The sequence below is a fragment of the Macrotis lagotis genome, chromosome X (assembly GCF_037893015.1).
Source record: "Macrotis lagotis isolate mMagLag1 chromosome X, bilby.v1.9.chrom.fasta, whole genome shotgun sequence".
NCBI classification, from domain to species: domain Eukaryota; kingdom Metazoa; phylum Chordata; class Mammalia; order Peramelemorphia; family Peramelidae; genus Macrotis; species Macrotis lagotis.
In genome coordinates, this window is record NC_133666.1 from 41,240,702 (window position 1) to 41,384,880 (window position 144,179).

At 37.7% G+C, this 144,179-nt stretch overlaps 1 long non-coding RNA gene across 2 annotated transcripts; it reads left to right on the forward strand.

The window, feature by feature from the left end:
• Positions 1-72,976: 72,976 nt before the first annotated feature.
• LOC141498263 (uncharacterized) lies at positions 72,977-115,795 on the forward strand. Of its 2 annotated transcripts, XR_012471596.1 has the most exons (6): positions 72,977-73,234; positions 73,556-73,708; positions 103,540-103,746; positions 106,089-106,286; positions 110,943-111,478; positions 113,500-115,795. It is a non-coding gene; the product is annotated as an uncharacterized LOC141498263 (long non-coding RNA). The 2 variants fall into 2 exon arrangements; XR_012471595.1 differs by having other exon boundaries at positions 110,943-115,795.
• The last annotated feature ends 28,384 nt before the right edge of the window (positions 115,796-144,179 follow it).

Genomic DNA, 144,179 nt, shown 5'->3' on the forward strand with positions numbered 1-144,179 from the left:
TTGCAAAGGGGAGAGAATAACCTGGTCTCCTGCTTACAGAAGAAAAATGACACTTTCTAGGAAATACAAACATCATGCTACCTTTCCTACAAAGGAAACAGTGGATAGTAATGCAGTGGATAGTATGGCAACTTTGGAATCAGAAAGAGCTAGGTTCAAGTTCTGTCTATATTTGACTTATAAGAGGTGTGTGACCTTGGATAAGTCATTTAAACCTCTCAGTGCTCCTGAGGAAGTCACAATTTATATTACTGAACAGCTATTCATCCACATCTCTGAATGGAATTTTCACATTGGGAATTAGCCACACCATTGAAATCACGTCTGAACCAACTCTCCCCACCCCACCCACCCCACCCACCACCACTCAAGGCTAACATATTTATCCAGGCTTAGAATGTTTTTATTTTCTGATGAGCAACAGCAACAAAGTATCAGTTTTTGAAAAATTAAGATACAAAAATGTTTTGAATTCAGCTTTAAAAATTCCTGTGAACTTGTCTTTGTTCATTTAATTCAGGCAAGAAAAAAAGCAAAATATAGGCTGCAAAATTTTTTTAAAAATTCACTCAGTTCTCTTAAGGCAATCTGAGCCTACCAGGCTGAAAGCATCTCACTAATAATACTCTATTCAGTGACCTTTTATATTTATCCTCTGGAAACGCTGCTCTAGACTTAATAACCCGACTTTCTCATTATCATTTATTTTGACCTCAAGACTAATTTTGCAGCCAGCAGGGGAAAGTGTTTCCTGCTAATTAGTACTTCTTGGTTGTAGTCCAAGCAAGATGACAAATTTTACCTTGTTTAAGATGCCTCTTGGTAACACTTTAAGGCAACCAAAGAAGCTTGGCTAATTTTTAAACAGGCATATGTGTATCTTTCCCCATGGGAAGAAGCCTCACCATTTTGTCTGGAAATGCCCAATTCTGTACTAGCCCCTTGGGCCTAACTGTCTTCAAGTCAGTGACTGGAACTTGGAGTAAAGCATAACCAGGGACCGGAGCTTCCCCAGGGAAACTGTGGGTCTTATTGGAAGCATAATGAAATATAAAAAGTATAAAAATCCTATCTGATTTTCAATGAATTAGCTGGAGTCTGATTTTCATCCTTGATTTACTTCCCATGACTGGTTTATTGCTAAAGTATACCTCAATTTTCCTCTGCCAGGTTGATTAACCACTATTTAGGCTTATGCAATTAACAGTTATTTTAGTGTTGGAATTAAATATGTTATTAATGGATTTTATTATGAGAAGTAATTCTCAGGCACTTGTTTTCACTTCTAGGAGATCAGACTTCAATTAGTAATCCTGTTTTAAAGTCAATCTCCTCAAAGTTTCAAAAAGATCAGATAGAGTCCTCAGTAGTACAAAAAACATCATATAAAAAGGTATATAAAATGTAAAAGATATATTCTGGGGGCGGCTGGGTGGCACAGTGGATAGAGCACTGGCCCTTGAGTCAGAAGTACTTGAGTTCAAATCCGGTCTCAGACACTTAATAATTACCTAGCCGTGTGGCCTTGGGCAAGCCACTTAACCCCTCTGCCTTTCGAAAGAAAGAAAGAAAGAAAGAAAGAAAGAAAGAAAGAAAGAAAGAAAGAAAGAAAGAAAGAAAGAAGAAAGGAAGAAAGATAGATATATTCTGAATGTGATCTCATTTGATATGCTGCCCACTCACATCTTCTTTGACTGATCAATGGACTCTTCCACCCTAATAATAATAGCTACTAAAAGGAGTTAATATTTATAAAATGCTATAATATATTTTTGCAAACCATTTTACATTTATTATCTCATTTCTTCCTTAAAATAACTTAGTGACATAGAGGCTATTATTATCCTCATTCTATAGATATGTCAACTAGGACAGGGAAAAAGTGATTATTTCAGGGTCATATAACTACTAGGTTGTCTAAGGCAGGATTCAAATTCAGCTCTCTCCAACTTCACATCCAGCACTCACTTACACTTCCTGTTGTTATTTTTTTATTGTTGAGTCATTTCGGTTGTGTCTGACTCTTCATGACCCCCTTTGGAGTTTTCTTGGCAAGGATACGGGAGTGATTTGCCATTTCTTTCTCCAACTTATTTTATAGATGAGGAAACAGAATAATTGAGTTAAGTGACTTGCCCAGGGTCTGATCCCAAAGCCTGCCCTCTATCCATCTTAGCTTCCAGGCCCTATGCTAGATTCTAGAGAAAAAGAAACAAAACTGGAGCTGTCCCTGCCCTCAGAAAACTCATATTCTATTGGGGTAAACAATATGACAGGCATATAAAGCAATTTGGTGGATGGGGAGCACTATCAAATGGAGACTAAGAAAGAGCCTTAAGTTAGGGTTAGCAGTGAAGCCCTGAAGGGATTGAAGGAAGGAAATAATTTTAGGCATGGCTGACAACTTTTCAATGGCATGGAGATGGGAGATGAACTCTTTTTTTTAGGAGAAACAGTAAGTGAACCAATTTGGCTGTAATGTTGAGGGAATCTGACGGGGAGGATGAGAAATTAGCTGAAGATCTTCAGTTCTTCTCTATCTTCCCAATGATCTCATCAATTTCAATCTCCAAATAGGTCACTCTCAAGTATACGTCCCCAGCTCTCATCTCTGGATCTTGATCCCTACCTCTATTTTTCCAGCTGCTAATTGGACAATTCAATCTGGATGGCCTAGAAATATCTAAAACTCAACATATCTAAAGTACATATTATCTACCCTAAATCTACCCCACCTCCTGACATTTCTGCTTTTGTCAAGGGGTTCAACATTCTTCTAGTCACCTGGGAATGCAACTTAGGAGTCATTTTCACCGATTCTCACCCCTCGAGTTCTGTCAAATATTGTCAAGTCTACCCCCAAACCATCTCTCAGCTACACCCCCTTCTCTGAACTCATATGGCTACCAGTCAAATTCAGGTCTTCACAACTTCTCACTTGGACATCCTAATTAGTCTCCCTGCCTTCAGCCTATCTATTATCCAATCCATCTTCAACACAATTGACAAAGGGATATTCCTGCCACTCCCCTGCTCAGGTTCAAGAATTCTCAGTTGGCTCTCCATTGCCTCTAGTATTCTCAAATGTTTAGCACAGAAAGCCCTTTACAACCTAGATCCTGCCTCCCAGATCCACATATCTAATTATAGTCTCTATCTTGAGCCCCAGTAAAATATCACAAACTGCCTTTTAAACATTTCACATCAAGTCCTGTAAGCATCTCAAAACATGTCCAAAGCAGAATCCTATGATTTTTCTCCAAAACCCATTCCTCTTTGGAATCTCTCTAGTAGATTTTACTGTTTAAGGTACCATTATCCTCCCAGTCATTCAGATGTGACATTCGTGACTCTTCATTTTTGGTAAATTTTCTTATTTCTGTGGGGGATAGAAACATTATATTTCTACAAGATTTCTTGCATCTCCTCCCTCTCTATTCACAGGGAAACCATCTTTGTTCAGCCTTCACTTACTGCCTGGACTACTTCAAGAGTTTCCTAAATAACTTCCCCACATCAACATGCTTGAATTCATCCTCCATGGAGCTGTAGAAGGGATTTTCCTTAAGCACTTAACAAACTCTATTGGTTCATTCCTGCCTTGAGGATCAAATAACTTGACAATCTAGACCCAAACTATCATTCCAACTTTATTATACATGACTCCGTTCCTGTACACTTGGATCCACCAAAACTGACTTTCTTGTCATTGTTCACATATGAACCTCCATTTCCCATCTCTGTCTCTATCTGTCAAGTCTGTCAAGAATCAGTAAAAAAAAATATATTAAGCATTATGTTCCAGGAACCATACTGAGCACTGGGGATCCAAAGAAAAATGGTGCTTGCCTTCAAGAAGCATGCATTCTAATGATAGAGACAACTTATAAACTATAAAGTACAGAGAAAATATATACAGAGAAATTGGAATGGAATCTGAGGGAAGACACTAGGAGCAAGGTAAACTGGGGAGGACTTCTTCAGCAGATGTGACTTGAGCATCATCTTGAAGGAAGCCAAGGAACCAAGAGGCAGAAGTAAAAAGGGAAGAGTCTTCTGGGTATAGGGGTCAATAGGTAGAAAGACATCCAGATGGGAGATAGAATGTCATTTATAGGGAGGATCAAGAAAGTCAATATAGGAGTGGCTAGGTGGCACAGTGGATAGAGCACTGACCATGGGGTCGGGAGCAACTGAGTTCAAATCCTACCTCAGACGCTTAATAATTACCTAGCTATGTGGCACTGGGCAAGCCACTTAACCCCACTGCCTTGCAAAAACTAAAAAACAAGTCAATATAGCTAGATTGTAGAGTTCTGGGAGAGGAGTCAAGGTTAAGAAGACAGGAGGGATAGGAACGAACTGGTTTAAAAAGGGCTTTAGATGCCAAACATAAGTCTTTATATATTTTTATCCTTTGTTAAGTCCACTCTATCCCTAGCTGAATTCATCATTTCTCTATTTTAAAACTTCCCTTTGAAAAATTCCAACTTTGTCTTGTTTGAACTAAGGAGAGAAGGGATCTGCAGAATAGCTAATGAGATCACAGTGTCAAAAAGAGCCCCAGCCTCGTGATGGCAGAAGCATGGCAACTGGAGAACCCAGGGAAAAAAGTGAGCTTGGAGCAGAGAGAAAAGTAGAGCTAGGAAAACTCATATGCTGATCCTTTCCCTCTTGTCACTTCCCTAACAAATACAAAGCAATTGATGGTTTCAGTGGGTGGAAAAAGCAAGGCAATTATTTGTATTGTGTAGACCAAACTAACAAACCCATTGTTTTAATATTTCACTTTTTATCACTTGGTCCCCACATGCAGATTTAGCCTTAAACTTTTCTTCAGAGAAGAGTCTTATTCTAGCAATCAGTAGGTAGTTTCTTGAAAAATTTACAGAATTAAACAATGGACAAAAATGAATAAAATCTTGATGACTCTAGAAACACACTGTCCTAATAATGTTGGAGAAATACAGAAAACAAATTTTTCTTTGGCTCTAATTAGTATTCTATGTGAAAAGACATCAAACTTCAGAATGCCTTCTAGAAATCACCCCAGGGAAAAACATTTCATGAGTCCCTAACAGAAGGCAGAAAGCTGAAGCCAGAAATAGCTGGGTATAGAAAATGTCAAAGGACAGATGTAAATTTCGTGATCCGGTCATTTCTGTATTTGCCATTTAATAGGCCTGTTTGGAAATGCTGGTGAAGATGGTATGAAAATTCAATATTTAGTCATTCATTTGGAAAGAGGCAAGCTGTGTGCTCTGCCCCAGAACGGTGTGTGTATTATGGAGTCTCAGGGAAAACAAGAAAACAGAGGAGGAAGATGTATCATTGTCCTCAATAAAGTCACAATCTAGTTAGGAAAAAGTCACATTCACATACAATCTTAGCATGCAGCTCAATGGAAAACATTGACTTTGTAGTGAGAGATGGACCTGGCTTCAAGTCACATTACCTGGGCAATGATGGGCAAAGCCCATAAACTTTCTGGGTCTCAGTTTCCTTATCCGTAAAGGGAACCACATTAAGGTTTTTTATAAAGATGGGTTTTATAAAGTTTTCCAGCTGGGGATCTGTGATCCTGAAAAGAAACAAAACAAAACAAAAAATTGGAATACCCTGTTATTCAGAAGGGCTGAGGGAATTTGGAAAGTGGTTTGATTGTTTCAAGGTTTCTAAGGGGAAAAGCCTAGAACCTAGTCTCAAAAAAGTAATAGATGAGGGAAGAAAATAACCAATAATAGCAAACTATATGGAAAAATATGGAATGATAGGAAGTTTTATTCCACAAGCTCAGACTATTAGGTATGATATCTAAGCCTCTCCTTGTGCAGAGAAGACCTTGGTCTTAGCCCAAGGAGTTGAAATGACTTGCCCAAGGTCACACATGTAAGAAACTGTAGTAGCCAGAATTCAAAGTAGGTCTTCTGATGGCAAAACCATTATTTTGAGCACTATTGTGTGTTGTTCTTCCAAACAGACCTCCATTTCCCATCTGTAGCACTCCCTCCCCCCCAGATAGGAGATCTGAACTTGAAAATGGGACCAGCAGGGGCAACCAAGTGGCACAGTGGATAGAGCACTGACCCTGGCCTCAAGAGCACCTGAGTGCAAATCTGACCTCAGACACTTAATAATTGTCTAGTTGTGTGACCTTGGGCAAGTCACCTGACCTATTACCTTGCAAAAATAAATTTTAAAAAGAGAGAGAGAATGAGACAAGTCATCCAGGATCTCTGTATTTACAAGATCAGGGACTTTGGACAATGGCAGCATTATGCCCATAGAGAATTAACCTTCTCTGTTCAAATAGGTCTATTACCCACCCACCCCTACCTCCAATTTTTCACCTGGGAAAGAAATCAGCAGAATGTTACTACTGAGATAATCTGACATGCAATTCTTCAAGCATCAGAGTAGAGCTAATTGCCACCAGTCCCACAGGCAACAGCCAACCAGCCATGAAGTTTATTGCTTTTTTTTTTTTTGCCTAGGCTAAACCAGGATATACATTGGTGTACCCCATGAGAGATTTTATGGCAGGAGGTCTCAAATACCAGTAAAAGAAATTCAATCAAGCCCCTAACAATATAGCTCATTAGCTTTGCATTTTAACAGTGGTCAGTCTCCTTTGGCTGCAGGAGGTCTAAGCACTTACAAAAGATTTGAGAGCTGTTCAAATCTTACTGCCCTACCCCAAGGCCCAAATCTGCTTAGGCAGAAGACTTAGCAGCTGCAGCAAACAAGTCATTTCAAACTACTAAATTCTCTTTTTTTTCACAATTCAGTCACCTATAGGACTCTGCTTGTCACAGGATCAGGAATGTAAAAAGGGAATGCAAGAGGCCATAAGATCCAAAATTGAACCTGAGGCCTTGAGATGGGAAGAGACTTGCCCAAGGTCATGCAAGTAGAAAGTAGCAGATCTGAGATTTGAACTCGGATCTCTGAATTTTCAACTTAGCATCATTCCCCTTCAGAGCTGCTAATCAGCTCCTTTCCATGGCCCAAATCAGTCCTCCATTCCACGGCCCTTTCCACAGCCCATTGAAAACTGAAGTCACTTTGAAACCACCAAGAGGCATGACAAACTATAGCAGTCATACTGTATGTTCCAACAAAATCTGTTGGAAAAATACACTGTGAGATTTTAAGATGATGGGTCTGAAAGCTTCATGGATCACTGGGGCTCACTCTGCAGACCTCAGCAAGGTGATTTGGAAGAAGCCTGCACAAGTTAATGAATCCAAGTTTCATTAAATCTTTAATTGCCACCAATAAGGAACTATCTAGTGTTCCTTTTTTTTTAGGTTTGTAAGGTAAACGGGGTTAAGTGGCTTGCCCAAGGCCACACGGCTAAGTAATTATTAAGTGTCTGAAACTGGATTTGAACTCAGGTACTCCTGACTCCAGGGTTGGTGCTCTATCCATTGCGCCACCTAGCCGCCTCTAGAACTCTCTTTGTAATCCTTGTCTGAGGCAAGATTCAAACTCATGTTTTCCTAACTGCAAGTCTAGTACTCTCAGCTACCTGGCTCCCTCATCTATATACTCTATGAGTATATTTGCTCTGGTAGAGCAGTGCATCTGCTCTTTTGCAGAAGGTTAAGTCATTTGCCCAAAATCACAAAAAAAGTCTTGATTTCTGGAATCATATGTTAAAACATAATCAGCTCCCCCTCACCCAGAGTAGCTAAGGTACTGATACAGTATAAGTGCCACATTCTAAAGGTGACTTCAACCTTTTGAAGTCAGTTTCAGCCAATAAGTGGACATATTTAACATGGCTGTAACTCAGAGGAGCACCCAGACCCTAACTATATCTATGTGATTTATACTGTAAAAAAAAAAAAAAAAAGAATTGGCAAGAAAAATGTATTCCTGAAGAATACCAAGTTTTCCTGCCCAGTTATTGAGAAAGAGAAGGCTTACTACCTTGAGGATGCTCCGAGCCACAGAGTAGGAGAAATGTAAATTGGTTTTCTAGTCCAGTAGAGCATTCACTCCATTATAAATAGCACTGGAGCCCATTCATGTCCAAAAAAAAGACACCCAATCCAAGAGACAAAGAGTTAGTGATGAGCACTGGTAGAACTTGTCCCAGGATGTCTTTGTCACGCAAATGGATGGGATGCTTAACAAAAAAGTCTCATATCCCATCACTTAGCACAGCAACTGCTCAAGGGGAAGGAGGGAGGAAAAGACATTTTCTGCCTGGTTTTTTAAATGCAGCTTCTTTGGCAGTTAGATAATAAACATCTCTGAGATCTCTGCTCTAGTTTGCTCACAGCCTAGAGAGTTTCCAAAGGTCAAACTCTGAAATTCTATATTGCTTTTTTTCTAATCTATTGCTGAATGACCAATTATTTTTAGGACATTCATGACAGGAAAAGAAATAAAATGATGAAGTCAGGTCCTTGAAGGAAGTTTCTGACTATTTAAAAAATAATCTGTTTAAATGGAAGAAAAAATAGGTTAGAGAGATACAAAATAACAATGATAATTTCATGACTTTAAAAACAGTTTTAAAACAGTTCAGTGATAAAATTGTGATGGAAAATGTCATCCACATCCAGAGAAAGAATGGAGTCTAAATGCAGACCAAAGCAGACTATGTTTACTTTTTGAAACTGGTTTGGGTTTTTTTTTTCATTTCTCATAGTTTTTTTTTCATTTAGTTCTGATTCTTCTTTTACAACATGATGTATATTGGACCTATATCAAATTACTCCCTGCCATGGGGAAGGGGGGAGGAAAGAGAGGGAGGTTGAAAAATATGGAACTCAAAAGCTTACACAAAAGATTAATACTGAAAAGTATTTAGGCATGTAATTGAAAAAAGATGAAATAACATTTATAAAAAACACTTTTAAACATTATTTCATTAGTACAACATGGGAACTTTGCAAGGTAGGTTAAAAAAAGCAGTATTATCTTCCATTTTCTTTTGCAAGGCAATGGATTAAGTGACTTGCCCAAGGTCACACAGCTAAGTAACTATTAAGTGTCTGAGGCCAAATTTGAACTCAGGTTCTCCTGAGAGTCAGCACTCTAACCAATGTACCACCTAACTGCCCCCTATCTTCCATTTTGCAGATGAAGAAACTAAGGTGCTGAAAAGCCTTCCCAAGTATATTGTAGCTGTAAAATGGTGGGTAAATGCCAGAGAAGGGACCTGAACTCCAAAGATTATGTATAAATATGGCATCCAATCACAAGAAACAAGGCAGGACAAAGAAAACTTGTAGATATTTTGGTATAAGGCCCAATGAAACCAGATGGCACTAAAAATATGCATAGATAAAAGGAGGACCACAAAGACACACAAAGCAGGATGGATTCCCCTACTAATGTAGAAGCATGCATTCTTATTCATGTTTACAACTACACCATCACATTTAAAATCTAAAACCTCGTTGTCCAATGTTCAGAATGAGTAAATGTAAGGTCATTTGAAAAGATGAAGTCAAGAATAGCATCTGAACCTTACCAAATTCAATGGAACTCTGATCTCTTTAACATGAGTATTCCCTTCAAGGGTGCAACTTCATACTTTCTTAACTTGTATGATTTATGTCCATGTCATCAATTACATCCGACAGGAAGGATATAACCAATAAATCAATTCCCTGTTAGCCATTTTTATTCTCTCCTTTCCAGTGAAAAAACTTAATTTCCTGGGTGGAGAAAACAGGAGTGTTATTGAGAAATAATTAGTTTCTCTGTTGACAGCTATCATTATCCCGATGTGATAACAGTCCTAACATAACACTGGATGTGACCAAATAACTATTCAAGAGACACTAAAATTTATTGATTTGGGCAGTGAAGGTCAGACCTATGCATTAGACAAATCACTGTGGAAATTGTGTGAAGGATAGATTAGAGAGAGTAGAGATTTTAGGCAGCAAAATCAATTAGGAGATGATTTAAATTATCCATGGAAGAAGTGAAAACCTGAACTAGGATGGTATCTGTGTGAGCAGAGAGAATATATCTTGTTCAGGAGGAAATGACAAGACTTGGCAACTGGATGGATGATGGGATGAAAGTGAGGAGTGAAGGATAGCAAGGTCTCCCCAACTGGTGAATGAAAAGATGGTGACACTCATGAAATAGAGAAGTTTTGAAGAGGAGTGGGTTTGAGGAGAAAAATGATTAATTTTGTTTTAGACATGTTGAGTTTAAGATGTCTCTTAGATACACAGTTCAAAATATCCAATAGGTAGTTGGTAATGAGAGACTGGAGCTCTGGAAAAGGCTAGGGTGAAAGCCTGGATCTGGGAGACATCATCATAGAAATAATATTTAAATCTATGACAACTTAAATGCATAGAGATGATATTTAACCACATGAGGGATCTAGTGGCTTTAGTCAACAGGTTCATATTGAATAATGTGATGTGTTAGCTCCAAAGCTGATATGATTTTAGACTGCATTAAGCAAGAAATAGCTTCCAGGAAAAGCTACATGATACACTCTGCCTTTATCAGACCTCATCTGGACCACTATGTTTGGTACTGAAGACTATGTTTAAGAAAGACACTGAGAAAATGGTGAGCATTCAGAGGGAGGCAAACTCTAAAATCCATGGGTGGCCATACTCCCTAAAGTCTCAAAGTTATCTTTAGTTTTCTTCTCCTAATGGAAAAGAGCCTCCACCTCCAAGGGTCAAGAGAAAAAGTTGTCCTACAGACAGCTTGTGATCCAGCTACTTTATAATCTATCTATCTGCATTACAAAAGATATGGGGGGGCGGCTAGGTTGCCCAGTGGATAGAGCACCAGCCCTGGAGTCTACAGGAGGATCTGAGTTCAAATCCGGCCTCAGACACTTAATAATTACCTAGCTGTGTGGCTTTGGGCAAGCCACTTAACCCCATTGCCTTGCAAAAAAACCTAAAAAAAAAGATATGGGAAGCTCAATAATATGGTGAGCACTATGCCCAAAGGGCAACAAAAATGTGCATACCCTTTGACCCAGCAATACCACTACTGGGTCTATACCCTGAAGAGATGAGGAAAAAGGGTAAAAACATTACTTGTACAAAAATATTTATAGCAGCCCTGTTTGTGGTGGCAAAGAATTGGAAATCCAGTAAATGTCCTTCAATTGGGGAATGGTTTAGCAAACTGTGGTATATGTATGTCATGGAACACTATTGTTCTATTAGAAACCAGGAGGGACGGGATTTCAGGGAAACCTGGAGGGATTTGCATGAACTGATGCTGAGTGAGATGAGCAGAAACAGAAAAACACTGTACACCCTAACAGCAACATGGGAGTGATGTTCAACCTGGAAGGACTTGCTCATTCTATCAGCGCAACAATTGGGAACAATTTTGGGCTGTCTGCAAAGGAGAGTACCATCTGTATCCAGATAAGGAGCTGTGGAGTTTGAACAAAGTACAAGGACTATTCCCTTTAATTCGGAAAAAAAAACCCAGATGTCTTATGGTTTGATCTGGTTACCTCTGAGAATTCTGTTCTCTTTAAGGATATGATTTCTCTCTCATCACACCCAATTTGGATCAAGGTACAACATGGAAACAAAGTAAAGACTGACGGAGTGCTATCTGTGGGGTGGGGGTGGGGGGAGGGAAGCAAGATTGGGGGAAAACAGTAAAACTCAAATAATATCTTTAATAAAAATTAAAAAAAATAATAATATGGTGAGCATGTACAAAGTTCTATTTCATTCGTTCCTTTCTAATATTTTCATGAAAGATGTCCTCAGTATATACATATATATGTGTTAATGTATCTTTATAGGTATTCTATAGGAAATGAAGTGAGAAGGTATTAATGATCTTCACAGGAGGAACAAATACCAGAATCCATAGAATCCTGGGTCATTTAAAGTGATGCAAAATTATTTGTATTTTTTTATTGTTTTATTGATTGCAAATCTGGGGAAAAGAATCATGGATTTAAAAGAGCTTTTCACAGATCTCATTTGATCAGCTCATGAATTGAGGTCTGGATGAAATCTTACTGATCAAGTCTTACCCCCTTATTTTGCTGAAACTGAGGCCTTGAGAGACAAAGGTCACACAGATGATAAGGGATGAAGATAGAATGGAAGGCCAGTATTTTTGCTCTAAAAATCAATACTCCCTCCACTCATGAACAGCATGAATGTATGGGATAGGTAAAGCTTTATCACTCGGGGAACCAGGATCATAATAAACCAAAAGAAATAGTCCTCATTTTCTTTAAGATCAAATGAGTGAGTTATAAAGGGAACTCCCACCCTCTACCCAACATATTAGAGATTCACCAAGTCAGAGTTTTAGTCCTAGCTCTGTCACTAATTTTGTGACCTTAGGCAAGTCATTTGACCTTTGTGAGTAATAACAACTTCATCTTTAAATGAAGATAATGCAACTTGTCCTTTCTGCCTCCAAGGAACAGTGTGAAAATCAAATAAATTTCAGAGTAAAAAGAGTGGTGCATACTGGGAAGAAACTAACATAGGCACTGTGGGCGAGGAAAAGACAGAATACACAGAAATTAATGGAGAGAAAGATCAAAGAGAATAAGGCCACCAAGCCCACTGCATATGTATGTGAGCTGCACTCATTATCAGGGAAAAGCCAAGGTCTGAAGACCTGTCAGATTCCTACATCTCCACAAGCCCTGGGAGATGGAGCCTGAATTCTCAAAACTTGATGTCAAAACCATGTACTTTCTAGTGTCTTCTCTTCTTTTCCCCTTAGGAAAAGAATTAATTGCTCCATCTTATTTCTCTTCCTGTAATAGTGCTGCTTGGATGTGTGTGTGTGTATGTGTGCATGTGTGTGTGTGTGTATGTGTATGCATGCGTGTGTGTATGTGTGTGTGTGTATGACTTATTAAGGCAAACTCTCTATGAGTGTATTTGCTCTGGCCTTATTGAGAGATGTTGTGTGCTACAACTCTGATCTCTGATAAATCACTCGAGGAAGAAGAAAACATGACTGATCAAAGGACCAAGGATTGAAGAGGTCAGAAAAACAGAGCATCCTTTCCTAATTTCTGTCTAGTCATACAGTCTATGAAATACAGCCAAAGACTATTAGACAGGAGAAAAACAACGAGGTCTTAAATCCAGTCCTGAGGAAACACGACAATAAATATTATATTGGCCATCTTCAAACCAAAGTTGTTTGATCCTTCTCAAGAACTAATTTCGGTGAGAATTTAATTTGGCTTCTCTTTCACGGCCTTCTTTTTAGTAGGTCCTGTTCAGTCAGACAATCAAAATAAAGAATTTACACATTTCCCTATTTCCTAAGCATTGTCCCTAGTTATAACACAACGTACTCAAATCCAACATACCAGCTCATGTTTGGTCAGGTGTCAGCTCACCCCTACCTTTTAGATATACTGCAATTCTACTGCAATCTGGGTTGCTTAATCTCAAACTTTCATTATTTCATTTGCAATGGTCCCCATCTCCATAGTACCTCAATAGAACTAGTTGGTATATCTATCCCACTCAGGTCTGGATCTCAAGAAACAGATTGGAAACCATTTCCTTTCGCATTTAGCTCTGGAAACCAGGTCTGGCATATTGATGATTTTGTTTTGTTTTGTTTTGTTTTGTGGGGGTTTTTGCAAGGCAATGGGGTTAAGTGATTTGACCAAGGTCACACCGCTAGGTAATTATTAAGTGTCTGAGGCTGGATTTGAACTCAGGTCCTCCTGACTCCAGGGCTGGGTGCTCTATCCATCATGCCACCTAGCTGTCCCTAGAATATTGATTATTAATGGCACATAAAGAGGAATGTTTAGCCAACAATTTGATCAACTAACCTCCACCTAGTTGGCCTTTCTAGCTCCCTCTGTGAGAAAGAAGGCAGTTGGCTAGCATCTGAATTGCTCAGATAACATCCTATAATCCTACTCAGTGCATGACTGTGACTGAAAATGTGAAGTGGGAGGTAGCTCCATGCCTCAATGGATAGAGTGCTGATCCTGGAGTCAGGAAGACCTGATATTAATCCAACTCAGACAGATACTAGCTGGGTGACCCTAAGCAAGTCACTTACCCTCTGTTTGCCTAATCTACTGGAGAAGAAAATGACAAACCACTGCTGTATCTTTGCCAAGAAAATCCCATAAAAATATGATCCATGGAGTTCCAGAGTCAGACATGACTGAACAAGAAGAATGAGTGGAGTGGACAGGTGGGGAGATTTTTATGGATAGTCATGAAAGGCCAATTCAATTAGTCAGCACTATATGAATACTTCTAGGAGATTAGCAGGTGTTCCAGGTTATTTGCTATATGCTCCAGCTACCCATTTCCTTGACCCAGCTCCGCCTGAGTCATATTTATCACTCTGGTCACTCAGTCTAGCCACTCATCATCCAAGTAATTATCCTTAGAGATAAGACAAGAAGAAAAGAACTTGTTCAATGGATTGGTTTCTCTTAAGGCTAAATTCTCCATTAATATTGGGAATGGTCTTGGTGTGATGACTATCACACCAAGTCTAGGAACAAATCAAGTCCATTTCCCACTCCTTGCTACTTCAGAAGTGTCCAGAGATTATCTCATATTTATACAAAATCTGTTCAGAATGGTGATAACTTTCAGGTCGAAGATAAATATTCACAAAGTGACACTATTTTCCTGAGCAAGAAAGTTTGCAGGTCATGGATCAATATTAAGGCACTGAATTATATCCAATTTAAGCCACATTTATTAAACACCAAGTATGTGCAGAGGAGGGTCAAAGGGACACATTTCCTACTGTTCATATACCCAGACTGATTCCACATTATCCCCCCTCCTATACTCCACTCTCTGACCACCCTGTGCTTCTTTCTATTTCCATATACTACAATTCATTTGCCACCTCCTTGCTTTGGCACAGGCTGTGTCTAATGGTTGAAATGCATTTCTATCCTACCTCTAATTTTGAAGTCTCTAGCTCTTTTCAAAATACAAACCATTTCCTGATCTCCTTTTGCCTTCTCCTCCCCCTGCCTCACATCTAGCTGTTAGTGTTCACCTCCCCTCCTCAAATTATCTTGCATTCATTCTGTGTATTTGGGAGGTGGGTATTATCATTATCTTCATTTTACAAATGAAGAAATTGAGGCTGAGAGAAGTTTAAGTGACTTGCCCAGCATTACATACGTACTAAGGGTCACATTTAAAACTCAGGTCTTCCTGATTCCAGTTCCAATAATCTATCCACTATGCTAAGCTTTCTCCCAAATAGTGCTCCTTTAAATGTAACATGTTTCTCTTCAAAAAGAAAGCCATTTTTCTTTAATGACTTAAACATTCCAGTGGCACCTAGGTGGCACAGTAGATAAAGTACTGGTCATCGAGTCAAGAGAACCTGAGTTCAAATCTAGTCTCAGACACTTAATACTTGTTAGCTATGTGACCTTGGACAAGTAACTTAACTCCTTACCTTGCAAAAATTAAAAAAATAATAATTCTTGGCGTGGCTAGGTGGCATAGTAGATAAAGCACCGGCCATGGAGTCAGGAGTACCTGGGTTCAAATCCGGTCTCAGACAATAATTCCCTAGCTGTGTGGCCTTGGGCAAGTCACTTAACCCCGTTTGCCTTGCAAAAAAATAATAATAATAATTCAAACATTCCTCTATTTGTAGGCAAAAGACTAGACCGAATGACTTCAATAAATACAAGTACCAGAATTCTGTGATCTCATAGACTTGATACATGTGGAGAATATATAGGTGACCAGCCACTTGAAGAAGTTCCAATGGGGATCAGGCAAGAAAACAGACGGTTGTATGTGAACTTTTCACTTCTGAAAGCACAAGTCAAAGAACAAAACTTATTTTTCCTTGTAGTTTCAAATTCTCTCCCTTACCCTCCTCCTTCACTCATGGAGAAGGCAAGAAAAATCAAATCATATATACATATATATATATATATGTATGTATAAACACACATACACACACTCACATATATTCATACAGATGTGCAACACAAATGTCTGCATTAACCATACACCAAGAAAAAAAGTAAGAAAAAAATAAAATAGAAGAAAATGCACTTCAATCTGCACTCTCCATCCATCTTTCTGGAGATGGATAGCAAGGAACATACCCTTTTGGTAATAAGTCAGTAAAGTCATCTCTGCATATAGCAAGTTGCAAATCTCAGTTCTAAAGAATGATCTTGAGAGATGGCATGGTTATTTGTCTCCTCCTTGCTTCTGCCTTTCTTCCTTCATCCCAACTTCTCCATAATTAGTCTGACTATAGCAATGACTCTGTTGAAGACAACAGGACCTCTATGGCATGCTGTTCTCCAGTGAAGATTGTTGTGAGCCAAATATTTGTTCAACACACTAATTGATTTTTCAATTAATCACTTCCTTTGAAATTTATTCATACTCGTGAAGAAAAACATTTACCCTGCTGGGAAGAATTTCAGCATGATGATAGCATCCAGTACCACTAATTAGTCAATAAACTGGCTAAGATCATAGATATGAAGTCTCTAAATGAGTTGACATCATTTCAGTGGAATAACAATGTTATCATGCATCATTTAAAAAACTAAAGAAAATTAAGGACAGTTTAAAAAAAAGAAAAGAAGAAAAGAGAAGTCAAAGCAAGCTAATTTGGGAAAACGTTAGAGGATCAAAGGTTTAGAACTGAAAAGAAACTTAGAGACCCTTGATTCCAACCCCATCATGTAGAATTATTCAAACAGCTGGACTGGTTTTGAACTCAATTCTTCCTGATTCCTATTTTTATTCTTGCTTTTTTTTTCTTGGAACATAGCTAATACAGAAATTTGAGGTACATGTTTATGCATATTTAGAATGGTTTTTTTTTTATTTTTCTTGCTTTCTCAATGGTTTGGAGAGGAAGGGCAGAGAGGGAATTTGGAATTAAATGTCCCCCATAGGAATAAACAGGCAAATTTCCACAAGGAAAAAGATCAAGAGAGGTCAGATCTGACCACAATGAACTATAAAAGGATTCCTGGACAAGGGTTCAGCTTAGGGCAATGGATTTGATGGATTGTTGTCCAAAAGGTTGGATACCCTCATTACACTGAGCTGACTTCACCATGTAATACAACCAATGATAGCAGAGTGTTCAAACCCTTCATGTAAAGTTTGAATGAAGGAGGAAGAAAAGGATGCTTTCAACTCTCTATGAAGACTACAGATGACAAAAACTGTTTAAGTAAAAACACACGAACTTCATATAAATTGAAGAAATAAGTAATTGTATTTTAATTAGGTTAGCCAAATTGTTGTTTCTAAAGGCCAGATTTGATTCCACTTTGGGGAAGAGACTTACATATTGTTTTTATTAGTATTTTTATTATTATTATTATCATTATTTGATTAAAGGAGAAGAGGGGAAAAGTATACTTCCTTGGTTAAGGCAAAAACATTCTTTCTGTTCAACAAAAGAAGAAGAAAATTTTTGTTGGTGTATTATTCTTGATCCTTGTTTTCCTATCTCATTGAAATGGTCTCTATGCTAACCGATGGAAATTAAGTTTCAGAAGTAGATTAATCTTTAGCTGTAAAGAATGTCATTAATACAAAGAATACTAATAACGGCTTATTATCAGAATAATAATGGCATTAACAGCTCTTTGATAGAATGGAGTTAAAATATGTGTGATTCTAATATAAGCTTTTCTTTTCATTTAAATTCTTTCTTTGCATTTAATAAAAAGTCATAACTTCAGCCCATAACTTCTTGTTTAAAAATAATTTTTTCAAAATCCTCTTCTGAGATGAGGGAAAAGGGTAAAAACATTACTTGTACAAAAATATTTATAGCAGCTCTGTTTGTGGTGGCAAAGAATTGGAAATCCAGTAAATGTCCTTTAATTGGGGAATGGCTTAGCAAACTGTGGTATATGTATGTCATGGAACACTATTGTTCTATTAGAAACTAGGAGGGATGGGATTTCAGGGAAACCTGGAGGGATTTGCATGAACTGATGCTGAGTGAGATGAGCAGAACCAGAAAAACACTGTACACCCTAACAGCAACATGGGAGTGATGTTCAAACTTGAAGAACTTGCTCATTCCATCAATGCAACAATCGAGAACAAATTTTGGCTGTCTGCAAAGGAGAGTACCATCTGTATCCAGATAAGGAGCTGTGGAGTTTGAACAAAGTGCAAGGACTATTCCCTTTCATTTAGAAAAAAAAACGGATATCTTATTGTCTGAACTTGTTACCTCTTAGACTTCTCTTTAATGATATGATTTCTCTCATCACACCCAATTTGGATCAAGGTACAACATAGAAAAAAAGAAAAGACTGACAGAGTGCTTTCTGTGGGGGGGGGGGGAGGGAAGCAAGATTGGGGAGAAATTGTAAAACTCAAATAATATCTTTAATAAAAATAAATTTTAAAAAACTCCTTTTCTGTAAATTTCTCACATCTATTTGTTGCAACAGAAGTAGATGTAACTCCATTAATATTTGTAGAAGAAAAGGTTGAGAAAGGGTTCAGCTCCATAAAGTCTGGGTTTTAAGTAGGTGCTTTCTGAATCCTGATACCTATTTCTAGTCTTTATTTCTCTAAGCCTTTGGCTCAGAGTGTGATAAGAGAAATAAACAGTGAAAATTTGGGGGATCCACACGAGACAAAGGACTTCGAAGGATCTGTGATCTCATTATTCTGGGTATTCCTACCATCGGTGTAAAATATTCCCATCCTACCTGATTCTGGTCTATGTTCTTCCATGGGGCTTTCACAAAGGTTTTGTCCAAAATATTGGGGAGCCTTCCATTGGATGGACACCATTCTTGTGGATTTACATTTTTACATGTAACAATGGACCACTCTGACTGGCCATTTGTTATCACTTCCTCTGGCCACAGGACTAGTCCAATGCTTTTTCCCACATTCGGCTGCAAGCACCTTGAGGGCAAGGATTGCTTCTAATTTTTCTTTGAAATCTCCAACATTTCGTGTATATTGCAAGTCCCCAAAATGGTTTGTGATTGCCTGAGAGACTTTCTGAGTAGACATCATCTCAATAAAATCGACCATCATAAAATACATATCGCAACCTACTTACAGCCACAATGAAGCTCTCAACTGACATTTGACTCACTAGCAACTTTGATTTTTTGGAGATGGACATTCTAAGATTCAAAGCCATATAGCATCTCTTGTCACACACACACACACACACACACACACACATACATACACTAACATACATTCACAATTGTCTGGCCATCTACTTGCATCCCATAGGCAATTTCATCCATTTCTTTTTGTTTTTCTCCATATGGATTCTCAGACAAAACTATTATGTAATCAGGGCCTCAGAGAGAAATCTTGACAATGTTTTGGGGTTTGATGAAACCAACACAATAGGGGCAGCTAGGAGGCACAGTGGATAGAGCACTGGCCCTGGAGTCAGGCATACCTAAGTTCAAATCCAGACTCAGACACTTCATAATTACCTGTGTGACCTTGGGCAAGCCACTTAGCCCCATTTGCCTTGCAAAAAACCCCATAAGATCAAAAATCAATACAATATAGTCCATAGTCAGAAGCAACTGGGGAACCTCATTATCTCAAGGGAACTTCTTCCACTTCAGACTTGTAAGAGACATCCTCTAGGATACTGGGTAACAACTTCATCAGGCAGACATCTCCCTTTTCTATACATCATGTGACATCAATAATTAGAGGGTCATTGAACAAAGTTGTCTCTCTGGCTGCTGTATGGCTTTGACAGACACATAAGAGAATCCTTGTTGGGAGGAACGGCTGCACCAAATCAATTCCCTTTGTTTTTAAGTCAAGATGAAAAAAATGAATTGAAAGACTTTAAAATATATACAAATTATAGCAGCCAATGTCCAAATGAGAGTTATCCCAGATTCAGGATGAACTATGGGTGAACATCACCCCAAACCATGGATCATGAGTGCCCATCTATAGGTTTCTTTTAACTTCTTTTAACTCTGACTTGAGAATTAATGGTTTTTTGTTTGTTTGTTCTTTACTACATAGCAGAACTAGGTAGTGAGTGCAGTGGATAGAGGACCAAGTCTGGAGTTAGGAAGACTCATCTTCCTTGGTTCAAATTTGGCCTCAGATATTTACTAGCTTAGCTGTGTGACCCTGTTTGCCTCAGTTTCCTCATCTGTAAAATGAGCTGGAGATGGAAATGGCAAACTATTCCAGTATCTTTACCAAGAAAACCCCAAATGGATTCACAAAGAAATAGACACAACTGGGGTAGCTAGGTGGTGTAGTGGATGAAGTCTATGTGACCTTGGGCAAGTCACTTAATCCCATTGCCTGGCAACAACAACAACAACAAAAAGAATTAGGCACAACTGATAAACAACTGAAAAATACTGAATAGCACAGAAAAACAAAATAACAAGGAGAACTCCCCCATATACCTAGAGGAACATTCTTCCATGGGTTTATCATACTACAAGTGGAAGAGAGAACACACTTTAAAAAATACATGAGGTCCAAGATAAAAGCACAGAGGAGACACCCATGCAGGGAACATACATTCCTGGGTACCATGGAGCCAGAGCAATTAAAAGTACTAAGGAGGCATCCCATTCCGGATGCTGTTCTGACACTGCTGCTTCTTTACCGTTAGCAGCAATCACTGCTGCCCAATACTTCTGCTTCTATTTCTCCCTCCAGTCATTATCCAGGAAGGCATATCTAGGAGGAAGGGATTTAATACCATAAAGCTAAGAGACCTGGGAATAGCTACACTTCTCACCCAGTGTCCTTGGTCACCATCCTGGGAAGCATAGATACTATTCCTGAAGACTCATGAAAGAACATTCTTGTCACTAAAGTCCTTTATGTGACTTTATGTCCACCATGTCCCTTAAGTGGAATACAAGGGCACCTTTCCATCTAACTTACCAGCTGAAACATTCTATATGTCTTATCTTCTCCATTAGTCTGACCTCCTTGACTGACCTTTCTGTATATATTTTCAGTGCATAATGCATAGTAAACACTATAGAAATATTCCTCCTTTCCCCTCTCTTCTCCTCCCCTCTCCTCTCCTCTCTCTTCCCTTCCTCTCCCTTCTCCCCTCTTCTCTAGTTCTCTCCCCTCTCTCCTCTCCTCTTCTTTCTTCCCCTCTCCTCCCTTCCCCTCCCCTCTGCTCCTTTCCTTTTTTCTGTTCTCTTTTCCCTTCCCCTCCCCCTCCTTCTCTCCTCTCCTTTAGTTCTCTACTCTCTTGTCCTCTCCTCTCTCTCCCTTCTCCTTTCATTTCTCTCCTTTCTCTTCTCCTCTCATTCTCTTCTTTACTTCCTTCTCCTCTTCTCTCCTCCCTTCCCCTCTCCTCCTCTCTCTTTTCCCTTCCCCTCTCCTCTCCCTTTGTCATCTCCTCTAGTCCTTTCCTCTTTCCTCTCTTTCTTTCCTCTCCTATGGTCCTATCTTCCCCTTTTCTCTCCTCTCCTTTCTCCTCCTCTCCTCTCCTTCCCTCTCTTCTCCTCTCCCTCATCACCTCTGTCAGAGCAGGGCTACCTTTCTGACAGTCTGTTCCAGAAGATGGAAGAGGCCCTTTCAACTCTCAGATTCTGGGAATCTGTGTGCAAGCTTTACTTGAGACCTTCTTAGATCCCTTCCAGCTATCCAACATTATGATTCCATGCAAAGAAGACTATAACACAAGTATAAGAGCAGTAACAGCTCATTTCCAACCCCAATAATAACACCTTCTCTTGGGGTGGCTAGGTGGTGCAGTAGATAGAGCACCAGCCCTGGAGTCAGGAAGACCTGAGTTCAAATTTGACCTCAGACACTTAATAATTACCTAGCTGTGTGACCTTGGGCAAGCCACTCAACCTCATTGCCTTGCAAAAACCTAAAAAAAAACACCTTCTCTCCATTATTTCCAATCTTCTGTTTCCTTTGAAACAGAAGAAGTTAAAGGTTTATGATTCACTTACACAAGAAATTACCCAAAGAGTACTTAGAGAGAATACATGAGAAGGGAAATAGAGTCACAAGAAAACTTGGGCCTGAGTGTCTGTTATGCTACCTGTCCTTGCCGAGTGTGGGACAGGTGCCAGTAAGGTGACTGAGGGTGACAGGTTGACAGTTGGGGATTACTCAATACACAGAGCTAGACAAACCCCATGGCTTACTCCGCATGACCTCTTCCAGTTTGTGAAACAAAATGGCGACACTGGTTCCTGTTGAGCCCTTTCAGGAGGAGGAGGATGCTATGATAGCAACTTTCCTTATGGCAGCCTCTACTCAAGGAGGCAGTTGAAATATTCTTCTTGATAGATGTCAAAGGTGAAACCTCAACTTTCTTTTTCTGCTGGCAGAAGGGGTGAGGTAGGGACCTGGGCATAAGGACAGCAAAAGCATTTTACCTGTAATAAAGTGGAGCTATCTAGGAGCATTGCTTTAGATTTGGAAGTGATCCTCTAATCCAATCCCACTTTATAGATGGGAGAATAAATGACCTGACCAAGGTCACACAATGAGTAGAAGATTCAATTTAACAAACATTGATTTTTTTTTTTAGGTTTATGCAAGGCAATGGGGTTACGTGGCTTGCCCAAGGCCACATAGCTAGGTAATTATTAATGTCAGAGGCCAGATTTGAACTCAGGTATTCCTAACTCCAGGGCTGGTTTTCTATCCACTGTGCCACCTAGCCACCCCTCAAACATTGATTATTAATAGCTCATATTTCTATAGTGGTTTGAAGTCTATAAAGCATTGGATACATATGATCCCTTTTGATCCTCACAACTTTCTTTCTATTGCTTTTCTTTGATTTATCCTACATAAATCTTGTATGTACATAGTGCCCTAGAAACAAGTGAGGATGGAGAGATCTCTTTGATTTTCTTTTTTGTTTATACCACTCAACTGTCACTGAATCTAAAATAAAATGATATAATAGCTTGCAAAATGGCTAACACATTGCCTAGAATGAAGTAGATAATATAGAAATGCTTATTCCTCTCCCCACTTTCCCTTAATCACATCTTGCCATAAGATCAAAAAAGGCTACCAAGGAGTGAGAAAACACAGATGAGTGAGGAAGCCTCACCTGAGTCGGGAGTTGCCATCAGGGAACTTTGCAAGACTGAAGACAGTGGCACGCCTCCCAATCTTCACAAAAGACAAGATGGTGGAATCTGCAAACTATAGGTCGGGTGAGTTTGACTTCTATTTCTGCCTACATTCTAGATTTGATGAAAGTGGTGACTTGGGAACATTTAAGAAAGAACATGGTGGTCAACCAGGATGGGAATGGTTTCATCAGGAGTGCACTAACCACATTTACCTTTTTTTTGACGAAGTAACTAGACTACTCTGTCTCCCCAGTAGATCAGGAACTCCTCGAGGGGCAGGGGGTTTTTGGCTTTTCTTTGTATCTCCAACACTTAGCAGATAGAAAGTATTTAAGAAACATCTATTGGTTGAATGGTAGATCAGATAAAAGTTGTAGACATAATATACCTAGATTTCCAAAACATTTAACAATAGTCTCCCATGTTGTCCTTGCGAATGATGGAAAGATGGGGTCTGGATATGAATAATTAGATAGAGCTAGAATTGGTCAAAAAAACAGACACAAAGAATAACCATTAATACAATGAGCTGAACTTGAAGAGGAGTCTCTAGTGGAGTGCCCCAGTGATCTATTCTTGGTCTTGATTGCTTCATGTTTTAATCAATGATTTGGATCAAATACAAATAGTATGCCTATCAAAGTTGCAGATGACACAAAGTTCTCTCTCTCTTTTCATAACTATACATATATGCATGTGTATACATATACACCTATACATGTATGTATAGGTGTATATGCATGTATAATGTAATATGTATGTCTATATGTATGATAAACACACATTTTTCCCAATCATGTTCAAATCTCTTCATAACCCCATTTGGGGTTTTCTTGGTAAAGATACTTCAGTAGGTTGCCATTTCCTTCTCCAGCTCATTTTACAGAGGAGGAAACTGAGGCAAACAGGGTGAAGTGACTTGTAAAAGGTCACACAACTAGTAGGTGTCCGAGGTCAGATTTGAAGTCATCAAGAACATGTCTATCCATAGCCAAATCATGAAAGCAGAAAGTACCCCTAGACACACGTGTCTATAATATATGCATATTTGTATGAATGTTTATATCTACAAAGATAGAAATACATACACTGATACACTTTTCTGCTTACATGTCTTTTCACACATACACTCCTCAAAAGTAAACTTAAGGCCAGGGACTATTTTTCTTTTTCTCTTTCATCATTAGTATCAAGTTTATTGCCTTGAATAAAGTAGGTACTTAATAAATGATGATGGAGGTGCAGCTAGGTGGTGCAGTGGATGGAATCAGGAGTACCTGAGTTCAAATCTGGCCCAAGATACTTAATAATTGCCTAGCTGTGTGACCTTGGGCAAGTCACTTAACCCCATTGTCTTAAATAAACAAATTTTTTAAAAAATAAAAAAAATAATGATGATGGAATTGGAATGGATAGACATTTCAGTCAAATGAAACCTAACAAAAGTCGCTGGAAATCCAACAGATTGTGTTTTTTAGAATCAGTATCACAAGTCCAAAATTGGAAAGATATGTTAGCTTCTATGACAAAAATACGGGAGTTTCACTGAACTTCAATGTGACCTTGACAGCATGACACAGTAAATAAAAAGAATATTTTATAGAGTAGAATAAGAATATTAATAATAGTTTATTTATAAGGCAACTTAAGGTTTTTAAATTACTTTATAAATGTTATCTTATTTGATCATCACAACAGCCCTGGAAAGTAGATATTACTATTATCATTTTATTATTGTTATATTATTATTATCATCCACATTTTGCAGATGAGGAAAAGGAGTGATTGAAGTTTAAGTGACTTGTTCAGGATTACACAGCTAATTATGAGGCAGGATTTTGATTTACTTTGTCCTGACCCCCAGACTCGATGTTCTATTCACTGCACCCACATATTAAGATGGATAAAGGGTCCAAATAATAAGAAGAGGGTTATAAGGTTTCACACAGGGAAGTGATAATCGGTGCTTCCAGCTTCTCCTTTAGATGCCCAATGACCTTTGTCTGCTTCTAAACTCCAAAGATTCTTTCTTGACAACAACTATATTTATTGAGATAAAATATTTGTTAAGAAATTTGCTGGGGACAGTTAGGCAGATAGAATGCTGGCGTCCTGGAGTCCTGGAGTCCTGGAGTCCAAATCCAACCTCAGACACTTACTAGCTATGTGACCCTGACCAAGTCACTTAACCCTAATTGCCTCAGTTTCCTCATCTGTAAAATGAGCTGGAGACGAAAATGGCAAACTATTCCAGGATTTTTGCCAAGAAAACTCCAAATAAGGTCAGAAATTAATCAACTTAAAAACAACAAAAACATTTTCTAGGTAATCCGAAAGTCAAATTGAATTAGTCATGGTTAAATATGAAACCAATAAAACTAACCTTGAATCTCCCTCTGTGGCTATTTCTCAACTTCTGGATCTTACTACTTCTCCCGCAGGTTAGCCCCTTAGTTATCATAACACTACTCCCAAGTCACATTTGACCCTAAGGGACTTAAATTTTTAAAAAAAAAAGGCAAAATGAGACTGGATATTGGAAAAATCTTCCTAAAAATTAGAAGTCTACACTGGAGAAGCTACCTTGGGAGGTAGTGAATTGTCACTCCATGGAGGTTTCCAAATAGAGTTTGAGTGACCACCTGTTGGAAACCACAAAAAGGGGCTTTGTGTACAGGTAAGGTCTGGACTACATGTCTTTGAAGGTCCCCTCTAGCTGTCCATGATTCCTCATCTTATGCTTCTATTCCATCTATTGTTTTGTTACTTCTTCATGTGATGGGCTTGTCTCCCCAACTCAATTTTAAGCCTTTTTTTGCATGTCCCTCCCTTCCTCCTAGTCCCCTTTTTTATGCAGAGTCAATAAATATTTATTTTAAGAATGTATGACTCAATGTCACAACCATCTAGAAGAAAAAGTTATAGTTTCTTTCCTTAAATCATGTTTTAGCAATCTGTCAAGAATTTTCCTTATATCCAAATAGCATCTCTCCTGCCTTAACATAAATGCATTCCCCATGAGTTTAGCATCCGTTGTCATGGAGAACAGCCAATTTGCATGTCTTTTATAAAAATTCAACAGTATTGTATGGCATAATAGGAAGAGTACTGCATTTGAAGCCAGAGTACTTGGATTGGAATCCCCTCTCTGCTACCTACCACCTTTATAACTTGAAGCAAGTCATTTCCCCTTTATGGGCCTCAATATCCTTAGCTGTAAATAAAAGGGTTGAACTTGTCTCTAGGTTGATCAAAAGAAAGGGTTGAGATCTCTGGTCTCCTCCAGCTTGAAATCCTATGATCATAGAAGTCTAAACCTGAAAGGTAATTCAAGCTAACTGGGGATTGCCCCACCTGCTAGCAGGAAAGTTAAATAAGATCACATTTTCCTACCTTAGGAGCCATAGAGTTGTAAACAGTTTCAATGTTTGAAGCTTACATCGCCTTCTTCTCAGTTGGCACTTCTCATCTTAAATGGAGCAGCTTTGGTCCTGTGGCACAAACGTGGGATGTTTTGAACACCAAATGATCCAGCTCACAGTAACACTCTGAGTTATCAATTAGCCTCTCTGAAAGGAAGAAAGAAGATTTAGTCACCTTCTTATGAGCAGGGTAGGTGCTGCTTGCATTTCGTTCTTACCTCTCTGAAAGACCAAGATACGTAGCTCACTTTCCAGTCTCGCTAGATTTGCTACCATTTGGTACAGTTTGCAGGTGTTTGATAAGAACTAGTAATAAAATGTATCATATGAAATATGTATATTATAATGGAAATATAATATAATCATTTTAAAATTTAACTTCTATTATATTTATATAAAATCTAATTTCTATTATAATATATAATATATTAATGTATTTACCCTATTTTTGTCTATAATCATCATGTAACAATGGAAAGAGTACAGGGCTTGGAATCAGAAAGAAGTGGGTTCAAATCCCATTTCTGGTTCCTTCTCTGTACCTCGGGTACTTTCTCAGGACTTAGGTATGGATCGCATATGCTCAAAAGACTTTTATGGATGCTATGTCATTTAATCCTCACGAAAGATCCTGAAAGGCAGAAAATGAATTCAAATAGATATTAATCTGAGTTTACAGACAAGGAAAGTGAAGCCTGGAGAGATCCAGGTCATATCAGCAGCTGGCAAAAAAGCTTCAAGTTGGGGCAGCTAGGTGGATAGAGCAGTGGCCTTAGAGTAAGGAGGACCTGATTTCAAATGTGACCCTCAGATACTTAATGATTACCTAACTTTCTGACCTTGGGCAAGTCACTTAATCCCATTGCCTCGCACAAAAAAGGTCCAAGCAGAAAACAGGTCTCATGACACATTTGGGGCCTGTTCTCTTTTCACAGCAGCATCACATGGATGCCAATGTCATCTGCTTGATGCCCTGGTCTTACTATGTGTCACCTCCCCTGTCCAGAAACTATCTATGGCTCCACATTACCTCTAAAGATAACATAGATTCTTTAGCCTGGTATGAAAGGCAAAATGAGACTGGATATTGGGAAAATCTTCCTAAAAATTAGAACTGTCTACACTGGAGAAAGCTACCTTGGGAGGTAGTGAACTGTCACTGCATGGAGGTTTCCAAATAGAGTTTGAGTGACCACCTGTTAGAAACCACAAAAAAGGGCTTTGTGTTCAGGTAAGGTCTGGACTACATGTCTTTGAAGGTCCCCTCTAGCTGTCTATGATTCCTCATCTTATGCTTCTATGCCATCTATTGTTTTGTTACTTCTTCATGTTTCTGCCTCTAGAAACACCTGGCCCCTAATTGTGGCTCAGTTGCCACCCCTTGGAGAAGTCTTTTCTGATTTTCCCAGATGCTACTGTCCACCTTCATTTGAATCCCTCAAATAACTGAGCAATGTTTGTATTTATATTGTATTTACTCACCTGTCAACAAATTGTATCTGGCTAGAATAATATAAGTTACCTGAGGTCAAGAATTGTCTCATTCTTGAGCTTGAGTCCTTGGAATAGGACCTGCAACATAGTTCTGTTCATTATTTGATTGATTTCCAGTCACTTCATGCCAGTCATCTTCATAGAGGACCAAGGTGCTATAATGGAAAGAATGCCATAAGGAAACCCAAGCTTTCCATAATCAAATGAAAAACTGCTCTAAATCATTATTGATTAGAAAAATGAAAATGAAATAAATTCTATCAGATTTGCTAATATGACAGAAAAGAGAAATGATCAATGTTGGAGGGGATGTGGGAAAACCAGGACACTGATGCATTGCTGGTGGAGCTATGAACTGATCCAACCTTTCTAGAGAGTAATTTGGAATTATGTCCAAAGGACAATCAATAAAATTGTGCATCCCCTTTGATTCAGCAATACCACTAATAGGTCTATATCCCAAAGATCATAAAAAAACAGGAAAAGTCCCACATGTACAAAAATATTTATAAGCAGCTCTTTTCATAGTGGCAAAGTATTAGAAACTGAGGGGATGCCCATCAACTGGGGAATGGCTGAACAAATTGTGGTATATGAATGTAATGGAATATTATTGTTATATAAGAAATCATGAGAACATGGGGGTGATGATCAACCTTAATGGACTTGTTCATTCCATCAATGCAATTATAAGGGACAATTTTAGAGTACCTGAGATGGAGAATACCACCTGTATCCAGAGAAACAACTGTGGAATTTAAAGAAAGACCAAAGTCTATTACCTAAATTTTTTTTAAAGCATCTTATGTACTACATAATTTTGCTATCTCTAATATTTTATTTTCTCCTCAAGGGTATGATTTCTCTCTCAACACATTCAATTTCGATCAATGTATAGCATGGGAAAATGGAAAGATTATCAGACTGCCTCCTGTGGGGGATGGGGGAGGGGAAGGAGAGGAGGGTGGGGGAAAAGTTGTAAAATTCAAAACCTTACAAAAAATGATAGGTAGAAACTACTGTTGTATATAATTGGAAAACTAATGAAATATTTTTTCAAAAAAAGAAATCATCATTGTTGGAAGGGTTTTGGGGAATCTGGGACACTATTACACTGTTGGTGGAGCTGTGAACTCATCCAACCTTTCTGGAGAGCAATGTAAAAAACTATGCCCAAAGGGCAACAAAAATGTGCATACCCTTTGATCCAGCAATACCACTACTGGGTCTATACCCTGAAGAGATGAGGAAAAAGGGCAAAAACATCACTTGTACAAAAATATTTATAGCAGCCCTGTTTGTGGTGGCAAAGAATTGGAAATCAAGTAAATGCCCTTCAGTTGGGGAATGGCTTAGCAAACTTGGTATATGTATGTCATGGAACACTATTGTTCTATTAGAAACCAGGAGGGATGGGAATTCAGGGAAACCTGGAGGGATTTGCATGAACTGATGCTGAGTGAGATGAGCAGAACCAGAAAAACACTGTACACCCTAACAGCAACATGGGGGCAATGATCAACCTTTATGGATTTGCTCATTCCATCAGGGCAACAATCAGGGATAATTTGCGGCTGTCTGCAAAGGAGAATACCATCTGTATCCAGAGAAAGAGCTGTGGAGTTTGAACAAAGACTAAAGACTATTCCCTTTAATTTAGAAAAAAACTGATATCTTATTGTCTGATCTTGTTATCTCTTAAACTTTTTGTTTCTTCCTTAAGGATATGATTTCTCTCTCATCACACTCAATTTGGATCAAGGTACAACACTGTAAAGCAATGTACAAATGTACAATGTAAAACATTGTAAAACAATGTACAAACAATGTAAAGAATGGCAAATTGCCTTCTGTGGGGGGTGGGGGAGGGAAGTAAGATCAGGGGAAAAATGTAAAACTCAAAATAAATAAAATCTTTATAATTCAAAAATAAAGAAATCATGAGGGATAGGACTTCAGAATAGCCTCAAATTGCATGAACTGATGCTGAGTAGAGTCAACAGAACCAGAAGAACATTGTACACACAAACAGCAACACTAGGTGATGATCAACTATGATGGGCTTGTTCATTTCAGCAGTACAATAATCAAAGACAATTCCAAAAGACTCATGATAGAAAATACGATCCATATCCAGAGAAACTATAGAGTTTAAACACAGTCCAAAGCTTTAACTACCTTCAATTTTTAAAAGTTGTCATGTATTATTTTTTCGTCTAATGTTTTTTTCCCTTTTTGATCAGATTTTTCTTTCACCACATGATTAATATGGATATTATACACATCTAACCTATATTAGATTGCTTTCTGTAAAGGGCAGGGAAGGGAAGGAAGGGAAGGAGAAAATGTGAAACTCAAATCCTTACAAAAAAGATTGTTGAAAACTATCTTTGCAAGTATTTGGAAAAATTAATAAATAAAATATTTACTTAAAATGAAAGCAAGATTAGGAAAATTATAAAATTCAAAATTAAATAAAATCTTTCAAAAAATAAAGATAAAAAAAGAAAGTGTGCTAAATTTGGAGTCAGTTTCCTGATCTGTAAACTAGGGATAAATTCCCTTTCTCATGGAATTATTGTGAGGAAAGTACTTTGCAAAATTTAAAGTGCCACAGAAATATGAATGACTGTGATATTCTCTCCTCTTACCATTGCTCCCTTCTCCCATTCAGTCTTCTCCTCTACTTCCTTCTCCTTCCTGAAATCCTTTATCTCCCTGAAGAGACAGCTTATGTTTATATGCCTTCCCTGATCCTTTCAACTGGTGGAAATGACTCCTTCCCAGACTTGCTCAGATCACTATGACCTCACCTTTGTACTGAATTATTCTGAATTATTTTCGAATTTGCATTGCAGAAATATTTGCATGAGGCCTTAATTCCTTACTTTCTCCACCCCCCACCACGCTAGATCAGAGGTTCATAAAGGAATATTTTCATCTTGGAAGGGCCAGAAGCCAGTACAAGTGTTTTATACTTGGCAAGTATTTAATTAATATTTATTGAATCCAACTCTTGTTTTTGTAATTAAGAGAAATAAGTTCAACCTTAGCCCAGAATTCAAAGAGAAATTGCCCATTTGGGGAATTTGATACAGACTCTGACATTAGCAGGATGAACCTCTTCAGCTATATTCTGCAAAAAGTTACAGAAATGATCAAATCATTTCTGATTTTAAAACAAACTTTCTATATAGTAGCTCTTATGTTTTTAAAAGACAAATATGAAATGGGAAGAAATATGTCTGTTGTTTTTAAAAAGGAAATAAAAGGATTGGCTAATAAACTTTCTTCTGACTGAAAAAAGACTGATGGTATAGAAATGAACCTATCCCTGTAATCTGCAAGGAAAATGGAAAGGGTTTTTCTCTGAGCAACTGAGAGCAGTCAGAGAAAAAAGCTTTTCATAAGGGAAGGCTCTCAGCAGATCAGAAAATCCATATTATTAATTGGTTTAAAATATTTTTGATATCAAGATGTCCTGAAGATCCAGACTCTGAGAGTCATATATGTTTGAAGGATTTTTGATTCTCTATTAAAAGTTGAATGAGTCATAAAAGTAGCATTCTACATAGGTGATTAGAATACAATGATAATAGTTAAGATGAGTGAAAAAGGCAGTAACTTTTCTAGATGTTTCTTTTTGTAAGTCATGTTCTTTAGATGATTCCTAGGGTCTAGAGTCAAAGATCTTTGGATTACTTATCTGTGTGCCTTTGAGAAATTCATATTGAATTTTTCATCTATAAAACCAGGAGATTGGGAGGTGGCTAGGTGGCACAGTGGATAAAGCACCGGCCCTGGAGTCAGGAGTACCTGGGTTCAAATCTGGTCTCAGACACTTAATAATTACCTAACTGTGTGGCCTTGGGCAAGGCACTTAACCCCATTTGCCTTGCAAAAACCTAAAAAAAACAGGAGATTGGATAGAATTATCTCTAAGGATATTTCCTGTTCTAAATCATATGACCTGTTGAATTATTCAGTGTTTTAATAGTAAGCTTTATTTTATGAGAAAACAAGAGCATTCCAGCCTTTCACCTGGTGGTAGCAGATCCTAGTTACAAGTAAATTACTTACCATCAAATAAACAAAAAAAAACCCTGAGTGGCAAAATTATGAACAACATTTTAGGCTCTTTGATGATGTCAACATTCTATTCTCCAACTACTCTGGATAACATGGAATATACCAGATCTGGTTTGCTGAAAGTAGGGTGAATCTGTACATACATGTTAAAGGCTTCCCTGACTTAAAAAACTAAGCATTCTTGGGGCTTTTTACTAGAATCCAGATAAATAAAAGATAAGAACAAGGCCAAAGTTGGTGCATGGAGCCAGATCTGCCAATATAGAATTTCCACAAAGCAATGGCAGCTTCTTAAGAGTTCTTGTATTCTATGAGCACCTGCAGAAATGTCCTAATAATGATCAGAGTGACTTGAAGAGTCAAGAAGAGGAAAACATACAGTGACTGGCACTGATGGTGCAGACAGGAGAGAGGGAAGTAGGCAAGGGATCAAACAACCAGAAAAATCAGACAAGGTCTCTTCTCTATGGGGCTGCAGCTGAGTCTTTCTTTGAAGGGAGTTGGGCATCCCTAGAAGCAAAAACAATGAAAACAAGGCTATGATTAAATGGAGAAGGATCTTTCCTTCCAGGCTGAGGAATTTGTATTATCTTTTAAGGCTATTTGGAGTCACTGAAAGCTTTCAAAGAAGGAGAGATGAATCTGAGTAGTACGATGCATTAGGCAGATGAGTTTGGCAATCATGTGAAGGATGGACTATAACAGAAATCTAAAGACCATAAGAGCAAAGAAATTCCTTTTGGTCTTCACAGTCAGGAATCTGAGCTAAAGTCTAACTATAGTAACTAATTCATCTCAATAACCCATATATATCTGGTCTTAGATGTTTTCTGCTCAGTTTTAATATTTATTGCACAATTACAGATTGTGTTTAATTTCAAAATTCGCTTTAAATCCTACTTGGATCTGTAGGTGGGGATACAGATATTTCTACCTCATAAACTTCATAATACACAAAAACACGGGCAGATCTCCAACTGTGCCATACCAGTAACAATGCAATGAGTATATTATTCAGTACTTCCTCCAATGGTGCAAATGGAAACCCAACTATACCTTCTTATCTCATATAACTCTTGGCCTTGTCTTTCCAGAGATCTTCCCAGGAGGTCTATCTTATATGCCTACAGCCATTCTCTTTATCTCCCCATATTGTATGGGTACTAAAGATGCCCTTGAAGTGTTTCATTCATTCTTTTTTTGTTTGTTTATTTTGGGGACTTTTAGGGGGTTTTTTTGTTGTTGCTTTGTTTTTTTTTTTTTTTGTTTTTGTTTTTTTTGTTTTTGCAAGGCAAAGATAAGTGGTTTGCCCAAGGCCACACAGCTGGGCAATTATTAAGTGTTTGAAGCCTCATTACAACTCAGGTACTCCTGACTCCAGGACAGTGCTCTATCCACTGAGCCACCTAGCTGCCCCCAGTTTTCATTCTTACTAAATGACTGGCTGGCCCCCTTCCTTTTCTGGTCATTAATCTCTTTGATGATGCATCTTATACTATTTTGCATACACACTGTCTTAATGTATCTGTAATATCCTAAAGCTTAGTCATACCCACCTATTGTATGCCTCTCCATTGCCCTTCAGGTTGGTGGTCTGCAATTTTAGTTTTTTGGACATTAAAGTTCACTATGATCATTACCAGGATATTGGTGTTGACAATATGGGGATTTTGTCCCTGAGAGTGTCTTGGGATGATTAAAAACACTATACAACTTACCAAAGCTAAGCCAATCCAATTGTATAGTGATTTTAATCGTCCTATTCAATTCTAGCCTATTTTATTATCCATCTACAGTGTCTAGGCAAGCTGTATGGCCTCTTGATCCCAATGCACATACAGAGCTTAGTCGGAATAAGAAAAATTCCTCATTTACTTTTTGTATCCTCTGTGGATTATTAGGCTGAATTCTTTTTTGCATAATTACAGATCTTAAGTGGCTTTGCAGTGGTATGGAACTGGATAAAATTATTCCAATGTCACCCTCAAACAGGACCCAAGCAATTCAGAATTGGGGGAGTTGTCATCACTAGGAAAACCTGCTTAAATTTGTAGTCTGCATGAAATTCCCTCCACGGCAATGGAAAACACTATAAGTGAACATAATTCTCTCTGTTTTGTGCCTTATTTCATACTACTCTCAACAGAGACTCTAACAAAGCTGTTTACAACCAAGCATTTAAGATGATTTTTAACACGCTGAAGGAGAGGCTTTATGGGGAAAAATTATTTATAAAACCAAATACATTTTTATATTGAACAAACCACAAACATTGGAAGATCTTGTATTATCCACACCTTTCAGTTACCTTTGTGACTAAATATGAGGTCTACTATAGATTATCAATACTAATGCCTGGAATAGTATTGGGACTTCCGGCCAAGATGGCGGAGAGAAGACAGGCACAGTTCTAAAGTCTCCTGATCTTTTCCCCATCTATCATATGAAACAAACTTCTTAAAAGAAATCCAACCCACAAAACCCAGAAAGAAAAGCCAGGAGAAAGAACATATACCTCAGGATTTGTCTCCAGCAGCAGCATTGGCCAAATTTGGGCTGAGGAGTCTGGGCTCAGAGGGAGGATCAGCCCCTGATCAACCAGATTAACAGCTGAATTGGAGCCAGGAGTCTGAGGGCCCTAGAACTGGACCTGCTGGATCAGCGGTGGGGCTAGAGAGCAGGGGCTTGAATCAACTAGGGAGTAGAGGCACTGGTGTTGGTGCTGTCCCCCAGGACCTTGCGGACAGAGCTGGGGGGAGAGTTTGGGTGCAGGAGAGCTGGGAATGCCATCCCTGGGCTCCTCTGGTCTGAGGAACTCTGAGGCCCATTACAGCTCAGACCTCTTCCCTGAACAAACAATTACAAACTAATTCTGCCTCAGGCCCAAGTGGGTGAGAAGAATAATCAGCCCAGCTGATGAATGACCTCAGGCCAGGGTAAAGTCCACCATTGATTGAAGGCAAAAGAATGCAATAGCTCCAACTCCTCCCTTCAGGCAAAAGGAGAAGGACTCAATCAAGGTCACAGACACTCCAGAGAAAGCAACCAACACCTCCTACTGGCCAACCAGAGAAATTGCATTCAGTGGGTAAAGCCTATAGAGATCCCAAGCCCCTGTGAACCAGCCCCTCCCCAACTCAAGGTCTTAGCAAAATGAAGAAGGGTCAGAGGAAAGGTGGATCCATAGAAAAATGCTTGGAAAGGAAAGACCCTAACTCAGAAAGACCTAGAATCTCTGAGGAAAATACAATCGGGTCTCCAGCACAGAAAGACTTCCTTGAAGAAATAAGGAAGGAGCTTAAAAATTTGGGAGAGATAATTAATACCTTGCAACAAGAAAACAAAACCTTAGAAAGTACAATTGGACAAATACAAAAGGAGAATAAATCTTTCAGATCCTCAATTGGACAATTACAAAATGAGAATAAATCTCTCACATCATCAATTGGACAAATGCAAAATGAGAACAATTCTCTCAGATCCTCCATTGGGCAAATGCAAAAAGAAAATAATTCTCTCAAAACCTCAATTGGTCAGATGGAAAGCTCTTTCAAAAGTAGAATTGACCAATTGGAAAAGGAGTTGCAAAGGTTAATGAAGAAAATTCCTCCCCCCAAAGAAGAATGCAGTCTACAGAAACTAATGACTCCATGAGACAGCAAGAGTCAGTTAAACAAAATCAAAAAATAGAAAAAAATAGAAGAAAATGTAAAATACCTCATTAACAAAACCACTGACTTCGAGAACAGATCAAGGAGGGGAAACCTGAAAATTATAGGACTTCCTGAAAACATTGAAGAGAAAAAAAAGCCTGGACTTAATATTACAAGATCTAGTGATGGAAAACTGCCCTGATATCATGGAATCGGAGATCAAAGTAGTTATTGAAAGAATACATAGATACCCTCCAGAAAAAGATCCTAAAATGAAAACTGCAAGGAATGTTGTGGCCAAATTTCAGAACTATCAGATAAAAGAGAAAATCCTACAAGCAGCCAGAAAGAAACAATTTAAATATCAAGGAGCCACAATAAGGATCATGCAGGACCTGGCTGTATCAACATTAAGGGATCGAAGAGCCTGGAAAGAGATATTTCGAAGAGCAAGGGAGCTTGGAATGCAGCCAAGGATCTACTTTCCTGCAAAGCTGAACCTTTTCTTCCAGGGAAAAAGATGGACATTTAATGAAATGGAAGAAATCATAAAAATTGGGAAAAGTCCAACATGTTGCAAAATAGTCATAGCAGCTCCTTCTGTAGTGGCAAAGAATTGGAAATTGAGGGGATGTCCATTCATGGGGGAATGGCTGAACAAGTTATGGTATATGAATGTCATGGAGTACTATTGTTCTATAAGGAACCATGAATGGTTGGACTCTAGAGAAGCATGGAATAAAAACTGATGTAAGCAAAGGGAGCAGAAGCAAGAGAACATTCTCCACATTAACAACAACATTGTGAGTTGATCAACCTTTATGGATGCAACTTTCCTCAGCAGTCAAGAGAGCTAGGGCAACCCTGCCAGACCTGTTAAGGACAATGTTATCCACCTCCAGAGGAAGAAAAACAAAAAACCAAACCAAAACAAAACAAAGCAAAGCAAAAAAAGCAAAAAGAAACCCTTCAGAATCTGAATGAACACTACATTCACTTTTTTTTAATTTCTATTTTTCTTTCCTATCTCATGTTTTGCTTTTTTTTCTTTAGTCCTAATTCCTCCTACAGAAAATGACGAATCTATAAACATGTTAAACACAAATGGGTAGTACAATGTTCACTGAGGAAAGGAGGTAGGAAGGGAGGGGGGAAGGAACTCATGTAACTTACAAATATGCATATGTATGTGGATCAGTGTTGAAAAACTTTCATAACATGGAATTGGAAAAATAGACACCACTTTACAGATGAGGAAACTGAGGCAAACAGGGTTAGTGATTTGCAAAGGATCACATGACTAAAATGTCTGAAGCTGGATTTGAGCTCAGGTGGTCCTGACTCCAAGTCTGGTTCTCTATCTACTAGACATTCTCTTTGCTATATGCATATATAAACATAATACATATGTCTAGATGAACATATTTATGACATAGAGTGAGACATCTATGGATCACTTTACATATAGTATTTCATTAGATCCTCATGACAACCCTTTGAAATGCTGGCACTGTTGCTCCCTTTTATACATGAGAAAACAGAGGCTAAAAAGATTAGATGACTTGTTTTGGACCACATTCCTAACAAGTATTTGAGAGAGACTGACCCCATCCTATCCTCTATTTGCTCTGCCACACTACCTCTGATTGCCATTGAGTTTCCATTCTATGGTTCTATGGTTCCATTCTGGTCCTATGGCTCTGTATATTACTTCTTGAAGCAAATCAACATTTTTAAAAATTAAATTATCAAGTATTTATTTTTCTCCCTTCTCCCCACCCCCCGCCAGGGAAGAAGACCCTTGTAAGAGACATGAATGGTCAAACAAAGCAAATCCCCAAATTGATTGTGCCCCAAAATGTGACTCATTTTTCTTATTTGGTCCATCACCTCTCTGTCAGGAGGTAGAGAACATTCTTCATCATCATCATTCAGAATCATGGTTGATCTCTGTGTCAGTCAGATGAACCAACAAATTTCTATTGCTCCAAATACTATATAAAGACTCTGCTGCAGTTTGAAATTAAGTAATTTCATTTGCATAAATAACCATAGCCATGAATTCATGAGCATATAAATCAGAGGCATCTTAGAAATGAGCATACATTATTTTTCTAAATAAAGAAATTGCATTTGCCCTTCTATATACACAGAGGAGATAAGATGCTCTTTGCCTTCCAGTATCTTCCAAGAAGACTATCTCTATCTGATGGATGGAGAAAATCCTGGGGCAGTCCCTGAAATTCAATACACTACTTTGATGAAGGAGTAACTCCAGTTATAAAATGGGATGGTCCTACATTTAAATACTAGGCCTACATTTGATTTTGGGACCCAAATGAGAGAGAGAATACTAAGTACTGGTGGGGGGGGTGAGGGAGAATCAGGGAAAATTTCATGGTGGATTTAGTACCTGAGTTTAGTTTTGAAATAAATGTATTCTGAAAGGAAGAGATCAGTGAAAGCTGTAGACAGTTTCCCTGGATTTCAAGAAAGCATTTTGTAAAGTGTTTCATGCTATTCTAGTGAAGAAGTGGACACCTGTGAGCTGGATGATATGCAACAAGACTAAGAAGTACAAGAAAAACCAAGATCCCCAAGTCATTTGTAGGACTGCCATTTTGGAAAGAGGCACAGAAGATAGGAGCATAGAGTTATGACCAGAAAGACATTTAAAGTCATCTAGGCCAACCTCAACCATATTTTACAGATGAGAAAAACCAAGAGGGAAAGTCATTGACCCAAATCCTCACAGTAATTCATAGTTGAGACAGATTATAAACTAGGTGGATAGAGAACCAACTGCAGAATCCAGAAGACCCAAGCTTAAATTCTACCTCTGACTCATACTGGCTGTGTAACCCCATCAAGTCACAAATGATGTCTGTCCTTTGCTCTCAAAGAAGACCATATAAGGGAGGTGATGTCATGACAAGCACATGAACTGGTTCTGAGGGAGAGTGGCTGTGCAAAGTCACCAGCCTCACTTTCTCCTCCAGAGTCATCTGGGTCCAGTGGCTAGAGAGTATTCAGTATGACTGGAGATGACCCAGGATGGGAGGCAATCAGAGTGAAATGACTTGCCCAAGGTCACACAGTCTGAGGCTAAATTTGAACTCCCATTGTCTTGACTCAAGGCTAATAATACTCCATCCACTCCACCATACTCTAGGCAAATCTTTGAGACAATCAGTGGCAGAGAAGAGGCTGATCCACACTGGAAGAGGGAGAGGGAGAGTAAGAAGGTCAAATAAACGCTGAAGGCAATATCAGGAAAAAAATATCATTGTCTTAAAACGTATTATTATTGGGGGATAGGTGGCACAGTGAATAGAGCACCAGCCCTGAAATCAGGAGGAACTGAGTTCAAATCCGACCTCGGACACTTAGTGATTACTGAGCTGTGTGACCTTGGACAAATCACTTAACCCCATTGCCTTGCTAAAAAAGAGTATCATTATCATTATTTTTCAACTATTTCCAAGGTTTGGAAAAAAATGACACCAAATGACATTATTATCTCTCTATGTGTAATTTTTTCTAGTAATCTCTGTATTAATTATTAATTGCTATTTTATTATTCTTAATATGGTGCCAAAATTTTGTCACCTTCCTTTCTAGATATTGAGTCTGCTTTAATGTCTTCTCTATTTTTTTCATTGCCATTTCATTCTTTTCATATGGTGTATCAGGGACTCTGTCAGGTTAGTATCTAGATATGTTGGCTCTTTGTCATTGAAGAAGAAAATATTTTATTAAAAAAGTGTTTTCTATTTGTTGCCCTTTAATATTTATACTTAAATACTTATGCTATGAGGTTAAAATAGGTTTTATGCTAAACTTACTATAAAATCATTTTTCTACTTTTTGCTGTTATATGAAACAGTACTCCCCCACTATCTTCTTTTTTTGTTTTTGCAAGGCAATAAGGTTATGTGACTTGCCCAAGGTCACACAGCTAGGTAATTATTAAGTGTCTGAGGCCGGATTTGAACTCAAGTATTCCTGACTCCAGAGTTGGTGCTGTCCCTCCACTGTCCTCTTGAGGAAGGAGGATTCATTGCAAATGAATTTGTATTCTAAACCATGCTGCTCTTAGTTGTCAGGTCTCTCTTCTGATAAGGCAATTGGTTGTTTTCTTTTTCTTTTTTCTTTTTTTCGTTTTTGTGGGGCAATGGGGTTAAGTGACTTGCCCAAGGTCACTTAGTAAGGATCAAATGTCTGAAACAAGATTTGAACTCAGGTCCTCCCGACTCTAGGGCTGATGCTCTCTATCCATTGCACCACCTAGTGTCCACCCTGGTATTTACTTCTTGAGATGCCTTCATGGTTTATTTGGTCCCTTCCTGTGAAATTGTTTCACATTGGTGATACTTGTGCAGGAAATGGTCATAGTCTGTACCAATGTCTCTTCCTGTATCCATATCTCATTATCACCAGTAATAGGAAGTAGACTAGTGATTTCACCATGCTATGGAACTTCCTGGTGAAGAAATTCCTTCTCCCAATGCGAATCAGCACCTTCTATGCAACATACTGTATCAAAGAGTTGCCTAGTGCATTGAAAAGTTATGAGATTTATCCAGGATTGCACATGATAGGAATACACAGGGATATACAATGAGAAAGATGAGACAATACACCAAAATAGATGGAGTCCTCAAAAGAAACACTTTAACTCTGAACACATATATTAACAAGATTTTAAACAAATTAACAATGAACTGAATGTGCAACTTAAAGATTAGAAAATCACGAAATAATTCCAGAATAAGTAAAAAGGGGGAAATATTGACAATTAGCAGAGAAATAGATAAACTAGAAAATAAAAAAAGAATAGACTGCTAAATCTAAAAGCTGGTTCTTCAAGAAAAACTAACAAAAATCTAGAAAAAAATTAACTAATCTGATTAAAGAGACAAGGGAAATAAGTCAAATTACAAAATAAAAAATAACCAAGGAGATACTACAATAAGGAGAAAAATAAAAAAAATTAACAGAACTTATTGTGCACAATTATATGCTAACAAAAGTTCTGATAATATGGAAAGCATATTATCATATAGGTCTCCTTAAAAGACAGAAAAGAGAATATTTATGAGGTAAAATAATAATCTCTGAGTGACCTGCTTGTCACTAGGTGATCTTGAAAAGAAGGTATGATAATATAACAAGTTTTATACTTGAGCATGAAAATATGCAGACATTATCACAAAGAATCCAATCTGACTTTAGGGGAAACCCACTAAAAAACTGAATACTGTACCTTTACAATCAAAAGCAGCATATTCCCTTCATATTATAATTTGAGTTCTATCTCCCCCTGGAGGACAGTCCTGATCTCTCCTATTGTGAAAAATATTCATTTTTCTCTTGTCTCTCTCAGAACTAGAGGATCTAGTAATGAGACTGATGGATCGAAAATCTCTGCAGTTTATCTCCAAAACTTAATGAGTTCAAAAGTTATCTCACATTATCTCTAGACAAAGCATTCCCTCTGGCTTCTCTCTCTGATCCCTCCCCTACCATGTTGGGTCACAAGAAGGTTCCTGAGGGTAACTTACCCCCATCCCTTACTACTTAAGAAACTCACTTAGAAGGTCAGAGAGCCTAGTAAGTATCAGAAAATGAACTCAAACCAAAGTTGTCTGATTCTCAATCTAGGGTTCTTTCCATTATACACATGTCAAAACTGTAAGCTTGACTGCCTGCCAAAAAAAAGGATTCCTAAAGAGGTACTATCTTTCCTTCACCTATCTTACATTTTTTGATGCCTGGATCTAATCTAGGAATTAGTATTCTCTAGGATGGGGATAGCTGTGATTTCCTTGATAGAGGAAACTCCCTCTGTCAATTTGGATTGGTATCTGCCCTTCAACTTAAGAGTCTCGGGTAGTTGCCCAGATCAGAGAGGCTATGTGACTTGCCCAGGGTTCACACAGCCAGTATTTCTGGGAGGTAGGCCTTGAACCTACCTCTCCCTTCCTCCAAATCCAGTTCCCTAGATGCAACATAATCCTGCCTCTCTTTTATTTTCTTTATTCTTTGGGGGTTTTTTTTGGTTTTTGCAAGGCAATGGGGTTAAGTGACTTTCCCAAGGTCACACAGCTAGGTAATTATTAAGTATCTGAGGTCAGATTTGACCTCAGGTCCTCCTGACTCCAAGGCCGGTGCTCTATCCACTACACCACCTAACTTCCCTCTCTTATTATTTCTAACTCTAATTTAAAATTTTCAACAAGACTAGACACATGTTCAGTTCCCCAAAGGGAGAGCAACACGCAGTTGTAACATAACAAGCCAATAAAATGGCACCCATATCCAGTAGAATGTTTTTGTCCTTCATTCTCAAAGAAGACCATGCCATCAGTAGAAGCCCAGCACCAAGGAGGTCAAACCCTGCAGAAAGAGTTTGTGTGAGGTAGCTAGGTGGCGGGGTGGATAGAGCACCAAATCCAGCCTCAGACACTTAATGATTGCCTAGCTGTGTGACCTTGGGCAAGTCACTTAACCCCATTGCCTTGCAAAAACCTAAAAAAAGTAAGTTTGTGCTTCACACACAATGAGAATGAACTAAATCTATTTGTTGTATTATTCCCACCCACCCAATCCATTCTACACTCCCATATCCTAAAAAAGCAATGGTTGTTTTAATGACTCAATTAATTTTTGCCTATTTGAAGCAGAGACTTTTAAGAGAAGGCTAACCTGCCTTTTGACTACAAACTTCCTGATGCTTCTATTCCAGGCTCTAACAACTGGAAGAATAAGGCTGCATCTGATACCTTTAGGTATCAGATTTGGGACAGTGAAGGTGTAAGCTTTCAACTAGCAAGCAAAGCTCCAACTTTCATGATGTTCAGAGCAAATTTCCACAAAGACCATCCCCTATAGGGGAGAGGGGGTGCATTTCTATGGGAATTGAATGCAGAAGGAAGAAACCTGTTCACTTGTGAGCAGATACCTCCCCTCCCAGCAAGCCCCCATCTAATCACATTGTCACTCAGAGAACCCCCCCGCCAGTCAACCTTTTCATGTGACTTCAGAAGAGTTTGTCCCCTTTATGCATTTTCTTTTTTTTTCCAACAAGTCATTAAGACTTTGCACAGATGTGATGATGAGAGTGGGAAGGAATATTCCAAACAGACTTTCAGAAATTACAGGCCTTGAGCACCAGTTCAATCAGTTAAGTTTTTCTTCTTCATGTAACAATGTGGTTCTGTTCTTCCATGCTTTCCTGCCCTTATCTAGGCTATAGCTATTTTCAGGATTTCTGTGGGATGTTCTGACCTTTGTTCCTTAGCAGTAAGAATAAAAAAAAAAAAGCAATCCATTGCCTAGCAAAATGGAGCACATAGTAGCCGTTTAAAAAATATTTTTTGATTCACAGAACTGGAAGGGGCTTCAGAGGGTATTCAAGTCAGGGCTTCTTAACGTGGGGCTCAAGAATTTGTTTTGCCAATACTTTGCTAACTGGGGTCCAATAGAATTGGTTTTCCTAAATATGCTACATTTTATTTTATGCATTTCAAAAGATGATTCTGACATAAGCTCCTGGATCCACAGTGGGAAGGACAGGGTTCCTGATCCAGCAAGGGTAGGAATTATTCCAATAGGAGAAGAACCAGAAGTTCAATACTTAGCGAAAGGGAGTATTCAGAAGGAATGGGCAGCCGGGTTCCAAAGCTACAGAAAGGTCCAGGATGGTGAAGTCTGAGGAAAGGACACTGAATTTAACCAATAAAGATCATTAGTAATCTTGGAATAAAAAAAAATTATGAATATATTTCATTAAATAATTATAGAAAATAATATGTAATTAATATAATTATTATAATAACAATAGTAATAATGATAGCAAACATTTACATAATGCTTACTATGTACTGAGCATTTTGCAATTATTATCTCTTTTCATGCTCAAATAACCTTGGGAGATAGATTCTATTAATATTCCCACTTGGGGGATTTTTCCTTCAATATGCTTTAGGGGGACTATGCTCTTGAATAGACTGGGAAAAAATACATAATATTTTTGTCTATCTCAAAGGTTCTTTAATCTGAAGTCCATAAACTTAAAAAATAAAATAACTATTTTAATATAATTGATTTCTTTTGTCATCCTAGACATTTTATTTTATGCATTTATAAGCATTTCTCTGAAAAAAAAATCCACAGACTTCACCCTACTGCCCAAGGGGTCCAAAACACCAAAAAATGAAAAGGTCTCTTTAAGAGAAAGGGGAGAAACAAGGCTCATCCCATTCATTTTTAATTTATAAATCCTTGACGCAAGCTCCATTTGAGTCTCATTTGTCATTTTTAGTGTTTTGTTTCATTCTAATTCCCACAATCTGTAAGATGGTCATCCTCTTCCCACATCTTAAGCAATTAATTCTAATAAAGAGACTATACAATAATTGAAAACTTTTCACCATAGTTAACCATCTGCAGAGAAAATTCAGATTAAAGGATTTGCTAGTAGTACTCATAAAGTAGAGCATTATGAATAGAAAAACAAAAGACATGTTCCATAAAAACCCACTGAGTAGTTATGCTTTTTTAGGGGCAGCAGTACTATACTTTTTAAATGGAAAAATTAATGAGAAAATACTATAAAGGGATAATGTCATCATTTATCTTCATCTTCATTCAATAAGTCATTAGTGGTGACTCAGAAAACATTCCTAAACCAGTTTCAACATTCTTAGTGAAACCATTTTGGAAAATTCAAAGAGTAAAAATTAAGGACTTGGCGAAACTCTTATAAGAAAAAAGCTCCCATGATATATGGCCTATCAACATCATTCCATTTTAAGCACCCATATCTTAACTATCATGAAAACATCTCCCTTTTATGCATGCATTCTGAGAGATATGGGCTGGAGAAAGAAAGCTTTTAAAAAGCAGAGGCCTTAGGATAGGGTTGGGAAACCTAGGCTTGTTCCAGGGTGCTAACATACAGAGGGCATGCTTTCTCTACCTCTGGAGGACTGAAGAAAGTCATCCCTGTTCCTTGAAGTTTTGCACTGATCCACACTATTTAGCAGAACTTTATTAATCTTAGGTTGCCAACCCACAGGCCCTTCCCTCAGGGTGTGCCTTCGGTTCAGCAGATTTCCCTCTCGCAAATTCCCCCCCTTGTTGGAGATCTTCAAGTCAATTGCCAGATGACTACATATATTGGGGTTCCTTTCATGGATGGGTTGGACAACAATGCCACTGAGGTTGTTTTCAGTTTTCAAATTCTGTAATGTTATGACTCCCTTCAAGTTCTGCCCTTGGGGTGATGGCCCACCTTCTTTCCCAAGATTATATCCAGGATTGGACCAACTTCTGCCCCACTGTTCTCAACATCCTCCACCCCCTCCAATACTCAAATGTTTTTACACCAGGTGGAAAAAATTCCTAGTTTATAGCTTTGCTAAAAGGTTAAACTTTGATTTGAATTATAAGTTCAATAAGTTTACTTGAATAAGTTATAACTAGCCCTACTCCTTTCTTCTGTTCATATTTCTATTCAATTAGAGACAAATCTTTGGGAAATTGTATTCATCTGGGTCTCCTTGGAATCACATGACACCTTCACTGTGATACTTCAAAGTGACCTTCTCTAGAAGGTCTAGAAATTCTAAAAGTACCTTCACTGTGGGAAGAGAAGGCAAGAAAGCAGCATATTTGCCTTATACTAAGAGCTCTCATTCAGCCTTCTCTGCCACCCAGTTATTTAAATCTCAGTTCCATCAACAAATGCTGTAACTGAGCAATCCCCTGACTATCGTGTTGTTCTTTTGCCACCTTGTGGAAAGAAAATGAGCTGATATCATTTTCCTAAACTACTCATATGTCATCACTAAGCTAGGGAGATTTCCATATAAATATCACAGAGAATCCAAATGACAATGAAATATCATGGCATCTCGAATGTGAAATCAGCAAAGTCCTCCAACTTGCTTGTTTTTGTGTGACAGTGACAACCTTGCTGAGAGTAATCAATGAATGCTTGCACCACTGTACACATTAGGATGTTGAGACACAGGCTGCATATGCAGAGACAGGGCCCAGATTCCACAGCTTGGATTGAAATGAAGAATCATGAATTAGAGCTTGAAAAGACCTCAAAGGGTCATCTAGCATAACTAAGTTCCTCATTTTATGGTCAATGGGACTAATGATCTGCCCTAAATTACACAGGTAGTAAATGACAGAGCTGGGCTTCAAAGTCAGATCCTTTAACTCCAAATCTAACATGCTTTGTTATTCACCCCACATGGTGAAAAAAGACAGCAAGAACAGAGGACATTTGCATCCGCAAAGTAATTTCTATACAGTGGCTCAATTTGCGCTATACAATAACCCTGGGAAGTAGGTATGATGAGGATTATGATATCCATTTTCCAGATTAGGAAATTGATACTGAGAAAGTTAAGTGCCTTACCCACAGTCACACAACTGCTAAGGGTCTCAGTTAAGATTTGAATCCAAGGCTACTTGATTTCTTTTTTTTTAATTTATTTTTATTAAAGATATTTGAGTTTTACAATTTTCCCCCCAATCTTACTTCCCTCCCCCCACCCCACCCCCCATGGAAAGCAATCTGTCAGTCTTTACTTTGTTTCCATGTTGTACCTTGATCCAAATTGGGTGTGATGAGAAATCATTTCCTTAAAGAAGAGAAGTCTAAGAGGTAACAAGATCAGACAATGAGATATCTGTTTTTTTCTAAATTAAAGGGAATAGTCACTGAACTTTGTTCAAACTCCACAGCTCCTTATCTGGATACAGATGGCACTCTCCTTTGCAGACAGCCCAAAATTGTTCCCGATTGTTGCACTGATGGAATGAGCAAGTCCTTCAAGGTTTGTTTTTTTTGGGGGGTGGGGGTTTGGATTTTTTGCACGGCAAACAGGGTTAAGTGGCTTGCCCAAGGCCACACAGCTAGGTAATTATTAAGTGTCTGAGACCGGATTTGAACCCAGGTACTCCTGACTCCAGGGCCGGTGCTTTATCCACTATGCCACCTAGCTGCCCCCGAGTCCTTCAAAGTTGATCATCAGTCCCATGTTGCTGTTAGGGTATACAGTGTTTTTCTGGTTCTGCTCATCTCACTCAGCATCAGTTCATGCAAATCCCTCCAAGCTTCCCTGAAATCCCATCCCTCCTGGTTTCTAATAGAACAATAGTGTTCCATGACATACATATACCACAGATTGCTAAGCCATTCCCCAATTGAAGGACATTTACTTCATTTCCAATTCTTTGCCACCACAAACAGGGCTGCTATAAATATTTTTGTACAAGTGATATTTTTACCCTTTTTCATCATCTCTTCAGGATATAGACCCAGTAGTGGTATTGCTGGGTCAAAGGGCATGCACATTTTTGTTGCCCTTTGGGCGTAGTTCCAAATAGCTCTCCAGAAAGGTTGTATGAGTTCACAGCTCCACCAACACCATAATAGTGTCCCAAATTTCCCATGACCCTTCCAACAATGATCATTATCCTTTCTGGTCATATTGGCCAATCTGAGAGGTATGAGGTGGTACCTCAGAGAAGCATTAATTTGGCTACTTGATTTCAATACTCTATTCACTCTTGCAGGTGACCAATCCAGATGAGATCACTTGTGAATGTTGACCATCACCAAGAAGTGGATCTCCCAAAGTCAGACAGGAACTCCATAGCTCATGTCAGAACTGAGACATCCTTACCTTCACTCCATGAACCTGTCTAATGAAGAGGTGGGGGAAAGAATAGCTTTGTTAAGAATTCACCACAAAATTGACACAAATTCTGAGGGAAGTAAAGTGATGTAAAATATGTAAAATTGTAATTGTGTTCAGTTTGGGGAAGGTATGTGAATGGCAGGGCTGGGGGGGGCACAACTGGACACCTTGATTCCTCTTGTCTCTGACTAGACATCACTTGATTCATTGTGAACCTGCAAATGTGGAAATCATACATTTGAAACCCTTTGTGGTCACATGCTCTTCTGAGGGCCTGAGAGTTCCTTCATCTTTCAATCTTAATGCTATATTTACAGGCTCTTTTTTTATGAAGAGATGGAGGAGAGAAGTACACAGGCTTTTCTACATTACCTACTGCATCATCACCATCTCAAAGGGAATCACTGCCAAGAAGACCTCTCTGTGGTCATTTTCTAATGACCAGGAGCCACAATACCTACTGCTTTGTTCACTAATATCTGGGTTTCCCTCTAACAAAAGTGATATTTCAGCAAAGAATTTTAAGTAAGGTATTTGGCCAAAAGTTGTCTTTTTCTCCCATAAAAGTTGCCACACTTTAAGACAAGGCTGCAGCAATAATAGACTTTCCTTAGTGAAATTATTGTTGAAAATGAAAGATCATCTAGGGTTAACTAAATTCATTTATTTTTTTCAAGTAATATTTCCAACACTCAAAAGCTCTTACTGAAGTCAATTATATTTGAAAGCTATTTCTTTCTAATTTGGTTCATTTTATTCAAGAAGTGGTAGTTCATGGAGAGCCCATGGAGAGGTCAAAGTATTTTAAAGTCTAAAATCATAAAGATTCATAGAAGAGTTCATTGCAATACTGAAGGAAAAAAGTCCAGTACCTCTTACCTGGGTTCATCACTAATAGCAAAGTGGCTGTACGACTAGGGAAAATGGACTTGGAATCAGGAGAGACCTGGATCTGAATCTCATCGGCCTGGCTTGAGTTTGGAGCCAGAGGACCGAGGCACAAATCCCAGGTCTACTATTTATGACTTCAAACCTGGTAGGTAATTTCATCCCTCTAGGCCTTAGTTTCTTCAGCAATAAAATGAAGAGGGTGGTGCTAGAGGTTTTATGATGTTCCCTGTAGCACTACATCTCAGAAGGTGAAACATGCTAGTTGTTCTGTAATCACAGACAAGTAATCTAACTTCTCTATCCTCATGGGATGCTTGATGTCATAGATGGGTTACCTTAATCAGAGGTGAAGGGAGCTCCCATACCCATATCTTAGGTCCTTGATGTAGCATCTAAGTCAAAGAGTCTTGTAGAAGATAAGGTACTTGGTAAATTGAAGTTGTAAAAGTCATCTGGCATTGAAGAAATGCCAACTGATTCAAACAATGTTAATGGAGTGCTTGCTTAGTGTAAGGTTCTGGACTAGATCCTGAAAAAGATAGAAATGAGAGAGACATCAATTTTGTCAAGAGGCATCTATTTGAGGGACAGCTAGGTGGCACAGTGGATAGAGCACCAGTCCTGGACTCAGGAAGACCTGAGTTCAAATTCAACCTCAGACACTTAATACTTCCTAGTTGTGTGACCTTGGGCAAGTCACTTAACCCCACTGCCCAACAAAATAAGCATCTGAGTTGGACAGATGAGACATTTACTCATAAATAAATGAATATAATAACTCATATATAACTCATAATTAACTAAAAATCAAACTATAAGAAGTGCCTAAAAGTAACAAAAAGTGTTAAAATGGTTTTAAAAAAGGAGAAAGAATTTGGGACTCAATGAATAAGTGAAAATTTCATGAGCAAGATGGCATTCAAACTGGACTCATCAAGACAGGTAGGTTTTTCCTCAAGCATCAGTGGTAGGGGATGGTATACCAAGCACACTGAGAAAAGGTTCGGAGGTGAGAACTAACAAGACATGCCAAGGAAATAAAAATTGTTGGGTTTGACCAGTGCCTAGACTGTGTAAACTGTGAAGCAGGTGTTACAGGGTGAAATTATGTTGGAAAGACATAGTAGGGGTCATGGTTAAAAAAAAGTGGGGGGCAACTAGGTGGCTCAGTGGATAGAGCACCAGCCCTGGAGTCAGGTAGTACCTGAGTTCAAATCCAACCTCAGACACTTAAAATTACCTAGCTGTGTGGCCTTGAGCAAGTCACTTAACCCCATGGCCTTGCAAAAAAAAAGTGGACTCTTATTTGGCAGGCAAAGTGTAGTTATTGAATGTTTCTGAGTAGCAACATGATATAAATAGGCTCATTATTCAGGAAGATTAATCTGGCAAAGTCATATAGAAGGTATTAGAACAGGTGGGGGGAGAGAGTGGAGGTTAGTACAATAACCCAGAAAGAGTAACAAGTACCTGTCCTAGGGTCGTGACAGTGAGAGCCCAAAGGAAGTGACATACAAAGCTACTACCATGTCACAGAGAAATCAAGAGGCCCAATGTGGAAAGTCTCCAAATGCAAAAGACTAATTATTTCATTTGTACCCTAGCCACATATAATTGTGCAACCACTCTCCTAATCAGGTATAGCATTCCAGATTCCACTCTGTAATGAGCTCTTATCAAAAATCAACACCTAAACCAAGATTTGTAAACTGCCCTCAAATTGCATTTAAGAATGCTAAGTAGAAACTCCTCTAAGGTTTTCAACATTATGTAAATGTGTTAAAGATACCACTTCCAGAACTAGCAGAATAAAAAGAAAGGGACTGGGTTTTTTCAAAGAAGATATTCCCAGCCTTGACACCCCATCACCATCTACATTCACTGTCCATTAACATTAGAAAGATATCTGATGTGACCAAAAAGATCAAGGAATGGGCATCTTTCTCTATTTCCACCAATTCTCAAAAAAGAAAAAAAAAGAAAAAGAAGCATATGCACCATAGATTGAGTATTTTCAGCTGAATTGACAGAACACAAGAAAATGACAAACAAGTAAAATCCTTATGTATTAACCTTTGAAAACCCTCATTTAGTCAATCAATCACCAAATATTCATTAAACCCCAACCATGGAGGTGCAGTGAGATGGCTCAACAGATAGAGTGTTAGACATGGAGTCAGGAAAAACTCATCTTTCTGAATTTAGATTCAGCCCCAGACGCTTACTAGCTGTGTGACCCTGGGCAAGTGACTTAACTCCAACTGCCTTGGAAAAACAAAACAAAACAAACAAAAAAATAAGCTTACATTCTAATTAGAGAAGACAACAAATACATATAAAAACACGTACAATCTAAATATGAAGTGAACATGTATACATACACACAAAGGAGTTAAATACAAGTTAAGGAAGTAGGACATTAGTAGTAAGAGGGATGCTTGAGATACATGTTAAAGGAAGACAAGGATTTTGTGAGGTGGAGGTAAGAAGACAGTACATACCAGAAATGGGGAACAACAGCCAGGTCAAAGACATAGAGATGGGAGAAGGAATATAAATAGTTCAGATGATTTTTTGAACTTGAGAGTATAGGAGAGTACAGTTTAAATGCCATTTTGCTCATGAAACTTTCACTTATTCATTGAACCCCAAACTCTTTCTCCTTTTCTAAACCATTTTTAACACTTTTTGTTACTTTTAGGCACTTCTTATAGTCTGATTTTTAGTTAATTATGAGTCATATATGAGCTATTGTATTCATTTGTTTATGAGAGTACTGGATCTCAGTGTTGAGAGAGAAGGCAGAGACAAAACTATACTTATTTGCTGATGGTTTATTTAGAAAATCTTAGGAAATTAGAAAATAAACCAACTGACAAGATTAATAACAGCAGTAAAGTTTCAAATTACAAAATATAGCCAGAAAAAATCAACAGCATTTCTATTCAGTATTAATAAAAATCCAGAAGGCAATCATACAAAGGGAAGTCCCATTCAAAATTATAATATTTGTACAATGAAAGTACAATATGCATAAAATCCCTGGTAGTCAATCTATCAAAGCACACTCAGGACCTAGACAGATATGAGTTTAATATGTTCCTTAAAGAAAGGAGGAAAATAGAAACAAATAACTGGAGGGTTATTCTGTTCAAACAATTGGGCTGGGTCATGAAAACAAAAGTGATAACACTAGAAAAGTTAATTTACAGATTTAGTGCTATGCTAATCAAATTACCAAAGGAATACTTTGCAAAGCCAGAGAAAATAAGATCAAAAGTCATTTGGAAGAATGAAAAAATTAAAATAGCAAGGGAAATAATGAAAAAAGAAAGGCAGAAATGGAGAGTGGAATTGTATTTCCATATCTCAAATTATATTGGAGAGCTTTAATCAAAACCATTTGCTACTGGTTTAAAAATAGAAAAGTAGATCCATAGAGCAGACTCCATAAGGAAGAATCAGAAATAATTGAACTCAATACTTAGAGTTTGATAAACCCCACAATATAAATTACTTAGGAAATTCCCCACCTTTGACAAGAGTTGTTTGAAAAATCAGAAAGATGTCTGGAGAAAATTAGGTTTATGTTCCAAAATAAATCCAAAATTCAAAAAATCCAAATCCATATGTGACCTGAATATTAAAGATCATGCCATAAAAATTTTTAGAAAAGAAGTAGAAGATATACTCTTTATGGCTGTGAGTGTTGAATTAGTCTTTTATCACTGGGAGGATTGAATTCATAACCAAGCAAAGGATAGAGATCATATAAAATATAAAATAAATAATTTTGATTACATGAAATTTAAAAACTTTTGTATTTAAAAAGATTGCATCTATAATGAGTAAGGAAATGGCCAATTAGAATGAAAATTCTTTGTACTGAATATCTTTAAAAAGTGGGAGATTGGGGTGGCCAGGTGGTGCAGTGGATAGAGCACTGGCCCTGGAGACAGGAGTACCTGAGTTCAAATCCAGCCTCAGACACTTAATAATTACCTAGCTGTGTGGACTTGGGCAAGCCACTTAACCCCATTTGACTTGCAAAAATCTAAAAAAAAAGAAAAGAAAAGTGTGAGATTGAAGATATAAAGACAGGTAACAGAAATATACAAAAACAATGGAAGCCATTTCCCTATAGATAAGTGGCCAAAACTTATGAATGGTACTCAAAAGAACTGCAAAGCATTAATATCATGAGAAAGAATGCTCTAAATTGCTAATTATGAGAGAAAGGCAAATCAAAATCATACTGACATTTCACTTCATATCTGACAAATAGGTAAAGTTGACAATAAGTAGGAATAGTCATTGGTGGAAGAGTTGTATACAGACACACACACTAGTGCATTGTCAGTGGAGTTGTGAACTGTGATTATTTTGGACAGCATTTAGAGTTACACAAAGAAAGCAATTAAAAAGCCCATATTCTCTGACCCAGAGATTCAACTGCTAAGGTATCCAGGGGGATCAATAACAACAACAAAAAAGTCTCATATCCACTAAAATATCCACAGCAGTAGTTTTTATGGTAACCAGGTAGATGCCCATCAAATGGAGAATGGCTAAATAAATGGTGACCTTTAAAAATGAAATATTGCTGTACTGCTTTTCAGTCATTTTTCAGTTGTGCCCAACTCTTCGTGACCCCATTTAGGATTTTCTTGGCAAAAATATCAGAATGGTTTGGCCTTCCTTCTCTAGTTCATTCTACAATTGAAGAAACGGAGGTAAATAGGATTAAGTGACTTGCCCAGGGTCACACAGCTAATAAGGATCTGAGGCCACATTTGAACTCAAGAAGAAGAGAATTCCCGACTCCAGGTCCAGCAAACATGCTTCACTGAGTCATCTAGCTGTCTATTACTAATACTAAACCATAAGCAATAGTAACACCAAGAATGCAAAAGAGTATGGAAAAGTATATATATATATATACATATACATATGTATATATATACATATATATGTATATATATATAAATATACATATATATGTATATATATATAAACTGAGGCAGAGGAAAACAGCAAATACAATGACTACAATAATGTAAATGGTAAAAAATGACAGCACAACTAGAATATAATTATAATTGGATATGGATAAATGGGATAATTAAAATGATAATAACCAAACTTCTCTCTAAAAAACAGTGATGAGAAAACACCTCCATCTGCTTCTTTACCAATGTAGGGGATCATAAATGTAAAACACTGTATATAATGAGTCTTTTTTTTTAGGTTTTTGCTAGGCAAATGGGGTTAAGTGGCTTGCCCAAGGCCACACAGCTAGGTAATTATTAAGTGTCTGAGACCAGATTTGAACCCAGGTACTCCTGACTCCAGGGCCAGTGCTTTATCCACTGCCCCACCTAGCCACCCCTATAATGAGTCTTTTTAACATCTTAAATAATTTCACTGAAATTGTTTTTTTTTTTATTTTTTGTGTTCTTATAGGACATGACATACACTGGGAGAAAGCAGTAGTAGGGTCACCAAAAAGGCAAGGGTAGATGATGTCGAAACAAGAGATATCAGCTGAAATGTATTTTTTTAACGGAAAGGCATTTGTACAGAAATGTTCTCTATGTATAAAAATGAAACAAAGAACAACAGGGAAACAATGCAGATAGAGGTTCAAGGACAATTCATCTGATCCAAATTAGATACAAAACTGTTAAATGGATGAGATTCAGTGAATCTCTCTGCTGACTCCAGAAAGGTAGACAGAGAATTCCGAGATCTAGCTGGGTAGGTTCACAATAAAAGACAGTATGTATCTCATTGATTTCCTCTTTAATCTCTGCAATTTAACTCTTACAATTCATTATGGCTATGAAAAAATAATAAATTGGAAAAAAGGAAACAGAAAACAATTTTATGTCACAAAAAAGCTGACTTAATACTTTGAAAAGCCACCCTCTGCCACCCTCCAAGTTCAAAAAAGATCATTTTTGTGTGCCTATTTTTAAACGGCAGGAAAACATTATTCACTCATCAGGATGGGAAATTGCCTGAAATGTTCTGAGGGACTGCATAGTGAACAAAGAAAGGGGAGGGAAACTGAAGTTGAAACTGCAACAAGATTTTAAAACACGCTTTGCAAAAATTTTCCCTCAACAGATAATCAAGGGAAACTTCCTGAGTAAAACATTGAAGGAAAAATGTCTTCTTGACACCATCCCCAATACTAGAACAACATCATGGTAGCAATGAATTTTACTGTGTGTTAATTTCAGAAAAACAAATTTTAATTGCCATGAAAGGCTGATAGTACAAAAAAAAGGTGAAAAAAACAAACTTTTGTGGGAACACAGTGGAGAATCCCCAAAGGCCTTCATATTTGCCTTAGAATAGGAATTATATAAAAGAAGAGATGGATCACATGTACATAGGATTATTTTCAGGGCTAGAAAAACAGTCTAGTGACTGCTTGTCCAAATAGAATATAATATACTTCTGAGTGGGTACTGTCTCATTCCTGGCTTTTTATTCCCAGGGTATAGAACATTAATAATGTTCGTCCTTCGTTCTCAAAGAAGACCATCTCACCAGGGAGGTGATGTCAGACAAGCACATGAATTGGATTGGAGTGAGGGGGGCTGTGCTAAGTCACCAGCTTCATTTTCTCCTCCAGAACCATCTGAGTCCACTAGCCAGATAGGAATCAGGACTCCTGATGATGGCCCTGGATGTGGGGCAATCAGGGCGAAATGACTTTCCCAGGGTCACACAGCTAGTAAGAGTCAAGTGTCCTCCTGACTCCAAGGACACTGCAACATAGTGGGCATTTAAATGCTTGCTGGACACTGCAACATAGTGGGCATTTAAATGCTTGCTGACTGGCCCCAAGAGACAGACCTAGGACCAAAGGGGTGGACCCAAGAGGGTAGTAGATTTTTGTCAAAATAACACTATATCTGACTAACAAGGGAATTGGCTGCCTTGTGAGGGGCTGAGTGCCCTTTTGCTAGATTTATGGAAGCAGAAGTTGAATAGTCACTTAGAGGATCATAGGACTTAGGGCTGGAAACAGCTTAGTTAAATACTTTGACAGATGACAAAACCTGAAGGTCTAATTACAGTTCTTTCTGAGCCACTGTTTGTTCCAGAAGTCAGTCAATGGATCAATCAATCACCAAGCACACATGAAGCACCCTATCTGGGCCAAGCACCATGCCAGATAGCATTATGAACTCCCGTGCAGGAGTCTTTATATGTACCCCTCGAGAATTAGCAGGATGTCTGGTGTGTCCTCATCGCAGGTTTAGTCAAAGAACGCTCCTTCAGGAAGTTTGCATATCCTCCAAATATGCTCCAGGACGACAAGTAGGCCCCAAATGAAGGCTTGGCTGACATCATTCAAGTGATTCCACAGCTGTTCAATCCCTAGAGAGTTGCCTGTTGCATTTGGAATGTGGAAATTACAGCCGAGGAGAGAAATGCTGTCAAAATTTGACATCTGCATTCTCTCAGAGAATCAGATGGATATAACAATCTGTCAGAGACTAAATCTTCAGGATTTCACTAAGATGACCTGTTCATTTGGGTTGTTTTTCTCTCCAAGGATCCTTCCATTATGTTTTCCCTCAGAAATGTACCTTCGAACCACCATCACAGTTTTTCTTGAGGTGTTATATAGTTGAATCACAGAGAGGTCATTAATAGTTCAAACTTTGGGTATTCATGGTTGCAAAGGATAAACAAAGTGGTCCAGGATGGAAATCAACTATGTTAGAAATGCCCAGAAATGAGTATTTATGACCTAAAGGGCCACAGATTTCTAATTCTATCACCTTTTAAATAGGTTGTCCACTCTCTCATTTTTTTAAAATTGAATTAACATTCTTAACTCTATAGAGACTCCCTCAAGATGAAGGAGGTATATGGATGAGTAAGACTATGAACCTATTTATTCAACCATTTATTTTTTTCAAAAAATATTTCTTAACCTCTTATCCCACAAAGGTACAGTTGCAATGGATCCTGTCCATCACAAATTTATGTTCTACTCTGGAGGGGTAATATAGGTACACAGATAAGTGAATGCGAGGCTATTTGACATGGGAGAGGTACTACTTGAGAAAGATGAGAGGGCTTCATGAAGGGAGCAGCATGTAAATTTGAACTTTAAAGAAGATATGGGGGGGTGGCTAGGTGGCACAGTGGATACAGCACTGGCCCTGGAGTCAGGAGGACCTGAGTTCAAATCCGACCTCAGACACTTAATAATTACCTAGTTGTGTGGCCTTGGGCAAGCCATTTAATCCTATTGCCTTGCAAAAAAACCGCTAAAAAATAAAATAAAAAGTACGATATGACATAAGAGAGGAGATAAAGAAAAAATACATTTCATCTACTTAATAAATGCATATAAAGGGGGAAAATGTCAAATTCAAGCTAAAGTTAATAGGTTGGGATGTAGAATGAAGGAAAGAGGAATAAAATGAAATGTCTGCAAAAACAAGATAGAGTCAGATTACAGAAGGCTTTGAATGTCTGTGATGTTGATTATTTCATTCTTTAAATTTTGTTGTTGTTTGGCCTTCATTCTCAAAGAAGACCATGACATCAGTGAGGTGATGCCTTGACATGAAAGTGAATTGGATTTAAGTGAGGGATGCTGTGCAAAGACACCAGCCTTACTCTCCTCAAGAGTCATCTGGGTCCAGTGACCAGATAGGATCAGGATGACTGGAACTGGCCCTGGACACGGTAGGAGACTTTGGCCTGTTTAAACTAGAGTCTTTAAAAGGTCTCCATTTGACTGAGGTAATGCCCATTTGGTGATTAAGGCTAGGTAAGAAAGAGATGAGGCCAAGAGGCCAAGAATGACTACTTTGACCTAGTCCAAAAAAAATTTTTATCTAAAAAGCAATAGAAAACTACTGAATTTTTAAAAGCAGAGGAGTAAGATCATTGAATCTGTGCCTTAGTAAAACAATTTTGGGGGAGCTATATAGAAGATGGATAGGTGAAGATAAAGATTGGATACACTGAGATGAAATTAGGAGTCTGCTATAATACCAGGAAAGATATGATATGAATCCAAATTAGAGGATTGGACTTGTGGATGGGGAGAGTTGGACTTGTGGATGTGGAGAAAATGATTGCAAAGAGAAGGAAACAATAAGACCTAGCAATTGATTCGATATGAAGGGAGAGGAGGGAGAGGTCAAGAATATTTCAAGATTATGAATCTGACTGAGTAGGAAGACAAAGGGGCCTACAAAACTTAACCTTTGCATAAAGATCTGTTTTCTCTTAATTCATTTGAAAACCTTTTTAGGGATAGGGATTAGAACTGGGAATTCATTTGTATGAGAAACTTTCAGGAAAGGAGGGGGAAGTGGTTAGAAATGTCTAGAAATGTATGTGATATAAAAAGGCATCCATATAACCTATTTTTCAGGTCTTTCCAAGTTTGGGTCAGCTTGTTATATCTCCCAGTTAGAAAAGGCCCCCTACCCCATTAAAATGTCAGATTGCACCAGAAGTATAGCCCATACTGGATTCATCAGACCAGGTCTTCATTTTTCTTCAAAATCTGTTTTCTCACAGTCTCATTTGAGGCCCATTTTAACTTTGGAGCCTTCAGGGATAAGAGCCCAGAGCACATTCATTCAGAGGCCTGACAGAAAGGAACTCTGGATTTTGTCTTCAGTATGCATTGTCTTCTTTATCCCTGGCAGCCAGGACATGTTTGTAAATACTGGAACAATTACCATAGCAAAAGGACCTACTCAGTATAGAATCAAAACAACCCGAATCAGACAAAACTCCCTTATTATAGTTCAACATTACATAATGTTACATGGACAGATGTCATAAGGAAAACATGATAGAAAGAGAAAACAGGCAGATGAGACTAACAGGTAGACAAAATGTTTCCCTTTTAATGTTAGGAGAAAGAAAAGAACGACTTTGGTACGTTGGATCGACTCAGAGCAGCAAAATGATGGGAGATTTTGAATCCAGAACAATCAGGAACAGAGAAGTTGGGATCTGTACCATTAAAAAGGTACTTTGGAATTAGTGAGATAACTCCAACTGTATATATGAGCATTAGATGAGTAAAGGTGATTCAGAGAAAACAGCCCAGGAGGATACATAGAAGACAAAGAGGGCTCCCCCTTCACTGGTTCCTCATAGGATGAGGAAATGCCATCTCATTCACCAATTCTATCCCCAACAGGTTCTATGACCTCTCCCTCTTCCTCTCAGTTTTTTGTCCTTTCAAGAAGCTCAAAGAGTAAGGTTCCATTACCCCCACCCACCCAAGATTACATCCCTATAGACTTCAGAAAAACCATAAATGCTAAAAACAACCAAAACTTAGAGAATGATTTCAAGTATAATGAACTGAATTGAACTGAATGTGATAGTCCCTCTAACTTTCTTCTGCAAAAAGGGAATCGAACTTAGGAACTCAAAACCTCCATGATCATTGTTAGCTGCTGCAGTAGAATATGTCAATTAGCTAGAGAGAAGGGCAATTCAAATTTGGAAGGGCAGTGAAATCAGACCATAGGAGGCTTACTGAGGGATTTGGGGATGTTTAGTCTGGAGAAAAGACTTAGGGTCATCTAAGAGGGTAGACACAAGAGCTATTTACAAATGTTTGAATGGTCACTACTTGAGAGAAAGAATATATGTTGAAGCAGTTCAGTGGCCTAGTAGATTGAGCACCAGCCCTGGAATCAGGAGTGCCTGAGTTTAAATGTGACCTCAAACACTTAATAATTACATAACTGTATGGCCTTGGGCAAGTCACTTAACCCCATTGCCTTGCAGAACCAAAAGAAGGATATGTTCAATTTAGTCCCAAAAGATAAGAGTTAGGAGCAATGGCCAGGAACTAGAAAGGGGCAACTTTAGGCTTGATGTTAAGGGAAGAAGTTAAGAATACTTAGAGCTACCTGGAGGTGGAACGGAATGGGCCAAAAGGAAGTGGATTAACCCTTAGTAGAGACCTCCCCTAAAAGGTGAATGACTATATGTCTAAGATGTGGGGGAGATTCTCAGTCAGGTCAAGGCTGGATCCAATTGGTAGACCCTTCCAACTTGGAAATTCTGTGAATATCCTAATCTTAGAAATGTGGAAACTAAAACACTAAGAGGAATAAACTCAAATATGTTGGGTGGATGCTTGCCAAGGGTTAAGGGATCACAATCTTTTGGGGGGTACTTGCAAAGGCATGGAAAGGAAAATAGATCTGTGATTTCCTTAGTACAGAGAACTCTCAGGTGAGGCTCCCAGAGACCATTTTAATTCAAACTTGAGCTCTGACTTTAACAAGACCCAAAAAGCAAACCAGGGTGGTTGCAAACAACTGAATGCTCTCTGGAAACATAGAACCAGAATGATAGAATAGAAAGAGGCCCAAAACCTGACTGGATTCTAGCTCCATTACTTACTATTTACAGGGTCCATCCTTTAACTTCTTTGAGAGACTGACTCTCTACATCCCTTCCAATTCTAAAACCCATGAGTCTCAGTCTAACCCTTCTTTTTAAATCTTTTTTGAAGACTTGAGAGAATGGATTCCTCTTCACTCCCATTCCTCTCCAACCCCATCTTCCCTCTCCCCTAAACCAATCAATAGACATGCAGTTATTAGGGACCTACTATGTTCCAAGCATTGTGTTAAGTACTGGGGACCTACTATGTTCCCAGTATTGTGTTAAGTACTGAGGGTCCCAAAACCAAAATGAATTTGTCCTTGCCCTCAAGGAACTTTCACTCTATCCAGAATTTTATATTCCCCTAGTTCCTATATTGGGATTTCATTCTTCATATGGCAGTTTTGAGCCCCCTCATCATCCCTGTCCCCTTCCTCCAGACATGAGCACCTGCCAATGACTATCATAAAGTCTGATAGCCAAAACCACAATGATCTAATGCAATGATTCTGGTATGATGAGAAGTGACAAAACAGTGCTTTCTTCTCCTTAACTTTATTTTTCCTCCTCAATTGAAATGTGAGTGTACAGAAACATCTTGAATACATTTGCAATTATAGCTACTGAGTTGCCTAGACTCTGGCTTCTGTTGCTAGGTACAGTCTTGTGAGTCTGTACCGAGAAGAGCGTTTGGCATGTAGGAGGTGGGCCAGGTCAATATGGAATTGTAATTCAATTGTATATGGTAGAAATATAGTTTATTTCCAGATTTGCTTTAAATCAAATATAATTTTTTTGGAAATGTCTTCAGCATGTTCTTCTTAATAAGCAGCAGGGTGTTATTTTCCCCCTTTCCTCTGCTGCCCACACTCTGGCCATGAATTCTGAAAAGAAAAATAGCTTTAACAAGGGGGCAAAAAAAGAGAGAACGAATCATAATATTGTATCTGTACACTAAAGGTATTCTGGGTACTTTGCTCAAATATAAATGCACATTTAAAAAACACACATGACAAATTAGGAGGCTGCAGAGGAAAAACAGATTTAATAAAAATACCAAAAAAATCTGTACATTCACTGAGGGGAAAACTTAATGGAAAGATTTACAGAGGCTCATGAATCATAGACTCACACAAGAATTTCAGACCTAGAAAGAATACAGAGGAGTATAAACTAGACGTGGATTTAATTTTGTCTTGAAAAATCAGTTAAATTCTCAATGGTCAGAACTGTTAAAGGAAGGAATAACCAAAGACAATATCCACAGGACCTTTGAATATGTCCAAGAGCACGAAGCATTGTAGGGTTCTGTATAGATAACAACTCTTACTGCTTGGTTCACCTGGAATAGCCTACAGGGGCAGGAGGAAAACTGTTCTGAAAACCAAGAGAGAAGAGATGATCAAAGAGAAAAGGGTGAAAACATTGTTGAAAGCAAGTAGGGAGGCTGAGAAGGACAATGATCAAGAATGATGATGGTTTTCCCTCATTCTCAAAGTAAATCATGACATCAGGGAAGTGGGGCCATGAAAAGCCCACGAATTGGATTTGAGTGAGGGGGGGAGGTGCTAAGTCACCAGCATCACTTTCTCCTCCAGAGCCATCTGGGTCCAGTGGCCAAATAGGAATCAGAAAGACTGGAGATGGCCCTGGATGAGGGGCAATAAGGGTTAAGTGACTTGTTCAAGGTCACATAGCTAGTAAGTATCAAGTATCTGAAGTCGGATTCAAATTCCTGTCCTGATTCCAAGGCCAGTGCTCTATCCACTGTGCCATCTAGCTATCCCAAAGATCAAGATAAAGGTCCTGTTTATGAGTAGGCTAAGCCAAAAGAATAAAAATGACTACCACCTATACTATTTTTCCTCAGTGCCTTATCAATCAAACTAACATAGGATTGTTCTAGAGCTATACAAAAAATAATAAAAATCATCTGAGGAACAAAAGGTCAAAAATAACAAGGAAAATAATGAAAAATTGGCTAAGGAAACCCTAACAGAAACAGATCTCAAACTGTTAGAGCAAAACATACAAAAGCCGATGAAACAAGTAGCCTAATGGTGAATAAATTCATAGATCCTAGATATTGAAGTAAGAAATCATTATTCAAAGAAAAAAAGAAATCAAAAAAAAAAAAGAAATCAAAAACTGCTGGGAAAAGTAGGAAGCAATATGAGAACAATTAGGTATGTATCGGCATCTCACACCATATACCAAGCTAGACTCTATATGTTTACATTATAGCCATTAAGGATAATATCATAAACAACTCAGAGGAGCAGAGAAGAATTTATCTTTCGTATCTGTGGATAGTGGATGAGCTTATGACCAAATAAGAGATAAAGATGATCACACAAGGTAAACAGTAATTTTGATGACAAAAATGTTTTTACATAAATAAAACAAAAGCAGTTGGGATTAAAAGGAAAATAAGTAACTTGAGGGAAAAAAAATCTTTGTAGTTAATTTCACTGATAAGGGTCTTATTTCCATAAAATATAATGAACTGATTCAAATTGACACAAATAAGGACTATTCCTCAATTGTAGGATATCAAAGGATATGAAAAGAGTGTTTCCAGAGGAAGGAATCCAAACTATTATAAGAAACATGAAAATCATTCCAAATTACTAATGATGAAATATAAAGGAACGCTGAGGCTCCAATTCCTACTTATCAGACTAACAAAATTGACCCAAAACCAGAAAACAACAATTGCTAGAGGGACAATGGGAAAACACCTCTGATGGAGCTATGGATTGGTCCAAGTCATTCTAGAAAGGAACTCAGAATTATGTCCAAAAAGTTACTGAAATCGATACGCCCATGGTACAGAATACCATTGCTATGCCTCTAACCCCAAAGAGGTCAAAGGAAAAGGAAAGAGCTTATATTTACCAAAAAATCTGTCATTTTTTTCCATAGTAACAAAGAACAGGAACTTAACAACTTAGACTTGGCTGAACAAGTTATGGTATAGAAATGTTATACAATACTATTGTGCTGTTAAAAGATGATGAAAAGTCTGGTTTCAGTGAAAACTGGGAAGACTTATGTGAACTGATAAATAATGAAGTGAGTGCAATAAGGAGATTAACATATAATAAGGCAATACTTTAAAAAACAAAAAACCTGGGCCATTAGGTGGCACAATTGATAGAGCACTGGCCCTGGAGTCAGGAGTACCTGAGTTCAAATCCGACCTCAGGCACTTAATAATTGCCTACCTGTGTAATCTTGGGCAAGCCACTTAACCCTATTTCCTTGTAAAAACTAAAAAAAAAAAAATCTAAAAACAAACAACTTTGAAAGACAAGAATTCTAATCGATTGGGGCAGCTAGGTGGCTCCATGGATAGAGCACTGGCCCAGAAGTCAAGAGGACCTGAGTTCAAATCCGACCTCAGACACTTGATAATTGTCTAGCTGTGTGACCTTGGGCAAGTCATTCTCAACCCTATTGCTGTAAATAAATTTTTAAAAAAAGAATTTTAATCAATGAAATGATCAGTCATGATTCCAGAGAATCAATGAACAACAACAAAAAAAAAATCAACCACCTCCTGACAGAGAGGGAAAGCATTCAGAACACAGAAAGAGCAGCATATATTTTTGGATGTAGCCAATGGGGAAATTTGCATATGTCTTACAGAGTTTTGTTTTTCTTCCCCCCCCCCAATGATGGGGGGGGGGGAGCAAGAGTGGGTGAAAGGGAGAAAATATCAATTTGAAATTACAAAATTAAAATTCACTTAAAAAAGAAATACAATAAGAAACTATGGTGAATTCTTCTACCCCATAACTAATATACAATGTAACCTAGAAGCAACATGAGCAACGGGATAGGGGGCCACCAGAAAAATCAGTATCTATGTAGGGTAAACAAGTTGGCAGCCTTCATAACTGAAAGACATCTGAAGCCTTCAAGGATCTGCCTCTGGAGTCAAAGAGAGTATTAGGCTACCTTTGAAGGATTAAGTGTTGTTGGAAATCCACCATGGGTAAGTAACAAATTCTGAGGGCCAATAGCACTCAGACCTAGGATACCCCAGAGCTCCAAAGTTCTAGTACTCTGGACATTCAACAGACACACCTGAAGATCCATCACTCTGAAATTCAAAGATCCAAGGTAGACTAACCATGGGAGGAAAGGGTTGGGATGGGAATCAAGGAGACTGAGTCGAACTTTTCACAAGACTCAGAAACACAGCACAGAGCAAAGCCTGACCCTGAGACAAAGGCCCAATTTAAGAATTAAGGCTAGAGAGATGAGTAAGCCAAAAGAGATGCCACCCACCAGAAAGAATTATTATTACAGATCCCATGATGCCCCAAAACTCAAACTACAAAGAGAAAGTCATATCATAATAGATGCAAGCAGAGACTCAAGAGGAAGAAAAAAAAAGGATTTTTCACAAGTACCACATGAATCAAGGGAAAAAATGAAGTAAAATCTCTGGAGGAAAAAAAATGAATGCAGAGCAACTAAAGCAGAAAACAGCAGACTTTACTCAAGTCAGGGATATCATGAAATAGCAAAAATTATTGCCATTGTTGTTCAGTCATTTCAGTTGGGTCCAACTCTTGGGAACCCCATTTAGGGCTTTCTTGGCAAAGTGGTTTGCCATTTCTTTCTCCAGCTCATTTTACAGAGGATTACAAGAAAATGAGGTAAATCGTGTTAAATGACTTGCCCAGGATCATACAAGTAGTAAGTGTTTGAGGTCAAATTTGAACCCAGGTCTTTCTGACTCCAGGCCCTGTGCTCTTTCCCACCTAACTGCTCTAACAAAAAAATATTGAATCAAAATCAAAAGATTGAAAAGGTAGAAGAAAATATAAGGTATTTTGAAATAAAAATAACCGACTTGGAAAAAAGTCAAGGAGAGATAACTTAAGAACCTTAGACTCCCTAAAAGCCAAGATCTAAAACAGAAGACTGGACACTATAGAGTTGGGTTTTTTTTGTTTGTTTTGGGGTTTTTTTAGGTTTTTGCAAGGCAAATGGGGTTAAGTGGCTTGTCCAAGTCCACACAGCTAGGTAATTATTAAGTGTCTGAGACCGGATTTGAACCCAGGTTGAACCCAAGGCCAGTGCTTTATCCACTGTGCCACCTAGCCTCCCCTCACTATAGAGTTTTAATCTTCAATAAGCATAATGCTGTACCAAGACTTTTGGGACCCCCTGCATTTCAAGATACCACAAATGAACATTTCCCAGATAGATTAGAACCAGAAGGCAAAATGAAGACAGAAAAATCCATCAATCACCTCTGAAAAGAAAACCCAAAAGGAAAGGTTCCAGGAATGTCATAGCCAAAATCCACATCTACCATGTCAGAGAAAAATACTGCAGTCATCCACAAATAACAAGAAAGTACAATCAGGATCACAGAAAACTCTGCAATTTCTACTATACATGAGAGGAAATCTGATGGTAATACCAGAATTGAGAAGGAACTTGGAAACACAAACACAAGAGTATAGAGATACCAAGAAAGGTCAATTGGTCAATTCATTGGAGCAATCAGAAGGCAATATATAGTCACAGAATATTAACATTTTAATGAGGAGGGAAAAACTGGTTTCTCTAGAACCTAAAAGTCATCAAAGGGTACTAAAAGACTTAAATAGTAAAACAGTGATTGTGGGTGTGGGGGCTCTAGTCTGAGTTTTTGAGAAGAGAGGTTAAAGGGAAGAACACATTTGCAAATAATTTGGCTATACAAAAATAGATTATGTAAACCTGGAAGTAGGGATGGAGAGAGTAGGTATCAGATGATGCTCACCCTTATCTGAAAAGGAAGATTTGTATAAATACACATATGCATATGTCCATATGCATAAACTGTTTGGTGAAGAAATAAAAACTTCCTGGGAAACAAGCAGAGGATTTTTTTTTAAAGTGGGGAGTGGGGTGCTTAAAAAGGAAAGCAATACTGAGGAGAAAATAACTGAAAAGCAAAACACTTATGGATACCTCATGTAGGATTAAAAGGAATAAAAAGTGGGGCAATTAGGTGACACAGTTGATAGAGCACTGGCCCTGAAGTCAGGAGGACCTGAGTTCAAATGCCACCTCAGACATTTAATAATTACCTAGCCTTAATAATTACCTGGCCTTGGGGAAGTCCCTTAACCCCACTGTCTTGCAAAAATCTACCAGAAAAGAGGAATAAAGAGAAAAGAACTAGAATTCAAGTGTGATGAGGTGTCAAGTAGGGAATGGCTGAACAAATTGTGGTATATGTATGTGATGGAATAATATTGTGCAATAAGAAATTATCTTTTCAGAAAACTCTGCACAGTATGAACTGATGCATGTCCAAGTGTCCAGAACCAGGAGAACAATTCACACAATGACAACATCATAAGAAAAACAATTTTTGAAGACTTTAGAGCTCTGGTCAATGCAGTGAGTAGTCAGATATACAGAAGACCAAGGATAATGCAGACTCCTGATGCAAAAAGACACACACACACACACACACACACACACACACACATATTTTACATATAGCCATTGTGTGGACATTTTGTTTGCCAATGCTTATTTGCTTTAGGGGTTTAATTTTTCTTTTCTTGGTTTTTAATTTTAAGAAGGAGTGATGTTAATAATAGGGATTCCAAAAAAGATCCATCTAACAGTTTTTAAAATTTACAGAGAAAACAGAATAAAGTTCAGAAGGAAGCACAATTGGGAAAGTCTCATATGAAAAAAATCACAGTTTTATAGACAATTCTCTTTTTCTATTCTAATGCGTATATGGAAATGCTCCAGTGATTTATTTTGGTAAATTCAGAATAAAAATACAATGTTTTAAAAATCCAAACTGAGTGTTTCGTAATTTTATTTTATAGGCAATAGGAAACCACTGGAGTTGGGCGAGCAAAGGAGTGACATGATGAGAGAGGGAAATGAAAAGAACCAATGACAGACTTCACAATTTTTCCTAGGACCAGTTTTAAGCTTTTTACATAATACTCTCTTTCTTTACTTCAGTCTTTTATAATGTCTAGCTTACTTTAATTAATCATAAGATCAATAAATAAGCATGTGTTAAATTTCTATTTATGTATTTATTTATTTTTAATTTATTTATTTATCTAGGTCTTTGCAAGGTAATGGGGTTAAGTGACTTGCCCAAGGTCACACAGTTAGGTCATTATTAAGTGTCTGAGGTCGGATTTAAACACAAGTCCTCCTGACTTCAGGGTCAGTGTTCTATCCTCTGTGTCACCTAGTTGCCCCTTAAATTTCTATTTAAAGTCAGGTCCTGTGGTAGATTCTGAAGATACAAAGACAAAGACAGGCCCTGCCTTCAAAAAAATGTAAATTTTATTAGGAGACACAATTTATAGGTACATAGAAAAAAAATACAAGGTGATTTGGAAAGAACAGATTTAGGCTTGATATAATGAAAAATTTCCTGAGAATCAGAACTATCTGAAAACAATAGGCAGCTAGGTGATAAAGTGGGTAGAGTTTCAGGTCTAGAGTCAGGAAGACTCATCTTCCAAAGTTCAAATCTAGCTTCAAATGCTTACTAACTGTGTGAACTTGGGCAAATCATTTCATCCTATTTTCCTTCGTTTCCTCACTTGTAAAATGAAGGAAGGAGGAAATGGCAAACCATTCCACTATCTCTGTCAAGAAAACCCCAAATGAACCCTAAATGGGTCACAAAGTGTTAAACGTGACTGAAAAACTGATTGAACAACAGCAAAAATAAAATGAGCTGTGTCAGAAGAAAGTGGCACCTTCCCTTCCTAAAGATCTTCAGTCAAAGGGGAAAGAATGCAAACAACATATCCATTCAACAACCTTGGTAGATAAGGGGGAAAGGAGGGAGGGGATGTGGCAGGCTATTTGCTCTCTATTATCTGAAAACACCAGGTTTCCCACCCCACACAGCACATATGACAGATAGACAACACAATGAGGAAATGAAAAATCTTTACATGCCCAACACTTTCATTATGGATATATTCAAACATACCATTAATTCAAAATACAGGCTGCTGTGACATTTAAGGGGGTTTATATGGCTTTAAGGTTAGAGTGAGAAATGATTGCTAGGCAACAGATTATCCACAGTTCCTTTAAAAATAAACTTCCACGTAAAAGTGAAATTCATCTGAAGTGTTTTTAATAAGACATATGCAACCTGAAGAGGTGAAAGGTCTTATATCTAAAGATTTTTCGCTGCTTCTCCTAAAAGAAAGAAAATCAAGAAACAATTGTGAGAACAGACAAATCAATGTTGAACAAAGGATTTCTTTTTGCTCACTATTATCCAGTGTCTTTTTAAAAAAAGTATATTCATTTATTTGGCTGACTGGGAGCAACTTGAAAGTTTACAAGGTTAAAAATATGATTAAGTTATATTCTTTAGTAAACAGTATTTCAATGAACAGAAAAGAGACTGTCTTCTAACAGACAGGCAGATAAGGACTGGTTTCTTTTGCCAGTTTTTCTATTTGTATGATTCCTTGTGTGGCCTTCTCCCCTACTGTAATTTAGTGTCAGTATCTTAAAAACAGAAGTCTAGCTTAGTTGCCCCGGCATACTTCCAACCCCAACCAATAATGAGGTGTCCATGAAGACCAGGACAGAATAATTTGGCTCCACATTGCTACTTGGGATGCTCTATACATTGGCATTTATAACCCACAATAACGAGTGAAGAGTAGACGTTGGCAGTCAACCAGACTACAATGGAAAGAACATTTTGTCCAATCTTCTGGTAAAATCACATGATACAGAAAGAGCTTAGATTGAGGTGGCAGACACACTGGGGGCAAAGAAACGCTGATTGGGTCCTGTAGCAGAAATGAGAAATAAATTAACCTTCCAGGTTAAAGACTCACTGCCACAAAACCACAAATAGCACAAAAGGGAGCCAAAACCTCACTGGAATGAGCCAGTGGTCTGGCTATTCAGACAGAGATGGAAAGTCTGAGCACATTATCTGCCATTCTAGTATCCAGGGGATCTATACTGGGCTATGATCCAAATAAAGAAATCTGGGAAATGGGCAGATGGTTCAGGACACCTGTCATGGCTAATAATCATCAATGATCAACCAATTAATCAATGATACCTCTGCTGACACTTTGAACCAGACCTTCATGGTAGCTTCTATCCTTACTGTGGTTTAATAGAGCCTGCCCCCATGAAAAATAATTGTATTAATATCTGTTTGTAAAGATTTCTGGGTAATTCCCAGGCAGCTGATTCTCTCTTGAGGAATTACTGTTTCCAACTCACATCTGGTGAAGAAGTTCTGAAGATCTGGAGTTTCCTTAAGGCCCCTGTGTGGAAAAACTTTGTTTCCAAGGAAAGAGAAGAGATTAAAGGAGAAGCAATGTGGAGTTCTTTTGCAGTTACAGACAGTTCAAGAATCTGGCAGTGACTCTTGGCTGGGCACAAAGTCAGATGATGAGAAGAAAACAACAAATCCATCATTTCTGCAGTTTAGCTTCAGAATGCCACAGATAACAAATATATATACATAAATATATGTGTATATATATATATATATCCAGGTAAAGGTCTGAATACAATAATTACTAGCATTCATAGAATAATTATCAACCATCAAATTGATCAACATGAGGGGTGGCTAGGTGGCACAGTGGATAGAGCACTGGCCCTGAAGTCAGGAGGACCTGAGTTCACATCCAGCCTCAGACGTTTCATAATTACCTAACTATGTGGCCTTGGGCAAGTCACTTAACCCCATTGCCTTGCAAAAACCTAAAAAAAACTGATCAACATTTCATCCTTACAATAGGGCATACGGTTAAGGAAATCAAGGCATATCAAAATTAAGTGATTTATTCAAGATCAAATAGCTAGTTAAGTGTAATGAAAAACCAAACCAAGGTTTGCAGTCTTCCAATCAAATTCTTTCCCCTCTATATCATAGTTGCCCCATATATTAGTCAGAATGCACAGCTGCCCCCCAAAGCACATGAACAGTTTCAATATTCTGAACATAGACATATCATGGAAGGTAGAAAAATTGTCAAGAGCTGAGAAAATTAAGGTCAGAACCAAATATTCATCAGAGTGTGGAAAGTTGCAGAAACTAGTACTGGCATAAAAATTCAAATGAGGAGCAAAGATTGGTGATAGAAATCAATACAAAAATATAGTGAATACTATGAAATTATTATGAGTCAAGAGATGCCTAAGAGGTAAACCCAAAATAAGAAAGTAAATTCAAAATGACAACAGGAAGACTCAGAGGAAAATGAAATGACTTCACTATAAGGACTGCAAAAGTATCTAGAAAAAATAAAGCAAAATATTTTTAAACAGAATTATAAGAGCTCTAGGAAAAAACTGGGAGAATACTTTAGAACAGAAAGTGAAAACTCTTACCCATATAGCAGATTCCTCAAAAATTAGAAAAAAAAAAACAAACAGATCTCAGTGACTATATGAAATATCAGAATAAAATTACAAAACATAAAAACACACAAAAACGTTTCTAAATGTTTTCTAGCATGGAAAGAATTACATGAACTGATGCTGAGTGAAGGGAGAAGAACCAAGAGAACACATTACACATTATGTACACATTAACAACAACATTGTGAGTCCATCAACCTTGATGGATCCAGTGCAGATATGGATCAAGGACAATCCTGAGTGATCTGCTATGGACAATGTCATCCACATCCAGAGGGGGAAAAAACCACAGCATCTTTTTTAAAACTTCTCTTATATCTTTCCTTCCTATCTCATGGTTTTCTTGCTTTCCCCTTAGTTCTAATTCCTCTTACAAAAAATGACTACTATGTAAATATGATAAACACAAATGTATATGTTCAACTTTTACCAGACTGTATGCCACCATGGGGAGGGGGGAGGGAAGGGAGGTTGGTAGGAAAACATGTAACTCATAAATTTGCAAATGGATGAATGGTGAAAAACTACCATAGCATGTAATTGGAAAGATAAAATAAAATTTCAATTAAAACTAAATGTTTTTAATGAAAAAAATTAGAAGAAAATATAAGTCACTTACAATAAAAAAAAACTGTCCTAGAAAACAGGTTTAAAAACAGATAAGTTATATATTCTCAGACTCCCTGAAAAGCATGGCAATAAAAAAGCATATTTTAAGAATTACTATATTAAAACTGCCCAGCTTTGTTAGAATCAGATGCCAAGACAAATATAGAAAGAATTCACAAATCACCTCCTTAAAGAAATCCAGAACTACAAGATCAAAGAAAAAAAGTTTCAAGCAGCCAAAAAGAAAAATACAAGTACCAAAGCATTCTATTCAGGATGAAATAATATATAGCAGCAACTCATATTAGAGAGAGAACATTTTAGAATGTAATATTCTAAAAATGTAAAAATATAAATGCCTTAATGATAAAGGATAACTTGTCATTCAAGCTTGAGTAGAAGAATTTGACATGGAAAATGAACTTGTTATGGAACAGAGGATGTTTTGGCATTCCTGATGAAAAGACCAGACACGAGGAGAAACTGAGTAAACAGAGTTAAGAAAGACCTAGAAAAGTAAAAAAAAAAGCAACACAACAATTTAAGTATTCATAGTAAGTAAACATTTAATAAATACTTGCTGACTGGTTAAGAGATTGTACTGTCTTTCAAATAGCAAAGGCTATAGTAGGGACAAGTTCATGGGAAAAGACATAAAGTTCCAGTTTGGACATGCTGAGTTTGAGATGCCTGTGGGCAAGTGAAAATTTCCATAAGCAACTTACAAAAAAATAAAATAAATAAAAGATAAGAGTTGAGGAAAGAAATTAGGGACACATATATAGATTTGGAAATTTCCAGTACAGAGGAGATAACCGAACTCATTTGGGTTGATAAATGCACCAAGGGAGTGAATGGAGAAAGAAAAGAAAAAGAAAGGAAAGAAAAGAAAAATATTTAACAGAAAGAGATGAATGAGATGAATGATGAGGTAGCAACAGATACTAAGGCAGCACATGCCCTAGAGCTATTATCCTGACTTTGCATTGGCCAATCTAGTTTCCCATAGGAAGGATAACATATCTTTAGGTTTCCAGTGGAAACACTGAAGGGTTATGACTGTCTTTTCTAATCTGTTTGATTCCAGAGTCCCCATCAGTTTGCTTTACCTCATGATTATCAGCTGATATCAATTAACTTTTAAAAAGGATCATTTACTAAGGAGCTATAGTAAAAATAGTAGAGATATCCCTCCCCCTCCAAAATAAAGTATGTAACATCCAATCCCACTAATAAATCCAGAGTCCAGGGGAAAGGAGATACAAGTTTATAATGCATATAGCAAAGAGGGCAACTATTCATGGCTCCTAGAAGTCTTTTTCCTGGAGTTACCAAGAAGATTCTCTTAGGTATGGTATAGATTTTGTATTGGACTCTGTAAATTCTTAAATGTGCCCTCCCCAGCTCTGCCAGTCTGTTCTTAGCTCCTGATGTAGATACTGTTGTCAGATATTCTGGGTAAACCAACTGAATACCTATGGCAAGATGGGAGATTCAAAATATTTCTGATCCTTCAAAGCTTCTCCAGTGAAGGCATAAGAGAACTAATTGACTGATTCAAGAGAGGGGTGTTCTCATTTGGGTACAGTATCATCCATTAGCATCTTAACACTTTAAAAGAGATGGGGTCATCTGAATAACTTACTTAATTGCCATACACCTACACACACACACACACACACACACACACACACACACACACAGACATCCTTACATTTAGTTGGAAAAGAGAACAAGGAGAAAGTTTTATCTTGGAAGTCAAAAAACATAGCCAAGAGGTATGAATGGTAAACTGTGTAAAAAAACTTCAGAGAGGTCAAGGGATGATAATTAAAGAGGATGAGAATTAAGAAAGGGTCATTAATCTACTCATTAAGACATCACTGGTAGCTTGCGACAGAACAGTTTCAGTTGAGAGTTAGGACAATAAATTAGATGACAAGAAGTTAAGAAATAAGGGAGAGATGAGGAAACAGAGGCTTACAAAGGTAGTTGAACTAGGAGTATGGAGAGTGAAGTTTGTTAACATGCATATCTCAGAATATCTGTATGAATCTATTATTTGCCCAATCAGCAAATTAGGAGTTAATTTTGCTGATGATTTGCTATTCCTCCATTTAGCATGCTGCCAAGTGCAAAGGACCTTGAAAAAGTAACTTATCAGACTTTTGATACATTCTTTGTAAAAGAAGAGGGGAGGTGACAGCTTCCCTGAGAGAGAAAGAAATTCTAGACCACTGGAATTGTGGTCAGAGATTTTATTTTATTAATTGGAAGTCTTTATGAAAGGATAACTTGGCAAAAGTTAATCCTATTTTTATTCAGGAGACTTTCAGGGGCACAATTTTTGTGAAATAAGAATTTTGTACAAATTATGGGGTAAAAATTGGGGTAATGATAATATTTTAACTGGACCTGCTTTATTAATTAATAGATGAACTACCCTCAATAGAGAAAGTGAGTATTCTCAATTTAGGGGTGCTTTTATATACTGTTCTTTTCTTTATGACTGGTCTCTAGGTTCATCTACCAAGAATAGCTAAATTGGAGACTGAGTCATTAAATATTTTGGACATTTGCACCCATATTACATTCCTGACTTTCTTTTCTCACTCTCTCCCAAAAGTGCTAATGGCAGAAGGAGAGTGGTTATGGCCTCTTGTTTCCAGTTTTTTCTCTTTATTGCTGCTAATTCTTGTGTTAAAGAAATTAATTTTCTATTTTTTTTTAATTTTGGTTTTTATTTTTGTCTTTTCTCTCTCTCTCTGGCTTGGAGAGGAGCGTGAAGAGCACTGATACCTAATCTTCCTTCTCTCTTCCTGGGAGTCCTTTTCTTCCTTCTGAGAATCCAGAGGTTTACAGACTCGGGTTCCTTCTAATTTGGAGCTCCAAAACACCTCATTAAGAGTGGACCAAGAGGATCTTGGAAAGGTAATTTTATTGATTTGTCCTATCTCCCTGAATTTGTTATCCCATAAAGTTAAGCCTCCATGTCTGCCTAGTAGTGTGTGTATGTGTTTGTGTGTATTTGTTTCTCCCTCTTGTAAACTTGAGTCTTGTTACTCAGTCTTGTCTGACTCCTATTTCTGTGATTTATTGTTTGAAGCTCCTCAAATAGGTAATTATCTGAGTCACCTATCATTTTGATAAACGATGATTTGCATATTGTCTCTGTGTTAAATTTCCCTAATGTGATCAATGAATATTAGAATTCTATTTCCTTAGTGAAATTATGCTTTTATTTAAAGAAATATCTATCAAGATTTTAATCATTGAGTCCAATCTTCAAAGATGGACTATTACTAAGGTAAAGGATCTCAAGTTTCTGAAACTCTTGGTGCCTATGTAAAGAATATGCAGACTCATGCATTTTCTTGACTTATGAGGGCAAAACACAGACAAAACCAATGTGGGTATAAATGAGATTTTTGTGTTTCTAACAGACATGGTAACAGAGGAATCGTGTTGACTACATGTGACCCAGCCATTCTTTTCTGTCACTGTAGTGATTCTATGCTTGCTCGTGGAAAGTGGTAATGAAATGTGAATGATGGTTCGTTGCTAAAATGATGAAAATGTTTAAAAGGTAAATAGACCTGAGATGTGTATCTTTGGTACTGGTATGTTCTGTGTTGATAAAAACAATTGTCCTAAAATTTGAAAGTGTTATTACTAAGCCTTATGAAGAGAAGACAAAGAGAATTTAGTTTGAGCTTTGTAATATCCTATCCCACCCCAATAGCACTGTACCTGCCTTATCCTTTAGTTTCTCTAAGATGGATTTTCACCTGTCTCAGACAGTTTCAAGAAGCTGCTGGTTGATCAAATGCTGTTATAGCCCTGGTCTTCAAATCTTTGCATTTGGATTTTGACCCAAAGAAATGGGAGTTCTCCCTAACTTTCTTCCCATTGCTATTCAGGCTTCTCAGCTTGTTTCCCTATTCTGCAATTTTTCATTCTCAAATATATGAGACATGAGACACAATAATCCCCTCTCCATATTTGCTGAAAAATCAAAACTCTTTGTGATATGAATTAATTTTTAAAAGTCAAGATGTTCTAAATTGAAGGATCAGAGACTTTCCAAAGTGCAGGAGTCCCAATCTTTATGCAAACAGTTTCCTCAATGAGAAATTAGCTCTGGAGGAGTAGAATAGAGAGCCGACCTCCCTGATCTTGGGCACTGTAATCTTTCCATATTATAATGTTTGCTCTGATGCCTAGAGAGGCAATGGAAATAATGACAACAGAATTAAAGCTGAAAATTCTCTCAAAGAGTAGAAGCTTTGAACTGAGGATCAGAAGAGACTTGGCTTCCAGTTTTACCTCCAATACTTGGTTGTATGATTTGGGGCGGGATATCCAACCTCTCTGAACCTTGGTTATAATTTGTAATCTCATAGGATTGTTATGAGGACTGAAAGCCATTATAGGTAGAAAGCTTGGTCAACTTCAAAGTACTATGTCGTGGCAAACTATTATTGTTACATTTGATTTGATTTCTTTTCTTTCCTTGAAGATCCATTTAAAATCGATGTCCTTAAGTCTAAGAGATACTCTGATTGACGGAATATCGATAATACATTCTAAAATAAGACGGGGGAGGGGGGTTGTCCCCACATTAGACAACAGCAGAGTTAAGAGAACAGCTAGGCAGTATTACCTTGGAGAGCACCAACACAGAAATAGAAAACAGGAAAAAAAATCAGGTTAGTTATGTAGAGTTTAGAAGAAATTCTAGTCAACAGCACCAAAACTAGTGTGGCAAGAGATTATCCTCCTGAATGCTTTGGCAAGCCAGAATAATTTACCTGAACCATAGTGCAAAAAGTGAGCTATGCTGAGTGTTGGGATGTTTCCTAGAAAATTGAACAGGGGGTAGACAATGAATGCCTAGACCTACTTGTATTCTGTATAACATGGGCTCATGATTTTAATAGATACAATAAATAGATAATTGACTGTTATATACTACACTATAAACACAAACAAAATGAATACTTGCTAATCTTAGGGTAAGAAATATGGTTCTGGGGTGGCTAGGTGGCGCAGTGGATAAAGCAGCGGCCCTGGAGTCAGGAGTACCTGGGTTCAAATCCGGTCTCAGACACTTAATAATTACCTAGCTGTGTGGCCTTGGGCAAGCCACTTAACCCCATTTGCCTTGCAAAAACCTAAAAAAAATATGGTTCTTAGTAAGGGCAGAATATCAATGAAACTATCTTGGTAGTTTTTGTAACAACTGAACAGAAAATGTATTCTGTGGAATTGAACCCATTGTTGATACTGCATTGTTTTTGATACTATTTTGAACTTGGTTTCTTACAATATACAGAGTACCTTTTTTATAAAATTAGAAAATTATATTGGTGGTAGGAAATATTGTAATTATGGGCATAGTGACAAATTTTTTATCCACCAATGAAGAAAAACTTTTAGTAAGTCACTTAATAGAATGCTCACAAATGACATATTGAAGCCGTAACCATGAGTCTAAGGGTCAGATTCAGATCTGAATGTCTATCAATTCAGTCACAGAGAGATTACAGTAACAGCGGGAATGATTGCAGAAATAATGTCATGAAGGTTGTAGCGGGATTTTTGTGATTATCCCATTGTTTTCTTTTCTTCAAAGGGCCAGTCCCCACCTCTCTGACCACTTAAGGGCACATAATAGATAACTTTCTCTATATATTTCTTGCTGAATCATTCTTAGATTTTTTTTTAGGTTTCTTGCAAGGCAATGGGGTTAAGTGGCTTGCCCAAGGCCACACAGCTAGGTAATTATTAAGTGTCTGAGACCGGATTTGAACCCAGGTACTCCTGACTCCAGGACAAGCGCTCTATCCACTGTGCCACCTAGCCACTCCATCATTCCTCAATTTAAGGATCCTGTTTCTTCCATTTACTATTTATTTATATTTGGAGAAACAGATTGTGGTGCATGAATATAATAGAATATTACTGTATTATAAGAAATAACAGATTGATGAATATAGAGAAGCATGGAGAGTTCTGTATGAACTGATATTTTATGAGATGGCTATCTGGCAGATGAGGAGGAATGTAATAGGCATAGGCTGAAGCTGATGGATCATTGAACTGGACTGCAAGCTGCAATAGGCTATGACAATCAGATTCTACACTAGATCCTGTATAGATATGGTTTGCCCAGGGAGTAGGGGGTTACGAAACTGTCTAAGGAAAAGCAAACCAGCTTAGCAACCAGGTTAGAAACCAAGTTAGTCAAAGGTCCTGCGCTGATCAGTAGTGGAATTAGGCTTATGAGTGGCAGATTTTTCTTCTTCTAGCCTGGAGGGAAAAAAAGGGAGATCTAGTTTTTCCTTCAAAAAAAATTAAAATTATTTTCTAAAAACATGTACCATCTTCTAAATGGCAAAATAAATAAATAAAATAAATAAATGGCAAAAAATCTATAACACAGGGTTTCAACTAGCCAAGAAACATATATTAAGCACTTATTATGTGTTAAGATGCTATCCTAAGCTCTGGGAATACAAAGATAAAAGTGAGATGTGTTTTGCCCTCAGTTTACTCTAATGGAGGAAACAACATATACACATATAATTGTTTATATAATATATTTGCAACTTGGAGCTTGGGCCAATTTACATAAGACTCCTCATTAGCAGAAAATTTCTACTTAATACTGTATACCTTTGTTAGGGGTAGAGTTGAAGAAACTTTGGAAGAGGAGAGATTCTAGTTCTTTTGCCTCCCAGTTTCAAGAGAAGATACATTTCCATTCCAGGTTCCTTTCAGGGAGAGATCCCTGGAAGAAAAGAAAGACTCTGGGAAGAAGATAAAATATAGAAGAGGCAAAACCTTGATCATATCCCTACCTTTAGTTTACTACATTAGAAATCTAAGGGGATTTCTTCCTGGACTAGACTGGATTCTCTCTCTCTCTCTCTCTCTCTCTCTCTCTCTCTCTCTCTCTCTCTCTCTCTCTCTCTCTCTCTCTCCCTCCCTCCCTCTGTCACTTTCTCTTCAGTCACTTCAGTTACATGCAACTCTATGTGATCCCATTTGGAGTTTTCTTTGCAAAGATACTAGCATGTTTTGTCATTTCCTTCTCCACCTCATTTTACAGAGAAGGAAACTGATGCAAGCAGGAATATGTGATTTGCCCCAGAACCACAGCTAGTAAGTGTTTGAGCCCAGATTTGAAGTCATAAAAATGAATCCTCTGATTCCACTATCCACTGTACCACCTAGCTGCCTCTCTCTCTTATAACTGAGCTGAACTTTTTCATTTCCTAGGGGGAGAGCTCATTCACTCTGTATATTCACTGGTACATTCTAATTTGTATAGATTCTCTGATTTCTGTTTGCCAATGACTTGGATAAACAGCTTTACTGGGTATTTGCTATGTTTCATGGTCTTTTGTAATTGTAATTTAATGGGAAAGAAGTAAACTCCTTCCCTCTAAAGGGAGAGGGGTCAGGAGAATAGCTTGAACTTCAATATTGTTTTCCCTAGGCGGACAATATTTAGAAGGAAGATTTACATTATGTATATACATATACATATATATATATATTTAAAATGTATATGTATGTATGTATATGTCCAGAGAGAGAGGGTGGTGTATGGATACAGAATTAGTATGAAGCTAGATGGTACGGTGGCTAAAGTGCCGGATTTCACGAAGACATCTTCTTGACTTCAAATCTAGTCTGAGCCACTTACAGCTGTGCCACTTTGGTCAAGTTATTTTATCATAGTTGCCTTAGTTTTCTCATCTGCAAAATGAAGTGGAGAAGAAAATGGCAAATCACTTCCATATCTTTGCCAAGAAAACACAAAATGAGGTCCCAAAGAGTTAGACACAACTGACAAACGACTGAACAACACCAAAAGCAGCAATAGACGTAAATGCTAATCCAATAGGAGGTAGCAGAAGAGACTCGAGATACCTATTCAGGACTCACTACAAGTAAGTACAGGCATGTGGACAAATAACTTACATGGACAACATACACACATGGCCTACATATGCAAAAAGAATACAAGGAAGTTTTCAGAGAGAAGGTGCTAGCATCAGAGGGTGGAAGGAGCCAGGAGAGCTCACACGTAAAAGATGACAATTGAACTAAATTCTAAAGGAAACTAGAAAACAATTCCAAAACATGCTTTGCAGGAATAAAGATTAAAAGAATTGAATAATTGGAGAAATGGTAATTGCCCATGATTGGATCATGCCAGTATAATATAAATGAAATACTACTTAAATTAACTTGCAGATTCAAACCAAACTACCAAAATGTTTCTTTATAAAACTAGGCAAAGTAATGATAAAAATTTATCTGGAAGAACAAAAATTCAAGAATTTCATGGGGAAATTTTTTTAAAAAGTAGTAAATAAAAGTGACTATTAGGACTAGATATCTGTCTATAAAAACATCACATTTGTTTATACTTTTTTCATTACTTAGAGGATAAAGGAAAGAGATACCTTTAATAAGCTATGGATGAGGTGCTGGGGAGAAGAGTCTCAACCAAATAAGGAATAGAAAGGCATAAATCAATGCACATAGCAGTAAAAAGAAAATGGCTGATTCGGGAAAAAATCTTGGTAGCACTTTTTTCTGATCAAGATTTGACATCTAAGCTAGAGAGGGAATTGATACAGACATAAAAATAAGAGCCAAAAGATAAATAGTCAAAGTATATTAACAGGATGTTTTCAACAGAAGAAATATAATCTATTAACAAGGACAGTGACAGGGAATGAACCTGTGATTTTCAGTAAAGAAACTCTCTTTACTAATCAAAGGTGGTATCTTCTCTATATTTTTAGTCTTAGAGAGTTGCCTAGAGTACAAAATTAGGGGTATTGCCCAGGGATCTAGTTGATATGCATCAGAGTTTGAACATAAACCAGGTATTTTGTTATCTAGGAAGGTTCTCTAGCTATGATGCTAGATGTAGCTGCCGCTATAAACTTTTAAGGAGAATATGGGAAAATACTCCATATCATTATAAAAGAAATAAAAAATTTCAAAAACTCAGATTTTATCACACAGCATAAAGGCAAAGATTTCAAAAGATGAGAATAGTCAATGTAGGAGTGGTTGTGGAAAGATGGGCCCACGTATGCAGTTATAAACTGATCCAGCCATCCTGGAAAGGAATTTGGAATTGTCCATAGTATTTGATTGAAAGATCCCACAGCTAGGAGGCCAGTCACAATAAAAAAGTCCAATAGACATCAAAAATATTTATAGCATAACTTTTTATAGTAACAAAGATCTAGAACAAAATGGACACACATCAATTTGAAAATAAACTATGACATGAATATAATGGAATATTACTTGCTGCAAGACACATGATAAATATCAAAGAATATTTGTAAACTGATACAAAATGAAGTAAGGAGAGCCAGGAAGATAACATATACAATGATTATAAAGATGTAAATGCAAAGAATAACTAAGCAACCAATATTGAATTCTGCCAAATTTACAAAGACCAAACTTATCCTCGAAGAAAAAATAAGAGAAAGCACTTGACATTAATTTTTTTTGAAAAGGTGGGAAAGCATGGCTGTGGAACACTGTTTATTGTCAGATTTTTTAAGCCATTTTGCTGCACTTTTTTTTCATTTTTTATTCTGTATTGAGTGTCTGTATTTTATTCTGTAATGAGTGTCTCTCATGGAGCTGAGTGAAGGGAGATATACACTGGAAAATGAGAATTGCGGGATGCTTAATCTATAGTGACTAAGGAGAGACAAAGACGTTGGTCTTCAAGTATTTGAATGTTTGAGATGAAAAATCTTATGTTTAGACTTATTCTGTTTGAGACCAGAGAACAGATCTAGGTGTAACAGATAACAAATGCAGAGATGAAGACTCTCAGTTTCACAGATGGAAAAACATTCCTAATCATGAGAATTATCCCCCAGTAAAATGGGTGTCCCCTGGTAGAGATCTTCAACCAAAGTCTGGATGAGCACTAGATGAAGACATTGTCAAGGATGGTGCAAGGGAGATTCCTAGACAGTGCCAGGTGACCTCTGAGGTACTTCCTACTGCTGAAATTCCATCATCCTGCATTAGCATATGTTACATGTTCTGGAACACCAGTCAGAGGTCATGCCCTTTCACATTCTGGAACTCTCTTTGTGGGGCCCATATTGGTCTAATTGGTAACTGTACAGTGTGTTCCACTATATTTCTAGCTGACCTCATCCACTTCACATTCCATCATAGATATCTTGCTATCAACTACTATCCTGGGGGTGATGTCATCCTGATGAATATCTCATATGGGAATATCTCATATCTACAGTCATGCTGTATATTCTATACCCATCATCTTCTTGTTACCTGCCCCACCTCTGCACATATGTTCTTTCTTCCTTCCCCCTTCCCTTCCCTTCCCTTCCCTTCCATCTTCTCTTCCCATCTTACCTCTTCCCCTACCCAACAATTTTCAGCTCAGGATCCATAATTAACAAAATACAGCCACCAAAATTAGAAGAGGTATGTCAATCGATTCTTCTATAGTTCTTGTCATCATCTGGTGACTTCTCAAATCTAATTACACTTTCCAAGTCATCACTCCTCTATGAAAATTCTTTCTCGTATTAGAATAGGAGATGCTTGAGGATAGGGACTGTCTTATTTTTGCATCTGTTTCCTTGGGCACACAGCAAGCACTTGATAAATATTTATTCATTCATTCATCTCAAGTAATCAGAGTAGCCACATAGGAAGTTCTCTGATAAACTGAGATCAGAAAATAACAAGGACCTTTGGGAGGAGGGACATACTAGCAATGAAGAATAACGAAGAGCAGCATCAGTCTCTGAGAATATCACCAGTGAGTCTACAGAATTGAGGTATGTGGAAAAATACAAAGGAAAATAAAAATAACTTTTTAAGGTATGTTTAGAGAAAAAGAACAAAGAAGGGATAAACTTACTGCTTGTGGGCAGATGTTAGGAAAATTGTCGTTCCACAAGTCCATTATTCTTCCCAACATCTCATTCGAGTACTAATTTCCGATAGAAAGGGATCAAACCAATAGTGCTAACTAGGATTTGAAGTCCAACACTAATGAGAAGAAAAGAGAGATACATCCCTGAGACAGGTACCTTCTCCAGCTGGAAGAAATATCTCAGTTCTTATTTTAGAAAACTTTTCTACCCTAAAGAAAAATTAAATTCTGACTGCTGAGACTAATTTTTCTTCCTGGCTGGAAATTTTAAAATAAAATCCAACTCAGCTGCAATTCATTTGTGATGACTGTTCCCCTGGGAGCCTCATTACAATGAGGTATTAGGCTCTCAAGACTACCCAGGTGCATGTGATTTAAAATCAATTCACTAATTAATATTTTCCGGACTGCATGGTAACAGGGGCTCCATGGCAGAGGACAGAAACCAGCTGAAACCTGACAGGCTTAGATGGAAAACAGAGGCTACTTCCTGAGATGGCAACAGGATTATCCCGACAAACTTAAGCATGTTGAAATGTTCTACCTTCCTGTCATCTCTTCTCAAACCTAAAGGTTTTTAAAATGTAATCAAGTGGAAAGGTTACATTCCCTTGGGATAACCAACACATACATCTCATACTTTCAATTTTTTTCCTTTTAAGGTGACTTTCCCAAACTGTCTCAAATGAACTCATTTCAATATGCTTTGGCAGATTCACCTACTCCATGCCACAATTTAGAATGGATTTGATTTGCTGGTGCCTTGTGGAGCCTTTCAACTACCTTTTAGCCATAGATAAAACTGTAATCCCTAGTGACACATGCAATGATAACAAGTGACTACCTTCTCTCTCCAGTTCTTTCTTTCTTTCTTAAGATGCCGAGTTTAATTAGCTCCACAATATTCACAGGAGCAAACAGGTCACCTTGAAATAAGATCTCCAGGAATCCCATTTTTTACATAATTTTCTTAACATTTTCTCTTGCCCCTTGTGTTGCAAATGGAGTCATTAGTGCTAGGGATCTTTCATGAAACATTGGGGACCAGCTGCTGAGGAAACAAAGGAGATGGTGAGTTTTACTATGTGTGAACAGGGCAGCCAGATGTCACAGTGGATAGAATGCTGGCCCTGCAGCGAGAAGTAGCTGAGTTCCAATCCAGCCTCAAAGACTTACTATTCTTACTAGCTTTATAGTCCTGGGTAAGTCATTTCACCCTGTTTGCCTCAGTTTCCTCATCTGTAAAATGAGCTGGAGAAGGAAACAACGGCAAACCACTCCAGTATCTTCATCAAGAAAACCCCAGAGGTGACTAGGTGGTGCAGTGGATAGAGTATTGGCCCTGGAGTCAGGAGGACCTGAGTTCAAATGTGACCTCAGATACTTACTAATTACCTAGCTTTATGGCCTTGGGCAAGCCACATAACCTCATTTGCCTTGCAAAAACTAAAAAAAAGATTTATTGGACTATCTGGTCTACAATCAAAGAAAGAATCTAGACATCATATTTCAAGAAATTATCAAGGACAATTGTCTATGAATCAGAGGGTAAAATAAAAATTGAAAGAATGTATCAATCACCCCATGAAAAAAATCTGAAAGAGGAGTCCCTTAAGTCCATTATTTTTTAAACCATTTTTAAACCATCTACCCCATAGAAGTACTCAATAGCCAAAGGAAAAAAGTACCATGCTCTAGGCCTGGTATGCAGGGAAGTGATTCAGTACTGTAATAATGAAAGAATGGAAATTTTCATTAAGAGGTTTAAAAGGTGTTTCTAAAAAATAATTTAACCACCCCAATATCAATCAATAAAATGATAAGCAATTATTGGTGCCTACTTTGCATCAAAGGAAAAACATACAAAAATGAAAAAGTATTTATCTTAGGGCTGTTACATCTCTCAAGGGAGATAACATAATACAAAGGGGGCCAGGGATTAATCCCTTAAAAGGGATTGATACAGGGAACTCCCAGGGGACAAAATCTCTTCTCCCAATGCAGGTCAGTAAATCAGAGTGGAGGGGTTGAACCCAGCTCTCCTTGGTTCTCTACTATGAGTTATACATGTATATGTTTAGAATCAATACATACAACATAAACATGAAATAATACAAGGAAGTTAGTAAAGGAAGACATTAGCAATTTGGGAGATAAAGAAAAGCTTTGTGTAGAAGATGGTGCTTGCTATGTATGTGACTGGAAAGAAGAGAGAGGTAGAGCTGATCAGGAAGCACATTTCAGGCAGAAAGGAACAACCAATGCAAAAGCACAGAGATGGGAGATCAAGTATTATGAGCGAAGGGGAGATGAGAGAGAGAGAGGAGAGAGAAGAGGAGAGAGAGAGAGAGAGGAGGAGAGAGAGGAGAGGAGAGAGAGAGAGAGAGAAAGGGGGAGAGAGAGATAGAGAAAGGGGGAGGGAGATAGGGAGAGAGGGGAGGAGAGAGGGAGAACGGGAGAGGGAAAGGGAGGGGGAGGGAGAGAGGGAGAGGGAGAGGGAGAGGGAGAGGGAGAGGGAGAGGGAGAGGGAGAGGGAGAGGGAGAGGGAGAGGGAGAGGGAGAAGGCCAGTTTAGCTGAACTGTAGAGTTCAGGTACAGGAGTTAATGGTGCTAGAACACATATCCACTATTCTAAAATTCTCGGAAAGCAGCAGTATGCTTAGATGCTGTTTGCCAAATTTAGTATACCTATGTAGTTTCTTGTATTCCTAAGGCCATCGATCAAAACTGAGCAAAAAAAAACCAACTGGAAAGTGCATAGGTTTGAGCAAATGAATGGTGGCTCACATAAGCTGTATGAATAGACCTTTTCAATACAGCAAATTCAGAGCCACAGTCAAACAGCTGGAAAAAGTCAAAAGGAGGCAAGCTTCCTGATTCCGTATAGTTCTATGTTTAATACACCTTTTCCTTCCTAACCTCAGCTACCACAAAGTCCTGTTCTCTCATATTCCTTTAATTCCCCCATGCCCCCAAGGCACATAAGAACTTCTTAAACAGAGGAGGTCATGGAGACTTCCAGAAAGGATGTGGCCAAGGGCATGCCAGAATATATCAGGATGGAAACCTTCTTCCAATAAAGGTATCAGTTTTTGTACTTTACCCTAAGGCTACCTCTGTCCTCAGGGGTTTATAAAGTTGGAGTACCTCAGAGGATATTTGGATATGAGCCTCATGTTCAAGGAAGAAATGGTAGTTTCTGGTATTTTCCAAGGTTTGGGAAAGAGAATAAGGAAGAAACAAGAGAAGGTGGCTCTAGATGATCACTCTTCAAAGTTCCATCTAGAAAGGTGACGTAACAGAAATTTGTCTGTACTACACAATGATGATACTAATAATGATGAACCCTTGATGAGAACAAAGTGTTTTCATATAGTTGAACTTCATAAAGAGGAAAAAAGAGCTACATATAGAATTCATCTACCAACTCACATTAGTAAGTGATTTAAAGAAGATGGAGACATAAGAAGGTAATTGAGAGTAGCAAATAATAATAGTAATAATAATAATAATAAATGTTGTCTTTCATTTTCAAAGATCATAATATCATGGAGGTGATGCCATGACAAGCATATGAATTAGATTTGAGTGAGGGGGACTGTGCTAAGTCACCAGCATCACTTTCTCCTCCAGAGTCATCTGGCCCAGTGCCTAGTTATGAATCAGGATGACTGGAGATGGCCCTAGATGCCAGGCAATCAGGGTGAAGTACTCGCCCAGGTTCACACAGCTAGGAAGTATCAAGTGTCTGAGGTCAGATTTGAACTCCTGTTCTCCTGACTCCATGGCCAGTTCTCTATCCACTGTGCCATCTGGCTGCCCCTAATGATAATAATAATAATAAGAAGAAGAATATCTAGTATTTATATAGAGAACTATTATGTTTCAGGCACTGTATTAAGCATTTTATAAAAGTTTTTCACAATAACCCTGCAAGGTCTCATTATTACCTCTATTTTACAGTTGAGGAAACTGAGATACACAGACTTGCCCAAAGTCACACAGTAAGTATCTGAGTCCAAGTTTGAACTGAGATCTCCCTGACTCCAGGCTCAGTGCTTTACCTACTGAGCCACCTAGGTTCCTATAAGAACACAGTCAGTAAACCTAAAATATAGAATGAAGTTGAGGCTGTAAATTAATTGGAAGGACAACCAAAAGGGTCTTTTAAAACATTTTACTACAAGAGGACAATCAAAAGAAAGAAGTAAACTGCTATGAGGTGTGAATAGAATGATGACAAAAGATACAGGTAAGAGACAAACTATTCAACTTTTTGTCCTTGAATTTTTTCTCCAAGCAGATTAAAAGATGGATTGGGGGAGGCGGCTAGGTGGCGCAGTGGATAGAGCACCAGGCCTGGAGTCGAGTACCTGAGTTCAAATGTGGCCTCCAGACACTTAATAATGACCTAGCTGTGTGGCCTTGGGCTAGTCACTTAAACCCATTGCCTTGCAAAAAACTAAAAACAAAAAGTTGGTATAGGAAGGGAAGAATAAAAAGTTACCAAAGAGTTGAACCCCAAATAAATGTGATGATAAAGAAGCATCTAGCTGTATCTCAAAGATTTCGACTCATCCAAACAGAAACGAATGAAATCCTGGGGAACTAAAGAACTGGCTACTGGAAGATATTGTCAAATGAGGAATCCAAATACTAAAGAAGGGCAAAGGTCTTCTATTCAAAAAATAGCAAGAGGATCAAGTATGCAAATTGTTGGTCAGAGAATCTGACTTTTATTTACAGTAAATTTCTAAAACATGTTATCAAAGTGATAGTTTATGAACATTTATAAAGGAAATCAGTGATATTTAAACACCCACATGCCTAATTAAATTTCCTTCCATACTCATCTCCTTTGATGACAAGATAATTAGACTGATATATCAGGGAATTCTGCATATGACATCTACTAGACAACGGTAAATTATTTGATATGTCATTCTTATGGACAAAATGAGAAGGTGTGAGTTAATTGGTTAGTACCACTAGGTAAATTTGGAACTTGCTGTGGATGAAAAATCATAATAGTATGCTTTATCATCCAAGATCTCACTTGAATCTTACAATAGCCCTAGCAGATAAATAATTGCTTTAGAGTCATTGTTATTCCTATTTTACAGATAAGAAAGCTAAGAGGGGTGACTTGACCTTAATAATACAAGTAGTAGGTAAAAGAAGTGAGATTCAAACTAAATGTCTCTATTGATTTCAAGTGCAGAATGGAATGAACAAATCCAAGGAGTAATCATTAAAAGTTCAATATCAGTTTGAAAAGGTAAGAAATCTCAGAGTGGAAGGGCCCTCAGGAATCATCGTATCTAGCTCATACCTAGACAAAAATAGCCTCTCCAACCTACCTAAGAAATAACCATACTTTTTTATTTACATGCTATTCCCACATTAGATATTGGACTCCTTTAGGGAAGGGACCATCCTTTACCTTTCTTTAGATCTCCATTGCCTAGCACTGTGCCTGCTGCATGGTCAGCACTTTAAATGTCTATAGTAGCAAAGACAAAAACAAAATAGGTATCTATCAATTGTGGAGTGGCCGAAGGAACCATGGTAAATAAATGTCATATAATCTTATTATACTGTAAGAAAGGATAAATGAGTAATTCAGATAAACATGGAAAGACATGTATGATGAATTGATGTAGAGTGAAGTAAGCAAAATTGGCAAAACAATATATAGAATGACAAAAACGTAAATGAAAGAATATAATAAAATAAAAACCTGGATTGTGTAATTATAATGACCAAGCTTGATCCAGAAAAGAGATTTTACAAATTCCTCTCCCTCCTTTCATGGAAGAGATGGGGAACTGTGAGATTTTTGTCAATGTACTGTTAAGTTTTGTAAAAAAATGTAATTTTTAAAAATATTTATTACAAGGGAAGTTTCACTAGCTAGGGTAGGGGGAGAGACATATTCAGAAATAAGTGTAATATAAACAAAATGAGTCAATAATCTAAAAAGAAGCAAAGAGAAACTGGATTTCATTTAGATAAGGGTGAGCAGGATGGTGAGGAAATTGGAGACCATGGCATGGAAGGTTAAATGTAAAGAACGGAGCTGTTTAAGCTGACAAAGAGATGATTTGAGGTAAATATGAACAAAGTCAAGGTAGTTTAATTCCATATTAAAGTAAATTAAATTTCTTCTTCTGGGTCCCAGGGGGCAAAACTAGGAACAATCTAGGAGAGGTTCAAAAGAGAAAGATTTAGGTTTGATGGAAAGAGTAGTTTCCTAACAATTAGAGCAGTCCAAAAGTGGAATGGAGATCTTGGTAGGTAACTGAACTCCCTGACAATGGAGATGACTAAAAGCTGGATGATCAATTTTCAGGGATACCATAGAGTAGATCCTTTGTTAGGAATAGGTTACACTAGAGAGGCAACTAGATAATTGCATGGTCTCTTTTTGTCCTCATAATCTGATAGTGAGGCAGACAAGAGCACATCCAACTTTAAAAGTCTAGGAGAAAAGCTGCTTAGTCAAAAACCTGTATCTTTTTCACTGCTGTTTTCATCCTCATCAAAGGCCTCTGACAAAATAGCAAATGCTATATAAATATACACATATATAAATTCATGCATCAAATAGTCTCCGAGGTTCCTTCCAGTTCTGAATCTATGATCCCATTATATGTAACTTTCTACTCCACACAACCCCAAAACACACTTCCTCAAATAGGTGGGAAAAAGCAAGCTTATAATTCCACTGTATTCAGTTTCATTTGTTTTATGGTTGTTAATTCTTTCCACTTATATCCTTGTAGTCATTGTATTCTATTATTTTCCTGGTTCTGTTTCAGTTCATTTGTTATCCCTTGCTTCTCTCTGTCATAGTCATCCTTTCCTATAGCATAGTATTATTGCAATACATTTCTATACAATTTGATTATCCATTTCCCAGTCAATGAACATCAACTTTGTTTCTAGTCCTATGCTACCACAAAATGCTTCTGCAAATTATTTTTATTCATGGGGGACTATTCTTTTTGTCATTGACCTAACTGGGGTATATACGTAGCAGTGGATTCTCAGGGTCAAAGACCAGTATCTTATACAATCTGCCACAATAAACTCAAAATGTATATATGACCTAAATGTTAAAAGTCATACCATAAAAAAACATTAGACAGGGGCGGCTAGGTGGCACAGTGGACAGGGCACTGGCCCTGGAGTCAGGAGTACCTGGGTTCAAATCTGGTCTCAGACACTAAATAATGACCTAGCTGTGTGGCCTTGGGCAAGCCACTTAACCCCATTGCCTTGCAAAAACCTAAAAAAAATTAGACAGAAACAAGATCAGATACTTTTTCACAGCTATGATTAGGAGCTAAATTCTTAACCAAGCAAGAGACAGAGGCAATTACAAAAAGATAAAATAGAAAATTTTGATTACATTAAGTTGAAAAACTTTTGTATGAACAAAATCAATGGGAAGAGTATAAGAAAGAAAGTGGCTGACTATGAGAAATCTTTATAATCTTGGAAATCTAAATAATCTTTGAAAAGGGTCTGGCAGCTAAAATATATAGACAATAAACTGAAACATGAAAGTCAAATAAGTAAGTAGTCAAAAGATAAGAGCAACGACTTCTCTAAAGAAAAGTTGCAAATTCTTAACAACCATATGAGACCACTTCAAATTGCTAAAAATAAGAGAAATACAAATCAAAAAAGCTCAAAGATTTCTCTTCCAATCTGTCTTTTCAACAGCAGATATTCTTAATGTATGGTTAAGAGCTGGGGAATTTTAGTTTACAAACAATTAAAGTTAAGGATCACCCAAAAGGCAATAATGACATGGTGGATATCAGTAGGCTGCAACACAAACCAACCAAGAACTATGTCAAAGAAACAATGTGAAAGATAGCAGTAGAGAGGTGTCCAACCAGACAAAAAGGTGAGCCAGTCATACAATGAGAGTTTGTGTAACTATTGGACAGACCATTCATTAGCCTCACTGGTCTCAAAACAAGTCAGATTGAGTGGGTCTCAGGAGAAGGATTTGTGGGCATACTACATCAACAAAAATCAAACAGGACAGGGAGGTATGAATATTTGTGATCTGTATTGCTGAAGGGAATATTCAAATGAATGAGATCATAGATTCATCAAACTTGAGAAATATCTATGATGAGTGAATTGGGGCTATTTAAAGTATAATTTCAATTTTGAGTCATTTCCTTGCACTGAGAATTTCAGCTCTATCCATGTGGAAAAAGTATATTTTCCAAGTTACTCTCAAAAGAGTCAACTGGGTAGAAATGTAATAACATTCAAAGTTCTTACTTGATATATTTCTATTATCATGCATCAAAAAATACATTCTACTTGTCCTTTTCATTAGAACGATGCCTATTTTTTTTCCAAAGGAGTTCCTCAAACTTCCAAATAACCTTGTGATGACTTTTTTAATAGTTAGAGATAAATGATCGTCAAGAACTATTCGCTCTTTACTCAGTCTGAGCAGGTTTCCTACAAATGAGCTACTAATCTTTATTTTCCCATTTTTGGGGCTCATCTATAAATCCCAAACTATAGAAACAAAATTTCTCATCCAAGGTTGCCAAGCTATGTACAAAGCATCAACATCAAGGAATTTATTGAAACCTAAAGAATTATGTTATTAGAATAACCCTTAACCACTTAACTCTTTAATTTATAAAATAAGCAACTACCATTAGAATATGACAGACTGGAGAAATTTCTATAATTTCTTTTCTATAGACAACAATGTCATCTTTATTATAATACTAAAAATTGATATCGTGGAATTCATTTATTGTATATTGAATAAACATTTACTATTATGTACCTATCACTGTGCTACACATTAAATGAGATGCAAAATTTATATAGCACACAGTCCTGACGGAGATATTAACATCTGTTGTTTCTGGGGCAGCTAGGTGGCACAATGGATAGAGCGCTGGCTCTGGAGTCAGGAGGATCTGAGTTCAAATTTGACCCCAGACACTTAAATAATTATCTAGCTGTGTGACCTTGGGTGAATCACTTAACCCCATTGCCTTTCAAAACAAAGAAAGATCTGTTGTTTCTATGCTGCTGAAGAACTACAAATGTTAGAAGTGGACCATATGCAAAACCTAAGTTATTCCATCATGGTCATTTGCTTTGGGCCAAGACAGTTCTTGTCACCTTCTCTGGACCCCCCTCCATATTGCACAAGACCTAATAACCATGTTAACTAAAATTTTCTCTTTTTTAACTGATTATTTTTAGATGATGAAACCAATGCCTCAGAAATTCATACTAAAATGATCTATACTGGCTCTAACATTCTTCACTTACATGAGATTCTCCCTCAATATTCATTTTAAAATTCTCACAATAAAGGGAAAGAAGCAAAAGGAAAGAAAAAAGCGGGGAGGGGGATGAGAAAAACGTCTATCCAAAAGTAAATGCTTTTAGAATAAAGTTCAGAACACCTTAAGGGAATGATGTCTAGAAGGAAAGTAAGGGTTGGAAAATTTCTGCCAAAGAGTGTGTGCATTTGAATATTTTACCTAATTATATTAATAACATCATTAAATTTATTTCTTTAGTATCCTGTGAATTCACAAAGGAGTATCATGAAAGGATTAAAAATTTAATGATTTGCATCAAAAGCCTCTAGCTTGTAAGATTATAAAGTATCCTTTTTCAGATGCATTTCTCCAAGATATATAAAAAGATGAACTTGTTCAATAAGCTGCTCATACATATCTTGGCAATCTTCATTTTTCATCCCTTTGGTTTTGCCATTTGCATAGTTTGACCATTTTCCCTTTCTAAAAAAACTTTTATTTATTGATTTTAATATTATTTCTTTTTAAATTTTGAGTTTCAAATTCACTCCCTTTATCTTACACTCACCCAAACCCTACTGAGAAGGCAAGGAATTATACATGTGAAATTATTCAAAACACATTTCCTTAATAGTCATATTTCCCAAAAAGCATGAAAAATAAAGTGAGAAAATTATCCTTCTATTTGCACTCCCTCTTTGGAAGTGGACAGAATTTTTTCATCATGAGTTCTTTGGAATTGTCTTCTTGAATCGCTGCATTGATCAAGATAGCCAAGTATTTCTTAATTGATCATCATTATAACACTGATGTTACTGTACACAATGATATCCTCGCTCTTCTCACTTCATTTTGCATCAGTTCATTTATGTCTCGGCATGTTGTTTCTGAAATCATTCTTAATGTTTCTCACAAATACGATGGTATTCCATGACAATTACCTGCTCCAGTTTGCTCAGCCATTCCCCAATTGAGGAGCATCCTCTCAATTTCCAATTCTTTATCCCACTAAAAAAGATGCTATACATTTTTGGGATATATAGGTTCTTTTCCTTCGATCTTGTTGGTATAAGTAATGGTATTATTGGGTCAAAGTATATGCACAGATTTATTAGCCCTTTGGACCAAATTGTTCTGGAGAATGTTTGGGTGATTTAAAGCATTTTTTCCTATAACTATAAATAGTTTTGATGTCTTCTCAAAACTGCCTATTTCTATCTTTTTAACCATTCATCAATTGGGAACAGTTCTTATTTTTATAAATTTGTTTCTCTGTATCTATTATATCTTTTCTGTAAATCTTTCATAAATTTGTTCTATACTTAGTATATATTTGAGAAAAGAAGCCTTTATCAGAGAAAATTGCTGTAAAAATTTTTGCTATCACTTCACTATCTATGGTACCTTTTAATGTAATATCATTCCCTTAATTATCTCTTTTAATTAGGTTTATTTTTGCTTTCTCTTTGTTTGAGATCATGATGGCTACCCCCGTCTTTTTTATTTCAGCTGAAGCATATTTAGATCCTGCTTCAGTCCTTTATTTTAACTCTGTGTGTATCTTCCCATTTCAGGTGTGTCTCTTGTAAACAATATGTTGTTGGATTCTAGTATCTAATCCATTATGCTATCTGCTTCTATTTTATGGGTGAGCTCATCCTATCCATATTCATAGTTAAGAATATTAACTTTATATTTCCCTTTCTCCAATTTTTTTCTGTATCTTGTCTTTTTATCATGTCTCTCCTCAAAAGTTTATTTTGCTTCTAACTACTGCTTCCTTTAATCTATTCTTCCTTTTATCATCATATCCCTTTTCCCTGCTCCCTTTCCCCTCCTATTTCTCTATTAGGCAAGTTACATTTCTTTACCCAAGTGAATAGATGATTGATAGACAGAAAAATATGTATGTGTATATTTTTCGTTTTGAACCAATTCCTGTATGAATGAGTCAAACAGGGGCAGCTTGGTGGCACAGTGGATAGAAACGCTAGCCCTGTAGTCAGGAGGACCTGAATTCAAATTCCACCTCAGACATTGGATAATTGCCTAGTTGTGTGACCCTGGGCAAGTCTTAACCCCTTTACCTTGCAAAAAAAGAGTGAGTCAAACATTGCTTCCCTCCTTCCCCTGTAGAAGCTTTTTCTTCCATGCTCATTTTATTTTATTTATGTCATTCTACCTCTTCCTTACTCCTTTCCCCAGTATGTACCTCTTTCTCACCTCTTCGTGTTTTGGGGAGATCATTTTGACATAAATTGACTCATATCCATGTCTTCTGTCTAGATAAACTACTTTTAATTGCTCTAATAACAATAAAGTTCTCATGAGTTAGTTGTATCATATTCCCATATAGGAATGTAGACAGTTTAACTTTATTGAGTTCCTCCAAATAGCCTTCCACCCTGGTGTCACAAACTCTTCTGCTAACCTCCTAAGTTTTCTTAGGATGGAAAAAATGCCTCACCCAGACTTTTTGTTGGCTTTGCTGCTCCAAAATTTGGTTGGAAGCATTATTTTAAGATTCTTTGGTGGGAACTATTGAGATAGTTCAAGCTGGTTGGCTCTAATCTGCCAATTTGCATTTTATCTTTTAAAATATGTTTTTACTGATGTCTTTTTTAGCTCATCATAATTTCCCTGCTATCTCTCTGCCTCTTGATCCCAGAGATATCTCATGTAACAAATTGTATTTTTCAAGAAAGAAAACTGAAAGGAAAAAATAATACAACTTATCAATACCTTAAAAAAAATTAAAATAGATGTGCGGTGTGAACACCTGTGGATCTCCCTCCTTCATGAAAGAGTGGGTTGGGAGTATTCTCTCATATCTCTTCTTTTGAGTAATGCTTGATCTTTATAATTTGTCTACATTATTTTATTTTTGCATGAATAGTTGCTCTATCCATTTGCATTGTTGTAGTTACTTGGATATTGCTTTCTTCACTCTGCATCAGGTCATTTAGAACTTTCCATCCTTCTCTGTATTCATGATATGTCATTTCTTAATATACAGTATATTCCATTCTTTTCATGTATCTCATATTTAATTCCCCAGTCCATGAGCATAAACATTGTTCTTAATCATTTTCAATTTTATTTATTTAAGGCAATGAGGTTAAATGACTTGGCCAAGGTCACCCAGCTAGGTAATTATTAAATGCCTGAGACCAAATTTGAACTCAGGTCCTCCTGACTCCAGGGCCAGTACTCTATCTACTGAGCCACCTAGCTGCCTCTGTTCTTAATCTTTTGCTATTATAAAAATGTGGCTATAAACATTTTGATATCTATGGGGACTTTCTTTTTATCAATGACTTCCTTGGGACATATGACTAGCAATGAGTCTCTAGATCAAAAGGTATAGATATTTTAGCTACTTTATTTGCATAATTCCAAATTTCTTTCCAACATATTATACCAAATTCATAGCTCCACCCATAATGCATTAGTGTGTCTATCATCCTCAAATCCCTTAAACATTGACTATTGACATTTTTGTCATCTTTGTCAAATTATAGTGTGGACAGGAGAATGTCCTAATTGTTTTGATTTACATTTCCCTTATTATTTTATGTGGTTGTGAATATTTTGAAGTTCTTTTTTAAACTGTTCATAGTCTTTGATCCCTTATTTAGAGGGAATGGATTATGATAATATTTACAGATATATGTACATAAGATCATTTCCATTCATATCCTTCATGCATTAACAATATTTGATAACCCAAAGCCATTCTTTCTTGAAGGGGGGAGTCCCATAGGTATACACACCACGTTGTTTTTTAATTTCTTCAAGGGTCCAATAAAAGATCTGGAATAACAAAGGAAAAAATAAAAAGAGATGGATAAGAGAACTTTCAGATCCCAAACTGCATCATAAGTCATAGGCATCAAAATTATTTGATTTTAGTTAAAAGACAGAGAGTAAGATTGATGAAGTTGACCAGACAAGTGAGAAACAGTAGCAAAGGAACATAACAATCCAATGTCAGATAAAGTGGGCAATAAAAATTACTTAGGGAAAAATTCCCTCTTTGATTAAAAAAATTAATCCTGGGGAAAACTGGTTAGCAGGGTTAGTAAGCTGGAAGCCTGTCTGGGAATATGATACAACCCTATATGGGAATATGATACAACTAACTCCTAAAAATTTTGTAATCATTATTATTATTATTATTATTATTATTAGTGCAATTAAAAGTAGTTTACATAAACAGAAAACATTTCAATTGACAAGTTGTATTAATTTTTTTTCTCTCTTTTTTCTTTAAAAAATTAAGCTTTTGGGGGCTTCTAGGTGGCGCAGTGGATAGAACACTGGCCCTGGAGTCAGGAGTACCTGAGTTCAAATCCAGCCTCAGACACTTAATAATTACCTAGCTGTGTGGCCTTGGGCAACCCACTTAAGCCCATTGTCTTGCAAAAAAACCCCATAAAAATAAAAAAAAAATTAAGCTTTTCAATTTCATGTAATCAAAGTAATCTATTCTATCCTTTATAATTGCTCCTATTACTAGTTCAGTTAATAATGTGTATCCATTGCTGTGAAAGATATATGATCTACATCTCTTCTTTTTCTTTCATATCCTGATCTTTAATATTAAGGCTGAGTATCCATTTAAAATGTATTATTGAAGATAATGTAAGGTATTGGTATAACCTTAATTTTCACCTGCACTGCTTTCCATTTTTCCCCAGGAGCATTTTTTTAATCAAATAGGGAGTTCTTTCCTAAGTAATTTTCATTTCTCACTTTATCAGACTCTGGATTGTTCTGTTCCTTTGCTTCTGATTCTCATGTGTCTGGTCGGTTTCACCAATCTTACTCTGTTTTTTAATTAATATCAAATAATTTTGATGGTTGCGGCTTTATGATATAGTTTGAGATTTGAAAGTGTTCTTCTCTATCTATTTTTCCCTTGAAATTCTAAATCTTTTGTTGGACTATTTTATTTTGAATCGCTGTGGATTTCATTGAGAAATTTTTGTGGTGCTCTGGAGCACAATGTACAGGGTTGCTTATAAATAAAATCAAGTAGAGAGGCTCAGTATCAAGATGGAATCGTTTTATTTGGAATTTGTATTTAAACAAAAAATTTCAAGGCAGTTTTTACCGCTTATTTGATAACAATATTCATTGTATCACTGAACAAATTTATTGCTTCTACTACTGAGTCTTATATAATTTTAAAGTATGTATACATGGGAGTAATTGGAGTTAAAGAGATACATCAGGGGCAGCTAGGTGGCGCAATGGATAGAGCACCAGCCCTGGAGTCAGGAGTACCTGAGTTCAAATCCGACCTCAGACACTTAATAATTACCTAGCTGTATGGCCTTGGGCAAGCCACTTAACCCCACTGCCTTGCAAAAAAAAAAATATTAAAAAAATAAAGAGACATGTCAAGGTTGAAAGTTTATTGCATCAAGCCCTTTTTTAAAGACAATAAGCACTATTTCTCCTAATATTTTGTATTTTTTACACTATTCAATCAGGTATGTGACTGCAAATAAGTGGTCTGTTGATATAAAAAAAATTCTGCAAAACCCTACCTATTCCCTTCTCATGCAATATTAAAAATATCTTTCAAGCATACCTAGACAGTTCTCCTGAAGTCTATATGACAAGTGAGAGGGCAGTCCCATAAACTGGTAGTTGCTGATGTCTTCTCCACTGTCAAAATGCTATCTGATATCTTTTCCATTCTAAGGGAATCTTCCCAGTTTTAAGAGTGGGGAAAAAAATCTTTAAAATCACCTTGATTCTGGCATACAGTCCTTCAGGATGTGTTTGATGCAACCTAGCCACATTAATTATTTTTTCTGTCCCACTGCTAAGTCTTACTCCTTTCCCCTCCTATTTCTTCTCTTCTATCTCTGCTTTCCTTTTTTTACCCTTTCCAAGATTAAGATTTAAAGTTGGGGTGGCTAGGTGGCATAGTGGATAGAGCACCTGCCCTAGAGTCAGGAGTACCTGAGTTCAAATCCGGCCTCAGACACTTCATGATTACCTAGCTGTGTGGCCTTGGGCAAGCCACTTAACCCCATTGCCTTGCAAAAAAACCTAAAACAAAAAAAGATTTCAAGTTAAGTTGGTAGTCATAGGAAAAACTAGCTTAGAAACACTGCATAACTAGTCAAGATTGAAATTTGTATATAATTAACCTACTAGTAAACCAGTAATAAAAAATGACAACTAATATTTATATAGGGCCTACTATGTGCTTTATAATTATTATCTCATTTGATTCTCACAACGATCCTGGGAGAGAGGTGCTACAATTAACATCCCCATTATACAGATGAGGAAACTAAAACAAAAAAGGTTAAGGGACTTGGGTAGAGTGACAAAGTTATTGTCTGCCGCCAGATTTGGAATCAGGTCTTTTTGAATTCAGGCCTAGTGCTCTATCCACTGAGCAATAGAACTTCAAAGAAAGAGTAATGGCTTATTAGGGCATACTTATATTTGAAGAGAAAATTCCTTGGAATGACAAGAATTTCTATGAAAAGATATTATCATTTGAATTGACAAGTCTTGGGAAAGTATGCTCACACTCAATTCTAGATTGTAAGTGTCCATTATTAGAATAGCTTTTACAACCACAAAAGCAAATGATATTTCAGTCATTTCTAACAGTGGGTTCTTCTATATGGTAAAAATCACAGCTTGACTAGAAATGACAAAAGCGAGTTTCTACAACATCAGTCTCTACAAATCAGCACTTTTTATCATTGCCCCAAGAATAATCTTTGTACCATAAGGATCAAATAATACTGTCACTGGAACATGGGTGGAGGAGAAAAAGCACATGTGTGAGGATACGCATGTGTACACATGCACACCACATTCACCTAATATATTTTTGGTCCATCATGAAAAATGATACTTTCATTTCAGTATGCAAATAATAGAGGCTGTGTTCAGTAAAAACAACTTGTAAAAATGCAAACTAAATGACATAGGTCAAGACCTCAATGGTGTGGCTGTGTTTTATGCCTCAGCCTTGCTAATTGCTTGGGTGGATTTCTGAAACCCACAGGCATGTTCTTAACATGATGAGGAATATTACCTTTGAGAAATGCAGACTTGACCAACAGGATAAGCAACTAACTCCAAGGGCAGTGAATTTTAATACTAATTAGATCACTATGTGTCTTTGAGACAACTTCCCTAGTATCCTTCTCTACCTCGGTTTCTCTAAGTGGAAAAAATATCAATTCTTTCTCTACATGCCAAAGGTGAGATTTCCAAGTAGAACTAAGTCAGGTGATTAGTCACTGTTTTAATAACTGAAGAAAATCATTCAGGTAACAGAGCTATGTCTCTATCAAAACATGTCTATAAAAATTATTAAGCTCTTTCTGAGTGCCAGATGATTAAAAATATAATTTTCTAAGTGATAGACAAATAAAAAATAAAGGAATTCCCTGCCTTCAAAAAACTTTTACTTTAATAGAGAAAACTGGTATGTAAATGAAAGCTGAAAATCAAGGGAAGGAGTAAAGGAAAAGGAGGAGGTAGCTGGCACAAGGACAGGATTTTGAAGTCTGGAAGTCAAGGAAAGGATCAGGAGAGGAATGAGTTCCAACTTGCCCCTATATATATACACAAAATGGAGTCTTTCATAGGAATTCATCAGTGAGAGAAGGGGTGTGCCTTACAGATGAACTTTTCAATTTTTGAAAACAGAAGTGGTGGTTGCATATCCTGGGTTAAAGAGGTCCTAGGCACGGCAGAGAGATCTAGGAGGAAACAGTTTGGTTTAAAAGTCTGGGAAAGGGAAACAAAGCCAGGAGGAAAATGACATCATAAAGAAATAGGAATATATAAATAAGATAAATATAGTATAAATGGAAGCAACCTCAGAGTGAAAGTAGCAAGAAAGGGTGGGATAGGCAGTGGACAGGGAAAGTTCTTCTGTAGAAAATGGGATTTTGCCAGAATTTTAAAGGAAGCCATGGAAGTTAGGAGGAGGATGTGAGGATCAGTAGCTGTGCCCCATTCCAATAATGAAAGGCAGCCAGTGAAAAGATCCAGTCAAGAGGTGGAATGTTGGATAAAGGAACTGTAAGAAGACTTGTGTAGCTGAATTCAGATGGATATGGAAGAATTTTCACTGTCAAAAGAGAGCATTTTATTTATGATCCTGGAGTTCGGGAACCATTAGAGTTTCTGTATTGGGGGGAAGGAGCATGATCTGGTCAGTTGTGTGCATTAGGAAAATCATAGATGCAGTTCAGTGAAGAATGAATTGAGTGGGCGAAAGATGTGATGGCAGGAGACCAATCAGAGGGCCATTGCAACAAGACCAGGCAGGAAGTGATTAAGTCACTAACTAGCGTGGTAACTCTCTGAATGAAGAAAAGAGAACATGTATGTGGGATATCATATGAGAGAATGTGGCACTAAGGTCTCCCTCACTGATGCATCCAGAGGCCTTCCATATATTGCTGTGATTCCATACACCAGTGAATCAGGAACAAACAGTGGTTGAGTCAAAGGAAGGGATTGGACTGAAAGCAGAAGAGAAATGCTCAAGGGATCACATGCGTGCCATATAATAGCATGTATAACTTACATAGCCCAGTGGATAACTGGCATAGAGGATACTGGGCTAAAAAGTACAAATAAGAAGGAAGAGGATAAAGAAAAAGGAAGAAAGGAGAGAAGGGGGAGGACAAAGAAGAAATAGAAGACTTTCTTACAGATTCTACAAGGACATTTATTCAGGGCCTAGTAGATAAAATCTGATTAATGCCCTCCCTGATGGCCAGGAGGAATTAAAGCAACTACCACCACCACTTCTCTCCCTGAGTGGCAGTTTCAGAATGAACAGTTATCACTGTATGTACTTAACTAATGGCAAAGAGAACTTTGTTCCCAGAATGCCAGTGTCTGGGGGGGGCATATTTCCCGAGGGAGCATGTGGCTTCCTGGTGTCTAGTGCCATTCCTAAATCTGATGTCATAATCCATACATTATTGTTGGAAAAGGGCTCAGGGTCTACCCTCACTTTCCCCGACCCTCCAACCCCAAGGGTTCTAAGGATGGACCACTCCTCCAAGCACAAATGCATTGTCAATCAGACTATCTACTTTACCATCATACTACCTTCCCAACTATTTTTGCCCTAGGTGAAAAAAAATTCCTAGCTATGTCTCTGCTTGTTTCATCTGAACCAAATCAGACTCTATAAAATAGCTGTAATTTTCTGCTTAACTCCTCCCTGCATGGGAAGAAAACTCTACCTATTCCCTCCCATATGCATGGCACCCTTGGGGCAACTTCCAGCCAGGTCAGGAAGAGAACACAGCTAGGGACCCTCACTTTATACCAATGGGAAACAGATACAAATTATATTCCTCTGTGGCTTCCCTAGGAAGATTTATAGAAGTGTATGCTTCAGATCAGGAAGTTTCAGAACTAAGCTCAGTGTACTGTGTAAATCGTTAATGACAATCATTTCTGCACCCCAGGAACCATACTTTATGCACATTAAGTAACTATTTTGAGAGGTTTAACGTCTGGATTTGGTTTAGATAAATGAATCATAATTCAAATGTTTATATGAAATTGATGTCTCCCCCAGTGACTGAGACTTTACTTCCTCAAATCAAGCAACGAAATTTTCCAACAGATTTAAATATCAAACAAGAGTTGCTAATTCTTGCTGTTGGAGGCCATCTTTAGAAGCCCCGGTACCTAATTAACTCTTTCTTATTTACACATGTGACATCTTGCCTTTGTCTTAGCCAGAATATCAATCCGGCATTTAAATATGGGAACTCTTGAGTTTTGTTTAGCCCAGATTTTGGCTGCATAGCTTGAAAGAAGTGACTATGAGAGGGTAAAAATTATTCTTTCATAAAGTGTTGGGAGAGAATCAAAACACATGTACATTTCCATATGGTTTTCAGTTCTTTGGCAAACACCCCCTTTGGATAGGAACAGGCCACGTGACAGGTTACATATATATGTGCCAAATTTTGTTCATGAAGAAATATGACTGCACTTCTTGATTCCAATAAGAGTTGCTGCACAGAATCAGTGGTAAGATACATCCCTTTTCTCCACTTTCATTAAAAGTACAGTATATTCTGATTCTGTCATAAAACCAGGAAAAAAACAAGTACATGAAGCCTTCAAAGAATGGAAAGCATATGTGGACTATATCACCTCCTGTTCCAAATCTGGTCCAATTGGGCCTGGACCCAAAACTATCATCTGATGGCCTGACAGTCTTAGATTTATCCAACTTCTTTAGAAAAAAAGTGCCCCAATTTCCCAAGCACTGACTACATCAAGTCAAATGATTTCCACCTCACCCTCCATCTTAATGAGTCCCTTAAGCAGAAGAGTTGTTTCCAAATTATAACTTTTTTAGTCCAGAGCATTTTTTTCTCTTCCTATTTTTGTTTACATAAAATTTGGGAAGGCGTTTGTAGATAAATTGAGGAGAATATAATGAAGCAGTTATTTGGCCTAGCTTAGAATAAATTTTAATAAAACTAAACATTTTCTACAGAATTCAGTCCGTCATAGGTTCAACATACAAATACACACACAAATGACACAAGTTAACTTTGTTTTATCTGTTCATTTGCTTTTTTTAAATAATGGGAGCCTGTTCTCTAAGATCTAGTCTTTCTCTACCCAATATGGTATCTATTCCCTAGCCATATTCCCTCCTCCTTCATAGTACCCCTTCCCTTTTCTTCGGAACTGTTCTTTTTCTAAAATTCCCATGCATGGCTTTTCCAGTTTCCTTGCTCATTGAGTCAGAAGTGGGAACGCAGTCTCAAAGCTGCCTTAGCAAGGCCCCAGTCCTCAGTTGCCCTGATATATGAAACCATGATGGACCCAGGAGTCCCAACAAGAGCTGTGTTCTTGACAAGTTCTTGGAACAGCCTCTTACAAGAACATCATGGATTCCTTCCTCCTGCCTGGGCCTCAAAGCCATCCTTACCTGGGGTTCCTTTGAGACTTCCCTTGAGAATATCCCTCCACTGACTTTCCTAATCCCTCTTTGGAAGTATCAACCCCAGTTCAAAGGATTCAGATGAAATATTCTAGTTTGGAAGTGTCAGATGCCACCTTGTTGTAGGAAGGCAATGCTTCCCTAGGATCTTTCCACTAATACATCTCTGCTTTCTCTCTCTCTCTCTCTCTCTCTCTCTCTCTCTCTCTCTCTCTCTCTCTCTCCCAGCATGTTTCCTTGGATGGCTCCAGTTAAGTCATGTGTTTGTCCTGGAGACAAGTCAATCAAAAGGTCTTAACTGTTTTGAGCATTGTCTGAAATGTCTAAAAAGAAGTGTCCCATCAAAGGACCCCACCATTCCTCTTCAGATTTAATTATCTTAATAAACTTAATATTAAGGTATCTTAACATATCTTAATATATTAATTTAATAATTTTAAATACCTATTAAAGCTGAAAACTGCACTTAGACTTTTGGGACACTATCAGAGAAAATGAGAGAGAAATCATTAAAAGTCAGAAAACTCTTTTTTTCTAACAAGATAATAAATTTGAAAATTAGCTGTTCTTCAAAAAGAGTTTACACATGTATCTCATTACTCTTTAAAAGAGATCTGAGGGGCGGCTAGGTGGTGTAGTGGATAAAGCACCGGCCTTGGAGTCAGGAGTACCTGGGTTCAAATCCAGTCTCAGACACTTAATAATTACCTAGCTGTGTGGCCTTGGGCAAGCCACTTAACCCCATTTGCCTTGCAAAAACCTAAAAAAAAAGAGATCTGAAAGCAATCAAACAAGAAATCACAGAATTGAATTAGTTCTCCACTGGAACTATGATTGTGGGTGTCAGAGGAATGTGGAAACAAGAATGGCCTGACCCAAAAGAGCTAAGGAAATACTGTGGAGATGGAAGATGTACTTAGGACCTGGGAGATACTTAGAAGTGGGATGAATAGGTTGAGTCTAGGGCCTTACACCAGATAATATTCAGAATTGAGGCATCCACACAAGACAGTAGAGCAAAACTGATGTCCAACTATGATATCCTGTTTTGTATCATCCAAATCAATTCAGGCCTACAGCTCCAAACCCCCTTTACAGTTCCATCTGGATTGGCCATAAGAGTTGAGGATTTAACGTGTCTAAAATTAAACTCATTGTATCTCCCTGCCTACGCCAACCCGTTCTCTGAGCTTCCCTGTTTCTTGCCAATGACCACATTTCTCCTTCCTTTCATCCTGGCTCTAACCCTCAGGATCTTTCTGAATTCTTTCCTCTCACTCACTCTGTACATTAATTAATTGTCAAGTCTCATTTATTCTACCTCTATGATATTTCTCACATGCATTGGTCCTTCTTGTTCCAGTCCCACTACCATGCCCAACTTTAGTCTCTTATTAACCCTTGATTGGATTTTTCTTCCAATAAGTCTTCTATCTGGTTCCCCTGTCTCCACTCATTCATTTAAAATATTTTTCTTTAGATCTTCATCATTGGAATTTTTTGAAGACTAAATAAAGAATTGCCATTACTTTGAGAAAAAGTCTGAATACACTGGCCACTAAACTCTATATCAAACATCGAGATTGATACTGGAGATACAAGGGTGCTGATAGTGATTAACACAACAACAGTTACTTCCTTCAAGAAGTTTGTATGCAATTGGTGTGGAACCATTGTATGCAAATGAGTAAGTACGGTTTATATAAAGTAAATACAAAATAATAAGGAGGGCAGAGTTGGAGATTAGAGAACAAGCCAATGGTGGGGGAGTGACACTGGTCAGTCTCTTATAGAAGGTGAGCCTTTTGATGAATCTTGTGAGGAGGGAGTACAAAGCTGATATTGATGATAGCCTGGTCAAAGACAGAGAGGGGGAATGAAATACCATGTAACAGCCAAGTGGACAAGAAATAGCAAGAAAACCATTTTGCTGGAATGTAGAATGGAGGCAGCAGTGTCCTAATCTATAAAGTGATGGGGTTGGACTAGATGACCTTAAAGGTCCATTCCAACTCTAAATCTATGATCCTATGATGTAACCAAGAAAATCAGTCAGGACACATTCTGAGCCTATTCTAGTCCATTGGTATCAGTAAAAATATCATAGACTATTAGATCTCTCCCACCAACAGACATGCAAGTACCATTTAGGCTTCATCTCTACCTGTGACCCATTGCCTATCTCTTTTCTATCACCTTATCTCTTCTAGGCATACTTTCCCCCAATTTCACTACATTTCATTGGATCACAATTCATTTTACAGAGGAGGAAACTGAGGTCTATGGTATTCACCCAAGGATACAAAGAGAGTAATTGCCAATGGCGGGATTTGAACCTAGGTCCCCATCTCCAAAGTTAATTTCCATGCTATCATATTCTTCCCTTCTCATCCTCTCATCTTCTGCGCTGCCATAAGCAGGAAGAAGTCAGATCCTATTCTCCCTGCAATGGATGACCTTAGGACAAGCGGGGTTTCCAATCAATTGTCAAGCATCACTTATCTTTATGATATATTTAAGATTTGGTTTCCTTCAAAAATACATTCGCATCCAATACACTAATACTACCTTTGGACAATAGCCATCCCACTGGAAATTTCCAGGGTCCTACAGAAATGAACTCTCCTGCCACAGATGATATTTCCTAGCATTTTGGATTTCTCTCATACACTTAGCATATTCTGTATGTGTATACCTGAATACATGAATAAAGAAATGTGAAATTTCTATCCTGTACAATAAAGATGCATAGAATCTCAATTCGTTTTTTAGATAATAGCACACTTTCCTACATTTCTCAGGGATAAATGTTTATAAAATATTAATTAAAATCTTAGACCATAAAATCTCTAAGATATTCTCTACTATTCAAGTGTAGGATCTGTAAAAGTTAGGCTAGCTCTTATTTATAATCACATCTCCCCCAGCACCCATCTGGCACAATACCTTGCCTCTAAATATAGGAGCTGTATAGTAAAATGTTTGCTGAATCGAATTATGTCCCACTTAACAATGCAACCATGATTCCCCCAATGCCTAGTAATCTCTAAGGAAATCCCCATTTTGTTTCCAATTAAGAATGCTGGAACGAAGTAGACATTGGGGGATTGACTTCTAATTTTTATAGGATTGGGATTAAATATCTAAGGGCAAAATGCTCTCAAGAGTCCCAGGTTCCAGACCCAGCATTGCAATTCATTGTGTGACCTCAGGGACACAAGTTTCCTCTTCTGTAAATGGGAAAATTGTACTACACAATCTCTAAAGTCCTTTCTGATTCTAAACCTATGAACTTACAAATGAGCATTCATTATGATACTAAATAACCCTAAATTTATTACCATATGTCAAATGGTTTTATTCACAACACAGTTAATAATATATCTATTTATATTCCTTTAAGAATATTATCACCCCATTCTCACTTTTAAGAATGCAAATACATTACTGAATTTGTTTCCAGGTTCAAGTGGCAGCCTTCAGTTCTGTCCACCAAAGAACGTCATCCTGCAGGTTTTTTGACACAAGGCAACCCTTGTCTAATCCATTTTTTCCACTTTTTAACACCATCCATCATCCTTCCTCTGAAAGTAAAGCAGAGGGAAATAAGGAAACATATTATTAGTCCAACGTGCCTACCTTACCCCTGTAGAAAATTTAGAAATAGTAAAAGAACATTTCAGTCTCATTGTTCTTTTTAAATTTGGGTGATTTTGTGGAATCTCTATATCATGGTATCGATGAGGTATGAAATGAAAAACTGCCTATCCCTGTGCACCAAGAGAATATAGAGAACACTTCATAACCTACCTCAAGGCTTTACTGTGTGCTAGAGCAGGTGGATGTAGTGTTCTTTCCAAAGTGTCTGGTTTGTGATTTTATGTGGAAAGGCAATACAGTAACCAGGCAGTGGACAGGTTCATCATTTTAAATTAGAAAGACTCTCAGAGGTCATTTATTTATAGAATCATAGTTTTAGAGCTGGAAAAGTCCTTAGAAACCTTTTAATATAATGCCCTTATTTTACAGATGGTAAAACTGAGACTGGAAGAGTCTTACCCAAGATCATATAGATAATATATGTCTAAGAAGAATTTGAACTCAGACCTTCCTCACTAGAAGCCCAGTGTCATTTTGAAATCATTTTGCAAAAATAAAATAAAAGAAGAACAAGAAGAACAAGAAAGAACAGTCATACGGCAGATACGAAAACTAACGTCAGGAAAGGTATGGTGCCTTTTGCCCAAGTCTGGAGGTGTAGTCAGTGGCAGAATTAGGGCTTTAATCCAGATCCTCTAACTTCAAATTCATCATTCTTTCCATTATACCAAGGTATCTTTTCATTTGTTTGTTTGTTTGTTTGAGTATTTTTGCAAGGCAAATGAGGTTAAGTGGCTTGCCCAAGGCCACACAGCTAGGTAAATATCAAGTGTCTGAGACAGGATTTGAACCCAGGTACTCCTGACTCCAGGGCAGGTGCTCTATCCACTGCACCACCTAGCCGGCCCATCCAAGGTATCTTTTCAAGGAAGCTCTGAGGCTTTCCACTTCATAATCTTCCTTTCTTTCATCTCTTTTGCTATGACTAGGAATTTCTCTCTTTCTCCTTTGATTTCCAGTCCATCATTATTGCTTTGTTGTCACTTTCTTCTTTATAGCCGTAAGCCTAGAGTTAGCTAGTTTGATTGGGAACAGTCCATTTTAAATCTCTTGACCCTTTGATAGTCCCAATTTTTCCACCAGTTAATTGTGATATTTGGGACAAGGCATATCCCATTATGGGCCTTAATCTGCCCTTCTGCAAATCAGAGACTTGTGATAGTTGATCTCCATGTCCTCTTTCAGTTCTAACATATTATCATTCCAAACCACTTACAAAGACCATTTTATTGCCCTTTAAAGAGGTTAGGGATCTCCTATAGTAATGTGAGTCCTCTCTACTGGCATATATCATAACCCCTTATAATTTACCAGATGATCTCCAATAGTTTCCATGGGGACATAATTCAAACCCCAGACCAGTCTGATGATGAGACACTCTGAAAATGCAACACCCTGGTCCTTAGACAACAAATACAGTCAATTCAGGGACCCCATACTGGAAGTGCCTGTTACATGTCAGGAAACTAGCCAAAGACAAGGTTCTACCATCACAAAGTCATCTCCATCCCACAATGAGGCCTTCAATGGGGTCTTAACTGAGAGCCAAAAGAGGGCCTTGCACCTAGACATTTGAGTAAATGCTTTCATGTAAACAGAAACAGGCTCATTAGTCCAAGAAACATAAAAAAGTTATAAGAAGTCTCGCTGAGTTGGAGGTGTGCATAGCAACCGACAAAAATACTCCAATTCATCCCAGGAATGACTGTTTTGCCATTAAATAAAAAGCAGGTGGTCTTTTAAGCTGCAAAAAGGAAATCCTTCACCTCAGAATTATTGGGTACCCAAGCTCACTAAATGATATTTGGAGTTGTATCTGTTGTCTTTAATTCTGGAATGTTTTCAAGGTAATGTAGAAGTGATGGTTGCTTAAAAGTCTAATTCTTTCCACAAATGCTATGGAGAGCCCTACTCTGCAGATATATTTGGCACCATCATCTATTTAAGTTCTTTAGAGTTAAAAGTGGTTTCCCCTTTTTCTTATTTTAGGGGAGTTAAGCCAGGTCCTTCCTCTAGCTGTTTTCCATAGCTACAACCTTAATTCTGTCCAAGGGCTTATGAAGGACATGAAACTTACACAATGATCCTTTCTCATCTAGACAACTTGCTTTAAAAGAGAAAAAGTATGAGAGAAAGAAAGAAAAAAAGAGAAAGAGAAAGAATGAGAGTGATGAGAAGGAAGAAAAAGAAAGAAAGAAGGAATGAGAAAAAGAAAGAGAGAAAAGAAAAGAAGGAAGGAAAAGAAGGAAAAAGACAAAAAATAAAGAGAAAATAGAGAAAGAATGAGAGAAGAGAAGGAAGGAAATTAAAGAGAGAAAGGAAGAGAAAAGGGAGAGAAAAAAGGAAAAGGAAGAAAGAAAGGGAAAAGAAATAGAGAGAAAGAAATAAAAATGGAGAAAAAGGAAAGTAAAAGAAAGAATGAGAGAAGGAAGAGGGAGAAAAGGAAGGAAGAGAAAAGGGAGAGAAAAGTGAAAGAAAAAAGAAAGGAAGAGAAAAAGAAAGAAATGAAGGAAGGAAAGAAAGAGAGAAAGTAAAGAAAAGAGGAAGGAAGGAAGGAAGGAAGGAAGGAAGGAAGGAAGGAAGGAAGGAAGGAAGGAAGGAAGAAAGGAAGGAAGGAAGGAAGAAAGGAAGAAAGGAAGAAAGAAAGGAAGAAAGAAAGAAAGAAAGAAAGAAAGAAAGAAAGAAAGAAAGAAAGAAAGAAAGAAAGAAGAAAGAAAGGAAGAAAGGAAGGAAGGAAGGAAGGAAGGAAGGAAGGAAGGAAGGAAGGAAGGAAGAAAGAAAGAAAGAAAGAAAGAAAGAAAGAAAGAAAGAAAGAAAGAAAGAAAGAAAGAAAGAAAGAAAGAAAGGCACCTAGGTGGCGCAGTGGATAAAGCACCAGCCCTGGAGCCAGTAGTACCTGAGTTCAAATCCGGTCTCAGACCTAGCCGTGTGGCCTTAGGCAAGCCACTTAACCCCATTGCCTTGCAAAAAAAAAAAAAAACTAAAAAAAAAAACTAAAGAAAGAAAAGTTTCCTTTTATTTATTTAAAATTTGACTAGCTTACTCTTGGCTAAGATCTTGGAATGGAAGAAATGGATGTTGTCTTGGAAAACTGCTCTCTACACAGAGATGGGGAAAGTATTACTTTTTGTAGCATCTGGAGTCTTTGTTTTTTTATGTATCTAAAATGTGCTTTTTCTCCAACTTAGTTATTTCAGTTTTAGACTTTGGGCAGCTTTGGCGGTTCCAAAGAATGACTGTAAGAATGACTGCAAATACCTGTGGTTTCTTTTATCAGGGATCATTTGCATGTTTTAGATGGTTTGTTGGAATCTAGTGGCTTTACTGAATGTACCCAATACTGGCCTTTCTAAGGCAATCTGTAGTGAAGCATCCTATCATCGCAGGTCTTCTCTTGGATATGAAAGGAGAGCAGGCCACACAGTTTTGGTTCACCTTAAGATTAGTCTGAATGAATGCATGAAGGTTTCACCACATGCAAAGGACTGTGTTAACCAATGGAGATACATATATTAGGCAGTTAGGTAGCACAATGGATAGAGCACTGGACTTGGAGTCAGAAAGACCTGCGTTCAAATCCAAACTCAGATATTCATTTAACCTCTATCTACCTTAATCTACTAGAGAAGGAAAAGGCAAACCATTCTAGTATCTTTGCCAAGAAAAGTCCACGGACAATAAACACTAGCACACTATGGTCCATGAGATTGTGAAGAGTCAGACACAGCTAAACAAAAATTCAGTACATCATGATCTCTGTGGACAAAATATTGACTCAGGTCTTGTTTTGTTTTGAGGCAAACAGGGTTATATGACTTGCCCAGGATCACCACACAGCTAGTTAAGTATCTGATTTGAATGCTGGTCCTCCTGACTCCAGAACATTGCTCTATCCACTGAGCCACCTAGTTGCCCTTTGACTAATTTTTAAAACATGTTATCTATGTCTTATTGTATTTTTTATTTATTTTGTTAAATAGTCCCCAAATTCATTCACTGCATTGGGCAGTGTTGTCGGGGTCTGTCCTATCCCTCTGCACTACATTTGATTTTTCTTATCTTTAAAAGTTATAGTTTGCTGAAAAAAGGAATTCCAAAAAGTCTATGTCTTTACAGCACCAAAATAATGGTGGGGGGGGAGGAAGGGAAAAGAATAGATCCATTATTTAATATAACAGTGTCCTTTCCCAAATATGATGTCAGATAAAACTCAATTGTGGTGATTAATTTGGTACATTCATTTGATCACATTAAATTCCTTCAACCCTCTAGAAGGTTCATAATCCCAATTAGAATTCTTTGTCAGTCTATTGAAACTGAGTCACCTTTGATCATCCTCACTGGACAATGGACAGCCAAGCACCACCAGGAACTAGGAATCAATCAGTAAGCAAGAGCATTAAGTTCTAGGGAGCCCAAGAAAAAATAAAAACAATTCCTGCCCTCAGGAGGTTATGGTCTAATGGGAGAGACATTTGTGCGAAAATGCTATTAAGAAATCCTAGCTTTCATCATTGTCATCATTGATGGAAGAGATAAACATTAAAATAGGTGCAAACAAAATCCAAAATAAATAGGAGGTTATACAAGAGGGGAAGGCCCTAGAAAGTGGGGGAGGGCTAGGAAAGGCCTCCTTCAGAAGTTGGCACTTGAGCGAAACTTGAAGGAATCCCTGGACTCTTAAGATACAAAGGTGAGGAGAGAGAAAATTTCTAGATATGAAAAACAGCCAGTGCAAAGCTACAGAGATGAGAGCTTGGAGCATAGCGCATTCCCAAAATAGACTAGTGTGGTGGCTGGATCATAGAGTTTAAGGAGAGAAGTCATGTGAAAAGATTGGAAAAGTAGGAAAAGGGCCAGGTTTGAAGGAGCTTTAAATACCAAACAGAAAAATCTATTTTTAATTCTGGTGACAATAGGGAGCCACTGGAATTTACTGAGAATACAGGAAGGAAGATATGGTAAAACTTGAACTTTATGAAAATCAATTTGGCATTTGTGTGAAAGATTGGAGTGAGGAGAGACTTAAGGTAGAGAGACCTCTGATTTTCTCTGATTGTATTTTTTGTTGCAAGAGAGTACTCAATGGGTGAGGGAAGGGCTCATTTGGAGATGACAGTGGCTAAGAAAAGAAGATAACATTGATTAAATATTTTTAAAAATAAATGTGGTCTAGGTGATTTCTTCAAGGAAGTTTAAATTAATATCATATTTGTCTGTTAGGAACATATAGTGACAAGAACACCAACTCTGAAGTCAGAGAACCTGAGTTCAAATCCTTGCTGTGTCCTGGGACGTTGCCCGTGTCTTGACTTTTGTCTTGGCACTGGACTTTATTAACTCCGGAAGAGAAATTGAGACTGACAACTTCGTGCAATTCTTTCTCTCTTAAATTGAATTCACCAACAAGTCAAAATATCGTCCCATGATGTCACTGATCCTCATAAAAAAGAGAAAGATGAACAGCAACGGCAACAGCGACGACAACAACGACGACAACGACAAGAACGACAAGAACGACGACAACAACGACAACGACGACTACAACAAAGATTACAACTAAGACAACAATTTCTACAGCAATTACAACCACAACCGAGATTACAACCACAACCAAGACAACAACATGACAGTATCAGTGATGATGATTTCAACAGCTTCTTCTCTTTTTACTATGACTTCTACTTCTATTTCTATTACTACCACTACTACTACTACTACTTCTACCAATACTACGACCACTACCTGCGCAACTTGGAGTAAGTCACTTAATTTCTCTGGATCTCATTTTCCTCATCTGAAAAATGAAGGGACTGGCTCTCAAAGGTCCTTTCCAACTCCAACATTCTCAGAGTCTAAGATGATCCAATTAGGAAGATGTACATAGGTAAAGAATGAAGTAGTAAAGGGTCGGCTAGGTGGCGTAGTGGATAAAGCACCGGCCTTGGAGTCAGGAGTACCTGGGTTCAAATCCAGTCTCAGACACTTAATAACTGCCTAGCTGTGTGGCCTTGGGAAAGCCAATTAACCCCATTGCCTTGCAAAAACTAAAAAAAAAAAAGAATGAAGTAAAGTCAATATAAAATCATGTCCAAATTAAGTCAAGTAGTATTATTGTAGAGAGGAGGGAAGAGATCATTCTGAAGGGAGACAAATAATGTATATAGTGAAAACAGAAATACTTGCTTTCTCTGATTGGAAGTGAAATATGCAGCAACCCAGTACTTCCTGAGTACTGACCCACAAAATTTACTGCTTGGTTTCCACGTATATCTTATTGCATTAAACCAGGGGTGAGGGACCTTCTTTCTGCCAAGAACTATTTGGATATTTGTAACACCATTTAGGGACCATACAAAATTATCAACTTAAAAATGAACCTGCTCTATTTAATCACTTAACTAATTCACCCCTAAAAAACTCTTAGATTTATTAAATCTCAAGTCCCACCTATAGTTGTCTTGGCAGTGCCAGACCACTGGACATTCTCCAACCCTGCATTAAACCATTTTGAGTAAACCAGTCCTAGTTACAGGAATCTCTTTTCTCTCCTTGAAGTGGGCAATGAATTTTTGGAAACTCATCCTAACACTCTAAAGCAGGTTTGGACCTAGCATTCAGGAAACTGAGGCAAACAGGGTTAAGTGACTTGACTAAGGTCATGCAGCTATTAAGTATATAAGGCAAGATTTGAATTCAGTTTCCCTGATTACAGACCTGGTACCCTCCACTGCAGTGCCACCAAGCTTCCCTTTAGATACACAGATGAATAATGATGATAATTTCTGACATTTATATATCATTACTTTAATCCAATTGGACCTTGTCCCATGAGGCAGGTGCTATGGGAATTCTTGTCCCTATCTTAAATAAGGCTCAGAATACAAAGGGACTAGCCCAAGCTCACATGAGACTGGATCTGAACCCATGTCCTCTCTATTCCAAGTCTAGCACTCTACTTACTGTTATGCCACCACTCAGTAAACCATCCTTCCTATCCAAAAAGAACTTAGCAATTGAGAAAAATAAATGAGACAAGAATATAAAAAATCAGTGTGGCTTAGCTGTTGTTCTAGGAGTAAGGAAGACCTAAGTTCAAACCCAGCTTCTGACCTTTACAAGTTTTATGATCCTGGGCAAGTCAATTAACATGTTTGTACCACAGACAATACCCCAGGAATTGTTGACTGAAGAAGACCTAAACAGACTGTGACCATCCATTAAGGAAACCATAGATCTTTCAGAAATCCATATATATGTAATAATTACCATCAAAATAGCTAGCATTTCTAAAGCTATATACTGAGACAATATATTACCTAAAAATAATATATTATCTCATTTAAGCCACACAAAGCCTTATATGAGTGAGATGCTATGGGCAGGACTATTCTCATTTTATAAGTGAAGACACTGAGACTCATGTAGCTATCAAGTATCTGAAGCAGAGGTCATACTGGGGATTTTCTGACTCCAAATTCAGCCCTGTCTCTCCTACCAGGCATTCAGCTACAAAGGTGCTAGAGGGGTCTGCAGGAAGAAGAGAGAATGTCCCTTTCAGGGCTTTCAGAGACCTAGTCCTTTAAGGCTTAACCAAATCCCTGCAGAATCAAATACATAAAGACATACTAAGGAAATAAACAGCTAGCCATGGTCAATAGAGAGCAGAGAGCTAGCAGCGTGGTGGAACAGTAGCCAGTCGAGAAGACACAGGTTCAAGTCTCCATCCCTATCTGCATGGTCAAACTAAAAGAAATATGTTCTGTTTCTTTTATTCTAGGTAACAATGAAATTAACAGTTATTTCATCAGGAATGGCAGTTCCTGCACTGATACAGATTACAAGCCCTCTATATCTCAGCTTAAAAGGTCTTTGACAATTACTGTTTCTGAAAAATGTAATCCACATGTGAGCACTCTGGTGATGCATTCTTCTGTCCGTACTGAGGCTGGGCCTCAGACAAAAGTCCATTAAGCAACCTATAGATCAGGTCTCTTTTGATTGGTAGCAACCACCAAAGCTCACACTTGATTACTTCAAGCTTTGAAAACCCAAGGGCTTCTCAACACCATCATGAAGATATTGGTAAAGCCTACCAGTATGTATAATATTTCTGTGAACGACCTGCAATTCTACTTAATATTAGATTAATTTCCAATTGCTTTCCTACCTCTGTGGTTTTTTCCTGATAAATTCATCATAAAGAGCCACATGTAATTCCACTGGACGAGCCAACAGCTGTGTTCTTCAGTTCTCCAGATGGCTTTGGCTTCTTTCCACACCTTCTTGCTATACTTCTTTCTCTACCTAAGATGCCTAACACTCCTTAAACCAGATGTGATTTTCACTGAGTTGCTCCAATTTATACATTTAAACTGAATATGCCACGCCCTCAAAATTCTTGGTCTACTATTAGAGCCTAGTTAAACAATCACAAAGGAGTGATGCCAAATCCAATATCTACATAAAATACTCATGTACCCCTTCCATTGTAAAATCATTTTAGATGTTCCCATATTCATGATCTAGGGTGACTAGATACTCCAAACCAGTAGTTCTGAGTCTCCACTAATGTCTTTCCTTTTGTAAAGATATATTAGTATTTATCACAACCCTAAGTTGCATTGAAAACCAAAATTATTTTACTTAAAGTAAAAGTATTCCACTACCCAAAAAATCAAGTGAAAAATAGTCTCCAAAACATCAAGCATGATCATAAACCCAAGACACATCTCCCATGAATACCTGCTAGAGGTGAGGAAACACTGATCTCAGGTAGCAAGACAAGCTGAAGGTCTTCACAAGCAAAGAATGAGCATTAGAAATACCTAAAGATAGGGGCAGCTAGGTGGCGCAGTGGATAGAGCACGGGCCTTGGAGTCAGAAGTACCTGAGTTCAAATCTGACCTCAGACACTTAATAATTACCTAGCCATATGGCCTTGGGCAAGCCACTTAACCCCATTGCCTTGCAAAAACTAAAAAAAAAAAAAAAAAAAAAAAAAAAAAAAAAAAAAAAAAAAAAAGATTATAGCACCTACCTCCCTGGATTGTTGGGAGAATAAAATGAGATGCTTTGTAAACTGCTTTGCAAACCTTAAGGTGTTATATAAATGCTAGTTATATCATTATATATATTCTTTGCTTGGTTCTGCTTATTTTACTTTGCTGTCTTATCATTCTCTGTAATCATTTCAGTTAGTATTTCTCCCAGAAGTGTCATATTCCATTATATTTATGTACCACTTTTGTAACCATTCAACAATTAATAGGCACCTTGCTGTTGATAATGAGTCGTTTCAGTCATGTCTGACTTTTTCTGACTCCATTTGGGGTTTCCTTGGTGAAGAAATGGCAAAGAGTAGTTTGCCATTTACTTCTGCTGATTTGACAGATGAGGAAACTGAGGCACCTAATCTGTTTCTAATTCTTTGCTAAAACAAAACCTTCTGCTATATACATTTTAGGGAATATGAGCTCTTTGTTTTATTATTAACTTTTCCAAGAGTCAACGAGTATAAATATTATAGCCAGCTTCCTAGAATAGTTTCAAATTGCTTTTCAGAATGTTTGATGCTACCCCATAAACAATGTATTTACTCACCTGTCTGTAATCAAGCACTCTACTACTGAACATTTTCATATTTTGTCATCTTTGTCAATTTGATGAATAAAAGTTGAAATCTGTTTTATATATATACACATATATATATATATATGTCTCTATGTCTATCGGAATATCTATACATATACACGTACACATATGCATATAGTTGGATTTCCATTCCTCTTACCAGTGATTCAGAGCAGTGTTTCACATGACTGTTAATAGTTTGTAATTATTCTTTTGAGAACTACTCATTTCTATGAATACCACTAACACCAGTCTATCGAAATTCTACCCATCCTTCACTACTACTAGTTCTTTGGTATCAAAGAGGAACACATCAACCAATCAATTGATTGGTTGCACAATTATGTTTCTTATAGTGAGGGGGATGCTGTACAAAAGCATCCTATTGAGAATTTTTTGGTTATGTACATTTCTGTTAGTTGCATATATATATATATATATATATATATATATATATATGATATATATCATACATATAGGTATAAATGTATTAATATCTATCTTCATATAAATAAACACATGTATATTTTTCTAGAGGGCATGTGTTGTAGTGAGGATTCTCTTTTTGGAAAATGAATAGACTAGAATTGATAGCCATACACTCAATTTGGATCAATGTATACCATGGAAACAATGTAAAGACTGGCAAATTGACTTCTGTGGGGGGTGGGGGGAGGGAAGTAAGATTAGGGGAAAAATTGTAAAACTCAAAATAAATAAAATCTTTAATTCAGAATTGATATCCTTAATTGTTTTTGTGTCATAGGCCCCTCTGGTCATGAGGGGAAGCCTGTGGCCTCTTTTACAAATAATGCTTTTAACTGCATCAAATAAAATACATTTATTCAACTACACTGAAATACAGTTATTGAAATATTTTTCTTAACTCATGAACCCCCTGAAATGTATCGACAGTCTGAGGATCACAGTTTAAGAAATCTGAACTAGAAAGTTATTTAGGTTACCTTGAACCCTCATATTCTGGGAATTCCACTGCATGAAAACTCTATTAAAGGAAGGTGGGAACACATAGAAGCTATAAGATTCTCTAGAAGATTGGTCTAGAATGTTAAATTAGCCTTATTTATAAGGGTTTGGCACTGGAGGCTAGGGTATTCCATTGCTTTGAGTTAGAGAGAGGGGTTTACTTTTTTAATGTATGCTACTTGAAACCTAGTGTTTGGGGAGTTACTGAAAATCTCAACTCAATCCAACAATTTACATTTCACTTGAGTCTAGAGCTACTTCTAATTGTCCTATTTTATAGTAATGTGGCAGTAGTAGGGAAGAAGGCTTATCAGTTGGTTTTATATTTCTTTAAATGTTTGTACATTAAGCTTTTACTCCTCAGGCATTCACATTTATTCCTCTCTCCTCTCATCAAATTCACTATTCTTGTTCCCCCCAGAGTGAAGCTTATGGTTTGCCTTGATAGAAACTGGTAAGTTAATAGAAAATGCTGGAAAGTGTACATATTTCTGAGGAATAATATGAAGACAATCTAAATCTAAACCTCTACCACTTTACAAATAGCATGACATCGTTCCAACTGTAGCTCAGGTTGCTTCCCTTTACAAAACCCATCCAATGAATGGAGTGGAGAAACTTTATCTGTGTTTTTAGTCACTCTTACCAAATTGGAGTTCTCTCTCTCTCTCTCTCTCTCTCTCTCTCTCTCTCTCTCTCTCTCTCTCTCTCTCTCTCTCTCTCTCTCTCTCTCCCTTCTACTAACAACCAGTCTCCTGAAATTCTACTCATCCTTCACTACTACCTATCCTTCAATATCAAAGAGGACCACATCAACCAACCAATTGGTGGTACAATTATATTTATTATAATAAGGGGGGTGCTTTTCACTTGCCTTTACCAGAATAGTTTCACCCCATGACCTGATGGATAGGAAACAGGATTATTGGAGATGATCTGGCTGCTGCAGGAGTATCTTGACCTTAAATCGATTTTGCTTCCTCCCATATCAGCGAAGCACCCCATTGCATCATCAATGCTGGGCAAGCACCAGCATATGATATCTGTCAATAGAATTCAGCAACCGATAAATCCTAACCATTTCTCGACGGACTTATTATCAGTACAGTCTTTACTCTCACACTTTCCTGAACAATGGTTCACCAACACCAAGCAAGCATCCTTCAAGGCTCAACATAAATGTTATTTCCATAAAACTGTGCCCTTACCTTAATGGAAAAGTGCTCTTTCTTTCTCAGTAATACTTAAGATATTTTTACTCCCCTTATTTTTATGTCTTCCCTCCCCTTCTAAACTGTAAATTTGTTACCTTCTCCCTTGTACCTAGCATAATGCCTTGCACAGAGTAGATTCTGAATAAATGTTGGCTGAATGAATGAATTAATGAACAAATGAATATATAAGGGATATCCTTGATAAATTTGATGAATTCTTCCATCAACCTTACAAGATTAAAGAGTATGGTCTCTACCAACCACCAATGAATTGGAAAATAAGAGTACTTGCTCCCAGCAGGCCCCAGGCCAAACCTAGACCTGACTACTAATCAATTCCTTCTACCAATTTAGGGGGTGGAGGGCTTCAGGGCCCACTCTATCTCCCAAAGTTGCTACTTACCTTCACCAACCACCAAGGGAAGGGAATAGACCCAAGCCCAGACCAGCTCCTTCTGCAATACTCTGGAAATTCTGTGGGCTGTCTAGTCAAGGCATCCACTATTATCTCTATGGTTCCATTTATTTCTCCCCCAATCACCATAATAATTAATTAGTACAATTTAGGAGAAAATTGTTTCTCAAATTCATTCTCATCAAATTTACCCCAACCATTTCCCAATCCAATCCTTTCTACCCTTTCCTTATCTTTAGTGGTTAGTACAGTAAAGAATGCTGAATCTGGAGTCCCAGTGTTGGGGGTCTTGATCTTTGATCAAGGGAGACTAAAGTCCCTTGCCTGAGGACCCCAGGACCCTGCTTTGGTTCCAGTCTTGAGAGAACAGCCACACAAACAAAGGATGCCCTGAAGACATGTTTTAATTATTTGATATTATTTAGATCAGAAGTGATATGAGACAGTCAGCGCAAGTCCATCTGAAAGTCTGTCTTAGGGAGGGCAGGATGAGTTGAAATAGAAGAATCAGATATCCCTTAATTAACATATGGCTAGAAGTTAGGATCTTTGGTCTGTTGCTTTCTCAGAGGAAAGCATTGCGGGAGTGAGCTAAGGGGCCAGGAGTCCCTGTTGAGTCCCAAGAAGAGAAGGTAATTCTCATTTAGGGGTTTGTCTAGGAATGTGGCAGAAATTTAGATATAGACACCTTCAACTTTGCAATGACAGATGGGAGGGAACTCTCTCAGGGTTACTTTTCTACATCACAAGGCCCTTCTCAGGCATCCTTATCACAAAGTCAAATGGATAGGAAGGAATTTTCTCAAGTCTGTGCCTTAGATAATGAGAAAAATTTTACCCAGATTTCATTCCTATATCTCAAGGCCTCTCTAAGGCATAAGCTCCAATCTCCAATTAGAGTTTATTCCATCACCAAGACCTGAGTCTCCTTCCTACATCAGCTACTTAATACTGGGGGAGTCATTTTATGTTTCTGAACCTCAGGTGCCTCATCTGTAAAGTGGGAGGATTGGACTAGAAGATCTCAAGAGTTCCTACCAACTCTAAAGCTGGCCTCACATTTGTCTTCTAAGTTATTTGTTGTCTACACACTAATTTCCTCCCTCTAGTCTAAGTCCCTTGAAAGCAAGAACTGTTAACCATTTCGTCTTTATCTCCTTGGTACCCATCATAGATCTTGAACATAAGAGGGACATAATCAATTATTCCTGTTAAAATGAATGGAATTAAAAGCTGGATGACTAGAGCCATGTCCTTCAACTTCTCTAGATATCTGTTTCTTCTATAAAGTGAAGGGGCTAGACTAGCTGGTCTCTAAAGTTCTTTTCAGTCCCATGATGCTCTGTTACTTGTTACCTATGTGACTATGAGTAAATCATTCTACCTTTTGGATCCTCAGTTTCCTCATCTGTAAAATGAGGAAGTAGGAGAAATTATTTTAAGGTCCTTTCCAGATACAAATGAATGTAATATGTTATTCAATGATTAGCTGAAAACAAGTCTCCCAGGAACAGAGGAGGTCAAAGTTAATGATCTTAAAACTTGTCCCAAATTTTCCTCTCTCATATTTTTGTTTTACATCACAAATTCACCCACTCACCAGCTGCCTATTTAAATGTGTACCACACTATCATGCCTAACACTGATGAGGAGACAGAGGGAGCAGAGAAATGGTACCAATCCAAAATTCATGCTATTTTTGAAATAGGCCTGAGAGAGATAAGTTGTGGCAGAGTTTAATCAGTTGTGTTTGAAACAAAGCTAATGGATCTTGGCTAAAAGACTTGACATACTTTCCTCTTCTCATATAAGGAAATCTATCCTCGTTCTGGTTATCTCTTTTACCAAATGCTTATTTAAAGAGTGCCCTCTCTTATGGCTCCATCTCTGTTCTGTGAAAAGAGTTGAGAGGCAGGACATGACGGAATTCTGCTTGTATAGATGGGGACAGGTCCCAAAACTAATGCCCAAAGCATGGTCTCCTATGCTAAGAGAGAAAAGAAAATTGCAAATATGATTATGGCAGTTGGGGAGGGAAGTATACAAGCAGTCCCCACATAGGCCAATCAGCCACTCTGATGGCAGAGCACTAATTAAGGTCATTCTAACATCAATTCAACCTTTGGGTTAATCCCACAAAAAAAGTTGCCTTCAGATGTTTGAAAGGCTCTTATGAAAGAGGATATCTAATTGACTTAGCCTCAAACAGTACACTAGAGTGATGGGTGAAAGTTGCAAAGAAACAAATTTAGACATGATGTAAGTCTAAACTTCCTAAAAATGAGAATTATCCAAAAGTAGAATAAGGTATTGGAAGTAATGCAGTGCTCCTGACTGGTGTAGATAATATACATTTTACGTAGGCTACGGGGCAGGGTTTTTTCTTTAAAAGGTCAAAGAAGCCATCCTTGTGACTTGACTGGTCTGAGGGACTAGGACTTGAATAAATGACATGGTTTCTTAACCACATGAAGAAAAAAGCCCAGTCTATGAGGAGTCAGATCTCCTCATATTTGATTGAATGGTCATGGGTAGAAGAGTCAACATACCACTTTAGCTGAACATTGCTGCCATAAGCGATAGAGAAGGAAGTCATGTCCATCTGAATCAATGTTGCATCCATTTTACCACTGAGTAAATACGCTTTTGCTAAAGATAACATGGCCCATGAGTATCTCATTACATCCTAATCCCAGGTATGAATCACCATACTTGTCTAAATTTTGAGTTAGGGGCTGCCCAGAACACTCTTTACACACATATGACCTTACTCAAGTATGACCTTTGGGTCCCATGCAAGCCTAAGATTGTAATTGTTTGGCAATAACCAGAAAAACTTCACATCTGTAAAACAAGGAGACTGATCAAGAGGACCTCAACTCCCTCCAGTTCTAAAATTCTACCATTCTTATACAGGAAAGACTCACCAGATTAAAATCCACAGTTGAGTCAATTCAGTTCTATGGAACCATGTAACACAAAAAAGTGGTGTAATAACTACAAGTAACTTGCCCAGGAAGAGAATATGCCCCCATTAAAGAAACATTGTCTTTCTTGAAAATACAGCTTAAGGGGCAGCTAGGTGGTGCAGTAAATAGAACACTGGCCCTGGAGTCAGAGTACTTGAGTTCAAATCCAGCCTCAGACACTTAATCATTACCTAGCTGTGTGGCCTTGGGCAAGCCACTTACCCCATTGCCTTGCAAAAAACTAAAAAAAATACAGCTTAACAATTTCGATCTAGTACCTATGAAGTCACAACCTCAATGTTATTTTTGGTGAAGACTGCATACACACTTATTCCACCATTCCATATTTTTCTACCACTTCTTGAAGAAACTATGAATGCAACAAAGGTATCATTTTTCCTTAATAATAAAATTTTCATGGAAGGAAAATTTTCCTTTCCTTGGACCAAGAAGCAAGGAAAATGTTATGAATCATCTGAAATTCAGTTGAGAATCCTGACTACATCAGGTTTCACATCTCCAGTATACTTGAGCAAGATTTCCATAATTTCAAAAGTTCAGGTATGTTACACTTTATGGTTCCTTCAAATATTATAAGCTTTTTTAGTAAATCAAACCTCTTTTAAAATGTATTTAGGGGAGCTCAGTATTGCAATGCACCTACAATGCACCCTGTCATACAACTAGTCCATTTAAGTTGCACATTTTCCCTATCTGATTACCTTATAGCAAGGCACTCTAGAAGTAGCCTTTTCATTATTCTTCCTGCAACTGAGTACCAATGTGGGAATTATTTCCAGTCTGTTGTCTGTGTGCAATATCATCATCTAGTTAGAACATTTAAATCAACATCAAATGGGAAGAAAGACTAAGGATGAGAAGCAGTAGTCTCAACTCAAAAAGAGCAAATTGAATTTGAAGCCAAAACACAGTTTGAATTCCAAGTTCTATCACTTGCTCCCTATGTGAATATGGACAAGTTACTTCCCTAATAGAGATCTCTTTTATAATGAGGAGCCTGGAATGTATGATCTAGAAGGACTGTTCCAAAATAGAAATAGGATTAACACATGATGAGGATACTCCAGGGGCTATGGTATAAAGCCACAGAGTTCCAGATAGATTAGGAAATCAGACAAAAACCAGGACAACCTGAAGGATGGGGTACTCCAGAAGGCAGGTAGAAGTTAAAAATGAAGACAGAGGGGGCAGTTAGGATAGAACACTGACCCTGGATTCAAGAGTACCTGAGTTCAAATCTGACATCAGACACTTAATACTTGCTCAGCTGTGTGACGTTGGACAAGTCACTTAACCCCATTGTCTTGCAAAAGCCAAAGAAAAAATAAAAAATAAAATAAAGACAGCAGATGTGACTTGGTACTAAGACTGGAGACAATCTTCCAGTGTGAAGGCCACAATTATGATCCCAACACAAGGCCTGGCCCCAGGTAACCTCTTGTCCTGAACTAAAGGGCAGCAACTTCTGGATGGCAACTGAGCAGAACCTGGTCCTCTGTACAACCTCTCCCAATGGGACAACGATGGGAAATAGGGCCTTGAGCTAAACAATGCAGGAGGAAAAGAACCTGGACCAAGTACCATATTTCCCCATGTATAACACACACACACACACACACACACACACACACACACACACACACACAAACACTCTCTTCTTTTTTGTTTTTGCAAGGCAATAGGATTAAGTGACTTGCCCAACATCACACAGGTAGGTAATTATTAAGTGTCTGAGGCCAGATTTGAACTCAGGTCCTCCTGACTCCAGGGTCAGTACTCTATCCACTGTGCCACCTGGCTGCCCCTTCTGCACCACCTAGCCATCCTTGTCACATTCTTTTTCAAAAAATTTGGGGTTTAAAAACTGGGAGGGTCTTTATACAGTGGTTGTAGATTTTTTGACTTGCATTTCCCTCTTTTTCATGCTTGGTGTCTTTGCACTCATAATTTCACATTTGTTACCAGTATATGAGATTGGATTTTGCCACATTCTTCCCAGAAATGACTCAGAAAAGATTTTTGTTCTGTGCTGAATTCAAGTTCAAAGTAATCCAGTTTGCCAAATTGAATGGAAATCATACTGCTGAACATCAGTTTGGTTCTCCTCCAACTGTGAAAAAATCCAAGTCTGGCAACAGGAAGAAGAGACCTGACTGAAAAACGCCCCAGCAAAAGAAGTCCATGAGAGGCAAGGCAGTCAAATGACCTAGGTTCGAGAGGGAATTGAAGAGATGGATGGAAAAGCAAAGGGCATCTGGAATTCCTGTGTCCACAAAGATGGTTCAGCAGGAGGCCAGAAGAATTGTGATGAAAAAGAAGTGACTGATTTCCAAGGAGGACACCATGGGTGCTTCAGGTTCATGATCCAGAATGGACTAAGTATGCATCCATGCATAAGACTTGCCCAGGGAGTGCTTGTGGTCAGCCACAGACTAGAGCACAGGCAGGAGAGCAGGCAGAGCCTCTCTTAAGACAGGGATTCAAACACAGATGAGGATGAGCTCATGGATAGGAGTTTTGACAGTGAGGACGAGTTGTAGGTATTGGATGATAAATAAAACTTGAGTTCTATAACTTTATTTAATAGTTTTTTTCAAATTTTGGGCTCCCAAATTAAGGTGCATCTTATACATATGGAAATATGATATAAGGTCTTAATCCAAACATTAAAATTGTACCCATGTTCAAAGAGAAGAAATTCCTATTACCACAAAGAAATAAAATGGGTTAAAAGAATACTAAGATGAAATCCCAGAAAATGAAAATAACTCCAAATAATCACAAGTAGAACTTCAGATAAAAGAATGAATCAAATACAAGATTCCTGTAAGAGTTGAAAGAAATGAAAGAACTAAAACAAGAGATAAAATATGAAATTAATATACTTAGAAAGAAAATATAGTTTAGAAAAAAAGTGGACATCATCAACCAAGTAGTCAATATTCTGAAAATCAGAACAAAGAAAAATAATTCAATAATTTAACAAGAAAACAAGAAACATTAGAGGAGTGAATAGAGCATCAGTCCTGAAGTCAGGAGAATCTGAGATCAAATTTACCTTCAGACACTTACTAACTATATGACCCTGAGCAAGTCACTGAACCCCCCCCAAGAAAAAAGAATAAATGTAAAAGGTTAGAAAAATTAAGAAACTGAGTGAAATAGTTACTATTAAAAACAAATGGAAAACAATACAAGGATAGGTAATTTAAGAATCAGTAGATGCCTTGAAAAACATGATCCAAAAATCTCCCACTTAGATACCATATTTTAAGAAATCATTAAATTCATCTCTTCTAAACTATTAGAGACAGAGGGCAAAATAGAAAGAATTCATCTGCTGACTACCCCCATAATAAACCCCAAATTGAGGACACAAAGAAATGTCATTTCAAAAATCCAAAGTTTTCAGGGTAAAAAAAAAAAAACAATGAAAGATGAAAATGCATCTCAAATAGTCACCAGGAAAAAAATCTCAGAAAAAATTAATGACTGATATTTTTTAAGAGTCAGAAAAGTCTGCTTGACTTGTAATGAACAGATCTGAGTTTGATCTCATCTGTAATGGGTAAGGGCTTATATAGATGGCAAAGTCTCTTTCAGCTCTAGCATTTTATGATCCTGTGGCTTCAAGACTGTAAGCCTCAATTTCCTCATCCATAAAATTGGTCCGATAATGCTTGTTCTACCTATTTCAGAGACTAAAATGTCACAAGGCACATGAAAGTACCATATAACCATCTACTATATGAACACGAGCTGTTATTATTCATTTTCAAAGAACAATTCCAAGTCACAATTTCAGCATTTTTCTACCAAAGTTATTTTAGAAGCTGAGCTTATGTCTCTTAAGTGTGTTTTTATTACTATATTCGCTCTTTAATATTTATGGGGCCTGTATATTGTCATCATTTTGTCTCTTCCCCCAGAGTAATTTGCACTAACCTTACCCTGAAATATTCCTCAGGGAAAAGATTTCATCACATGGGAAAGCTTTGGAGAATTTGAGGTAAACAAAGGGAAAGTTAATCAAGTTTGACAGTTATAGTTTCTCTTCTGACAAGAAACAATAATATTGTATACTTTCTCACTCTCATAAGCAGAAAGAAATGACTCAGTGGCTTTTCAAATAATATTCTAATCATGAATTAATGAATCCACCCTCCCAAAAGGGATGCTGTTGTGAACCTCTAGTCTAGTGGTTCTCAATGCATCATCTAGAGATCCCTTTAAAGGAATCTGAAAGGTTAAATTATTTTCATAATAATCTTAAACTGTTTTAATTTCTAATATGGTAAATGTCTATATATAAAACACTAACCATTTTAAGAGTAGTCAAGAGACTAAAACGTTTGAGAACCATTAGCCAGGTTAACATACACAGTGTAAGGGGTGGCTCGGTGGCGCAGTGGATAGAGCACCAGCCCTGGAGTCAGGAGTACCTGAGTTCAAAGCCAGCCTCAGATACTTAATTACCTAGCTGTGTGGCCTTGGGCAAGTCATTTAACCCCATTGCCTTGCAAAAAAAACTTTAAAAAAATACAGTGTAATTACCAGTCTCTTCCCCAGAATTTTTCATCTATAATATATCTAGATCTATTTCTGTTCCAACCATAAAGCTAAGGAATATTTTTTATAAAAATATTTTTTTGTAAAATATTTTAATATAAAATATTTTATAAATATTTTTTATATTTTTATGGACAGGTATGGAAGAATATATAAATTCAGAGTTTGAAGGGGTCTTAAGTCATCTAGTCTAACCTACTCATTTTACAGATGAAGAAACCAATGGACAGAGAAGGAAAGTGACCTACCCAAAAGAGGTTAAAAGTGTCAGAGTCAAGATAAAAACCCAGGTCCCTTGACGCTTTCAGAACTCTGTTCATCATACCATGACTACAGAGCTTACTAATGATTAATGGAAGTCACACAAAGAAAGACGTAAGGACAAGGGAGGATCTGTGGGGTTTTATAATGACACTGAAAATAGAAACTGGGGCCTTTTCAAACGTATCCATCTAAAATGAACAGTCTCCTGGAACCCCATGAAGAAATTATATGAGAGGATGCCAAGTAAAAATGCTTGAGCTTATAGAATGCCTTTGATATTTGGAGCCATCCTTATGGATTTATTATTTATTCTCTCCATTTCTCTTTTCCCTCCCTATCACCTTGGGGGAAGGAGACCGATATGAGAAAGGGACCTGAGGGAAGGGAAGGATGGAGGAAAGGATGAAAGGAAGGATGACGGTAAAGGAAACAATAGACAAAGGAAAGGAAAGGATGAAGAGGAGAGAAGAGAAGAGAAGAGAAGAGAAGAGAAGAGAAGAGAAGAGAAGAGAAGAGAAGAGAAGAGAAGAGAAGAGAAGAGAAGAGAAGAGAAGAGAAGAGAAGAGAAGAGAAGAGGGAAGGCAAGACAGGACAGGGCAGGGAAGGGAAGGGAAATGGGAAAGATGGAAGGGGGAAGAGGGAAGGGGGGGAAGGGAGAAGGGAGAAGGGAAGATACTTGGTAGCCATCTCCATTTGAGAGTTTACATGTATACCTTTCAAAGAAATTCTTTATATCCAAGCTATCTTCTTCTAACTAGAGGGAGGAATGAATGAGATAATGAATGTTATATCTCCTACTTTAATAGGCTCCCTCTATGAAAATACAAGTTCTAAGCAAACATAATTTTAAGTGAACAGGAGATTAAAATAGCTAGAGAAATATTGTGACAGATGGCTTCCCTCATGCTGCCTTAGCATTTTGGTGTGTTCCATCTAATGTGTCTCTCGTGTTCCCAATTCAAAGCAGAAAATCCAATTAATTTAAGTGCAGCATAGTGGTCCTGACAACTTCATTTTGCTCCACTTTAAGTGATGGAGCTGGCCATTAGAGCGACCAGGCATGGTGAGGAATGGGAAGATTGAAAAGTGATACATAGTGAACGAACAACAGTGAAAAGCCCCTTGATATGATGAACAGTGGAGCAGTAGGGGACAGAGAGAGCATCACTTTGAAGTTTAGTCATGGTTCAGCCACACACCTTTGGAGAAAAAACTGAATTTGCCATGAAGGAAAAGTTGGTCCATGATTCATACTTCTAGAAAATAGAAAATTGTCATTTTCTGTAGTTCACCTTTCAGAACCCCAATCATGAATTTCTCAATGACCTGCCTTGGAAGCAAGTACAAGAAATCGTCCCCTCTAGGTTTAAGAATCTAAAATGCATTTTGAAATGATGTCTAAAAGGGCCACCAAATGCTTTGCCTGTCTTGGTTCAATCAACCAATTAACTGACTGGTAGGCCAAAGAATTACAGAAATTGAATTAGAAATGGATGACTCAACAAGCTATCTATTCTACTCATATCTCATAAAGAATCCCTGACGTGTGGTCATCCACCCTCTGCTTGAAGATCTCCAATAATGTGAAGAGAACTTAATATTTCCTAGGGTAAACTCTAGAGAACTCTAACAGTTAAGAAGTTCTAATCCTTCATTTCTCCCTTTGCAGCTTCCAATCATTTCTCCTATTGTCCACTTTAGGGTCAGGCTGAAAAAAACTAATGCCTCTTCTTCATGGCAGCCCAACTTAAAGAGAGCTCTAACACCCACAGCATATAAGCCTCCCCATTTCCTTCAACCTGCTCGTGCATAGCATGGACTCAGAGCTCTTAATCATCCTATTTTCCCTCCTCTTGATTCTCTTCAATTCAGCCATGTCCTTAGTTAAAGCCAAGTCGGTTGAAGACATCACAGAATCACGGAATTTTAAAGTTGGAAGAACATCAATGACCAGCCACTCCAACCCATATCAGAAAGAGAATCCATAGTGCAATATGCTAAAGAGGAAATTCAGCCTCTACTTGAAACCTTCCAGGGAGGAGGAATCAGTACATCCTAAGGTAGCCCATCCTACTTTATTTGAATTATTAGTAAGCTTTCATTAAAGTGAACCTCAATTTGCACTTTTCAATTTCCACCCATTGCTTCCAGTTCTTCCACTGCACAATATCTCCAATACTTGAACATAGCCACCACATTCTCTTTGAGCCTTTTTGATTCCAGACTAAACATACCCATTTCCTTCAAATGTTTCTCATATGCATGGACTTAAGGCTCTTCACCATTCTTGGTTACTGTTCTCAGTACATCCTTTCTAAAATGTGGTAGCCAGAACTGACTACAGTACTCCAGAGGCAGTTTGATCAGTGCGGAGTATGGAGTTTTATGTTTTATTAAAAGAAAGGAAAAGCAATACCAGCAGATAGTATTTATCAGCACTAGATCAAGCAATGACATCAGGTTACAAGTCATAGGTGAGGAGCTAGGATGGGTTCACTGACTCTCTTAGTACAGAGTAATGGGTGCTCTGGCCAGACGAGTACAGATGTGACTGTGAATTAGAGATGACTCTCAGAAACTTCTACCCCAAACAGGGATACTATGGGGAAAATATCTACAGGGGAGATTCTGAAGAATGGCACTAGTAAATTCCTTAACCTTACCTTCCCTATACTTAATAACTTACTGAGTTACTGAGAAAATAAAAATAGTCCATAAAAATTACAATATAGTCATGGTGGTTTAGGATTCCTGGGTTCTTCTGGTCCACCTCTGTATCTATGTTGGATTTCCTGGGTGGGCCCAGAAAAAAATATGTAGTTGTATGTACTGGAGCTCAGAAATGGTCAATAATAAAAAGGAAAACTGGGTACAGATGAAGGGGGTCCCAGATTTAGCCATTGATTTGTCTCTGCATTTATATTTGAGTTCAATCCTCTATCCCTAGAGAAAAATGACTTGTCACATGTAAAAAATGTGACAAAGGCAGAGCTGGAAAAGTAGAGTTGAGGGTAATGCAAGCAACATGAGGTGTAGTTGATATGAATCTGGAAAACTGGGAATTAGTTAACTCATCTGGATTGAGGGTAAAAACATTGTAAGGAAGAGGAGGGCAATGGTTAGAAACCAGTGGGCAGACAGAAAGTGGGAAGTTCTCTTCTTGTTTAAATCCCATTATCAAAGTCCAACTTTGCAGACGTCAGTACTGTTGATTCTAAGGAACTTAGACTATCCAGAAATGTGTGTATGTGCATGCGCGCGCGTGCGCACACAAACACACACACACACACACACACACACACACACACACACACACACACACACACACCCTTCTCTATTTATTCACTCATGACCCAAGTTTCAAGCATCAGTATCATTTCCTCTACCCAGAAAGTATGAACAATTTCACCTCATCTCCATCATCCTTTCAATTTCCCTAAAATAGAATTGGGCACTGGTTCCCTGAGGGACTATACACCAGTTGTCCAAGGATCACCAAAGAGCCAAAATTGATGATCAATTTATTCATATATGGGATGTAGCAGCTGAAGATGCAGACCTAGCATGGAGTTTTCCTGGGGATAGTCTTCCAAACACAATGATAGGAAATTTCTACAATCACTGGACACTGGAATTAATATGAAGGAGAAGGGAAAAAACAGAAAGATAGAAATAGTTATGGGAAGACATGGCCTGATGGAGTTTAGAGACTTTGAGATTTCTTCTCTCCTCTTTCCAAAGTTGGATAGTAAATTGTTGTACTGATGGAATACTCTTTCAAAGTTCCCCATGATATCTAGCCAAGGGTCTTTCATTCCTTGGGAAGTCATTACCTCCAGCACAGATGCAATGTTCCTAAGGTGTATCAGGGTTTCCAGAACATGAAAATTTTAGTTTCAGTGGGAATGAGCAAGTGCTATCCCTACCTCATCTATAGTTCTCGACTGAGAATTACTCTGTGACAGGAAGCAGATCCCTAACTAGTAGATTCAAACTGATGGTACCCCCAATCATTTGGACCTGGGTCAGGATTGGGAGAGAAGAACCTTGGCCTACGGAAGTAATTGTGCTTACTGACATTTACACTATATACCCCTATTGTTCCTTGATATGACATGATTTTTTTGTAATCCAATTAAACTGTTTTTCTTTACCATGATCTAAGGTCTATATGAGTTAATGATAATTGGATTTAAGAGGAAGGAGTTACCAAGTGGGATGGGGGCTGAGCCAATAGAGAATATCATGAATCTGGGCCCCAAGTAGTATATTGGGAGTAACAGGAAAAAGAGAGAGATTGCCCACAGGTCCCTAAAGAACTTGCTCTATTCTAATTAGGCAGAGTTGGATTAGACAGAATAATGGGGACAACGATGATATATGCTGAATGATCTGCAGGATTCCTTTCAGGCTAAAGCTATGAATATCTGGTTTTGTCAGTCACTTGTCCCAGGAAGCAGTTTTCCAAGTATGTTTTTGGCCTGCCATCCCTGAGTACCTACTCTCCACTAAGCCAGAAGTGGGGTAAATACAGACTACAGAATCCCTGGCTTCACTTCCTTGGGGATCAGGGAACACTACAAAACATAACTCCCGGTAGTACTTCACCAAGACAGGCAGGTCTCCCATCTTCCCAAGGCAGCAATTTTTCTATAAGATATCTAAACCAGCATTTGCATTTTTTTAAAAAGCCAAAGAAAACATGGTACTTTCCTGACTTCTTTGACCCAAGGGAATTTCTCTCACATTCTGTAAGCATGGGCATCTGTCACTGTCACCTATGAATGTGACAGAACAACTTTGGGCTGAGACCTTCTCGAGTGGTTCATTTATCTCCCTTGGCAGCTGATGCTATTGTATCTCGAAACTCCAGAGTAGTATTCTAGAACCAGAGGTTTCCTTTCGATTGATTTGGGAGCTGGTAAACCAGTCAACCAGTATGTATTAAGCAGCTACTATGAACCAGGCACTGTGTTATGTGCTAGGGATTCAAAGAAAGGTAAAATCATGGTCCCTGCCTTCAAAGAACTCATATTCTGGTGGGAGAAGGAGGCAACATGAAAACAACTATATACATACAAAATATATGTAATTAAAATGGGAAGTAATCTTAGGTGGAGGAAGGGGGACCAAGAAGAAAGGGCTCCTTCAGAAGGTGATACTAACACTGAGTTTTGAAGGAAGTCAAAGAAGTCAGAAAATGGAGGTAAGGAAGGAAAATATTCTGGGCATGGAGGATGGAAATAGATCTCATATAACAAGAAGACGGGTTTTGGATTGTAAAGTATCTCACTGGCCACAAAGGTATTCTTTTAGTATGATATTGGTAGGCCCACTTACTATAATTCGAGCAGCTAGATTGCACAGTGGATAGAGCACTGGCCCTGGAGTCAGGAGTACCTGAATTCAAATCCAAGCTCAGACATTTAATATTCACTTAGCTGTGTGACCTTGGGTAAGTCACTTAACCCCATTGTCTTGCAAAAGAAACAAAATCAAAAAAAGTCTAATTGCTGAATGAATGAGTAAAGTACTTATTATTCACTTACTATGTACAAAGATCTGAACATACAAACAGAAAAGTCAGATGGTCTTTGCTCTCAAGGAATTTGCATTCTAATGGGGGAACAAAATACACAGAGATTTCATCTACCTATTAGTTGTAGAGGTCCCATAGTCCTGAGGGTAGAGAAGCAAAATATATGATAATGCTTCTCCTTTAATGTCATTTTTCACTCATAAAATCATATCTATTTCTAAAGACCCAATGAACAGATACTTTGGGGGCAAAAACTCACTTTTCTAGGTCCTCCTTAGGTGAGACTGAAGGAACTGCAGGAACCACTGCCAGGCTGCATCTCCACAAGAGTTCTGTCTCTGAACGAGGGCTGGGAGCACCAGGAGGCATGCATTCTTCTTCCCAAGGCTCCCTATCAGGGCCTGAGGAAAGATGGTACAAAAGGTGATGGTCTTTTGACTTACCAGGTCTCTTGTCTGTCCCTCAGTGTTCTTTGCTGCTTTAGTTAGGCTTCCTTGTTTGCTTGTTCTGTGAATAGCAGATGGTTGGTAGTTGATAGGGATGACTGGACCCTTTTTCACAGGAGTTATTTCCCTAGATTATGATTGGGAGAGCTGAGATGGAGCAGTCACAGGGGCTAGGTGATGCTACTGATATTGGTAGCAGCTGGTCAGCAACTTGTGGTGGTGGTTTAGAAGATGACCCCCTTCACAATCAGTTATCACTTCAATGATGGCTATTGGGGTTGAGTTGGAAAAGTGGGGTGATTTGGGGGACCCTGCTATTCCCAAGCTCTTGGGTTCAGGGTTCTGAACTGTCTCTATGAGGGTTCAAGGGAATATGGTGTTCAAGGTGGTTTGACTTGCCTGGTACATGATATCTCCTGTCTCTTCCTCAAGGTGCCCATCAACTTCAGTACAAGCTGATGCCATAATAAACAGAATAGTCTTTATCTTGATATAACTGCATTTCTTAAGAGAATAGATAGTTCCTAGAATTTTGAGAGATTTCTAGATAAGAATTCATACAGAAATATAATCACAGAAGAGATAAGCTCTGAATTTGTAGCCAAGCCTCTGACACAAACAATCATACTAGTCACTTCTCTTCTCTGGAGTTTGATTTTTCTTGTGTAAAATGGGGAGGTTGGATTAAATGAATTCTAAAGTCCCTTTCAGCACTACCATGATATGATTCCTAAGAGTAAGTAACTGAAACCAGACAAACATAGTTGGCAAAAGCCAAACAGCCCAGTACTTTGATAGGGTCCTTTACTATACTCCAGAAAGACAAAAGAATATTTAGAAAGGCACTATGCATATTTCAAATTATATTTTAAAGTAGCAATCATCAAAACTGTTTGATACTGGCTAAAAAAATAGAATGAGGGAATCAATTGTATAGATTAGGTACAAAAGAAACAGTGATAAATGAATATGGTTATCTACTATTTGATATACCCAAAGACTCCAGTTTCTAAGCTAAAAACTCAGTGGCAAAAACTGTTAGGAAAACCAGAAAATATTAGGGCAGAAACTAAGCAGAGATCAATATCTCACACTATATAACAAGATATGGTCAAAATGGGTTCAGGATTTAGACATAAAGGATGATACCTTAAGCCAGATAAGAGAACAAGGAATAGTTTATCTGTCAGATCTATGAAAAGGAGAGGTATTTCCCACCAAATGAGCGGTGGAGAACATTATAAAATGCAAAATGGATAATTTTGATTCCATTAAATTAAATAAAACCAATGCAACCTAAATTAAAAGGAATGCACTAAGATGGGAAACAATTTTTGTAGCTAGTATTTCTTTATAAAATATAGAGAAAAGTGAGTCAAATTTATAAGAAAAGTCATTCCTCAATTGATAAATGGACAAAAGATATGAACAGGCAGTTTTTCGATGAATTAGGGCTATTTATAGTTATATAAAAATGCTTTAAATCATTATTGGTTAGAGAAATGTAAATTAAAACCAACTAGCAAATTGGCAATATGAGAAAAAAAGGACAATGATCACTGTTGGAAGGGATGTGGGAAAATTGGGACACAAATGCACTGTTGGTGGAGTTATGAACTGATCCAACCATTCTGGGGAGCAATTGAGAACTATGCCCAAAAGGCAATAAAATTACCCTTTGATCCAGCAATACTGCTACTAGATCTCTATCCCAAAGAGATCATAAAAAAGAGAAAAACTTCCACATGTATACAAATATTTATAACAGCTCTTTTGGTAGTAACAAAGAATTGGAAATGGAGGGGGTACCCATCAATTGAGAAACAGCTGAACAAATTGTGGCATATGAAGGCGATAGAGTACTACTGTCCTTTAAGAAATCATGAGTGAGCAAACTTCAGAAAAGCCTAGAAAGACTTGCATTAATTGATGCTGTGTGTAGAGAGTAAAACCAGAACAGTGTACACATTAACCATAGCATTATGTGATGATCAACTATAATGAACTTGTTCATTTCAGCAGCACAATAATCAAGAATTGCGATGGAAAATACCATCCATATCTAGAGAAGGAACTATGGAGTCTAAATGCAGACCAAAACATATTGTTTTCAATTTTTTAAATTTGTTTTATACTCTGTGCTTTTCCCTTTTGTACTGATTTGTACTAATGAAAATATGTTTAACAAAGTTGTACATGCATAACCAATATCAGATTACTTGCTATCAATGGGAGGATGGAGGAAAGAAAGGGAGGGAGAAAAATATGGAATTCAAAAGGTGACAGAAAATGAATTATGAAAAGTTTCTTTGCATATAGCAGGAAAAATAATTTTTTTAAAAAAAGAAAGAAATGAATTGTACAATGACCAAGTAGTTAGAACAAAAACAGAGTAAAGTGGTCATAAGGAATAGCTTTCCTGGAAAAGAATACACATTAATAGAAATATTACCATATAAACTATCCTATCAACATTATCAAATTACTTTGTTTTCTTCTGATAAATGAATCCTGTATGATTTGGATCATGTTTCCTACAGCTCTCCTCAGAATCCAGAGACCAAAAACGGGTCTGTAACACTGACTTCTTTCATTTCTCCCACAATTATTGTTTTTGACAATTAATATAAGATAGAGGTTTGTTTCTTTCCTAATGTCCATTGAAAAGGCCTCTGAAATTCTACCACACAAGATTTGAGAGAGAGTTCAGAATAGAGAGCTTCCCATGTGTGGTAACTGATAATTCCCCCAAAAAATATTGTCTGGGGGCGGCTAGGTGGTGCAATGGATAGAGCACTGGCCCTGGAGTCAGGAGGACCTGAGTTCAAATTCGCCCTCAGACACTTAATAATTTCCTAGCTATGTGACCTTGGCCAAGTCACTTAACCCCATTGCCTTTCAAAAACCAAAAATCAAAAAAAAATTTTCTGTCCTTTGCAAATTCTCCCAATCACATATCCTTGAGCAATGTGGCCTACTTTGCTGAAGCTCAATGCTATCTCATGGATCAGATAACAAAACAACTTCATCAATATACTTTCCCTCTTCCCTGGGTGGGACTCAAGTCCCCCAAGTAGCTTTCTTTCACAGTGAAGAAAAATAGAATTTGTTTTACCTTTTTTTTTTTAAACTAATTACTGGTAGGAAAAAGACAGTAAAACAGAGAACTGGGAATACAACCTAATCCAACTGATGACAGGGATAATGTCACAAATACTCCTTGTTAAGCCAATATGAAGAATATTCCTAGTATAAAGAGCTCTGGGCCTTCTAGTCGGGCTTAGTTGCCTAATTGCACTAATTCTAAGTACATCAAAATCCAGACCTTTGGCTTACTACTCTGGGTTGCTGCGTGCATCTGTTAGAAACAAAGCTACTTATTTCTATATAAACTTGTGAAAGAGAAAATTAAACTTTTAGCACAAAAGTCAGTCAGAAAAATATATCAGCATGCAATATGGCTTTCCCCTTTGCATACAGGTTAACGACACTGCTGGCATAGATTTAACCAGGCATGATGCAAAGCATGTACTGTGAAGCTCCTATGCGTGGGAGGAGAAAGACACTGGGAGACCAAGAAGAGCCCTGATAGGCCATGAATGTAAACTCAAGTGGAGTCAAAAGGTTTATCTTACTATGAACTCTGGCAAATATATGTGATATAGGCATGTGTAAGAACAAAAATTATTGTTCTGACATTTTTCAGTCATGTTCAACTGTGGGTTGGTTTTCTTGGCAGAGATACTTGAGTGGTTTGCCATGTCCTTTTCCAGCTCATTTTACAGATGAGGAAACTGAAGCAAACAGGGAAAAGTGACTTGCCCAGGGTTATACAACTAGTCAGTATTGGAGACTGGATTTGAACTCAGAAAGCTGAATCTTCCTGACTCCATATCCAGCATTCCATCTACTACCCTACCTACCTGCTCTGGCTAACAAATTATATGCAGCTAAATGGTAAAATGTATAGACCCTGGAGGGCTCATGGGAGGGAGTGTGTCTGGAAGACAGTTCCCATACTGCCTCAGATATTTTCTAACCATGTGACTCTGGGCAAGTCACTGAACCTTCTGTTTATCTGTTTCATCTTTTGTAAAATAAGGATAATAATAGCCTTCCAGGGTCATCAAATGAAATTAAAATATGTAAACTTGACTTAAAGTGCTTTGCCAAGCTTAGAGTTCTCTATAAATGTTAGCTATCATATCATCATCATCCTGCGAACACTTGGGGTTTGCCTCCATTGTATCAAGAATGACCGAAGTCCCCTACCACTCTGCCAGACAGACAGTGATCAACTGTGGCTGCCAGAACAACAAGAGAGGAGAAAAATCTAAATGAGGTGTCCACCCTCTGAATATAACGGAAAAAAGCAAACTTCAATCCACATTAGATTATCTTGGGGCCAGTTAAAACCCTGGAATTTCACATATTCTTTGGGTTCTTTGTGAAACAAGTATGTGTGGAAAGACATCTGCAGAGCAGAGAAGCCATTTCATATAATCTCAGTGAAGTATTCTCTCTGACCCTGCCCTGAGGCCCACCAACCAGAATCCCATTTACATGTTCTCAATGGTAAATTGACAGCTGAAATGGACCTTGGAGATCAGTCTAATTCCCCTTCATTTTATAGATACTGTACATGAGTCTCAAGGAAGTGAAATGACTTGCTCTACATCATGCATATTAGAACTGGAATCTGAACCATTTTTTGATTCTAAATCTGACACTCATCCATCTGTTCCAAGCATCCAGATGATGTACTCTGGCATGCCCCATGTTGTACAGGTCACATTACTGAGACTGGAGAAGCATAAATTTATTTCCATGGTCTTTACTAAGTAACTCTTCAAGCTAGTTAATGGTCATCTCATTGGGATGTAGGTATCATCATGACGGGAAGAAGGAGTATCTTTGGCCTTATCAGAATATCCTTTCCCCACCAAGTTCAAATCTATCCATATGCTCATTCAAAGCATACACCTGAGCATTTTTTTTACCAAAAAAAGTGATATTTGGAGGCTCCATTTTTCTTTGATCAATGAAACTCACCAAATATTGTCAGAGTTCAAAACTGTCAAAATAAATCCTTGTCCTTCAGTTCGAATAAAGTTTAGACTGAAGCGTTAGCTTCACAACCATTGGTAAGTGTGGAAAGAAAGAAAAGCCCACTTTCATTCTAGTACTCCAGGTTTTGATTTACAATATAATATCATTTTATATTATTGTCAAAGTGCAGAAAAACGTTTTGTAGCTTCTTATTCATTGAAAATGGTATGGTACGGGGAAATTATATTGGACTGGAGATCAAAGAATAGAGCTTCAAACCCCAATTCACTTCCACCTTTTGAGGGCCTCAATTTCCACCCCTTTGAAATTCAAGGGTCAAATTTGATAACATTTAACCAAAGACTTATGAATACATGAGCTAAAAAATGTCTTCTGAAAAATTTAAGTTAAGGCCACTAAATCAAGAAAATGCCTCTTCAAAACACTGAGACTATCAACAAAAGTATGCAATTAAGTCTGAAGACTCACATTAAGTCCTGAATTTGGGGGGGGCGGAGCAGAAAGATTACGTGTCTACATATATTTAATGGAACCTACTCATTACTGCTTTAGCAAAATTTGTACCCGCAGGCTGTCAATCATCTATGGCCTATGGTCAGATGAATTTCAAAGTAGAAGATTCAAGGAACTTTGGGATGGCCTAGGGAAGGTTCACAATAAAAGAAATCATGGTACTGGCTTCTCAGAGAGATAGAATAGATAGAATGTCAGAGGTGGGATTTGAACCCAGGTCTTCTGACATTCATGAGGGGGGGTGGTGGTACATAGACTTTTTTGAATCTCAGTTTCCTCATCTGTTAAAATGGCTAAAAAAAGACTATGGGGAGGGTCAAATGAGATGCTATAAATAAGATATTTTTCAACTGTAACACGCAAATAAATGAATGTTGACAATTTCTTCTGTATCATACAGGATTCTTTGGGCCAAGGGTATAGAATAGAAGCAACCTCACCGGGCAAGTTGTACCATCATACAGATCCTATCTTCTGAGACATTAAAATGCTCGGGGGAAACTTATTGCCCTTAAACTTGCTTCCTACAGTGATTTGGGTTATGAGGGACATTAAGCATATTGTACTAATCCAGCTTTAGATCACAGAATAGCAAAAATGAAAAATAACATATAATGTGCTGCATTTCATTATCCAACCTGTATTTTTTTTGTTTGGATGATGGCAGAAACTTTTCTCGGTATTCATTATTTCTATTTTTACCCAGTAGAGTTTCTCTTGGTTCTCTCCCCTAATTACTCTATGCCTGAGACAGAGCAGCATCAATAACATTCCGATATGAAATCGCCCCTCATTTCACAGAGTTCAAAAAGATTTCCTAGCAAACAAAAACTAATTACAGTGAGTTTGGAAGAAGGTCTCTGTCTTTGTTAGAGCTGCCACTATGATTATTTCCCCAGTTACTTTCTAATTGCATTCGTTTTTATTGTTGACAAATTCAGAAGCGGGCAGCTCAATTATGGTGACGGTTTATTGATTGCACTAGTGTCCTTATTATAAAGAATTAGCCAAACTGTCAGATTCTGTCTCAGCTGCTCTAAGAAGCAACAACTGAAAGATTCAGACCTTGTTGTAGCAAATAGATTATTTTAAATGTATTACCTTAAAATGGTTCTTGGGTTATCTACTGGCAATACTCTGGTACAATGCACTACAACACAACAAAGGCCATTTGGGAGGTTTGCAGGTGCCATCTGCCACCTAAGATGCTTTACTACAACACAAAAATAATCAATTAATTAAATATGGCTTCGATAGGCATGCCCATAAAGACTATTTATAATGCAGGTGAAAATTTATTCTTTTTTTTTTAGTTTTTTGCAAAGCAATGGGGTCAAGTGACATACCCAAGGCCACACAGCTGGGTAATTAGTGTCTGAGGCTGAATTTGAACTCAGGTCCTCCTGACTCCATGGCTGGTGCTCTATCTACTGTGCCACCTAACTGCCGTGAAAATTTATTCTGAAAAAACCTTGACTGAAGGGAAAAGAAGAGGAGGACTGGGCTTGATGGGAAAACTCACTTAAGATCAAATGACTACGAGTTCCAATCCCAACTCTACTGCTTATTGCCTGTGTAACCACTGTCTCTCTCTGGGCCTCTGGTTCTCTTATATAAAATGAGGGGGCTAAGACAATAATCTCCAAGGTTCTTTTAGGCTCTAAATATGTGTTTGTGGAGAGTATGGTGACCTGAGAACAGTTTCCCTATCTGCAAAATAATAATGTTAGAATTACAATACAGTAGAAAGTATTTTATTTGAGCCAGATGGCCTGATTTCAAATCTTGAGTCTGACATTTGATAGCCATGTTCAGTGAAGCTTGCTCAGGGTCACACAGTTAGTAAGGGTCTGAGGCTGAAATATGGAATTCAACTCTTCCTGACTCCAGGTACAACTAGATACCCTTAAATATACATGGCTCCCTATTATCTCTGAGATCAAAACCAAAATCCTCTGTTTAGCATTCAAAATCTTTGAGGCTGGGGGATAGGGGGGGTAGCTAGGTGGTACAGTGGGTAGAGGACCAGCCCTGGAGTCAGGAAGACCTGAGTTCAAATCCAGCCTCAGACCCTTAATACTTACTTAAAAAAAATAAAATAAAATCTGAGCCTGTTTGCAACCTACCTTCCAGGTTAATTTTATCTCATTTCCCTTTCCATACTCTCTAGCCTAAGCAAAAGGGTCTCCTTGCTCTTCTTCACACATCACATATTCCCTCCTGTCTCTGGGCCTTGAACACTATCAATTGTCCCCATGCCTGAGATACTCTTTCCCTCTTTTTTAAACTCAGTCTCTCTCAAAGTTAAGCCCAGAAACCTCTTCCTATAGGAAGGCTTTGTTCATTCTCCCAGCAGCTAGTGTCCACCCTTCCCAAAATATTGCTTAGTAAATGTTGATCTAGCAAATATTTTGTATATATTATATCTTTATCATCTTCCTGATAAAACATAAGATCCTTGAGGACAGAGATTTGTATTTTTGTCTTTAGATTCCCTATAACTAGTCCAGTGTCTGGGATATAACATACATTTAACTAATTCTTGTTGACTGGCTGATGATTCTTGGGTGAATTGCTTTAAATTTTAGTATCACAGTTTCCTCATCTGTAAAATGAAGAAATAGACTAGATGATCTCTGTATTCCCTTCTAATTCTAAATTTATAATCTTATAAATGGATGAATGGATTTCTCTCTGTGTCTCTCTCCTCCTCCTCCTCCTCTTCTTCCTCCTCCTCCTCTCTTTCTGTCTCTGTCTATCTGTCAATCTCCCCTCCCCTCTCTCTTTGTCTCTGTCTCTGTCTCTCTGTCTCTGTCTGTCTCTGTCTCTCTGTCTCTCTCTCTCTGTCTCTGTCTGTCTCTGTCTCTATCTCTCTGTCTCTCTCTCTCTCTCTTGGTCTCTGTCTCTCTGCGACTCTCTGTCTCTGTGTCTGTGTCTGTCTCTCTGTCTCTCTGTCTCTCTCTCTCTCTCTTGAACACTATCACCTCCTCTATCATCCTCTCTCTTTCTCTCCTTGGCTTCAGGGATTTCATTCTCCTGGTTTTCTTCCTACCCCCTTCTAGTGCTCCTTCCCCCAGCTCCCTTGTTAGCCCTTCATTCTCTTCCCAATTTCTTAAAGTAGGAATTTCTCCAGGATCTATTATTGGGTTTTTTCTCTTCTCTCTCTTGCAAAGCTCACTAGCATCCATGGCTTAAACCACTGCCTCTAGACATAGTCTCCATATCTTTAGGTCTACTCAGTCTCTCTGAACTCCCAGCTGCCCATGGGGAAAAAAAAAACATTAAACTGGGAGTCAAAGGTCCTGGGTTTGGGTCCCAGTCATACCACTCTGAACTCTGAGCCTTAGTTTTCTTAGATATAAAATGAAAGACTTGGCCTAGATTATCTCTAAGCTCCCTCTGAGCTCCCCCATTTTTGACTTGACATTGGGTTCAGACCATTTAGTCTCTTAGGCTTTCCATCTTCCTACTCTAGAAACCTAGAGAAGTAAAGGGGATGCCAGAGGACAGTAGCCCACAGCAAACCAGCTTCTTGTAAAAGAAGCGCGAAACAATGTCTCCATTATGTGATTAAATGACTGACTCTAACATTTAGTCAATCATTCATCACTAATAAGAATTTACTAAACACTTTGCTATATTGAGTACAAAGACCAAACGTGCTGCTCTGAAGGAATTCATGTTTTATCAGCCAGGGCTTCTTATAAAAGGAAGAAACAAGGGACTCCATGAGATGGCACAGAAATGGGAGTGCATTCCACCATGGGAGACTGCCAGGATACAGGAACAGAGATGTGAAGTTGGAATAGTATATGGGAAGGCTAGTCAATCAGCAAGTAGGGCTGGATCACCATGTAGCCACATAATTCAGTTGTCCATAATCTAGCCCCAACTCATTTTTCTAATTTTACTTCTCAGTGTTCTCCTATACTCATCCCATACTCCAATTAAACTATACCACACTGTGTTTCCCAAACTGGGATTTCCTACTACAGGATCTTTATCGATTCAGTTCCTGTTGCCCTCAGATACTTACCATCCTTTGATGCCCATCTTCCACATAACTTCTTCCATTCCTAACCATCTTAGTCAAAGTAATTTCTCCCTCTGATGAACCCCTCTAGAATTATGGATATTAGCAAGGGTGTGTTCCTCTATGAAATCTCAGAGGAAATTATAATTGGGGAAATGGTAATATTTTTATAGGATCATAACGTGTTAGCCCCAGAAGGGATCTAAGCCAATCCAATCCCCTTATTTTATTGTTGAGAAGGTCCTCTCTGGACTCAAGGTCGCATAGTAATTAAGTATCAGAGTCAGTATTTGAACCCACTGTTTCTGACACCAAGCACAGAGCTTTTTCTATTAGACTGTGCTGCCTCTTGAATTACTTAGTATAAATTAAGGAAACAGATTGAGTACTAATTAAATATATTTTTGCAATTTTTCCCCCAAGATGAAATGTTCTAATTTTAATTGGAATTTTGAGTTTTATATTGCAGCATTACAAAGTGAGTTGCATAATTTCATTAAAGATCATCCAAACAATTTGATAGAAGTTAACAAACAGGATTCAGTCAGTAGAAAAACAGGCGCATGATATACAGGAGCAAACAAATAGACTAGAAGAGTGTCTGATAAATCCCCCAAAATACAGCTGTTAGAATAAGGACTCACTATTTGAAAACAACTAATGGGAAAACTGGAAAGGAATTTGATTGAAATTAGATATAAATAGACAAATATCTCACATCTCGCATAGACAAACATCATATTCCAATATAAATTCCAAGTGGGTACATGATTTAATCAAAGACAGGTCATGGTTAAAAAAAAATTAAGAAGAGAAAGAAAGAAATTAACTTTCAAATTTCTGAATCTCACGATCAAACAAATGAGATAGAAATTCATAAAAGATAAAATAGACAATTCTAAACACATTAAATTAAAAAGCTTTTGTACACATCAAACTAATGCAGCTAAAATTGGAAGGAAAAAGTAATTGAGAAAAATAATAAAAGCTTCATATCTAAAATATATAAAGAACTGATTCTAATTTATAAAATTAAAAGTTGCACCCCAATAGATAAGCAAAGAACATGAACAGGCAGTTTTCAAAGGAAGGGTACCAAGTTATCAATAAAAATGTGAAAATGCTCTAAATTATTAGTAAATAATTAGAGGACAGGGGCGGCTAGGTGGCGTAGTGGATAGAGCACCGGCCTTGGAGTCAGGAGTACCTGGGTTCAAATACGGTCTCAGACACTTAATAATTACCTAGCCGTGTGGCCTTGGGCAAGCCACTTAACCCCATTGCCTTGAAAAAAAAATCTTAATAAAAAAATAATTAATTAGAGGACAGAAAATTAAAACAACTTTGAGGTTCTACCCCACACCCATCAGATCGACTGCTAACAAAAAAAGGAAAATGCCAATTGTAGGAGGGTTGTGAGGCTTGGATTGGGTCAGCCATTATAGAAAGCAGTCTGAAATTACACTCAAAAAGCCACTGAGAGAGAGATCAAAGAAAAAGTGAAAGGACTAATAGATATGAAAATATCATAGCAACTATTTTTGTAGTACCTCAAAACTAGAAACTAAGGGGAATACCTAAATAAATTATGATATATGAATGCATTAGAGTAGTATTTATTGTTTCATAAGAAGTAATTAAATGGGCAATTTCAGAGGAAACTGGCAAGACCCCTATGAACTAATGCAGAGTAAAGTAAGCAGAATCAAGAGAAAGATTTCTACGAAGATAACATTATAAAAAAATAAATATGAAAGACTTTCTGGCTGACAAATGCATTGATAAATGTGAGTCCAAAGGAATGAAAAGTGAAATACACCACCCACCTCTTGTCAGAAAAGTGACTGACTTAAAGTACAAGATGAGATATGTATTTTGAGATACAGTCAATGTGAGAATCAATTTTGCTGCACAATACAAGCTTGTTAGGAGAGTTTTCTGTTTTTCCTGTTAAATTAGTGCAGGGGTAGGGGTAGGGGTAGATAGAGATAGATAATAAACGTTTATACAAACAAATAAATGGGTACCTCTAAAAATAAATCACATTAGCTGCTATATAAAAATGTCTATAATTACATGATTTCTCTAGTTTTTTTCAAGCCTCACAAATGAAAAGCTAGACCCACAGTTACCCAAAATGAATGTCTGTCATCTCATAGCAGCATACTTAAAACTGCAGACACGTGGTTTAGAGGGTCTAAATGGGACCCTATAGAATATGAGAGTTTTAAAGGACCTTGGGGGTTATTTGCATATGAAAATACTGAGGGTTAGATGGTTTAGTAAATGTTACAGCTTAGGAATCTGCTCTGACTTACAGGTTCAGAGCCACAAAGCCAAGTAAACAATGACAGTATGATGGAGTCCAGAGAACACTAAACTTGAAAGCAAGACAAATTGGATTGCTAGACCACCTCTGACACTTACTAGTAGCAGAATCCCAGGTAAATGATATTGTCCGAAGACATCTGGGACCCTGTGCATGAGTAAGGCCCTCTATAAACATTCAAGAACTAGAGAGATGGCAGTTACCATTATTATATCCTCTCCCTTTGTGCAGTCCCATTTAACCATTAGGCTTCCATCTGCTACAATTAGCTACAATTAGTGAATCTTATTGTGTATCTTTTCAAGCTTTCACCCTGAAAAGCTTAGAAAAAAGAGCCCTGCTAGGGAACAGGCCTCAGATGGTAAAAGCCTTTCCTAGGAGAGACAAAAATGAGAGGGTTGCTCTTTTACAGGTAAAATAGAAGAGAAGCAGGACTGATGATGGCTTTTCATCTGGTT